Below are 144,179 nucleotides of genomic sequence, written 5' to 3' on the forward strand. Positions count from 1 at the left end.
TGGTGGACTAAGGCCTAATCCCTCTCAGTAGTAGAGGAGGCCCGTGCTCAGCAGTGGGCAAGTATATAATACAGGGCTGATATTATTATTATTATAATACGAGTTCACTAACACAGATGGTAAGAAAGGTACACCTATTGCAAATGTTATATTAATCAGAAACAAGAAGTCTCACAATTAGTAAGAGTACTCCTAAAAAGGATCACGTCGCTCTATCTTACCAAATGTGCTACATTTACTGACTACAGAAAGAGGATTATCATAACTATGGTTGAAGAAATGTACAAGAATATATCAAATACTATGGCGAATCAGAAATTACAATTATAATTAGTAAACAGAACTAAAAAGACATTTACAGCTTGTAACATAAAATGTCATATGATTTTTTTTTAAGTATGGGTACGGAAAAGCGAACCCAATGCACCTGATGGTAAAGGAGTAGAGTCCAGATAAACTGTCAGAAGACGAAAGTCAATTATACCTCAATCGACACAATTATGCCGGCCTGTTCGAAACCAGATATACACAGGCTGATTCCCGAACGTGAATTTACGTGGCCTCTATGGCGGGTTTTACACCCTACGTACGGCGGTCGCTATCCGGGCGAGGATAAATATGTCGAATTCTTTGAGGTGGATTTGTTACAAAATAATAAATAGTATTTTACATAATTAAGGTAATAGTTGGCTCGATCTCCGTCATATGTAATAATATGTATTAAATCGAAGAAACAAATTGCTATCTGGTTGTGAATCCTCGATTTCAGGAAATAACTATGCTACAACCAATCCAATGAAACCCTATAGTAAGACTTAAACACAACCTAAAACACGAATGCCTTCCCACCCACTCGCGAATCAAAAAGAATCGAAGCAGACGGCAAAAATTGCGTTGCCATGGTAACAGGCGCGCCAACCAAAAACTCCTAACTTTCTACATCTGAGAGGGACAGAGATACCCCTATCGGGAGGCTGGGGTGTTTATCGGAGGGGGAGGCTTCATTTGTTGCGGCGATAAGGTGGCGTCTACCGTTTATTTATGACTCCATTTTAAAGTGAGGGTTTGAGGCAATTCGGTGATTCTGTGCGCGGGATTTCGGTGGGATAATGCCGGGATTTGTTTGACACGTTCATTTAGTTACCTATGTACCTAGTACATAACATACGCTCAAACTTAAACCTGGATTGTTTTAAATAAGAAGAGAATAAGACAAGATTTGATATATGCTTAAACTTAGCTTAAGATTTTTTTCAAATACATGGAAAATAGGATAAGATCGATTTAGTTATAAACCTTTAATTTCTCTACTTTGCATCTGACCCACTTGCTTGTTTGCCTACTCTGATACATAAAAATAAATGTACTTTTTGTCTACCGTAATTCTATCTTTCTTACGAAAGCTTTGAATTCTAAATACTGTATGGCGCTGAACTGCACTCGTTATCTTGGGACATTGTGATGATACATTTCATTGCCTTATTATAATTATTTTTCTAGTTATTATTTGGAGGAAGAAAGATACAGTACCAATGTTGCACACTGATTTTTCGTTGTACCCGTAAAAAATGACTGCTCAAATCATTAGAAACCACAATTTTTAGGCATAAAAATAAAGAGACTATAATAGACTGTCCCACTGTTGGGCACGGGCCTTCTCTACTACTGAGAGGGATTAGGCCTTAGTCCACCACGCTGGCCTAGTGCGGGTTGGTAGACTTCACACACCCTCGAAATGCCTATACAGAACTTCTTAGGTATGCAGGTTTCCTCGCGATGTTTTCCTTCACCGTTAAAGTAAGCGATAATTCACAAAGAATACACACATAATTTTTTATAAAAATCAGAGGTGTGTGCCCTTGGGATTTGAACCTGGAGACATTCGTCTCGGCAGTACATTCCACAATCAACTAGGCTATCGCTATATATGATAGACTTCGCCTATGTGAATTGCTACAGGATACATACTCCACGATGAAGAATGCTGTAGTGGATACATTATTATCAATTTCTGCATCATTGCCGCACTAATATAAGTATCGTTTATCGACCCATGATTCTATGTTACTTGATTATTAATAATAAAAAATAAATAAAAAAATATAAGGACAACTAAACCATTTTAGTGGTAAATCCATTAAGTTGGTTACACTGAATGGTGCGGCGATACCGAGCTTCGCATATGACGGACCTACTACTGAGTACTGGTCATGGAGTACCTTTGTTTAAGATGACGGGACATGCATGCACTCATTTCAGTTTTATAATATGAGCTTTTGCTTAGATTTTTGTTCCCCGAAAAGAGCGTTGTAGGAAAGTTTACCTGATAGCGTGCGATAATGTAACTTTCTACTATTAATAAATGTTTCATAACAGTTGTTACAAAAATAAGTGTATTAAAAAAACAATCTATTCATTATGCATAACATTATAAATAAGTAAACAAGATATCACAATTCGAATGCCTCAAAATTTTACTAATAATAGAAATCCATATTTTTTAAGTTTTTAGGATGTTTGTTAGCATAAAACGCAGAAATCGAATGGATTCGGATGAAATTTGGTACATTGAGGAACCAACATTGTGATTAACACATTATGGACCTTTACCTCGGGAAATAACACAAAAAATATAAAAATTACATTAATGAAATATAATTTTATATGAAATACACGCGAACAAAACCCCAGAGTAACCCTAGTCTATCATAACTACTTCCATTTCTCAATATTAAAACATAAAAGCGTTAGCACATCACAATCCGAGATGATACCATTTTACAAACATTTTAATAGTTTTATCGCCGCAATATCAACATTACGAAACAAAGAGTGACGGAATCGGAGCGAGCGAGGGCGAGCACAATAAATACTATAGAATTATAATAAAACGGGTGACAGTATCAAGTACTGGATACTGCACGGATTGTCTCCGCTGGGCCACACACTGTGATCTGGACGCTATTCTGGAATGGGCTGCCGACATTATATCGAAAGGTTCGTAGTATGTATTAATTGGAAAATTAAATTATTTGAACATTTCTCATATATTCTTTTATTACAATAGCAAGCGTCAACCCATCATGTATTTACTTTTCAGTAGCACTGAGTCGCCATGAACATAATAGGTTACAGAAGAATGTATCCTCACTGTTTTCTCTATGTATTTTTTCTTAGACTGCCAAAAACATTATTTTGAAGAAATGTTTATGTTTATTGTAATGACATTGTTGTAATAATTTAAAGTCACTATGCATTTTAAGTCAAATTTACTTGTTCTCTTATTTCCACAGACTGTTGTACCCTAAACTCAATCCTACACATCTTTTTGAAAATCAATAAAACATTGCTAAATGCTAAACATTCACGTAATATACGATAACAAAAAAAATATATTTTATCAAGTGGAGTCAAAAAGGCTAGCAGGTATGTAGTATGTACGGTAATACTGGCTTAAAATAATACGAAATAAAAAAAAAAACACTCGAGTGTTAACGCGAGTAACTTAGTCGCCTTAACTCTACCTGGATCGAGATAAACTCGACCAATGCAGAATACCTCCACGCTTTGAGCATTCAGAGCGCAGTGAGTGATTCACATTGGTAAAGATTTACACCTTCCATCGGTCTGTCCGTCTGTCCGTGATTTATTCGCTGTCCGAGCGGGCGACTAATTAATAACATATATTTTATGTAACGATAAAAAAAAACGGATTAAAACTCTAGATTTATCGTTTCGAAATAACACTTGTGATGTTTTTATGCGAATATTCGATTGGCCCGCCCGTGTTTTATTGTGAGCTTCCATATTCTTGGGCTAGTCATTACACATAGCTTTGGTATAGGTCCTATATTTGGATTTATTAATATTGTTCCTAGAATTATATGGGTTATATTAACTTGAATCGACTTTGATAAATTAGCGTGAGTATAACAATTTTAATATAGTTCAACTTATTATTCAAATAGAAAATTCATTTACCTTCCCTATTTTGATAGTGGTAAGCTAAATTATTAGACGAGTTAGTAATTCATCAGTAATTTGACTGCTTCTGTGGTGTAGTATTGCGTGTGCAGGACGATTTAGTTTTAAGGTCTCGGATTCGATTCCTGTGGCAGGCAAGTCAGCCCGTAGTCTAGAATTTATGGTTATATATCGATATATTATCTGCCTATCGCATCATGGGACAGAATACACACGGTAAAAAGTGGATGCACTATTGGTACCTATACCTTTCGGGAATTAAATTTGATGGTAAACACCACACCACTAATTTCGAAATAACAAAGCAATATATAAGTAAGCAAGCACTACTCTGTGCTTGTATATCAGAGATTTTAGATGCTCAGTAATTACTGACCTAATAAGGATACAATGACATTTAAATCTAAACGTGTTCTTCGTATGTAAATCGATACTCTTACAAACTCTTGCAAATCGTAACTTTTCAATCGTTTACATTCGAAAATCCATATGAACATATTCTTCAACGGACCAACAGCACAACGCATCTTCACAGTAATCTCCAAACACTTTCCCAATCTAGGAAACCCAATCACAACAAAAACAATAGCAATAAACATTTAATGGCGAATAAAACGGGCCGAGTGAGACATCACGTGATATATCGGTAATCGACTTGTTTAGATTGACGTGGTGTCCGCGTGGGTTCGATTGTTTAAGATAAAGTTACTTTAATGTACATTTTGGGGCAGATGGCGTGTATGGGCTCACCATACATAACAATTATTGCCGCGTTAGCTAGTTGGCGTGGCGCATTGATTTTATCCATCAAAATTTTACAGTCAGGCGTCTAAAGACCCGATCGACGGCTAACGCGTACTCATTATCATTTTCGTATAGGTTTAGCAAATAGCAAATAAAGGTGTCTATTGGCAAAAACAATCTATCGTTGCTATCAATAAGAGATGTCCCGTACATCTCAATGGTCCTTCGAGCCGGATTTGAACCAGCGGCCTATGGATTGTTGATGATATAGCCGTGACAATGGAGCTAAGAAATTTTTATCTATACTGCTATATAAAGCTGAAGAGTTTGTTTGAACGCGCTAATCTCAGAAACTACTGGTTTAAGTGAAAAAATCCTTTAGTGTTGTATTGCCCATTTATCGAGGAAGGCTATTGATTATATAACATAACGCTTTGACCAGTAGGTGTGGAGCATCAATGAAAAATGTTGCGAAAACAGAGAAAATTGATTCCTTTTGAGAGCTTCCCTAACGTAAACGGACGCAACTATATGCAATGACTACACCAGAGACAAATTAGATATAAAAATATTTCTTAAATTTAATTAATATTAACTAATATTTCCTAAGTAACAAAAGAAGCTCCCGAGACGAATGTCCGCAGGTTCAAATCCCAAGGGCAAAACACCTCTGATTTTTCTAAAATTATGAGTGTATTCTTTATAATGATTTATAAAGAATATATTATATTATTATTTATATTATTTATATTTATAATGAAACAACGTGAGGAAACCAGAATACCTGAGAAGTTGTCTATAGGAATTTTGAGGGTGAGTGAAGTCTACCATTCCGCACTAGGCCAGCGTGGTAGACTAAGGCCTAATCCCTCTTAGTTGTAGAGGAGGCCTATGTCTATCAGAATATAATACAGGGCTGATACAAGTGACATTTAAAACCAATAACAAATAATCAAACAGCGTGTTTAATCAGTGTGAGATCGGTTGCGCCGTAACTATCAAGGTTTATGGACGACATAAACGCACTTTTGTTACTCACGCACTTTACTGTCCGAGACACTTGACGAGTCATGGCGTTTACTCATCAATACACAAATAAAATTAAAGTACATCTAGTACATTTTTACGGGTACATAAACTGATTCTACTGCGCATTATAATAAGAAAATTTGGTAAAAATACTGGTGGTAGGTCTCACATATGTTAAAAGTCCGCCTGGGTAGGTACCATTGCAATGTCCATTTCTGGTAAGCAGCAGTGTGTAGTCACTGTTGTGTTCCAGTTTGAAGGACATAGTAGCTATTGTAACTTCTGGACATAAAGACTTAACATCTCATGTCTCAGAATAACGAGTGCAGTGGAATACCAAACAACACTTTGTAATTTAAGGTGTGAGATCGTGTTTCTACCGTTTATAGGCAGTCGTATAGCGTACCATCATCAGGCGAATGGCAACCTCGTCTCGTCATTCAAAGCAATAAAAAAATATATTTTATATATTCTTGATAATTCATTTCAAAATCCAATAACATAGAGTCGAAACAGTAAAAAAATATTTTTATCTTTATTGTTTGTATTGGTTATTAAAAATTAAATAACCCAATTACTCATTATTTGCTGTTGGTAGGATATATTTCGTGTCCGCTCGAATAGCGACCACCGTACATACGGTGTTAAAACCCGCCATAGTGGCCCACGTAAGAGTATTGCGTTCCTGATCAGTCTGTGTATATCGGCGCAAGATTCCCGTCTGACAGCTCGCATGAAGAAAATCTAATTTTTACAATTATTTGCAAATACGGCGGTAGTCTCGTATAAAAATTGTTTACTACAACCTATAAAAGGGTTGCTTGCTGTCATCGGGTGCATTACATCGACAGAGCTCGACCAGTGAACATCTCTGCCGCGTGGTATTCATAAAATCCGTAAAGTTGACTTTATTGCTGTTCGTAAGTAAAAATTTATAAGTTTTATTTGATTCAGGAAATTTAAGGGTCAATTTCATATTGTTAATAATCTTTAATAAAAATGAGTGGTGAACAACAGAATGACGATGGTGGTTTTATAGAGCAAAGTACCCCTCCTCTTACATGTATATACGGTTCCAATAGGCCGGCATAATTGTGCCGACTGGCGAGGGGTAAGCGTCATTCTCAGTCGATATTCTATGAAAACTCATTCTACTTAGCATCAGGTGCTTGATGGAAAAAAACCAGTTAACTAAAAATGGGGTTTTGGTAAAATGTTAGCAGACTTAAAGACGAGCATATAGTTGAATTTATTAGCGCAATGTCAAAATGGCCTTGTATAACAGGAGTTAAATCAATCCTAATTTTACTTATAAATGTAAAGTTCGATTTATGTTACAACATAAACGGAGAAACCCAGCGTTGGGGCAATCATCTCTCGTAAGTCGACACTCTATCTAGACTCACTCCACCTCACCTCAGGTGTAGTGGGTCACTATGATGAAACCCGTACTAAAATAAATTCAAACAAAGGAAAAGCCTGTGCCTATCCACTGTCTGTAATCACTGGACTTTATAAATAATGTTAATTGACAGGCTCGACTCCCAGGTCGAGCTGCCCACAGCACCACGCAAAACTAATGTGAAATCATATCTTGTATTTTGTATAGCGAATGAGATTTCCGAAGGCTTAGAATAATCCTGCCTTAGACCTTATCGCTTTTCTAAGACAGCATGGATGATATTTTTATTATTGTGGATGCTTATAGATATCACACGACATAAGAAAACTCTAAAGAGGTTACTCCTTGTCTTAATTATTTACTGTTTTATACAGATCGTTTGGAGAGTCAAAGTTTTTCAATAATTAATTTAAAAAATCATCAGGCTGTGGAATAGTTTGTCAGCATACGTGTTCCCTCCCTCCTATAACTTGGGACCTTCAAACAAAGCGTAAAGAAGCAATTATTCAGGCCGGCATGACTGTGCCGACCGTCTAGAGATGCTTGTATCTTTTTGGCTTCAATTCACTTAACATCAGGTGCAGAGAAGCTACTTTACTGAGGTCCTATAAATAAAAGATTCATAATTTTTGCTCATCATCATCATCATCATTTGAGCCGAAAATCGTCCACTGCTGGACATAGGCCTCCTCCATTGAGCGCCACAGGAACCGGTTCTGGGCCGCCCTCATCCATCGGACTCCGGCGACCTTCACCAGATCGTCGATCCATCTCGTGGGGGCCTGCCTGTGCTGCGTCTCTCGGTTTGTGGTCCTCACTCCAGAACTTTTCCGCCCCAACGGCCATCAGTTTTACTCATAAGATGTACAAAATTAAAAATATAAACTAGCATTAACAATATTTTCATTCGATGACCTCACTCGACTCATCAAAAATAAACAAAATGATATAAAAATGTAATAAATGAGATGATGAATCCAACGAGTGCAAATTACAATAGCGGCCAATAAACTGACGCGTCGGTTTATTGGTATCGTGGCGGGACAATTCGCGGCGCAGCGCTAACTCGCGTGTATAATTATGTGAGGGAATGTTGATTAAGACCCACGGTAGCGATGTAAAGGTTTTATTAGTGTACTTGTTGGGAAATTGATATTATGTTAATTTTTTGCAATGGAAGATGTGTAAAAACATCTTGGGTTAAGTCACATCCTTCTTTAGTAATATTTCGGGTTTAAGAACTCCCTTTGGACTAAAAATGGATACTTTCAATGTTTACGATTCCGATGTGTTTGTATAAATCTAATATAATATTTATATATATTTCACAAGGTGTTGCTCATGGCTTCGCCGGAATGAAAAGCTTTTCATGTTTTTAAACTTGTTTAATAAATTATATGACGCCTTCTATTTGAAAAATTGATTAAAGAATTCCATTATTTTCCCTAGACGCCGGTATATAACGTGGTCTATGTCACCCAAGACATGGTCTACGCGTGTGCAAATTGCAAAGTTCATCCAAATCCATTCTGCTGATTCTGCCTTTTCTTAAAACGAACATTTTCGCATTAATAATATTAATAAGATTAGTAAACTAAATTAAATATTTTAATACCTCGGCACAGAGAAATAATTTAATAAGTAAAAACATAAAATGTGTTTGTTGTTTAATATTATTATAACTATTTACCTAATAATATTTTGAGTCAAGCATCGTCACGGGGAATCGAACGTAGGACCGGAAGAAGAAAATACTTCTTTAGCGGTCCCACGACGTGACAGCGATTGCGTCAAAATATTAGATAATTGCCTACTTATAATATTGATAAGGACAAATTCATTTTAGTTTTTTACTTTTTAATTTTTTATTCAAACTTTTTAAATTATTTTTTTGCGAGATCTGATCTAATCCTCAATAGATATAAATTCAATATACTTGCAGACTCTTAAAACTATTACGTTCACATTCCTCACTATATCAAATTCTAACCAATTCCTATACAATTATCACACGATTAGAAAGCAACTAATGAAGATGGTTGTAGCATGACGTCACCACACACGCATGCCTAATCCTAACTTATCAGCGGGATCTTCATTGGAACTGGTCGATAGCCTCGCCCATAACTGAGTTATTGTCGCTAGATACGACTGAGCCGTCAATAAAAATGTGTAGTGTCGGCCAAATAAAACGACGACGAGATTTTAAAGTAGGAGATATAAATAATGTTTTGTTTTAGTGGTACAGAATGACTGTTAGGTTTGCCTACACGTACGCTACGTAGCAGAACTAAGCTTTTTCCTTGTCAGTTCATTACCAAAATCTAGGTAGGTACAGCAAGCGATTTTGTCTCCAGAATGCCTCCGGTATTCATGATCAAAATATATTACTAATAATTAGATTCATTTGTTTACCTATAATTAGTTATAAATATTTATAATTCTTTTTTATATATGATTAAGATTAATTCTAAGTAAACATTTCCAAATTAGAAGTTTTTTTTGGGTCTCCAATAAAGAAAGAAACTGTTTCACCATAGCCGAAAATACAAAATAATGACTATAATTACATATAATCCCAAGAAGCTACTTAGCGAAGAAGTATTTTTTTTAATATATTACATAAATGTTAACCGCTCTAGCTTTCTAATAATTCTAATTTAATTATCCGAACAGATTTAAATGCCACATATCGCTGGCGGCGCAGTTGAATCAACAGAGAATGATCTCTATAAATGTTCATTGCCATTATCTTCATCTGCAATTTGGATGATAAGCATCTTAAACAGTAGTGCTTCTGAGTCATATACAATTTATTTCTAATTGTTACTAACGATTGCAATATTAATGACCTCTTATGTCAGTCAATAGTCAATGTTGTCTCCTCGGTGTAGGGACATTGTATTGGCTATGGACCGGGAGGTAATGAATTTGAACTTAAAGTCTGGTCAAACTGTTCCATGAGTTATACTCTTGCTCAGAACCATATTTGATTAAATAATCAATAAATTTTAATGTTGTTTTCTTAAAATAATATCTTAATACAAAAAATTTTAGAGATGCCCAAAACTCCTGCCCGCCACTAGACTTATCGATCAAAATCCAAGATTTCTGGCGCATGTGACGATAAACCAGTGATGTGGTCCGGCATTAAAACATTTTAAAATGCAATAAATAACGCTGTTTAACGAGGGACGCGCGGGCGCACATTAATCATTGACTCAAGTAAAGGCTACTTTTTATTGCATGTAAATGACTGGGGGTTGTTATTCACTCCCAAACTTGTTTTGGTGTAAAACAAAAGATTGGGATTGTTTTGATACACGAGACTTGATGGGAAGTGATTTTTACCATCTATAAACGTAGTCGAATGGTATTTACTATCTGTATTAGGTTTCTAGACGATGTTAGTTCTAGAAGAATCAAGAAGGGATTGGACCTCCAGGAAACAGAAAACATACGGAACACAGAATTGACACTTCATCAAGAGTTCTATGTAAGAGAGCATAACTGCCCAAGTCTTATGCTGTAGAGAAATACATTCTACAGCTTGAACAGAAATTATTTATTCGTTGCAGTTTTTTTAAGATAGGGCCAGTGTCGTATTTGTATTACAGGCGCAGTTCGATCACTATTCTAAGGACCAGCGTTCGATCACACGTCGAGCAAAGCGATAATTGGAATTTTCTTCTCACTATGAACTCTGAACCTAGAATTTTCCCGATATGACGACAGGCTCTTTTTTTGCTCAGTATCAGCCCATTCAGATACTGGAATTTGTGCCCGATATGGCGATAGGCTTAGCCCCTATAACATCAAGGGACGGAACGAACTTGGCGAAAAGTGGGAGCCCTGGTTGCCTCTACGTACTTCTTCATAGGCGCGTATTTACGCGGTATACTAATGTACATGACCATCACTTATACAGATCATCTCTACCTACCCTTAAGACGAAAATATACGTAATAAATAGAGATATAAAGTGCGTTATTTATGTGGTGGCGAGCCGAGCGATGTATGCTTAATGACACGACGGACTCGTGGTTTGTGATATTAGTGAAGCACTTACACCATATGTGATGGAACAGTAAGGTATGGGTATATAAAGTAGCGTTTACTTGCGGTTCTGCTTGTTGAATAAGTATGTCATGAGGTACTTTTTATGTTAAAAAGTATTAGTAGGAAGTAGAGATAATAATTTGTTAAAATAATTTTTTCTGACATAAAGCATTAGTAAGAAATAATGGCACTAATCCAATTAGTATGTCAATCGAAAACCATTCACCAATTTAGCATGAATGTTTTAAAAAAGACCTGGGATAAATTAATAAAATCACTTTTATAGTATAATTAAAAAAATAATAAGATACTAAAAATCTAAAACACAGTGTAATAAATAACTTTACTTAATTACGCAAATATTGATATTCTAAGTTATGAGTCTAACCCATATTGACGTAATCTGTGGTCTAACTTGACATAGCTAGCGAAATATGAGTATAAAAACCTCTGTCTTTCCTACGGAAGAAAGGCGTATTTTTATCAAATATAAAAAAAACGTAATGGAATAATGAAGTGATTTTTTTTCATGACCTTTTTTAGCCTAACTAGGGCCAGCTTATACTAACACATTGGACTTTTGAATGAGCGCTTTAGGCACCCGCAAACCTTGAAAATTAAGCAACCATCCTGAGGGCAACCCACTAAGTAGTTACGAATCTCCGCTCAAAACGGTCACTGGGATGTTCATTATTCAGTCGACATACTGTCCCGCTCCTCACGTGGCTGTATAAGTTGATGTCCCCAGCTCTGTGGACGCGCGCTGTATTTTATATACCTGTAAGTATAATGAAATGTGCACCAATCCTAATAACAGATAGGGAATATAACCTTTGGTGTCATTAAATTATAACTAATAGACCTTCGTGTAATGAGTTAGGTCTCAAGTTCACTTACAAGGACGACTCGATGTTACTTATATCCCTATTATAAAATAAGTGGTGAGCCTATCCCGGGCTTTCCCAGGCAACTCCAGTAATAATATATAATAAATAATATCAGCCCTGTATTATATACTGTCTCATTGTTGGGCACGAGCCTCCTCTACTACTGAGAGGGATTAGACCTTAGTCCACCACGCTGGCCTAGTGCGGGTTGGTAGACTTCACACACCCTCGAAAATTCCTAATAGAGAATTTCTGAGTTATGCAGGTTTCGTCACGATGTTTTCCTTCACCGTTAAAGAAAGCGATAATTCACAAAGAATACACACATATTTTTTTGTAAAAGTCAGAGGTGTGTGCCCTTGGGATTTGAACCCGCGGACATTCGTCTCGGCAGTCAGTTCCACAACCAATTGGGCTATCGACACCTGGCAACTCCAGTATTCATGATTAAAAACTAGAATTTTCATCCGACGATTATACGATAAACCATAGACGTAAAATGTGAATAACATAATTTGTAAAATTAACTATGATTTTATAAAGCATCATAAACTGCCAACACGATATTAAACCACTTAAATACCACAGTAATTATACTGAAACACGAAAAATATATTTATAAAATAATTTTACTGTTATTAAGCCGCCTTGGTTTCGTGCCAATGACTTTGAAACACTTAAACCTGGGTTTGAATTAGATTAGCAAACAAGTAATTGAAAATTAAGGAAATTTTCTGCAGGAGACTGTTGGAATTACTATATCCATGATGAAATACCAAAATAGGCGAATTGCGGTTACACCTCTGCCTACTACAATAAAGATATACGCATGTATTTAAACCATACTTAATATAAAAGTTTCTTTGTTATTGTCTATAATTATTTTATAATTTTGAAGCCGTCTTTAACATTAGAAGGAATAGTTTAGTAAGGTTGAGTAACGCATAACATATATTTATTTTAAAAACCTACATCCTGCTATAATTCACGGGTAAAAAAATTACGTTACACATCTATGGAACGACATTTCTCTCATCATTCTCCCAAGTTGTTTACTTAGTTGGTTTTAACTTTTAAACTGTCAGCGTTTTGAATAAAATGAGAAAATAATAACAGTCCTCCCTAATTTAGGATAAAACATAAAAATATTACTCTAATGGCGTCATATAAAATTCAGAGATGCGTCTGACTAGTCCTATATTTTTAAATAAACTATTTTTTGTTTTATTGCTGTGAATGACGAAACGAGCTTGCTGTTCGCCTGATAGTAAGCGATACGATCGCCCAAAAACAGTAGAAACACCATCCAACACCTTGAAATACAAAGTATTGTTTGGTATTCCAATGCGCTCGCCATTCTGAGACGTGAGATGTTAAGTCTCATTATGTCCAGTAGTTACACTGGCTACAATGTTATTCAAACCGTAACACAACAGTGACTACACACTGCTGCTTGGCGGCCGAAATAGACGTTGCGGTGGTACCTAGTACCTGCCCAGGCGGATTCTCACATATGAGAGGCCTACCATCAGTAAAAGTTGTGTTATTATACTTGAGCGATGCAAAAATATTACAATGAAAGCGTCCGTGTTAGTTTTTAAATCAATCAAGGCTAAGGAATAAAAATCAGACAGCCAATTTCAAATCACTATCGCTTAATTTGTTAGTGCTAAAATAAGGTGCAAACAAATTTTTAAACATGAGCCGAGGTCGTTCACTGTTTATACCAACCCCAATAAAGACCCTAACATAATAATTTTATAGGGCACTAATTTCTTTATACTCGGACGAGGGCAAATTAAATTTTTATTTCTCAAAGTTTGAACTGCAATCAATAATTTTTAAGTTCATTCAAATTATTGTTTATGGACTGGTTTGGTCCAAGGTTTAATGGAGACGGGCGAAATTGGGCTTGACAGTACACTTATGAAACATATATCAATATTCTTCTTCTATTTTTATATCTGCTAATAAAAAATATTAGATTGGTACAATGGGAAAATAAAATATTTTTTATTATGAATAAGTAACCGACTTCCTGTATCGGGAATATCTTTAATTAATGTATATTTCTATTATTAATGTATATTATTGTTATTCGCTTTCTGTACTTCTGCGCAAGTGAATGTTTTTGGTTTCATATTTTTTTTTAACGACTACGGCTTTTCGAGAATATTTAGACGATTGCTGTTTTAATGAACTACCCACGCTTATTCAACAACGGACTTTGATTTCTTGCTTGCTCGACTGATTTTGCTTATTCTACCGGATTTCGGAAAGTAACGATAAATCATCAACACCATTGTGTTAATTGCAACCTACACGTAGTTTCATCTTGCGATATACTTAACCCTTTATATCGGTCCTCGTCCATTCCATGCGATAATTTCAATTCTGGTTATTATTTAAGCCAGCTGCTCATTAGTCAACACGGCAATCCAGTGGACAATGATGAGGTGCTGTGAACATCTTGTGCTATCGGGTAAATACGCAGTTATTCACAGAAAAGTGTTTTTTTACGCTGTATTCTATAGCGATTATTTCTTTACTCCCGTTGTAGAGACAGATTTTTATAGGAATAATAGAACTATATTTATAGTTATAAATAAAGAAATATATAGTTCTATAGATAATAGAACCATATAACAAAAATTTAAAATATGGATATAAGATTATTGTTACATATCTGCCTATCGTTTGGAATTTAAAAAAGTCAATTATCGAGGCATGAATTCCATCACTTGATAATAACTGATCAAATCTATAAGATTGGAAACATTAATGCATTAGAAGCCATAAAGTAAGTACAAATATAAGTACTCTATCATTGAATTCACCTAAATCGAAACAGAAATACCACCAAGCACGCTTATCAAATAATTTTATTATAAAATATAATATTTGTAACTTCAATATGTCAAAAGGAATACAACACCATAACAGTCACAAGCATCCAAACAAAATTTCACATAAAACATTAATAAAAAAATGACCTTAAAAACGGACAGCAATAATAAACTATTAATAGTATTTAAAGCCGAAACTCAGCTCATTAAGGGCAGGTATACATCCGGCGTGGCCGAAGCCGAAAAAAAAAACGAACAGCTCAAAGCGGCAATAATTCAACCATATTCAAAAGACCTATAAATCTGGCATTAAATAACTCCATCCGTAGTTATTGTGTTACAATTTTATTTGTGCGGTTTATACCTGATTTAAGTAGGGACGGTCGGACGCGAGAGCTTTATAATCCGACGCAATAAAGTCGGCATAAAACGGTAGCCGAAAGGATTACCTATACGTTTGTATCAATGCAGCGCTGACGGGCATTGTTTAGTGATGTTACTAATGTACAATGATGTATCGATGTTTGTACAAAGCTGCGGCTTCGTGTGTGTTAGTATATCAAAAAAACTTAGTTAAATGTCATTTTATGAGTTTATATTTTAATACCAAAAACAAGAGATAGTTCAAGTAGTTTTTATAAGGTGTTATCTTTTATTTAATATTTTCAATATGAGATGTGTTTTTGTATTAAGAACTAATTCATTTATCTTTTAGACTTACATTTGATATTGTCACATTGCGTGGTATTCGATTAACGTACTAATTTACTTTGAGTTAATTACGCGAATTTTGACCTAAACTACTGACACTTTAAAGTAAAAACGTAACCTAAAAATACTTCTATTAAACCTCATAATAAATTTATAATATTTATTACTAATTATAAATATAAAATTATATTTTGATATCAGAAATTAAATCTCATTATCGACACACTGCCCCGAGTCGGACGACATCCCTAGCGTCATAATATTAATTATAAATGATTCAGGCATCATTAGCGCGGGCCAAAGAGCAAGCACAACATAATAATTATCTGCGTCTCGCTCGAGCACACCCTCTCGCTCACACTCGTAGGTTCGTCATTCGACACTGTTATTGTAATGTGAGAATACTGATGGAATTTGAAATTTGTGTAATTTTAACACGCTAAGGTACAGGGTGATATGAACCTTAAAGTTTTGCATAATTGATTATAGTATTCTTTGTTGGTCTGCTACGTTATGCTCGCGGTTTTCGCGATTATTGTTCATACTAGAAATAAATAATATACTATACTACCAGGGTAATGTCAATTATATAAAGAACTATAGGAATCAAACCCAAATTCGAAGATTCGTAACTTTTAAAATACAGACGAATTTTTTGCTTTGTAACTGTATTGGCTAAAGATTTGTAACACATACTTTCAGAGAATAGAGGGTATAGAGAATATTTTGAAGCATTAAATAACTTACAAAATTACTATCAATAAATAGGTGATGCTACATAAAAATTTGGTACCACATTGTAATAACAATCGACTTTCCTAACACACATAAATTAACCGATACAATAAAAAAAAAAATATTTACTTTCACCTTGGAGCTCAGAAAAGGTTAATAAGCAAGTACAATATAATATACTCATGGTATAATAATAAATAAATACGCAATGCAGGTAGAAATATTATGTATATTTAAATCGCGATTTCTCCATAAGTCTACTTTGTATTATCATATTTTAATAAAAGCACTTATTATAATCACATTCTCTAGCGGAATATTTAAACAATAGTAAAAGTATGTTTATATTAATAAAATACTACATCTCAAAATATATACACATCCATTTGATTGCTTAGATTTTTAATTACCTGGTGAAATTATACAATAGTATACTTGGTACGCGTATTACATATCATATATAAACCAAGCAACCATCTTGCTCATAACACCTGGTACACATTCCTAAATCAACCAATAAATCCGTAGCCAACATCAAAAGTCATTCAACAATAACTTTTTTTCATAGGAAACTAATAAAACTCCATAAAAACGTGCATATTGCCACAAAACTCACCCCCTATACAATGCGGCGCGCACGCAGCGTTTTTTTTTTCTACCTGCCACTTCCTTCCTACAACGATCCATTACTTGACATTCCTACAATTTGACAGCTAAATGGATACTCCGACACTTCTACGTTACATTATATTAGACCTATTTTAAGCTATATATACATAACAATAGAAACAAAAGTCGAATGGCAATGTATTCCGACTGTGTGTCGACATACTTATTTTAGCGTTCGGGCAAAAATATTTCAGCCTTAACGGTATGATAATAAAGTTGTAATTTGCTTAATATAATTAAAGTTGACACTTTTAAAGAAAACCAAGTTAATTTTACATTCAAAAATTTACTTACTACCTTTTAAGCCAATGGCATTAAAGTACAAAATTCTTTACGAAGCATTGACACATTGGCATACGATTAATTTACTAAAATAATGTTGATATAGGCAACAATTCAGGCAGAAAACACATTCTCACCCTTAACATCTCAAAAATAGAGTTTGAAATGACTCGAATCTTTTTTTTAATGACGTAAATGCTGATCGGTGCCATGCAGTCTGACACGTCGTGGATACAGTTTTTTTTGGCATTTTTAAATACTTGCAGCTAATGACAGCTGATGAGTGTTACATCGTTAAGGCAATTAGTTTATTGGGCATAATGATTTTATACTTCCTATTGAGTATTTCTGGTAAAATTGTTACAACAGATACAATAATAACAGATAGCATAACAGATTTTTAGAAGCTATCTACTCAGAATATAATATATATAGACAAAAATTAAACATGGTATTTCTACAATATGTTATCTTTGAAAGTTTCAAAGGAGAATTACCATTTTTGTATGAAAGTGAGGCTAATCTTGCGTCACGTATTTGAAATTTCGTATTTCGAAGGTTTTAATTCAATTTACAGTATCCTAAGCCATTAGTAAGAGATCCGATTGAAGCAGTTATATAACACAAGGCTAGTTCAAGTAGTGTAATGTGTAAAACAATTTTTTTCTAATGATTACCGTAATCAATTCATACACATGTCCACACACAATCTCACGCTTTTTATCTTTGACAACGTAGGCGGAGGCTCAATCGGTGCACCCACTTTTCGTCGTTTGTATTTCGTCCCATGATGTGATAGGGGAAGAGACTCTGAACTGACCAAAGAAAAATCCGATATGACTGCCCGACCCGGGGAACAAACCTAAAACCTCAGCACTCAGTCGTTCCGTAACACTACGCCACAAAGGCAGTCAATTAATATTTGACATAATCTAATAGCTCAAAGTATACTTTAACTATCACAATGAGTATCACGAATGGTCTCAGAATGGGAGACATTAATCCCAAAATCCAATAACACGTGAATGGGCTGAATGGAAGTCAATAAGGCACCAACAATCCTGTACAATTATTGCAAAACCTGGTTTCCTCCAATGTTGCGGTTATAGTTTGAAATCAGGAGTGTTGCGTCATGCCCGCGTTAAATAAAAAGGTTTTTTAATTTTTATTAAGGTGGTAGCTCAAGGTCCATTTTTAATCTGTAATCAGTATTGTAAGTTTTAAAGTTAGCTCGCAGTTGAAGTAAATAATTAATAATCATGGATATTTCTGCCTTTAAAATTTCGTCATATTAAATTTTAAAGGCCGAAATATCCATGATTATTAATTATTTTACGTTTTTCTTTCAACTGCGAGAACTAATCACTAACTAGACGTGAATTTAAATTCTTTACTTGCCAATACTTGTTTAGTTACCCAGATTAAAGCCGAAACAAAATGTATGAAAATGGACCTTGAGGTATCGCCTTAAGCGTTGTAGTGTGTTTAAAGTCACTTGAATATTCAACACTTCTTTGATTTTTTTTCTTTTTTTTTCTTTTGTTCTTTTAATACTTCTTTCTTATACACTTCTTTATTCTTAGCATCAAGTACGGGCACATTCCCGTCCTAAAATGCAAAATCGAAAATATTTTTGAAAATTATCCTTATGATTTATCTAGATTTATTATAAATGAAACCTTTTACCATCTAAATTATAATAATAACTCACCACATTATACTCAAATAGTCAACACAATATATAATTTTAACTACACTACAATCATAGTAAAATTTTTTGGAATACCTTTTGCAATCTCTTTCGTTATCAATCAACTAAATTTATCTAAAATATATTTTAGAACAACGTTATGTATCACGCTATTATTATTTATGTTATTAACATTTATTATATTTGATTCCATACAAATTGAAGATTAAGAAATTAATAAATTAGGCTCATAATAAATTTATCATCAAAATTAAAAAATATCGCCTGCCATTTCGCAAAATACCATACACCCCTACTCAACATCAACCCCCGATACGTCACCTACATCCGACACAAAGCAATCGTAGCGGAAGTGGCGCACAAAGCTCGCAACAGTCAAAAGCGTCAATGAGCTTTTTTCTACGATGGTCATTCATAAATTCTACTAGTTTTAATGTAGCGTACGGGGATGGCCTTTTTGTACCGTTTGTGAGTTTTGAGTATTTTTTTATTGTTGGAGTCCATTGATGAACTCAATGCGACCGGAACTACCTTGATAAATTACAAACAATGGAACTTTTACCCAATGTCGGTAAGGTAGTAAAGCTCTGTTATATATCGCCTTGCTGGATACCGGCCTCTTCTACTGAGATGGTTTTGTCCTTAGTCCACAAATACAGACTAAAAATACGAGCCTTCTTATTATAACACTAGAAATTAGCTTTATCAGTGGGTTAAGTAGTAGTTTTGCGAGAGGTAGGATATATTTTATATTCACCCGGATAACAACCACTGTACACAAGGTGTTAAAACCTGCCATAATGGCTCAAGTGTGTCGCGTTCTGTGATCAGGCTGTACATGCGGTTCCAACAGGCCGGCATAATTGTGTCGACTGACTAGGGATAATCGTCGCTCGTCAGTCGACATTCTACAGGACTCTACTTACCATAAGGTGTAGTGGGGTTACTTTACCGCAGCTATAAAAAAGTAGTATTCAACCAATTCACTGAACAATGTGTAATAACATTAAACATTTCTTAACCTTTTTCGTGTATGAGCACGATTTACACCATTCTCTTTTTAAGTTTTATATATTTATAACATGTAAAGAAAAATATATTTTGCTTGCATTTAAATCTCCATCGTGATATTTCGACCATAGACCGATGTTACTATTGATTTTATAATTCTCTATGAATTATAATTTGTAAAGCATTTAGCTGTCAAGAGAAAACAATTTATTTTGTTACATAAAAAAAAAATACTGTAATGGTTATTTCGGAATCGACAATATGATCAATAACATTAAATGTATTCATATAAAATCAATCCATAATATTAAATGCTTTTTTTAAAGCTGTATGCACATTGCACAAAGCAAAGGCGTTGTTTATAATGCCATTCTAAACAAATTAGCGCGATATTTCCCACACGACGCTCGTCCTGTCACTCTGACAGCGACCGTCCTATCACAACAAGGAACTAATGTATGCACTGACACCTCACTGTTTATTTACGTAACAGAAGGAAGACAAAAGTATTAATAACTGTTTAGTTAACCAAATGATACAAGGAGGTAAGTATACAGTTTTTTTCTGAGGTTTGAATATTTGTTTGGAAGAACTGTTGAGTTTTATCAAGATAAGAAGTGACTGCCTCGGTGGCGTAGTTGTATTGCATGCCCGGTACAATAGCGCTCTGAGGTCCTGGGTTCGAATCCCGGGTCGGGCAAAGTGATATTTGGGTTTTTCTGCTCAGTATCAGCCCGGAGTCTGGAATTTGTGCCCGATATGGCGATAGGCTCGCCCCCTATCACATCATGGGACGGAACACACTTGGCGAAAAGTGGGTGCCCTAGTTGCGCCTCTGCATACCCCTTCGGGGATAAATGCGTGATGTTATGAATGTATGTATGTAAGAAGTGAATTTTATAGCCCTTAAATGATTTCTTTTTAGCCAAAATACAATCACGGCAGTCTAGAGGAAATCAGGCAGGTAGGAGATATTATAGTGAACAAGTGTTTGCGTAATACACAGGTGTACTCTCGGTACCTTCACTCTCATACTCCGGTGAGACGGCGATCCGACATGACGTGCTAGACTCTACATATATGGACTATTTCTACTAGTACTAAAGTTCAAAAACACCATATAACATCTTTGCTTTTTTTAATATAGTCGATGTAAGCGTACACTGGCCTAGCTATTTCTTTCTAAAACTTAAATCCTAATTCGACTGATATTATGAGCTGGAGTGATCAAATATTGGTTGCTTTAAAAACCTAGTACCTAGGTTACGTTTCAGGTGACAATGATCGATGTCGTCTAAAATTATATTTAATATTATATGAACTTAACCTTAAGCGTTTGACCACCACCCTTTGAATATGAAATATAATTCACAGTTGAACACTATTTCTTTGTCAGTAAAAACCGTAACAAGCTTTTTAATTATTATAAATAGGTTTTTTCTTATTTCGTTCCCTATGTTAAAAAGAGTCAAAAATATAATAATAACATCAGCCCTGTATTATTATACTGTCGTACTACTGGGCACGGGCCTCCTCTACTACTGAAAGGGATTACATCATATTCCACCACGCTAGCCTAATGGGGATTAATAGAATTCTCACACCCATGATATTCATATAGAGAACTTCTCAAGTATGCAGGTTTACTCACGATGTTTTCCTTCACTGTTAAAGCAAGCGATAATTCACAAAGAATACACACATAATTTTAGAAAAGTTAGAGGTGTGTGCCCTTTGGTTTTGAACTTTCGGACATTCATCGCGGCAGTCCGTTCTACACCCAACTAGGCTATCGTAAAGAGATATAACACTAAGTTAATAAATAACGAAAATCATCGAAAATATCCTCGTAAATTAATGATACTTATGATCACGAATAGTACGAAGCCAACGAAGCTACAAAATATTAACTTCACAGTCCACCCCCCTACATCGCGAGCGTGAACCGTCCGACAACATTCTAATATAATAAAAGTAAGTTGCCGTGGCAGCTAACGACGCACTAAAAACTCTCCTTTGTGAGTTGATGTCAATAAACTCCGTCCATAATATCGTTTTAACATTTAATACACCGACATACAAAACACTACGGAACTCTTTTATTTATCATATTTGGGGGTCCTTGGACGACGGCTGGACCTTAGATAGTTAAATAATTAAGGGTCTTTAATACGTTTTATATCTTACTAAAGTTTTTCATTTGTTTGGATTTTTGTTAGAAGTAATTGTGAACTTGCCGAACAGTTTTGGATATGGTTTAACACACAGATAAACCATACTTACTTTTAAGCTAAAAAGTATACAATGGGATTCTTTTGGGCGAAGTCACGAGCAACACCTAGTTTATAATTAAAGTTTTGTTTACAGCGGCGATGGGAAACATGTCATTACCTCCCTAAACAGATTCTTGATTATGATAGGCTTACCATTTTTTATTGCAATTGAATGACGAGACGACCATGCCGCTCGCTTGATGGTAAGCGATATGAACCGCCCATCAACAAAAGAAACACCTACAGAACCGAATTACCAAGGATCTCCTGCATGCCACTCCACTACGTTCGTCTCCCTAAGATATAAAGTATTAAGTCTCATAATGCTCAGTAATTGGCTACAATATCCTTCAAACGAGAACAGCATGACTGCTTAGCGGTAGAAATAGATATTTTAGTGGTTTATATTCAGAAGAACCTTTGAATATGAAAGACCTACGATCAATATATCACTGTGTAAAATAATTAAATAAAATAAAATGCCTCCTAACCAAATTTTGGCCACGGCGGCCAATCTCATCAGATCAGGTGAAGGACCAACGGCTTTACGTGCTTTCCAAGGCACGTGGATATTACACCGCCAACTTCCTAACTCCGAGCTGCGACAGTAATTTTTAAGATGGAAAAATCCTGTCTAAATTTTTTTACCTAAATATAAGTGGGTTATATAGCTCTACTATTTAAAACGAATATTAAATAGTACCCAACTCTTCGGAATCGAAGTGCCTGACATACGGAACCACGATGCGGTTAAAGCCGAGGCCCCGCCGTCTCAATACCGGTAGCCGACAATGGCCACTCATTTATCAGACTCGGCTTACCGCTCTTGGTTTCTTTGGCGCGCCGATTCGAACCCGCTACCTGTTAGCTTCCACTCGCTACTAAATTAATGACTGCTGTGGATGTGTGTGTCTTCATTTGTGATTGTCGATGGATGGTTTGGTTGGAGTAATGAGTGCTGGACATATAATTCACTATATTTATAATTGTTTAGGCTTTTATTTTACAGCGGATTAATAAACATGTGTAGTAGATATTTTTGTATAGTTTTCATCATTTATGTAAAGTTTTCGAAGGCACTAAAATTTCCACTTGGGATTCGATATTGACGTGCCTGGGGACCGTGGCCCGCTTGAAAAGCATGGGTGTTTCAGTGGCGTTAGCTCGGAGACACCTGACGAAATACGGACGCGCATGCACCAGTGTCCGCAGCAGGTTATCCAGTCGCGTGTAAAAGTCCTGCGCCAGCGTGGATCCTCCCTCGGCTGCCACCGCCGCCGGTGTTCGCGGCAGCGCCCTGTACTGCAGCCTACATTTTTGTCCACTGCTGGACATAGGGCCCTCCAATATGCGCCATTTTACCCTGTTTTTGGCCTGTCGCATCCAGTTCTTACCAGCGACCTTTCGCAGATCACTCCACCTAGCTGGAGGGCGTCCTACATCACGTTTACCGAGTCGTGGTCTCCACTGAACTCTCACTTTCCTCTAACGTCATGTATAGTATACAATACTATATACACTAAAATGGAAGATGCCACTTCTTAATTAGTAAATATTAATAAATCATTAGAATGTTGTAAAGACTTTCGTGCCAGACATATCTGTTTAACATGATTCTGGCGGCTCGATTGAGTTAATATCACTTTCATAGGACGCCAAGCTTGCAGTTCACTGTTGTGTTTCGTATGGTGGCATTTCCAGAGATAACAAATTTTATTTTAAAACTAATTTTCAATATAATATTTAAACTCAACCATTTCATATAGAAAAATAATGAAGAATTCAAATGAAATATGTATTCGAACGAATGTATTATAGTGTTTATAAATTATAGGAATAAAGTTGACATACGTGGAGGAGCCCGTGCTCGCTCACTCAACTTAATCTGTGGTAAGGGTGGGGTTACATGGAGACGTTTAGCACAAGTGTTTAACTCATTACGGATCATTTCTACATTGGGAAAAAATATTTGAAATGTTACAATTCAAAAGTGGAATATATAATTTGTTCGTGATTGGATGTTCGGTCCGTTATGACAATAGATTGTAGTCCTTTTTTACACCATGATTTAAATATAAGTTGGAAGCAAACGAAATATACAAATTACGCCTCTGCCTAGCTCTTTAATAATAAAGGACGTGCATACAATCTCAATGACGCAATTACTATCCACACTGACGTTGATAGTATTTATATTAAAATCTTTGACGTAAATAATTTATTTCAATAGACAATTAATTTCCAGACTCTTCGATGTTGCATTATATCAAGAATTAAATATAAAAAAAAATCTGTTAATATTATAATGACTCAATCACCGCTGTTTACTCAAGTGTTAACAGTGATACAAAATAAATATATTTAATTAACACTAACTTGAACAGTCACATTCTAACCTTGGACAGAACAGACGTGTAAGAAAATGATGATTAAAATAATATTGGTAAGCCTTATTGTTTTTATTAATTAGTATCTTTTTGTTTTACTACACATGTGCTATTCGGTTGAATGCAAATTAAAAAAAATGATGTCTTTAAGTTATATATAACCCAATACTAACTTTATCAAAAATTATTCAGTAGTGAGTCTGATAACACAAGAGCTCGTAAACAATGCCAAACTATGCAGAACTCTCAATTATAAAGCACTGCGTGGTGCAACAACTCGACATCCCGAGACATAGCCGCAGTAGGTGCGTTGGTTCCGGGATCAATCTGTATATATTTGGTTCCAACAGGCCGGCATAGTTGTGTCCACTGTCAAGGGGTAATCAACTCTCGTTAGTCGACATTCTATTGGCCCCCACTCCATTTACCATCAAGTGCAATGGAACCCTTTGCCTTGCTCGTATAAAAAAATACATAAGATATTTCATAATAACATTGCCGACATACTTACATATTTCTTTTCCAGATCTCCCTATGCCTGATATGTTTTACTGAAGAGTACAGAATCTTACCTCGTGAGGAGCCGAATGTACCCTACGTGCGGAATCAGACAAATCACTCACTGAACCCAAATGCTCGTAAATATGCACCGGTTCCAAAACCACCGCGCCCTGACACACTACATTATGCCATAGCTCCTTAATGTGTCTAAGTATGAATGATATTTGGAGTAATATTGAATTGATTTTAGCCCGAAAATTGTGTAAATATGATATTTTTAGTACATTAATTAATCTATTTTCTGAAAATTATAATAAAAGTGAATATTTGTATAAATAAATTTATAAATACCATGTTATATTGTATTTCATTAATTTGCTTCCAAGCCTTATTTATGTATTCAAATGTCACACAACAGCTAGAATACTTAATTAACTATTCACAGAGGCAAATCTCGTGAATTGAAACAAGCCGATTATAAATATTTATTTACTTTTCATTTTTTTAATGTGTCAATGGAATTATTGACTGTGCTGATATTTAAAAAAAATCGTGGTCATTTAACCACAAAAATACTTCAAGTGAGAAACATAATTATTAAGAGATAACTAGCTTTTGCTCGCGACTTCGCCCCCGTGAATATGGAATAAAAGTCAAATATATATTTTCCCGGGGTCTTAAACCATACCAAATTTCATAAAAATCCATTCAGTAGATTTTGAAAAAACACGATCAATTACAGACTGACAGAAAAGGGGACTTTGTTTTATAATATATATATAGACTCGTGAAGTTTCAGAATTAAATCCTAGTCATATTGCCATCATATTTATCATTTTTAAGTAAAATAAATATAGCGCGTGTCTCTACCAGCATTACCATAACTGAGTTATCCTTACAAGGATGATAAGTCTGGCAATCCTTGACCAGTCATACAGAAAATCCTACATTAGGCCACTACGTCGAATTATAGTTAAATCATATAAATTTGGACAGTTTGTCCAATACTGAGATATTTATAGATAATGCCGCTCTCGACTTCGCCCGCGTGAGATTCCACTACTAAATGACCAAAATCCATGTAGCGATCCATTGCGTCATCAGTGCGACGCCAGCGTCATCTATTTGAAAAAATGAGATCTTGTTATACATAACATTCGTTCACCAGTTGCTGTGTTTACTTCGAACAAAGATCGAAACATTTTCACAAACTTATAAGTATGATGAGAAGTATGCTCGGTGCCGTAGTTGTATTACAGTACAATTGCAGTGCTGAGGCTCGGGTTCGATCCCCCATTCGGGCAGTGATACTGGATTTTTTAACTCAGTATCAACCCGATGTCTGGAATTTGTGCCCGATATGATGATAGGCTCGCCCCCACGCTATCATGGGACGGAATACACACGGCGGGAAGCAGGTGCATCGGTTCCGCCTCTTCGGAGATAAAAGACGTATGTATGTATTTTAATAACAAAAAAGCGAATTTCCTATTACAAACATACATTGCGGTAAATAAGAAAACCCTCCCATGTAACTCCCATCTAAAGGTATATAAATAAAGTATTATAAACAAACATAGTATATATTTAATAAGTCTTTATTGCGGTAATCTGCGCATGAGTTACAGTGATAAGACGATCGCGTTATAATGCTCTCGCGACGGCTTGTTTATTTTTAAAGTCACACGTAATCCCTTAATGTGTATAAAATTATATGTTTGTCTGTTTTATTGTTTCTGATACACAATATTTTTGGGAAAATTAAAATAATAATGAATACGATCAAATAATGTCATTTTAATTAAAACTTTTAAAGTTTAATATGTAGGTTCAGTTCACATAAACAGACATTTTAATTAAACTATTGTTATTTTAATTGTGATTAGTCGATTTTAAAACGTCAATATTTTGATGTAATATTAACTTAAATGTTATTCTTTTCCAAAAAAAAAAAGTATGTCATGAAATTTATAACAATTAAAATCAAATGTCCTGCAGACATTTGCAGACATCGTGGACTGCAAGGGGCTAATGATGATGATGATGATGATATCAAATATTTGAACATTGTGTTACACTTATATTAAGGAATAATATTTTATAAAATTCAGCTTTTCATTTATTACAAAATAAACTTTCGCGCAAAACACAAAAACAGGACCGACCCGCGTATACTCGCTAGTATAGCGTCTTAATTTAATATTATAACGATATGTTTATTTTTCCGCTATTAATAAGCAGATGGAGGTAAGCGGTGACATCAATTGCTTTAAGAATGATTCTTAGATCCTTGTAAGCGATTTGATCATTAGAAATAGAATTGCATTATAGAATATAATTAAGATGCAAGCGGTTTCATTATTTGAATTAGAAAAATAGTATTGCATCATAAAATCAGTTATCACCTCGTTGTTCCAAGAGTAATAAGGCATGAAACGATAAGTCCTAAATTCGATTCCTATAATTGAAAAGACTATGAGATTTTCGATTTTTTTGTCTGGAACCTATAATAATAATAAAATTATAGTAATGAAGCCTTTATTTATTCTTTTTTTTTAATGAATGTGTATTTTTTTTATGTCTGTCTGGACTCTGGAACCTATAATTGAACCCAATTGAAGCTAGTCAACAATTAAGCTCACCAACTAAAGCTTAAAGTTCTCAGGATTGGGAGTTCAGATTGACATGACGGACCCATATCAATCTACAAAAACGTATTAAAAGCTTTCAAAGCTTATTTGTGATTTTGTTATTACCAAATGTCACTCATGATATTATATCGGTGACAATTTCAAAATTTGCCCATTTTGTCGAACGCATTAGCGTATTTACTTCATTCGGGGCAAAATTATTGATCATTGTACGATGTAAAACGGACTCTGTGTAGAGACGGTGGAGTTTAGTTTCGTGTGTTGGTGAAAACTGCAATTTTAATAATGTATTGGCAGTTACGCAGGTTTGTACTTGGAGTAGTGCATTGGGGGTTTAATAAAACATTTTGTTGTGGGTTTTTAAATTAACGATATTCGTAATTTATGTTTTGGGATTATTGTTTCATAAATTTATATATTTATTCACTAAAACAAAGAGGGTATTTTAGGTTTGAAACTTTCACCTGCCTTTCTGTGGAATATTACGTCCTATACGGATGAACTGGTTCAAATAATTTTTCAATTGTCTTTCAACTAACTCGAAATCCGAAAATCTATTATAATATATAAATATTTATTAGTTTTGAAAATACACAGTTGAATATAGAGCCTTCTGTAATGGAAGGATGAATATATGTCGAGACGTGTTATTGGTTTACACTACACGACTTATATACTAAATACACACACTATACTCCTATTTAGAAAGCAAATTTGAACACGCTCAAAATATATTAACACTTACCACTCCTAGGCGGTCTGACCCCCCGTTCCCTACACTCCGGCCCTGTATATGGGACAAACGGCGCGAAAACTGGCACCGATCTATTACAAGTAATCCGATTACGGGACGCGCCAGAATGGGATTAAAGCTCAATTGTTGCGAGCGACGTCGGGGTACGCAGTTATGTTTTTTCGACAACAGTCAATTTTGCAACACATTTAAAGAATTATTGGTATAATAAACAGTTGTGATTGTGTGTTTAATGTTGTGTACGACAATTTATGTTGTGTAGTTTTTATTTTAATGATTAAAAATGCCTTAATTCGATGGTAAAGGTGGTATTAGCAAAGCAGGGGTATGATGGTTAACATTGAAAGTGCGATTTACAGAAGTCTCAATCCAATTCCAATACAAATACACACACATCACTCGTTTATCTCTGAAGGCGTATGCAGAGACGTAACCAGAGCATCCACTTCGCCAAGTGTGTTCCATCCCATGATGTGATAGGGGGCGAGCCTATCGCCATATCGGGCACAAATTCCAGACTCTGGGCTGATATTGAGCAGAAAAACCCAAATATCACTTTGCCCGACCCGGGATTCGGCACGCGGGACCTCAAAGCGCTTCCGTAACGCTCATGCAGTCCAACTACGCCACCGAGGCAGTTCAACAAAAATAATCCTAATCTAGGCCTAATAAGCGGCACAGTATGGCATATTTTTGTAAATGTTATAATATAAAACCCTATTAACGTAAAAGTCAACAGGCGTAAAAGTTAATGACATATTTTTTGCGTTTAACACGACGCTTGCATCTGCTAGCCCGGAGTTCGAATCCCGATTGTGTACGAGACAAATTGTCGGACAATGAATGTGGCTAATTGTACGCACGATTTGGTTTACGATATCCAATCGCATTCAATATGCGACAAAAAGTCGTTGGATATTTCTAGTGTAAATCTTTGCGCGAATTTATTAATACTTAAGTTAACTATGTTACCTTTTGGTCTTGATTAATACTAACGTAGGCTACACTTTCTTAGACAAGTAAAAAAATATCGATGGCAATAATTATCTATTTAATAACGCACTCAATAATGAGTTACGATTGTTAAGAAGTTTTGGGACTGTTATTGTTACATAAACTCTCTTCTAATCTCAGGTCTGTGTCTCAATGCTGCGCTAAATAATAAACTTTATTATCAATTTACATAATATCTAAAATATTCTAATTTATAATAACATTAATTATCTTGTGCTCAACTCTATTTTATGTTTTGTTGTGTAATATTCCTATATATGGTAAGCTGTATAGTTTCATACTTATGGAAACATATTTGTGTTTTTATTATGCATATCTTAATTAAGTGTTAGATATTAATTACTTAAAATTTATATTCCCATTTTGTTTCTCTAATAAAATAACTATTGAAATATCCAGTAAAATCCCAAACACAAAATTAACAAAAATACTGCGCAAAAAATCGCACCACGAATATCTCGCTTTACAAACCAACGACGCCGTATGGTTTAGCGCGTAAAGGTGCGACTTCAATTACTGGGCCGGCACTAATGTGTCTATTGACGTCTATTTGTATACAATGATCCAAACTTATATTTATTACTTAAAGCAGATTATGGAGTTAAATCGGTTTTTGAAAATGCTTGAGCGTTAGAGGGAATTATTACAAGATTTTTGAGGCATTTTCAATGTTGTAAATTTGGTATTGAGAGAAATCGTTTTGATAAATAATAGATGAAATCAACTAGTCACTCGTTTGATCACCTTCATGACTGTCCATGTGTAGTATAAACGTTAAAATTTAAATAACAAATTACTGCATAATTCTACATTAAAAATACTACATCAAAATTTATATAAGTTCAAGATATTGAAAAAAATACCCGATTATTTATATTATAATTTTCTGCCGACGTTTCGAAGACTTTGCAGTTTTCGTGGTCACGGGGCGGACTGAGGTGTTCATCCAAAAAGTCAAAGTTCTATCTACCAACATTTTACAATTATACAAATTTTTTAGTTATCAATTTTAAAGTTCAAAATTTTATTCTCAAGAGTTTACGCGGATGCAAAACAAATGCACGCACATTTTACCGCCTTTATAATATCCGTCCCATAATATGATCAAGCCCTATAAAAGTTTCAAAACATATTTTTTCTTTTTAAAAATCCAAACACCTTAAGTTTTATTTAATGACTGAAATCGATGTATTGTTTACATGTTACCTCTAATAGGAACTAAGGCCGTTAATTCGACGCTGGACACCGGCCCTTAGGAATGGCGACCTCTGACTCAAGCGGTCTTGCTCTGTATATAGAGAAACAGTATGCAAAGTGCAGAATTTGGCGGTGGTAAATTTTTTTAAGATTATTTAAAAAAGAACATTTCCTACTTTTTGAAAAGTGTAGCCTTCGCGGTCACGGAGCGCTTTTTACATTGTTAAATATAATAATATTTAAACAAAATAAAATGAATGCTAAAATTCTAAGCAAATAAATTCACACCAGCTAAAGACAAATTGGACAAATAAAATGTTATTTTATATATTCCTTTATATTTAATTGTTTATAACTAGTGATATAAAAAGTCATTAACTCTATATATTTTTTTAACACAATGGCGAGAAAAGTAAGCGGCTCGCTTAAGGGTAACCAATGTGGCTGCCTTTAAACTAAACAGAAGTGATATCTACTAGAACTATGTTTTACAAAATACCATTGCATACTTAGCGTGCTACGACAGCTTACAAGTACGTTTTTAACAATATAAAATGCACTCTATTTACAACTTCCATACTGTTCCATCCTATATTTGTGGAACATTCTTAACCCCTGTTTACTCGACTAATCACCGCTAAGGGTTCTAAGAAAACACTTATTAGTCTCATGCCAATGTTTTGGGATAATAAAACTAATATCAATACCACTAGTTGTCAATTTCGTTTATTCAAACAGTTTTTATTATTTTATCTCAAGTATTGTTTCGGTATCTCTGGAAACTAAGTCATTAGAATTATATCACGCTATACCGCATAGGTATTGTAGTGGAGTGCTTGAGTTATGAACGAGGTTATGACTTCAATTCCAGGGTGGGTTGTGCTTGCAAGAATTTAAGTATACATTGTTGCCCATAGGGCGGCAGTATTGAGTCATATCATGGCAAAAATATTTTAAAAAATATTGGATAGTTATCTCTGTCTACCCCGTCAAGGATACAAACATACGTACGTACATAACGTTAACTTATTAAAAAAAAACATCCTCACTAAACAATTATTTCCCACTTATCTAATTTTTAAACATTTCTACAAATGAATCATAATAAATGGTTATAATTTTTTTCCAAGTAATAAATTGCGTGAATATTGAAATTTAACACTTATCCAAGTTGTGTTTAAGTTGGGTATCGTCGGCGCGTTTCCTTAATATCATCACATTTACTGAACGAATTGGATCAACGTACCGATAGCAAATTCAACAGATGAAAATAACCTAATACACATTTTTTGTCTATACGGGCACAATGACCCCGCTGCATCTGATGGTAAGTGGAGTTAGGTTCAATAATAGGTTGACTGACGAGAGACGATAACTCTCAACAGTCGACACAATTATGCCGGCCTGTTGCAACCGGATATACACAGGCTGATCTCGGAATGCGACACACTTACGTAGGTCACTATAGCGGGTTTTAACTCCTCGTGTACTGGTCGCTATCCGGGCGGATATAAAATATATCCTACCACCAGCAATAGATCTTATCCAATACCTTATTGGATAGGATTTTGTATTAAAAACTACTGGTAATTGTCCAGCGATAGCATTGTAGAACAGTTTGTCGTGACGATTATGGCAGGCCTAACTCTAAGCACGCCCTCTGACTTCTTGAATGTATGAATTAATTACTTACCGCTTGCTTAAACAGTAAAAAAATACTTTAGAATTGAGGAACTACACGTTTAATCTACTAACCCTAACTAGGCTAGACTACGACTTAGTCCCTCTCAGTGTCAAAGGAAGTCCGCCCAGCAGTAAGACGGTATATTATAATACAGGGATGACATACAATGATGTCTATATAACTATTTGGATGGTAAAGGATTTATTGGGGTAACTAATGGCTGTATTTTTTGCATTTTAGCCTGACGCCTTCTTAACCTCGGGTATAATAATAATAATAATAATATCAGCCCTGTATTATATACTTGCCCACTGCTGCACGGGCCTCCTCTACTGCTGAGAGGGATTAGGCCTTAGTCCACCACGCTGGACTAGTGCGGATTGGTAGACTTCACACACCTTCGAAATTCCTATAGAGAACTTCTCAGATGTGCAGGTTTCCTCACGATGTTTTTCTTCACCGTTAAAGCGAACGATAAATTCACAAAGAATACACACATGATTTTTTAGAAAAGTCAGAAGTGTGTGCCCTTGGGATTTGAACCTGCGGACATTCGTCTTGGCAGTCCATTCCACACCCAACTAGGCTATCGGCGGCTATAAATGAGTAAAAAAAATATTATAAGATATATTTTTATGGAAACGGTACACAGAGATAGATTTTTAAAAATTTAACAAGCTGTCATTGCCGCGAAGACTCGCCAAGTGGTGGGGGGTGGGGGGCGCTAATGTAATCAACATTTTAAAATTGGGGGCTAATCCCCCGCCGCCCCTAATCGCGCCATCACTCTTGGGTATCTCCTGCGCCGCCTACGTTTTGACAAGTTACAAATTCATTTTCGCGACTAGTTCTTGCGCGTAGACTTGCTCCTGTAGAATAAAGACGATATTTATGATAAAGCTAAATCCACAATAAAAATAATTATATTCACAGCATACAATCACTGATAAGTAACTTTAATGTTGTATGGTCTGTAATAACCGAAAACCTGTATAATCAACCTTTAAACCAACAGATGTCTAACATCCTCGTTTGAAGTCTCAGATATAACAAGCAGTATGGACTTCAAAAAATAAAATTAAATTATCATAATATAATGGATTTCAAAAGCTAAAACCACCTTTCTTCGGACACGTTCTACGGCATATTTAGATGTCGGCAGAATAACACCTTCTTACCAGCACATTACACAGGAAGTTAAAACATATAGATTCTGTCTACTACAATGTCTATTTCTCAATGAATGGTATTTAACAAATGATGATTTAATATATCTTTATTAAACATATCAGTAAAAATAACCAGATTAATATTTGAATTTCTGAGAAAAAATTATTTGTCCATAATGCCGCTTTAAACCATTACTTTAGAATTACTGTACTGGCTGTAGGTCCCTCATATATAAGTCCGCATGGGTAGGTACCACCGCAATGTTTATTTCTGTCGCCAAACAGCAATGTGTAGTCATTGTTGTGTTACGGTGTGAAAAACATAGTAGCCAGTGAACTACTGGACATAATAAGACTTAAAATCTCATGTCTAAGGTTGGCGAGCGTAGTGGAATACCAAACAATACTTTGTAATTTAAGGTGTTGGATAGTGTTTGTGCTGTGTATGGTCGTATCGCTTACCATCAGGCGAACGGCAAGCCCATCTCGTCATTAAAAAAAATGTTTAAAAGAAATGACTATAGATGATCAGGTGTCATTTGTTCTATAAAACGATTATTAATTAAAATGAACCTCAAGCAAAATAATTTAATATCCCAATAATGTCATCTGATAAATGAGAAAGCTTGACATTGCCCTTGGAACTGTCACGGGTGTCAAAATTTGGACAAGCAGCCGATCCGTCGCGGCTCATTAATTATTACAATTATTAATTATCGTCTATCGGTGACACTTACTAAATACGTGAAGGTCGCCTTCATTTTATTCGTATTTTATTAAGTGCAGGTTTATTATTCAAGTAAATTATTATTATTCAAGTAAAAGTAAAGGTTGCCTGGAAGAGATTGCTTGTAACCATAGATTTAAGAAACTGCATTAATCTTGTTCGTGTCTCTATATTTAACAGTGGGTACAATAAAGAGTATTTGTATTGTATTGTATTGTAAATATTATCCATCAATTGACGTAGTACACCGGGGGCCTGTTTAATTATAAAAATGTATGAAATAACTCTTTGTGACTAGAACTTAGAGATTTTCCTGTAATTGACGAGTACCTACACAGAATTTTCAATGGCTTGTAAACACTAACATATCTTCGACCATATCAAAAAATCTTCAAAGGTCTTCCACCTTTCAAATTATTAAAACAGCATTTAAAGATTTTGGTAGCTACGGCTGGCTAGGTAGTTGGTACCACCGCCACGAGCAATACAATCCCTCAGGCCCAGGCGAATTGAAGTTTGTCACGAGTGACAACAGATACAGAAACCCTGTGTTGTGACTAACTTCAAACAGGCCAAGAGATAGCGGCGTACTGTATATTTCTGCAACAAAGAAGAATTGTGCAAGCACTGTTCTGATTTGCTTTATAGTGCACGGAGATCCCAATGCACCTGATGGGAAGTGGAGTGGGGTCCTATAGAATGTCGACTGACGGGAGATGATTACCACTCGACAGTCGACACAATTATGCCGGCCTGTTGGAACCGAATATACACAGGCTGATCCCAGAACGCGACACACTTAAGTACCTACGTGGGCTATTATGGCGAGTTTTAGCACCTTGTGTACGGTGGTCGCTATCCGGGCGGATTTAAAATATATCCTACCACCATCGGGTGTGACGGACAGTAGCTACAGCCAGTGTAATTTCCAGACATTATGAGACTGCACTAATGTTATCGGATGCTAGATCAAATGCTTTGTAATCTAAAGTTCTAAAAACGCAGTAGCGACTCGATGTAAAGGTCAGAATTCAAAGAAAAGTTAAGTGTGATAGATCGGTTTAATGCCCAACAATGAAAAGCCTACTGGAGCCCGAGTTCAAAGTTTGTTCTGAATTCTCATTTGACGTTGTTTGGTGCGAATGAAGACGCTATTATTTATAAGTTATAATTGTATTATAAATTAAGTTATAATTTGACCTTATATGAGGCCTAGTAATCAATCAAGGTCTGTATTTAGTTATTCTTGGGTTACCTAACAGTGAAATCCTATTGTGATACACAGATGGTATGACAACATATTGTGGTCCCAAGTGGAATAAACCTGGTAGAACATAATTAGACGCTAGCGACATCTATGGCGGAATTGAATAAACTTCAGGCAAGATGTAAAAACTTTAAAAAAGAAACTATATTTTCGTAAAACCTTATTCTTTTGTTTTAATTTATTGTTATGATTTTATTACAATATTATACTGTAATTAATATAATAATATGTAATTAATATTATAATTTTTTATGAAAGCGACATCTATTAGTTATAGCAAAACACGGAAATAAGTTAAACTTATAGTTAGTTAAATAGTTGCTACATGTAAAAATAGATGTCACTGTTCATCAATTTTAAAATAATACTCTGCAGTTAACCTCCACTTCCTCGGTAATTAAGAAGTTCAATTTGCAATCAAGAGATGGTGGAAAAAACAATAATGGATTTACTTTGTTTGTATTTTTCTTTATAAAAATTACATAGCTAAGAGTTTTTGATCGCAATGCCATTAGAATAAATAATCTAATAGATATTTTAATAAATTAAATTTTCTTTCATTTAAAAAATTGGAATGAACCATTGATAATATTGTTATTCGCAGTTTTTTTTTAAAATACATGAATAGCGACAACCACACAGACGGAAAATCACGTACTATTTTTACGGTTTTCTGTTTGCTTGTTAGATTAAATATGTAATGTTTTTCTTTTTATGAAAAGCGGGAAAAATCTGGATTGATAAGGTCAAAATACAATAAAGATAACATAATAATGAAAAACTATTTTATTTCTCATTCCATACTCACTATTCTTACACTAGAGCTACGTAGTTACTGATACAGCACTCTTCCAATGTAAAAACTAATTTTGTCAAATTCGTTCTAATTTATAATACAATTTTGTTCGTATCTTATTATGACAATTTATATACAGTTGAACACAAAGTACACTAAACAGGAAAATATTTTTTTCGATTTTTAATAAAATATATTATGTTCCTAAATGTTTTTATATGCCCTTTGAAGATTTTTGTAGATGATGTGAATCATTCCAATCAATAAATTAACAAGAAATCGTTATATTGAATGACGCCATATTAAAACATTTCAATTTATGTGAAAATAATTATTTCCAATTAAGCGTTGGAATGAGGTAGAAATAAAATGTACAAGCAATTGTAATATATGTTTGAAGATATTGTATAATTAATATCTGTACCTTGAAATGTGCACAATATTATGCTATTTCTATTGAAATTTAAAAAATACATATAAATATATTAAATACAGATTTGTACGCATGAAAAGCCAAAGCGTTATACTACGCATAATGCGATCTCTGATATCTTAAATAGTTAAATTAAAAATGTAAATGGCAATTTATAAAATATTTGTTTTCTGGCAAATTTAAAACAGAATAAAATACACAAGATTAGGTAAATTGAATTTTTCCTTATCTTATTTATTGTTAGCGCAGGTTTCATGAAATGACAATTTGATACTGTCGAGGATCATATCTTATTCATGTAAAAAAAGGGTACAAAATGATGCTATGTCTATTTACAAACATTTAACACTATTTAGTCGTATACATGTGTTTTCTTTTAAAATTAAAAATGCTACCGTAAAGAGGTCAGTAAAGAAAGGCTAATAAAGCATTTACTTATTGCGGAGGCCTGAAGACATGATTTAATAAAATATAAATAAATAATTGTTCAAAGGCTTGTAATAGAGCTCCTCGGTGCAGTACCTTGGTGTTATTCTTGTTCTATTTTTGTCTGTTGAAATATTAAAATATCGTTAGTAAGTTGTTCTACATTACTATCATACGTTTTCCTTTTACTGCATGCCTATAAAATGACCCATCTTGTTAAAAAAGCAAAAAGCATGTAGCAAGAATAAATATTATTTTTACATTTGAGTCGTTACAAAAAAACTGTTATGAAAAATGCACCTAAAAATCTATTTTTTTAAAGATGTATGACGTCTGACTGTTCCTCACTTGCTTTCCAGATAAAGACAACCTATTGTAAAGAGCAGGTAAGTATGGGGATAACTCTATTTAACGTAATTAGGTCACAAAATAATAGTTCATAACAATAATAAAAAGCAATGGTTATTTAAGTCATAGTATCTTTTCAAAGAAGCGAGGATGAATAGTATCCACTGGTGATGTAACGATTATTAGCTTTCAAATATGGCGCCAAAACTTCAAGCATTCCCTAACTGATATTGTTTGAACAGCTCTCATTAAAATTGCATAGTTAATATTATATAAATTATTTTGAAAGACAATGCAATTATTACAAAATAAGCAAATCCGTTACACCACCTAATGATACAGAATATTTGATACTGAACATTGCTTTCCAAGTTACTGTGGACTACTACAAATAACTGCTTAATCTAAATTAAAATTGAATATTGCACAAAATATTTTTATAAAAACTGGTTAATACAATTAAAAGGTAAAGTTAAACATTAACAAAAGAAAACCGTGTTAAAATGATTATAACATGAGATCTAACGAAATTACATTTTTAAACACATAATATTTTTTTCGTAGGTTTTATACATACAGCCGAATTATATTATCTGTGTTGTATTCTTCACCGATGATTGAAATTAGTTTTCAATTTAGACATGAGATGGCGTTGTACAACATATTTTTAACGGTAAAGAATATACCACAATACTCTAACAGCATACGTAAACGAAAGTTTTCCTTCAACACGTACAAAAACATATTTTTTCACACAAACAAAATTATTTACATTTTAATTAGTCTGTTCAACAATTTCTGTATTACAATACTAGATGGCGCTAGTCACACGTAAGAGCGAATTATCATAAATAACCCATCAATCTCAATAAAATTTGCTATCAATTTAAAAACTGGTTACGAGTTAACGTGAAGGCGAATGACTCTACACTCGAAAACCAGTTCAAGTGTAAAATTTTGTTTTAATTATGCATATCCGCGCTTCGCAACTGGATTTATAAAAACTTTATACATCCTTCATCAATCTGGTGTCAATTATGTTATCTAAATTAAATACATTAGTTGTTAATATGCAAAATTAATTAATCAAATTGAGGAACTGGAAATACTCCTCAATAAATGACGAAGGAGGTTATTAATACTGATGCGACGAATCAAAAACTGTTGGACAGACCGCTTAAGAGTTCACATCTCAACGTCTCTGCTTATCGTGTCGAAATTCATTTCTTTCACTTCGTCCGGACCAAAACTTTTCACTGACACCTTGCCGTCTCCAGAAAGGTCCGTGTTCGATAATTTATTCGTAATTTTCGTTATCGATATGCGACTCTCTATGTCATTCGTGTCGCATATCGTTTCGAGAACGACTCCCTTCTCTACTTTCCTAGGTTTGGGAAGAGTTTGCGTCACTATTTTTGTACTGCGCAGTTTCTCGCTCAGTATTTTGTTGCAGTTCTTCTTCGACATGTCTAGCGCGAGGGGATCTTCTTTCGCTTCTTCTTTCTTGTCTTCTGCGGGCTTGTTCTGTTGCTTCATCTCGGCCACTTCTGCGTTGCTAACGTTGTCTTTCTTTTTCCATTTCGTTCTTCTGTTTTGGAACCAGATTTTTACCTGGAATTTAGAAAAAATATTTGTTAATATAATAATACTTATACTATTACTACTTATGCTATTTAGAGGTCATTTTAAGTGTCAGAGTTAAGTTGTATAAAGGAACAAAATAATGATTAGCCAAACATTTAAACACGTTTATAGCTAAAGAGTAAATTTACTGAAATAAAAGTAATTTATATAAATTTCGCAATTCTATTAACTACGCGGGACTTTAATAATTACGAATTAATTGATTTTATTTCTACCGATAATTACACTTAAATGTTAGTGTAATACTAAACGAATATCAATTAGTAGCTCTATAGTCGCTACAATTACGCCGGCCAAAAACTTAACTATCCAAAACAACCCTTATTAAAAACGATTTAATCCCCGCCAAACAATTAATAGTTTGACCGCGAGCAATGACGTACAAACGGACACGAAAATCGATGGTACATAGTCAACATAGCGAACACAACAATACAATTAACCCTTTGATATGTCGCACATAACTATCTGGAAATATCCACGCGCTTTGTAGGGTCGGCTCTCTCATAACCGGGGAAGTAAAATTAAAGGTATTCTTCCAACTGCTTGACTAATGGCCGATTAATTATATGAATTTAGTATAGAGAATCTTTGACGAATTGAGGGTGGGGAAAAACTGGACAAAACTAGCACAGAACAAAGAAAAGTGGCATAAATTGGAGGACGCCTAAACTCTCCAGAGGGATTTCTATAACAAAAAATGATAACTAACATTTGTACTTATAAATTAGAGTTAGCTACTAACATAGAGTTAAGAAAATATGAAAAAAAATATGTGTTTATAGTCTAAGTGTATATGAAATTAAAAGGCTTTTATTATTATTATATTTTATACTATAGAGAATATTAATATTCTTTATTTTAAAGAATCTTAACTCCAACTACCGTGGATTCTAAAGCATAAATCAACCAATCATATAAAGTTGGTTTATCATGCTTACAGATGAGTTGTTTGGATTGGTTCATTCTAACCATTAATGCGTTATTAGCGATTGGTTTATTAGAATCGGCAGTTAGCAAACCATGGCTGACTTAAATGTGGAGATTCTGGCTTCGATTTTTGGAAATATAATGTTTATTAGTTTATCGAACTCTAATGAGATTTTTGCACACTATTTAGCATGTACAAAAAGGATTTGGGTTAGTTTCCACGATAGTCGTTTGTTTAGCGTCAACTATCTCTGATAGATGTCTTGCGCGACCTCGGAGTCAAACCCGAAATATCTAAGCTCACAGGAAAATAACGATTTTTTTTTCAAAAGTAATGGGATGGTTTATTGTCGGCTGTAAAAGTAAATAACAAAGTTAAGTAGCAGCCCTGCGTCCGTCCCGCTCGCACCACTAATGTGCAATCAATAATATTATGTCTGTATGTAGCATTGTGTAAAGCCGCGTGCCCAATGTCCATAACTGGGTTAATCACTCGAATGGAGTACCTGAATTAGGACTGAGTTTGGGTTAAATGGGATTTCTGAAAGGCCATAAGGTCTATACTATTCACTAATTTGTACGAGACGAGCAACAAGTTAGTGATGGGGAATTCTGGTATAGTTTACAGACAAATGGCGATCGTACATGACTACACAATAAATAAAGAAATTTTACCGAAAATAGCAGGTTAGAATGCTGTAACAGCCCGGCGAAATTCTGACAACCCTTTGAAGACGCAAAATCTGAACTTTGAAAAAATATTTGGAGTACCCTATACCTGCAATCTACAGTGTAGTTACTTCCTGCACCAGTATACTAAAATAATATCAACAAGTCTTCATGTGAGATTATAGAAATGTCGCGTTCTACAACATTATACTTTTTGGAGACTCAAACGAGACCTTACCTCCGAATGAGCATAAAAACGTTTTAATTTTTGGTCATTACCAGCATGCATTCAGCGATGTATGGTAGGAAGTAAAAACTATTAATTTTACGATTTGTCAATTTACATGAGGTTTGTTTAGTGTAGATTTTAAATATGTTCCTAGAAGTGACATTAAAAATATATATTTTCGATGTTTATACGAATTATGAACAGATTGAGAATCTTTGCAGCTTGCTAATGTTTTAAAAACTTTCATGTTAATAATTATGAAAACTTAATTTTTATTTCAATCAGTATTAATACCATACGTACAATTATTTATGAACGATAATTTTAAAATATATTTATATTTTTTTCAAAACTTCTAACTTTGTGATTATTAAAACCATCTAGTTATGTTATTTAAACTATTTATAAAATGCATTGTATCATAAATTCTTGCCTTGAGTACTAACAAATGAAATAACTGTTAATTTCGTGAGTCACGAAACCTTTACAAATACTTACAGCCGGTTAATAAGAACTGCATAGCTTCTGTTGTTTTATGTACTTTTTTCAACACATAAACTTCTGTCTTAATCTCCAAAAGATTTAAGAAATAAGAAAGAAATAAATAAGAATTTATTTTCCGAAAAGTTACACTTCTTCTAACAATTAGCAACGATGTCCACACTAAGCTATGCCTGTATCGTGGAAGGTAGAAGAGCAATTAGAATATTCTAAACCGAACTCTCTTTCTTCCTATCATCGCCATTGCAGACATAATTCCTATATCAGGAAACTCAGTTGTGTTTTCCAAAATGTACTCTCTCCCACAAAATGACACCTTATTTTTTAGAATCCCATATTTTCTCCAACAAATAAGAGACAGATTAGCGCAAATCCTCAAACCGTCAACCAAACACAGCCTAATAAGCATAAATATAATTAACTATGTCAAACAAGGTGCGTGGACACAAGTGCACATTCAGAGTCAAATGTCACGTCAGGCGGTGGTGGGAGGGGGCGGCAGGGGGCCCGGGGGGGCGGTGGAGGGGGTGTGGATTAATTTGCGAGCCAATTACACGCGGGTAGCGCATTGTGCTGTGATATACGGTCGTGGTAATGACTTGTGTCTAATGCATAATTAGGAAATCTAAGCGCCGCTCGCGGGCTGCTTAGCGTGGAGATTCTGGTTTGATTCTTAGGTTTTTTAACGATGATTCTCATTAGTATCTGATACTGACGGAGCTTGTCTCCCTACCAGAGATTATGTAAGGGCTCTATTATTTTAATTGCATTAAAAATATTGCAGATTTTGTAAACTAGACAATATATTTCGATATATAAAAGTTAAGACACAGAGTATTGTGCTGGTATGGTGGGCTCAGACTTAGCTAGATGTAAATCTTCACTTCTTCCATGGTGTAGCGTATGGTTTCTTCTTGTCTCATAATTTTAGTTTTCTTTAAAACTCCTAATATTATTACCTATCTACTACGCTCGGCTGGAATTAAAAAATACGAAACTAGATATTTTTATTGCCGACAAACGACTAAGTGAATCACCGCTCATAAACACCCATAATTCCAAAACAATTAAGGATGTGAATTGTGAGACAAGCTTCGAGGGAAGGAATATCATTCCAAAGCAGACATTAAACTATATAGTTAGTTTTAGACTGGACACTGGACATTAGGGTCAAATTTTTGCTTCATACGGACATTTCAAATAAGTCGCTGTCTTATTTGAAATGTCCGTACGACAAAATGTCACAGCGTCCTTACATTAATACAAAATTAATATATTTATGAAAATATGCTAATATGCGCATTAAAAACATGCTAATCATGATATAGAAAAAGTATGAAGTATTTAACATTCTTGTTTTGCAATGGCATGGTATATTGAATAACCATCACATAAGCGCAAAATTGTGAACAAAAATGACAATCTTCCCAATGTCAGCTCTATATACTCTTAGAACTCTTTGTTCCAAACAAATTATGGACGTACTGCGAACTGTGGGCCCTCGAATAGTGATTAGAGAAAGGTGCCGGGTTATTTGGGCTTCCGGATATATTTCACACTATACGAATCGCAAAAGCATACTGTTATATGGACCCATATATGCCAAGATGTATCCACCTACAATTATCCAAAAATAATTAAAAGTTAATACACAATTAATCCAAATGCGATTTACTGTTCAACAAAGCCAAGATCTATTTATATCTGAAAAAGTATGTCTGAACTAATCCGCACATTTTTTTTTAAATAAAATGTACATTTTGCCATAACTAGATTTATATCAAGACGGGTTTTTATTTCGTGGCACGCCCCACGAACCCGCTCATTTATGCTGTAGACAAAATATGTCTATAGAATAACTGCCAGTTAGAAACATGTAAACTACAATATAATGCTCTCTATATGTAAGCTACACGCATGATTGACTTTATAGTTCATAATATGAAAGTTCGTAAACATTACAATGAGCTATTAAACAAAGTGCAAGTTATGAACCGACAATAAATGGAAGTGGCACTTGTAATAAAATAAATGCAGTAATGGACAGTATATTAATGACTCCAGGATTTATTATTATTCAACTGAATACATGTAGATATATAGTTTTTTTAAGTATATAGGAAATTGTCTCATAATGTCGCGTTTGTGTCCTGGTGTCTAATCACATATATTTACTAGCATTTGCCTGTGCCTCCGCCCATGTGAAAAAGTTTTTCCAAGACAAAAAGTAGCCTATAACGTTCGGAAGTAATGTAGTTTCCTATTAGTGGAAAAAAATCAAAATCCGTTTAGTAGTTTCTGAAATTAGCGCGTTCAAACTCTTTAGCTTTATATATTAGTAGAGGCTGTCAATTTAATATTTTAATTTAATTGAGAGTTATCTAAACTAGTATTGTATATGCAGTGAAATGTATGAAGATATTGCAATTATTAAAATTATTTTCTTTTATTACATAATATATATAACAGCGTTTTGGGTGGCCTGGTGGCCTGATTACAATCTAGCATAATACCTTATAAATATTTTTCTCAGTAGCTTAAATCAGTTTAAATCAAAACAGAACTGACTGCGGTCAGGTAGGCCGCATATGGTAAAAAAACAAGTTAGATTTTTTTAAACATATTTATTTTAATGAAATGTGGAATGAAAATTGCGTCTATGCTCTCTTATCATACTGTTTACTTACGAAGTCCAGTGTTCGATTTCCAGATATAATTTATTACTCCTAATATTCCTAATTGTATGGTATCGACACGGCGACATCTCTACCCATCTCCCCAGAGCCGGGATCGATCAGCCAGTAATTAACTGTTTGCTAACCGATACACTACAACTGTTGTGTACACACACACACATATACACACGCGTACACGTGTATTTATATAAAGGTCATACAATGTGAAAATATATAACATGTATAGGAGTTATGATAAAGATTTTTACGTTTATTAATACTTGCTTGCGACTCCTGTAAAATTTCTGAAACGGTATAATCTTATATTGACGGTTGAAAGGTTGAGTGTCTTAAGCGACATTTTGTTTCCAAACAAAAATTAATTAGTTTAAAAAAACATACAAAAATGCTGATTTTAAATATATATGAAAATTAGTGTCACTAAAATTGTCGCTTAGTGAATTAGCCTTTCAACCAACGATATCTAAATTGGTATATGTTTTATTCTTAAAATGATAATCATGAGTGGTTCGAAAGATTATTTGCTACAAACAACTAAATAAACTTACAAAAATAAGGGAAACCTATTAAACTCCAGCCCCTTATAAAGTTATGAATATATGTCCCTTCTAATTAAAAGTTATGACATGTCATGGTTTACAAAAGATATAACAGAAATTCGATTAAATAAACTTAGGGAATCAAAGGCAAAACCGTACAAGGAATACAGCGACGGCCAACCATCATCACGTAAGTACTGGTTGCACTTCGGTTTGAAGAATACAGTCTCCAGATGATTATCCCTCGACAATCGACACAATTATGCCGGCCTATTGGAATCGGATATACATGAGCTGACACTATGGTGGGTTATAAAACCTTGTGTACGGTTGTCGTTATCCGGGCGGATGTAAATTATATCCTACCACCAACAACTTGCTTAATGGTAAGCGACACGACCGCCCATAAACAGTACCTACACCATAAATAACTACGAATTACAAACTGCATGGCCCCGCACTACGCTCGTCGCTCTAAGACGTAAGATATCCAGTTTAACAAAGCTCTAATTGGTATCAAACTAATAATATAATATATAATAATATCAGCCCTGTATTATATACTTCCCCACTGCTGAGCACGGGCCTCCTCTACTACTGAGAGGGATTAGGCCTTCGTCCGCTGGCCTAGTGCGGATTGGTAAACTTCACACACCTTCGAAATTCCTATAGAACACTTCTCAGATGTGCAGGTTTTCTCACGATGTTTTCCTTCACCGTTAAAGCGAACGATAAATTCACAAAGAATACACACATGATTTTTAGAAAAGTCAGAGGTGTGTGCCCTTGGGATTTGAACCTGCGGACATTCGACATAGCAGTCCGTTCCTCGTCATATCAGTCCGTTCCACACCCAATTAGGCTATCGCCGCTATTAAACTAAACACCAAATTATTAACCATCACCAACAATAAACTATTAAAAACAACGAAGTAACCGTGCATCGAACCCGCACTAGCACAATAAATCATTACACATAGGTAGATAACAACATTAGTGATCCCGTCAGTTTGTGGGTAATCAATATTAAAGCGGCCGCCGCTTTGTTCCGCGGAGATCATTGTACACGACCCTATTAGTGCCGGCTTGCGTAGGGACGAGGCTGTTACACGGATATCGATATCGATAAATAAATACAATTTTATTTTTATGACTACTTTTGTGGTGTGCTTGTATTACGTGGTCCAACAGCAACGAGGTCTCGGGCTTGAATCCCAGATCGAGGAATGTGATTTTAGCACATTCTGTTCAGTATCGCACAATTAATGGTAGGCTCACACCCTATCACGTCAGGAAACGAAAAACACGTGGCGGAAAAGTGAGTGAGCTCTAATTGTGCCTCTACGTGTTTGGGTCTTCTTATCAAAGTTAAATTTCATATTTACCAACAACAAAGGCAATTTCTACCATGTTTTGTAAATAATAGTTTTAGGTTATGTTGCTATATAGCGTTCTTATTGTAAATGCTTATATTCCCAAATAGTACCTACACTTCCTAGAAATTACAACCATGAAACTCCCAGTCTGAAACTTAAGTCACTCCTACTACTTACATTGAACACAGTATCTTAAAACGTTATACTTAATAGCGTTTGCACATAGGAGTAGGTAACATACAGACACTCTCTACTACTATATAGGTACTATACTATGCTCGTATATATACCTGTCTAGTAAATGTTTTCTATATTAAATAGCAAAAAACCTTCAATATTCTAATATTACCCAATAGCAGGAGGTCATTAACATACAGACACTCGCATATAATGAACTTATATCCCTGCCTAGTAAATGTTATCTATATTAAATAGCAAAAAACCGAACCTTCAATTTTCAAATATCACTCAATTATGTACAACATCACGCTATATTTTGTGTTGCAAATTAAATTAACTCCATTACATTCCATATTTCGCTTCGAACACGAGTGTCAACTATCACATAGCAGTATTTAATTAGTTTCTAATATCTGAAATTAATTAACTTTTGTTTATACTGGTTGGAACTTTGTACAAAAATTTTACTAGAAAGGTAGATTCTGTCTGATGCTGTCTGTACCATCGCTCAGTCTATTTCTGCCACTAAGTAACATTTCAGCTTTTATATTGTAGTACTACCGAGCATTTTGTCACGTTAAATTTTAGGGTGACAAACGCAGTGAATGCCGTACAAATGTTTGTCTTCTCACTTCCAGCCGCTTTCAATAAAGGATTCCAATCTTAGTCTTCAATTCGACTCCAAGAGCGAACCAATCAAAATAACTCATTTGTTATATCAAAAAATCTTTGTTCTGACTGGTGCATTTTTGAGATAGATTAACAAAGCGATAAGAATCGTTTATTGATAATTGCGGTTAATGTACATAAAAAAAATTAGCATGTTAGAGAAAATGAACGGCTTAACCCCTAATTCTATTATATTCTATTTTAATATAAATATAAAAATGCTAAAATGTTTAATATGCAATCATAAACAGTCGAACGGCTTCAATAAAGTTTGTCACAAAAATGTTAATATTATGTTTATCCGGGAAGAATGCGCACTAATACTTATGATTGCGAAATTCTTAAACTGGAGTTGCGGATAAAATCTAGCATACGATAAGCCAGGCTTTAGATATTTACTAATCTCTTATTATTGGAGTATAATATCCGCTTTCTTTAATGATGTCATAATCGACAATAAAAACAATCGATAAGTCAATCTCAACAATGACTCTACAAAAATGCTTAAACCGGAATTTACTGTTTAGTGACGCAAATAATTTATCGATAAAAGTATCGATAAGGCTATTAATATTTCAATTTTCCTTTTTATAATAGCCTAGCTAACAAGACATAAATCATTTGTTGTTAATTAATAACCACGATACATGATCGCCCACAATACTTCAGAAACGTTGCTTATAATTTTATTGTATAACTTCAAATTAACATTATATCTCAAATATATTACTTAGCATCTTTCTGACAAGGTCAGAATTAGGCCTGCTTGTTTTACAATACGTGAACTAAATTTGCTGAACTGTACTAATACACCTTGTTTTATGGTACGGGCACTATTTATCAAACAAAAAAGTAACTTAACATCAGATATTACGGATGGAAATGACGCCTAGCCTAGTATCAAGCCTCTACCACATAGAGGTAGGTAGAGACTATGGATTGCCACTTTGCACGATTCTGGCATACTTCTCTTGCTTCCTCCACCTTCATCAATCTTTCCATGCATTCCCGCCGGTTCGAGATAGTTTAATTTTAATGTCTAACATTCGTGTAAACGTAAGAAATCGTTATGGTTCAGAATACTTTTGACCAGGCCCTTACTAAGACTGTCAGATGTCTGATATTCGGAAGTTCGGTGCGGTTAACCCCTACCGGCTCTTCAATCCACATTTGCCTTATCCTTTTTGTCACTCTCCTATTATCCATCCTCTCTAAATGCCCAAACCACCTTAACATACCCTCTTGATTACTATTGTCCATAAAAAGCAAGAAACGACGCACAAAACAGGTATTATTTTTTTCAAATTACAAAAAGTTAGTCTAAAACGGCCTAAATGATGTACTATATTCAAACACGGTAGTTAGAGCCAATCAAATTAGCGTAATGAGTCGCTTTGTTCGGCAGATATCGATGTACAAGTCCCTATTAGTGCTAGTGATGTGACGTTCATCGGTATCGAGATACCGCGAGAGCAATCAACATTCTTAGTCTCTTTATCCGAGGGGATCGTTTTACACCGGCCTATTAATGTACGGCTTTTTGTTGGTGTTGTGACGTCAGTGTTAATTTATCGATGTCGATTTTTATGTATCTTTATGTTTTCCGGAATACGAATTCTAATACTGAGAAAATGTTGCTCGGGATTCGTTTTAGTCTTACCATTCAAGTTATTGTACGTATTATTCGGCCTTGCAATATTCTAATTAAATTTTTTAATGAATTAGTTTATTTTTTCTCAATAAGAGGCAAAAGAAAGGTTGCAAATCCAGAATATGTCATTACGCATTCAACCAGACTTTAATATTTGTAATTATAATGAAATAGCCCATGCATACATACATGTATATCTACTTATAAGAGAGACAAAAAAATATCACTTGCAATTTTTTTTAATTTAATTTCGTTCCACATAATTGTTTAACCGTGTTTACGTTTGTAAATATACCTCAGACATTAAGTCTGCCTGTATATTTCTCTGTACAATCAATTGTATAAATAAATAAATAAAAATAGAGTTCAGTTAACTATTTAATCATCGATATCGATTTAACTGTTTCCCTTCCTTATACTTATCTAAGCTACCGTCGATGGCGGTCGATGACTAAGGCCCGTTAATCTAACAATTATTCATTGGAGATAGGCCGGCCACAACGAAAGCGACTACAAACCTTCCTCAATTATTTATGTAATTATGTAATCGGTCTATTGTAGTCTATTTAGTATTTAATTTATGAGTTTTCGTATTATACTAGTTATTAAGTTTTGTAATAAGTTCTGGATGGTGTTGCTACTTGCTACTATTTATAGGCAGTTGTTGCGTTTATAATGTCAGCCCTGTATTATATACTGTCCCACTGTTGGGCATGGGCGCCCTCTACTACTGAGAGGGATTAGGCCTAAGTCCACCACGTTGGCCTAGTGCGGGTTGGTAGACTTCACACACCCTAGAAAAATTCATATAGAGAATTTCTCAGGTGTGCAGGTTTCTCACGGTGTGTTGTTGCGCTTACCAGGTGAGCATCTAGTTCGTCTTGTCATCCATTTAATAAGTAAGGCAAAATAAAGAACTGCTTTGTTCATTATCAAGAAATGTTTAGTTTTTGAGACTTTTCGACCTGACTTGGACCAAAATTTCTGATGTGTGATACATAATTTAAAGGACATGTGTAACATGGATGTCTATTTATTTATACTAATAGGTTTTCTGTTAAAAATAGGGGTAAATTATAATTTAATTTAGTTTACCGCCAAGCGGTGAGTTATAAACGTGAAAGTTTGTACGAATTTGTAGATTGGTACGTAATTGAGCTTTCTAAATCACAGTCTTTTACTATTCTTAATATGTTACTGGTGGTAGGATATATTATATATCTGTCCGGATAGCGACCACCGTACAAGGTGTTAAAACCCGCCATAGTGGCCCACGTAAGTGTGTCGCGTTCCGGGATCGGACTGTATAGCCGGTATAATTGTGTCGACTGTCAAGGGGAAGGTAATCATCTTTCGTTATTTGACACTCTATTGGACCTTATCCACTTACTATGAGGTGCAGTGGGGTCACATACCAAAAAAAAAACTAAACATAAAAATAAAATAATTATTCAGTTCCAAAGCACAAATACGAATACTTGCATGATAAAAAGAGTATAAAATCTTAAGGTGGCTCTTCCAGTTGTATAAAAACACTTATGTCCCAACGTAACCAAATCAAATAAACGAAAGTTTAATTTTGACACCCACTTTCTAAAGATGGTTGACTTAATTGATACTTAACAGTTAACTGGCGAGATAACGTACCGTGAAAGTTAACTTGTTGGTTTAAATTGATCGAATCAGGTTTTGGACACTCGCATTATGTCGTGATGAGTTAAATATACTATTAAGCATTTGCGTGAGATTTTTATCACATCTAACAAAGTATTGCCTGCGGCTTTGTCTGCTATAACGACTCAACACTAGTTTTAGATGATTTTTTTTGTAATTTATTTTTCCTTTCTCTACAGTTACATAATTTAATTTATTTTAATTGGTATTTTTTTGTTTATTTCCTGCTTAATTTAACTTATAATTCAGATATAGCTGTGTTTACCTGTAAAAGACATAATATGTAGCAGCATGGTCTCCGGGAGGGGGTTGTTCAGAAATAAATTACAACAAATATTTCACTGAATAAGTTTGTAACAATGCAAACTATCGACCATAGACGTTTTATTATGATGAAGCGTTTTCAAAAACCACGCGATTTGAATATGAAAAAAAAACTTGATGATATTATCTAGTATAGTGCGTAGGTGCAGATGCACCCTTCTAAAACTAATCCCCTAGTATTATTTTTTTTTTTATATTTGTTGTTGGTGTACCATACAAATAATAAATAAAAACAGTTAACCGATGCTTAGATAAAAACCTAATGCCATGTCTATTTGTATATTACCTTATAACTTTGCCTGATTTTAGTCTAACGCTCGACATCATCCAAATGCACGCAAACATTTTAACACCAAATTCAATTGGCATCAAAAAGGAGACGCGAGAAATGTTAGCGCTCTCCCCGAAGACGATTCCTAAGGAATATGTGACTAATAAAGAGGAGCGTGGCAGCAAAGCCCGCGAGAGGGCCGGAGTGCCGCGCCGGTGAGCGGATGTATTGCGCTAGTAAGACTAGGACTTAAGTCTCTAGATGTGGCTTAAGGCTATAGCATACTTTCGTATGTTTGATTTAGAACTTTAATCAAACAAACAAAACACGCATTTGTCCCCAAAGGGGTGTGTCGAGGCGCAACCAGAACACCTACTCTTCGCTAAATGTGTTTCGTCCCATTATGTGATAGGGGGTGAGCCTATTGCCATATTGGGCACAAATTCCAGAAAACCTCAAATATTACTTTGCCCTACCTGAGTTTCGAACTCAGGACCTTAGAGCGCCGCAGTACCGCGCATGCAGTACAACTACGCCACCAAGGTAGTGGAACTTTATTTAGGTGAAAATAAAACAAAGGATACGTTTTGTGAAAACAGCTTTTAAATAATGCACCACACAACAACGATTAGAGCTGGACTTTGACATTAAATCCGCATTTAGATAATGTCTAAAAATAAATAATGAATTAGTAAAAATACATATTTTACCACCTGTATTAACTCTGACATGATAAGAAGCGATACTAATAGAAGAGGAATTAACAGATTTTAATGATGTATTTAAAAAATGGAAACTTCTTTAAATGTAGGCAACATACATAGGATCACGCCTTATCTCATAGGGGTAGTCAGAGACTTATCACTTTACACGATTCTGGCATACTTCTTTCGCTTATTCCACCTTCATTAATCATTTCATGCATTCCTGCCAGTTCAAAGTACTGAAATATAGGGAACAGTCTAGTATATAGACTATATGACCCCAGTTTAACAATGGCTGTACTTTAATTCCCGTATCAAGATACAAATATAGTGACAATATCACTCGTTTCAAGCGGACATTGTCAATAACGGCAATTTAAAACGCGCTCGATCCCTCTAAAGAATGATCACTACTTAATAAAGTAATCGTTCACTGTAGTAGTTAAAGTTACTTTTACTATATAGGCTTTTGTACTGCAAGAGATAGGTGAGGTAAGAGGCGATCTGTAAAATCAGACTATAATGTCCTAAAAAGGTTTGTCAGACACAAATTTTGATCCCTGATGACTCTGGTATAGTTTCCCTTTACCAAAGCTGGATATCGAATCTATACAGTTTATTGATTGGTTTAAAGTCTCCTAAATTCCAGTCAAAAATAATAACTCATTACCTGATCTATTCTTAACTCCACACTTTCTGGCTCATTAAATCTCTATGTAAAAGAATTATTCATACGTTGCTTCAATGATGTGACAAAGAAGAATAAACCGGCAAACACTTTTATATTAAAAAGGGTTATAAAAACTACAAAATTCCGATGTTAACACCGTCTATTGGTGCACATTTTTATTAATTTTGTATTCATTTTACTGTATTTAGTGTATACAATAAAGTGTTTTCATTCAATCATTCATTCAAAAAGCAGTCACATCCAGCGTTTCTAACCCTTTGAACTATCGTAATATCTGCAGAAGCAACGCTTACAGAGTTTTTGGCACGGCGGCGACTTGCCGACTCGCATCAACGTCGAGTGCTTGGCACAAAACCAATTTATATTTAAACTATTAAATAATGCTCGCTACATACCTGAGATATGGCTCTACAACACTTCACAACTATTATTTTATGCCACTAATAAAATGCTTTCAACTATTAAAAACTATTTAAATGTAAATTCTTACTTGGTAGTTCTGAATGATACCAACGTCTGCGTGTAGATATTTTTAGAAGTATAAAGTGAAATAGGTAATATTTAACCTCATTTTGAGCAGAAAATATCAAGCTATAAATGTCGTCTTGTCTTTTAGATTAGCGAATAATTAGAGCGTTTAATAGTCATATTAAATGATGACATAGATCTTCCTGACATTAAACGTTTGTCTAATAAATCATATGTCCAAAATATCAAGGAAATCCAAAGAAAACAGTTCAAATAACCAAATTCTTGGCACTTGAATGCACATTAAAATACATATCTAAAGTATCATTACGCATAATAGTTTGATGCGCAAAAATCACTTAACTAATGCATTAAACATTTTATTTTCATACGTTTTATTAGCAAACTGTATCAATTAAATAAAAATACATTTTAAGTATTATAAAAAACGTTCAACATATCAAACTATATCATAAATCATGACAATAACTCGGCCATTAAATAAACCGTTTCATCAATGGACGTTCGCTTCCTGCGGCGTCTCGCGCCAAACCAAACAGCAATTAGCGACTTCATTGAATTGCAAAACGAAAATATGCGCGTGGGCAACTAAACAACGCCTCTGATTGGCTGAAGCGAAACGGCCGTTGGCGATAATAACCTCGCATTGGCCGAGACGGTATCGCATCGGCATTTTGGCAACGAATCAAGAGGCGTGGTTTGAATTTCGAATGAAAAATTATTCAAACTTGTTTTGTCTTTGATGGAACCATTTATCGTCCGTATTATAGACAAGTGTTTATGAGGTTATGTTTGTGCATAGTTTAGTGGTTGATGTAATTGCTGTTGATGTTAGTAGGATCTATTATGTCGAAGATACTGGGGATTTATAGGAAATATAAACGACTGAGATTAATATTCTACACGGCTATCGTTGCTTCCAGTTATTCTCCAAGACACTAGTGATAGATAAAGATAATGTATTCACGGGCAATTACTCTGATAAGATTAATTTAATTGGTATTTTAATCTGTGTTTTTATTAATTTAATAAACTTAATTAGTAACAACGGTCAGAGAAAAATAAAGACAAGAAAGGGTCAAACATTATTTTCAAGGGCATTATACCCAATGTTATTACTAAGTATTCTAAGACTTAACATCGTGAAACTTAAGACGAAGAGGTCAGTTTAACATGAAGAGCTTTGTAATTCAAAGTTGAAGATGTTTATAAACAGTTTAGATTTACTGTCAAGCGATCTAGTTGCTAACCTCTTTGCTATTTGTAAAACTAGTTTTTGCCGATCGATTGGAATTGGGCTTGTAACATATTAAAAGGCTTTTTCATTAAGCATACAGTGGAGATATGCCAAAACGCTTTTAAAATAATAAAAATAATGCAACAAGAACAGCGAAGATTCTATCTTGGGGTACAGAATTTCCTAATTTCTTTAAATCAATTCAGTAGGTCAGCTATGAAAACGTAACAGATTTACTTTCGCATTAATATTAATATGGATAACAGGTTTCAATGATTGAATAAAAAACATTAAGTTCCATTACTTATAACAATTAAAAGATCGCGACAGAATGCTGCATCGAGTATCTCGGATTTATATCACAGAATTGCTTTAAGATGTTTAAACTAGGTGCTAATTAAGTTTAAACGAGGCTGTATGTATAAAGGATGGATTATTTTAATATTAACGCCTTGTTGTTTTACGTTTTTCTGGTTTTATTTTTATAGTTACTCGAGTTATGTTTAAATAATTTCCTACTTTGTTTAATTCTACGGTTGAGTTTCGGTATAAACTAATTAACAAGAAATTGAACGTCAAATTTTCTCACAATAAAAAATTCAAATAACATGATCAACTCTATCTTGCAATATCTATTGCGGAATCAATACCAATAATTACAGACAACACTGAATCAATCAAGAATTAATAACATCCGCATTGACCAAATAGACCCGCCAACACCATCAACCCTAACCAAACTGGGATCTCCGATAAGGATCAGATACACGTGATTTCCTACCAAGGACCACCAACCGAGTCAACGGATTTGCATAAAAATGCCTCGACACGCGCCTTAATTGATCGCGTACAGCCGCCGACAAAAGCTATGTAAATACCTTTAATTAGCGATAATGGTTAAATGGTTCGGAATTAATTTATATACTCGCGCACTTGAGGGTTGTGCATTCCGATTAGGTGGTGTTGGTTGATATTAGTGCCTATAACAGCTGTATACGATCTTATCGATACTTGTTGTTCGATGCTGCTAATAAATTTATCAAAATATTAGTTCTACTTACATTAATATGTATTATTTGCCGATTGATCCCGAAAATTAATTAATAAAAATTTTACTTATACTTATACTAATATTATAAATTCTAGTTTTTGAAAATGTTTGGAATTTTGCTAGAAGTTTAGAAGTAAATACCGTAACCGCTGAATGGATTTGGATGATATTTAGCACACGGATAAACTACATCATGGATTAGCATACAGGCTAAATTTTATCTCATATATTATTTTTTTTAACTCACGCGGCTGATGTTTTATAAATATCTAAACATAGAGACTTTTTATCGGGAAAAGAATTTCACGCGAATCGGCGAGAAGAACCTAGTATTTAATAAGTGATGTAACTATGACGTGTTGTATACACAAATAGATTGGCTTGACCGTGATTATACCTCTGTCTAAACTTTAACAGAAAAGAGATATTTTTATTATCGGTATGTTAAATAAGATGTTCAGAAACTTTAATATTTTGAACCTTCTCTTATGTTATAATTTGTTTCAAATCTGGGTTATTTTAAAGCAGAAACATCGTACACAAAATCTAATAAAAGATTAACATACTAGGTATGGCGCAAGAAAACCGGCAACGATGTATAAAGCAGCAGACTGGGCTCTGTGGCGTACCTCGGGAGAGACCTATGTCCAGCAGAGGAATGCAACGGGTTGACGATGATGATTATGATGATGATGATACTCTAGCATCCATTTTTAATTCTAAGCATAGTCGCGAGCAAAAGCTCGTTCAGTAAATTAAAAGATATTCATCATAACATAGGCAATAATTACGCGACAATGATATTAATGTGTCATTTATTATTAAACGAAAAGTACTTATCAAACACGATCACGTATTTTTGTCTGATTTTCACCTACACTGAATAATTTATACGACATTGAAAACTGAACATATCTCAGTATGTCATTCACATGAATTTGTAATTGATTAGCATTTTGCCGCGACTCTCTCCGCCTTTTAATTACTTACTATATTAAAAACAAGCTAACATAATTTTCACTATAGTATAGGCTTTGTTATACCTACATCTATACATATAAAAGAAAGTTGTGTTAGTTACACTATTTATAACTCAAGAATGGCTGAACCGATTTGACTGAAAATTGGTAGGAAGGTAGCTTAAAACCAGGAGTCGGACATAGGATACTTTTTATCCTGTTCCCATGAGAACGGGACGTGACATAAAGTGTGGTATAACAAAACGAAATTTGGTATGGAGATAGTTTAAGACCCTGGAAAAGTTATAGCCGGACTTTTAACCCGAAAAACTCCTTCACGCGGGCGAAGCCACGAGGAAAAGATAGTATATAAATAAAATTAAAAGGTTACTACATATGTGTAATAATACAATATGTAAGTACTAAGTAGATAATCAGGCAATAAAGGTGTTTTTATTTATCCAGACTTTTTGTATACGTTTTAGAATTAAAGAATTAAAAGGACGATTGCTCGCATATAAGGAACCTACCATCAAATGAAGTTAGTGAATTGATACTGACTTTACATTAGGATAAAGTCAGGTTGTAAAAGTATATAAAAGTTTATTACTAATCATGAGTCTGATTTTTTATAATTTTCGAAGTTATGCGAAGTCTACCAACTGTATTAGGCCGGCGTAGAAAAATACCTTCAACCTTCTCAATAGTAGAGGAGGTCCATATTATTATAACAAATCATTTAAATTATTATATAGTTAAAGGGCCACGTAACATTTTGTGTAGAGCTGTGGCTTGGCAGAGTTATGTGAGTGTAGCGTACCGTTTGAAATGAACAATTGCAGGCTTGCGGGCTCCTTGACGAGTGAGTGAGACGAGACGAACCACGGTTAGTGTACTTGTATGTCGTTTGAATTACTTTAATATTGTAACGTATTACGAGCTAGGTATGTAGAGTTAAAGTAATAGAAACCAATAAGAAATAACTAAGTATTTTTTGCTGTATTTACCAGTCACAATTATTTGAGAATTACTTTAGTATTTTCTGTAAGTTTAACTGTAAAATGAAAATAAGGCTTTTAATTATATCGCAAATTAAATTTATTTCGATGGTAAACAAAAATTTGCGAGGAAACCTGTTAACCTGACAGTTTTCTACTAGAATTTTGAATCTTAAGTCGAAGAAAAGAAGTTTATATTCATAGTTAATTTAGAAGTAATTTTCCCATATTCAAGGTCTACTGCTGGGAGGGAAATTTATATATTTTATTGTAATAATAACACACTGAACAAATATTATTTTCCTTTGTTGTAAAAATCAGGTTCTTAGGCATTAAATTACAATCTAGTCTATAACACCAATAAGCAACGCAATTGTAACTTAATTTTCTAGATTTAAGTTTACAAGACTAATGTTCTAGGCAACATAAAAAACATTTTGTTTTTTTTTTCGTTGTTTGATCGTCGTAATTATGGACTACACTTTATTAGTTACCAAAAATTTAACACAGTATTTTATAATGACTTAAATTAGCCACTTTCCTGTCCGCCTGTACCTAGCCTCTTCTAGCTTTTGTCAGATGCAATTAGACTGCGTACACTCGAACCGAATTTGAGTGCACCGGACAGACAGAGACGTCGCTATTGCTCATCTAAAGAGGAAAAGGGACAGCTAATCTGTGAAAATGTTTGGAAAACTGGCTTTTAATTGTCATTGTGGACAGACGGTAAGGTTTGTCTTTGTTTTACTGTGTGGGGCTCTTGTGTGCCTTCTGGGTAGACACTAGACACTATTTCTTAGCCAAACATTGTAGACTGTTATGTTCTGTTTGAAGAATTAAAGCCGGTGTAACTGCTAAGTATCAAGAGACTTAACATCTACAGTCTTACTTATAAAAAAATCGGCTATACTTATTTTAAAACACAGATTTACTCGATCAGCTGTAAGTCAAAACCCGCCATCTTGCCTCTTAATAAGATTTAAACTAGGAAACCGGTGATGTTTTTGACAACTATTTAGGCAATTCTTAACCACCTCTTAACGCTAAAACCATATAAGTAAGACTGCTAATGTCTTAAGGTGACGAGCGCAAAGACTGCGTTTTTTACGGGACACCGCGAAGTTACCGCTCTGCATCTGATGGTCAGTGATGTAGAGTCCAGAAAGAGTCGACTGACAAGAGATGATTACCCATCGCCAGTCGACAAAATAATGCTGGCCTGAATGAACGATACACAAGTTGATCCCAAAAGGCGACATACTTGCATGTGCCATTATGGTCTTACACCTTGTACAGTGATCGCTATCCGGGCAGATATAAATATACCAGCAAATCAAGGTTCGTTTGTTTATTACACGACCGATTTACACATGAAACTATTCATTACTTCTACAACGGAAAGAGGCTACTTTTAAATTTATTAACCCAGCAAGTGAAGCCGCGAGTGAATTGTAGCCGCTACTCAGTCATACATCGACGTTTGTATGTATTACGTATATAACTAACCGCGAACTTAGGCAAAGCGGCCGCAAACCGCAATCGGTAAATGGTATTTGAGCTATTACATACATATGTTACGGTCAGAATCGGGTATTTGATATAATTTCTATGTATGTTAATTGTTATAGGTGGTGTGGTGGTAAAGCAATGTTGTGCTGAGGTCTGGGGTTCGATTTCAGGTGATGCTGCCGGTTTTTGCTTAGTTTCAATCGGAGTTTGTAATTTAATAAAGTAAATAGGTTTGTTACACGGGATTTCATGACGAGAAATGTGGGTGAAAGAGGCCTTTCACCGACTAAAAACGCAAATGGCATGATTTTGTGTAATGTTAAACTACAATATGTTGATCGCGCCTTCGCGCACGAGCGCGGACTTCAAAAATACTTATATTCCTAGGATTTGAAATTTGAGATACATATTCTAGTCTTTCATAATGACGGGAAAAACTATGGCTAAACTCGCCTAATAAGTAAAATCGGTACTAACTAAAATATGGTAAATAAAATAATTTTATACAGTCCTAGTGGTGTAATTGAATTGTCTGTGAGGTACATTTATCCTGAAGTCTCGGGTTCTGATTCTGGATTGGAAGAATTGATATTGGATTTTTATTTTATCACCTCGGAGTCTACAATTTGTGCCCGACTTGACGATATGCTAGTTCTTTATCACATTAAGTAACTGAATATACACACACATACACACTCATGCCTTTCATCTCCCAAGGTCCCTTGATGTTAAAGAGAGCAAGTCTATCGCCATTTCAGACACAAATTCTAGACCTCGGGCTGATACTGAGTAGAAATCACAATATCACTTTGACGGGCCCGGGAATCGAATCCCAAACCTCAGCACTGCAGTCGTACCGTAATAGAACCACGCCACCGAGGCGAAAAATGAGTGTACTAGTCGCGCCTCTGCTCTCTAGAGGTAAAAGATGTGTAATTAAGTGTATGTAAAATATTAAAAAGAACCCGGCACTATACAAAACAACTAATTGCACAACTAAACTGCGACTACATTATGCCGCTTGATTGATGACGTAACACTTGCTTTTATACTTGGGTTCAAACATAAATCTAATTAAAGAGATTGATAGCCTCTGCAGATTAGAGAAGCAAACACTCCACACAGTTTAATCCAAGAAGGACTTAAATTAGTGTTTATCCGACTGTAAAAATGACAAGTTATGCTTACAGGGATCTGTTGAGAATGTATGTTATAATAATATCAGCCCTGTATTATATACTGTCCCACTGCTGGACACGAGTCTCCTCTACTACTGAAAGAGATTAGGCCTTAGTCCACCACGCTCGTCTAGTGCGGATTGGTAGACTTCACACACCCTCAAAAATCTTAGGTATGCAGAATTCCGAACGATGTTTTCCTTCACCGTTAAAGCAAGCGATAATTCATTAGGAATACACACATAATTTTAGAAAATTCAGTGTGCCCTTTGGATTTGAACCTGCGTCTGGGCAGTCCGTTCCACTGTCAACTAGGGTATTGCCGCTGTATGTCTAGTAATAACATCTAAATGTTCCTTACTAGGCATTGCTCGTAGCTTCGTTCGAGTTTTATATCTATGAAAATCATAGTATTTATATACTTTATGGATAAAAAGTATATTTTTGTATACAGGGTGGCCTGTGTGTAAATTGTTCAAGTCACAACTATTTTTGCATTTATTTCAAACATCTAGACCCACAAACTTTGGCAATAATAAATATATATAGCTTTTTCTCGCGGCTTTACCTGCGTGAGAGCTTTTCTGGACTAAAAACTTGCATAGGTCCTTCCCAAAGTCTCAAACCATCTTCATACTAAATTTCATTAAAATCCATTCGGTAGTTTTTGAGTCCATCGTGTTCAGACACAGACGCGGCAAAGTACTTTGTTTTATAATATGTAAGTACATATCACCATAATCGTAAATCCCCTGCCCGTAGACATAAAAATAATAATTGAAACACAACCGAATATTCACGACAACGTATTTAAATCAACGCATTATTCACTGTCGAAATTATAAAGGATAATAAAATGCGTTAGTCATCGTTTCTAAACACTCAATTAGCGCCCCTTCGCGCCCCTCCGAGCCCCTCCGTGGCCCCTCGCAACCCCCCGTCGGCCGTGCGCTATCTCCATCCTTGGGGTGGACACAATTGTAACCGTTTGGCATGAAAAGATCCTTGCGTTTTATAATTTGGAGTGGTTTTCCTCGTTGTAAAGATGAAATTGTTTTTTAATTGTGCGGTTTCGTTTATTTGGAGTTTGTTAAATATGTTCAGGTTTGTTTAAGGAATGAAACAACTAATTAGTAGTTTCAATACGTAACTGCGTTATATGATTATTTACTAGAATGCTGAAATAAATTAGTTGCTTGATCTCATGCTTCATGACCGAGTATTAAGTAAATACTGTTCAAACTAAAGTATAATACTAGATTTTTGTTCGTAAATCATTGTATATCACTGTAAATTCTCATAACTCGCGTGAGGTTTTACTGATCAAACCTCTTTGAGCATAATTATATTACGGATTTTTTACAAGACATTATTTTTTATTTTTTTATTACACTTTATAATATGAGACTTTATAACGTGATCCCCACACTAAACTATGCTTGTGTCGTCGGCAATCACAATCGCTATTGATGTAAAAAGAATTTACATTAATAAAAAATACAATTAACTTATAATAATAATTTAATTTGTATTAAAAAACAGATGTTAAATGTTACAAAACGCAGTTGGTGTACAAATGTTACAGAGTTCATTGCATTACATTTGTTACAATAAATGATCTACTGATACTTATGCTAGGAGAACTTGATACCTATAAATCAGTGAAAACTCCAGCAAAAAACAAAACATAATGTTATAATCATGCTAACTGTAACATATAAAACAAAAATCGAGAAAATATTAAACTTAAATTAAACTAAATTGGATGTATGTATGCTGTTGTGGGTATATGAGGATGTGATTCTAAAAATAAAACAACTTGTATTCTTATTTCTTCATCGAGATAGACTCTCACATACGACAGCTATTTCCAACCAAACAACTTGGACAAACTCAAATAAAATTCTCAAAAACCAAACACTTTTATTAATAAATTTCAAATCCCCTAAATATATTAACACCAAAACATATTTCTGAGAATTTGTTTTAATATACATTAAGCCACGCGACGAGTGTTGTGACAAACAGACAAGACGCCCGTTTCATTAGAACAGTGTTAGTGACTCGTACTGGGAAAACTCGCTATAACGCGCTGTCGAATGGGAATGCTGATAGAAAATGCGGCGGGCTGGGCGTGGGTCATGAGCGGAGCGGGGAGCGGGAAATAAATATGTAGGTCGTGTGATTAATACGGCGCTTTGTAATTATTTGGTAATTGTAATGCAAAAAACCTTTTTTTTGGACTAGGACTATAAGGACACAAATTAACTGAATGTGTTGATATAATTTTATTAGATGTTAATTAAGGATGATCTTCCTATGTAGTTCTATTATTTTATAATATGTCCTTTTAACATGTATGTAATGCAAGAATATATAAAAAACAAATTTAAGCTCAGTTTAGGATCGTGATCGTAATTTCAATTTTGCTCCATATAACCGCTTTCACGGGTAACACTCTATTCACTATGTCAAAATACTTCTTGATTACAATCCTAACCCCTTCCGACGCAGGAGCCGAAATTTAAATTGTCAACATTTATAAATTTACTAAAAAAAATTCAATTGATTTCGAAATTACTGGCAACATCGAAAAATATAGTATAGCAATTTACAATTAATACATCACGCACCCGCTCCGCTCATCACAAAGTGCGCACCGCCCCAACGCGTCAAATAAACTGAACGGGATCCCCACTGAAAATTCCTGTAAAGTCATTTTTCAGGCGACACGCTCGACGGATTACCAAACAGCCAACGCACACTGAATAAATAACATTCGCAGAATCAACTGTTAATTCCCGTCTTCGTGATATTTCGGTTATTTTTTTGGTGTTAGGTGCGGACAGAATGTAATATCGACGTGGGCGGACGATTTGTCTTTTTAAATATTTTGGGAGGATGTTCGGTTTCTTTTTGTTTGGAGTAGGTTGTTGGTTGCCTGATGTTTACCTTTAAGAGTATCTGTAGCAATACTGGTCATTTCATTGCAAGTTATATACTAACGTATGACAGTGTGCTGTGCTCGGCGCTTTGAAATATTGTAATAAATAATGTTATGTGGTGCAGGACTTCACTTTAACTAAACTGCTTACAGTTATCGTTACAAGCAGTTGCTACTGTTGTGGGACGATAACAATCCAGTAATGAAAAACAATGGTGAATTAATAAAAATGGAATAAAATTTTACGCGATATACCACCAAAAAACATTAAAAATTACTAGTTTTAAAAGTAGACGACAAACGAAATAAATTAATTTAAAAAATCACTACCCTAGCCCAAAAAGTCTAGTGTCACTTAAAATCTGCAACCCTAACGCAACATAAAAAAACGAATCACAACATTAACTGACTATGGAAATCAAACCTCGTTCACAATCAACTCAACACTTGAAACACAAAGAGATATAAAGCTCAAATAAACGTCGTTTTTAACTTTCAAGTCATTTTGATCAGCACTGACAGCAATAGGCGGGAAACCAATCATAGTCCGAAGTGCGTGTTCCGAGAACCGATGTTAAACGGTAGCGGACGGTGTGCCACGGTAGGGATGGGAACGTATCGATAACTATTTTTCGGTGTATCGATTCTATTTGGTGTGGTAAGCTTCGTAATGTAAGAAATACTTGATAAATTATTTACCAAGAAAAGAAGAAACATTAAAGTAGGAGAGTTAAAAACTCCAATTCTAGCACTCATTTTTCTTATATTTTTTTTTTGGTATGGTAAGCTTCGTAATGCTTGATATATAATTTACCAAGAAACATCAAAGTAGGAGATTTAAAAACTCCAACTCTGACACTTATTCTTCTTATATTGTTTTAAGTAAATCTTCAATCTGAGAACAATTTACAAGTTTAAAAAAATATATTTTAATTTCGTCGAAAATTATTTACATAATGATGTGTACATCTTTAATTGGTGCATGTATTAGTTATTACGCCTGTGTAAAGTGTATTAGACCGTTGAATATTTACTGTTGATGTTCCTATTAAATAAATAATTTTAAGTAACGCGTGAAATAATATACAAAAAAAATATCACATTTATTTTACCGGTCGTATAAAAATCTTAGAAAAAATTTATCGATACTTATAAACTTGTGAACATCCCTACAAGGAGATGAGGAGGCGGCTCGGGGCGAGGGCGAGGCGCGATGTGATCTTTAATTGTAAGCTTCCTGCTATTAGATTACCACTCCGACTGCGCGCAGCATCCTGCATCCTGCTGCGCTATTACACGCCTTAGACACAATATCAATAGACGACACGATATCAATACACATTTTATTGATATTTTGTCAACTTAATTTTTTATTTTGTACATTTTTAAGCTCTGTAAAGAAGCACTTAAGGATAGAGGCAGAAGGCTATTCTACCAGACATATTAAACTTTAGTTATCACATCCAAAACTTGAAATTGGAATAATGTACAGTTGCCATAAAAAAATGATCACGTCTTTTTTTATAGCTGAATGAAATTAGCGTCTAAACAGCAGCAACTTCAAGTCAATCTTATAATTATAAGTAGCATTGCCACAAGTCGTCTTCGTGTACAGTTAGAAAACTCATAATGCTGAACAAAATTTATCATTGAAGGCTTACGAAGGATAAATAAATTCACTCTACCAAAGATACAATGCAGTTCTTTAAGGATTCGAATCTACAATTGCACAACAGTATTTATACAAACCAACCTTAATTACCAATAAATAACAAAACATAAAAAATACACCCCTATTCTCAAAATATTCGATATAATTACGAGTGGAATCGTCGCACAAAGTGAGCGCAATATAAGCGCATTAATCAACTCAGCAAATCTGACTGCTAGCATCGTCATTATAATTGCTTTCACGTGGGACAGCCGTGGGGCGAGGGGGCGTCGGGAGGGCGTTAGAGGGGCGTCCGGGGGCGCGGGGGGGCGACAGAGCCCGCGAGGGTCGGCCTAATTAACCTTTGTCGACTGTTAATGTATAAAACGAACCTTTATTATTGTTGGATTTCGCATTTGTTAGAGAGCGGATTAGCGACGGTTATGTGATCTAGTTTGTGTGATGGTTTACAATTGTTATGATAGTTTGTCGTGTATTACAGTAATTGTAGTTTTATTTATTTATTTATTTATTTATTTGTAATAAGGTACACCAACAGCACTACATATTACATCAATCAATATTATAAAAAACTATAAGGTACAGCATCTGATATGTGTGCTACTAATAGGTGAACACAGCATTTACCACTAACAACATTATATACTAAATAATTTGTCTATAAAAACTATTGTAAACAACGTCATATAATTGGCAACAGAAAAGGTTATTGAGAATATCTCGTTGACAAAATTTATAAAAAGTTACATGTTAATTTTTGAGATATTCCAGCAGTCTTTCTTTGAACACTTTTACAGAATCATTAAATATATCAATATCCACTTTAGTGCCAACTTTATTATATAGAGCACATAATCTAGTTATTGGAGCATTTAGACCTAAGTTAGTTCTGTAAGAAGGTGTTTTAAAAATACTAGTTATTGGGCGTCTGGGTTTGTTGTAAGGAACTGCTATACTGATGTTTTCGAGGAGTTCACTGCATGAAATTTTATTATTAACTAACTTATATAGGAATGACAACTTATATAGTTATATAGTTTTCATTTCATATAACTTATATAGTTTTCATTTCATTGTATTATTTATCTCTAATAGTAATCAAAAGAAGGTAGTAGTTCGAATATATCAATGCTTAAAAGAAATGTTTGTTCAAAATATTTGCTATGTTACGGAAACAAAATTAGGAGCACGAGTCTTATGATGGTTCAAAAGATATTGAACCATAGATCCACTCTCTTTACATAACTTTAGTTACATAAAAAATACAACAAAATTATTCATTCCTACTCCAATGTAGAGTCGACGCCACACTAATTTGAAGCATGTTGTAATTTGACATAATTTTTTTGACCGCCCGCTTAATTCAATCTCAACATCTAGCAAATTACTTTAAAACAATAGTTTCTTTATGAAATCTCTAACATCTTACAACCAATATCACGTTTTCAATGCATCAGAGACAATCACATCCAAATAAACACAACAGTTTCAATAATAAAAGTTCATACACATGCATTATTCATCCCTTCAATATGATGTTAAGAATGAAATCAATATCGCACGATCATACGGAGCGTCATATTTGCGCGAGATTTCCCGCATATCACCGTGGCAACGAGAATTGATGCCCTGTAGGGTTGCCTCCGCGGTGATATCCGATAGGGTTGCCTCTAATACCCGGCAGGGTTGTCTCAATGTAGGTAAGCGGTGTATATTGATTTAATGTATTGCAATATACTGAATCAACACGAATGTTGGGGTTTTGTAAGTTGTAAGTTTGTGTGTGTATGGAGGTTAATCTTTATTAAACTAATATAATATATTGAATTATAATGATTTTCAGGGCACATTGTCGTTGATAAACATGCAGGTACCACCGCAATGTCTATTTCTGCCGCCAAGCAGTAGTGTCTAGTCACTATTGTGTTCCAGTTTGAAGAACATTGTAGCCAGTGTATGGACATAATAAAACGTAACATCTCATGTCTCAGGATGGCGAGCGCAGTGGAATACCAAACAATACTTTGTAATTCAAGGTGTTGGATAGTGTTCTTACTCTTTATGGGCGGTCACATCGCTTACCAGCAGGCGAACGGCAGGCTCGTCTCGTCATTTAAAGCAATAATAAAACAAATACAAAAGTATACTTCATAATATTGATATATTTATATATTGTATTTTTAGTGGGCAGAAACATGAAGAAGCCAGTGTTGTAATGATAAATGCTTAATAAGATAATGTTAATGTAATCAACTTAACAATGAAGTTGAAAGAGGGGTCGCGAAAATGCGTTTGTGCAAAGTTGTGATAGTTTATCGCGTAACGAAACATCTCAGACGGAAGGAGCGGGTTTGATATCATTCCTATGGCACGTAATGCTGCCTTTTCGAATTTGTATTTGTAATTAGAACTACGGATGAAAAATCATTCCAGTTGAACATTTCGTTTGTTTCCAACTTATATGCACGAATCATTTATCGCTATCTATAAATAGGAAAGGTGATAAAAATAATCTTTTACAATATATGTAAAGTGTTCCAATCAGGATTACCTATCACCAGCAAAATGCTTAATCTCACAAAATTATCATCATCATCAGTCGGTTGCAGTCCACTGCTGGACACAGGCCTCTCCCAAGATACGCCACAGAGCCCGGTCTGCTGCTTTATGCATCCAATCGTCACCGGCGCTCTTGTAATTAATCCCGCCTCCTGACCAGAAGGCATCCAACGCTACGTTTGCCAAGACGCGGTCTCCACTCCAGAACACGCTTACTTCAGCGTGTATATCCCAATAAATACATTTTTTTTTTATTGCTTTGAATGACGAAACGAGATTTCCGTTCGCCTGATGGTAAGCGATACGACCGCCCACAAACAGTAGAAACACCTTCCAACACCATGAATTACAAAGTATTATTTGGTATTCCACTGCGCTCGTCATCCTGAGACATGAAATATTAAGTCTCATTTCGTGCAGTAGTTACACTGGCTACAATGTCCTTCAAACGGGAACACAACAATGACTACACACTGTTGCTTGGCGGCAGAAATAAACATTGCGTTGGTACCTACCCAGGCGGACTCTCACGTATGAGAGGCCTATCACCAGTTTATATTGCATTTATCAAATTGTCGGTAGTATGTAGTAGTTTATATACATATGCTTTATCTCGTTTAATGTCTCCAGACGTCAATATCATAGCCCCAGGATGACACAATTATATAGTTATTGTACCCTAATTCCAGTTTAATCCAGCATTATATCCACATCATTACATGCTAAAATCGAAATGTCGGTCAATTAGCGTTCACCGCTTAAAATAAGCGCTCGAGCGACGGCAAGTGGATATCAAAGCGCTCGCGATCGCTCGCCGTAGTTTTGTATTCGGCGCCAAATTGCTCACTCCGCTCTGTGATCGTTTGACGGCAGTGGTTGGGTTAAGGCGTAGTTGTTGGTTGTTAGTTGTTAAAAGTGTAGTCTAGGTTGGTGAGAGGATGGGCCCGCGTGACAGACCTTGCTCGGAATAAATCAATGCTTATTTAGTTACCAGAATCGTGGTTACAATGAAAAGTAAGTAAGGTGATAAAAGTCTTAGTGTGAATTTCGTCTGAAATTAAAATAGGTCTATAATTATATTGTATGAATCTAAATAAAAATATTTAAGATTTTAAGATTCAAATAAATTATTTGATTTCATATGTTATGTCAGTCTAATAGTTGGTCTATTTACTCTAACTCTAGCTAATCTAATCAAATAGATGCGTCACTTTGTGTAGGTGTTTTTAAAATTTTCCTGAGACTCGTTTCCCTGGCTATCGGCAGGCGGACGGTTTTAAGAACTAAACCATACCATTTTTACAGTAAATATAATATAACACACAACATCACGCATTTTATCCCCGAAGGGGTATGCAGAGGCGCAACCATAGCACCCACTTTTCGCCAAGTGTGTTCCGTCCCATGATGTGATAGGCGGCGAGCCTATCGCCATATCGGGCACAAATTCCAGACTCCGGGCTGATACTGAGCAGAAAAACCCAAATATCACTTTGCCCGACCCGGGATTCGAACCCGGGACCTCAGAGCGCTGCCGTACCGCCGCACCGCCGCACCGTACAGTGTATAACGGTGAGTATATCTCGGGGTGGAATAAAAGCAGTAGGTAGAAACAACCTAAAGCAACAGTTACCAATAAACCGTATATTTATTACAAAAATAACTTCCAATTAAACCGCAAACGTCCCCTTAACATCCATTTTCGAACATCGCCGTATTATTGTCGCGTACTTAATGCAACGACATTATGGCTACGCTTTGATCTATTCTAAACCATATAACCGACCTTACACCGTTGTAACAAAGTCTATTTCCCATTACATAAACATTTATAGACTCAGTATATCATATTCCATTTTGGCCCCGACAGTTGTGGTTAGATTTTGAGCTTTGTGTTGAGACGGTAAGGTGCGTTTTTGTTGTTCAGCGATCAATGGTAGGATCCGGGTGTGTTTGACAGACGCATAATTGCCGAGAAATGGGCCGACTGTACCGCCACTGAGGTGTTAGGGTTTTGATCTAACTATTGCAAATACGAATCCCGATATAGGAAAAATACTTGCAGAATGAGTAAATGAGTACTACTTGCACCACTTACAGTATGTGGTAATAAACTAGTACAAGGGTGCAAAGTTTAGGAATACAATCATGTTTTATTTTTGTTTCTATAATCTTTTATAGTTTTTGAGTGTAATCTGTTTTGCGTCTTAATTTAATGATTAATAAATGAGGGTATTCATTGATGCTATTGAAGTGGTGTATGGTAACGCGGCGATAGCCTAGTTGGTTGTGGAACGGACTGCTGAGACAAATGTCCGCAGGTTCAAAACCCAAGGGCACACATCTCTGACGTTTGTATGTGTGTATTCTTTATGAATTATCGTTAGCTTTAACGGTGAAGGAAAACATCATGTGGAAACCTGCATACCTGAAAAGTTCTCTATAGGAATTTTGAAAGTGTGTGAAGTCTACCAACCCGCACTAGGCCAGCGTGGTGGACTAAGGCCTAATCCCTCTCAGTAGAGGAGACCCGTACCCTATTATTAAGGGGTGAGAATTGGACTTCGTAATAACTTTGGAAAAAAAGTTATTTCCATTACTGAAAGGAGACCTCTTTGTTCTCTCGCATTTCTTTGGATAGTAAAATTTACGAGTCCTATTCTACTGCGCAGTTAGGCCTCTGTCAATCTGTTAGTAAATAAAGGCGTGAACATACGGCTGAACCACTGAAAAGTTATCTTTTTAATCTTATAACCAAGATCAGTATTTTCAATCATCTAATATAGTTACTAATTCTAACAAATAATTATTAAACGACTGAGCACTTACCTTACCCTGAAGCAAAACAGCGTATAATTTCACAACCCTTCTAATAAAACATACACCACCATAAAAGACCTCTCAAAACCCAATTTTATTTAGGCGATAGAGCTCTACGTAGACTGGGTAAAATACAATAATACCCCATTATAGAATGATCTTTGAATGCATACATATAACAAAGGCGTACAGCTCACCATACGGTAGACGTTAATTCAAATAACGAATAAACAATTGAAGGGCCCGTTTCATACGAAACGTTTATGACGTCGCTTCACTCTTATTGACGATAGGGGTGGCACTTAGCAATTTATATTAATTTTAAAGAATAAATAAAATAATTAAATGCCTTACTACGACAATCGTGGCTAGACAATGTTTTGTCTCACTTCTTTTGATGTGAAACTATTATAGCTAACATGTATTATTAAGGCGGCTAGTGACTTTGTGACCTCCGTTTTCATCATTATACTGATTTATATTAAAAGTACTTTAGATATTTGCAGTTGTAAATGAGAGTCGGCTTTGACTCGATTTTTATCATGTTAAAAATTGCTATTTATTTATTTATTTCAGGAAAATTTACAGACAAATTACATCAGTAGAGTTAAACACAAGATATAGTCTTATGCTAATTACAAATTTTCGCCATCTATATGACTTAAATTAATTAAACTTTAGTAATTTAAAATCTATATGGAAAGACACCTGCTAATATTTCAATATACACATTTATTTCTATAAAATAAAACAAACTCGACTAATCTAAAACCCGGATTAAGATAGTGCCTTTAATTTTAAGTCGAACAAAACTCGGTTTTTGCCACAAAAAAAAAACGATAAAAATCCCGAAATAAATAAAGATTAAAAAAAATCGTCCGACTAAAGTTCTGACACCTGCCAACCCTGATTAAGGGTCCAATTTAAGCTATTATAGTGTTCATAAAACCGTGTATCATCCTGTTTTGTTGTTGTCTCTTTCTTTCGTGTGACAATTTAATTGTTCTATCTCTTTCTAAGGACACGCACGAGTATAGTTTACGATACCGACTCAGTTGAGTTGTATTTTTGAAATTGTTTAAGGATTGTAGTGATTAGATAATGTTATCGATAATTGTTTATTGTTTGATTAATCGATAGGGCTGTAATTAAGTATTTAAGGTTGGCTTGTTTATCACGCCACGTTAATTATAGAATAATCTTTGTAATTTTTTAATCAATATTAATAATTATTGTGAAACATTTTTTTAATTGCCAATTAAAGTAAGCGTTATTGGTAACGTGCTTACACTTTACCAAAGCATAGTCGACGCGATGCGTAATGTGGACGGGAAAACCTGATGAGAATCTTTTTAGTATTTTGCTTGAAAGCTAGTGTTACGCTAACTCCAGATTGTTGTGAAATACGCGCAGAAGTAGAATTAAAATACTTAGGCTGTATACAGAATTCCAGGATTTCATAACAGCTAATAGATTAATAGCAAATTTTTCCAATAGAGAAAATCAAATGGCGTGGAATTCTACTTTCTTTATACAAGTTTTGACATCATTATAATATAAATAATTGGAAAAAGTTAGTAATCAAGAAAACAGGAAATATAATACTTAAAACTACTTATGAATGTATGTTAATACTAAAAATCTAAGCGCTGGCTCTTTAAATCACGAATGAAACATCAAATACCGCAGACCACACACAAATCACTTAAAGCAATCATCAAAACCGTCTCAATTATACCATGATTCGATTAAACACAACTTTGAAATCTATTTTAAACATCAAACATCGACAAAACGGGGTAAAATTAGCGCAACACTGCTCCAAGTGTGCAGCCTACAACATCAAGTCTACTTTGATTGAAAATAAAATTAAATGAAATTGACCTTTATCGGAATGTAGAAAGGATTGGGTGTGAATTTGAGAAATGCATTTACAAATTGGTGCTGCGATAAACAATATTACATTTACATTCGAGTTACATTAATTCGAATGAAATTGAGCTTTATCTAAACGTGGGAAAGGTTGGTGTTAATTTCGGGAGTGTATTTGTTAATTAGTGTTTATAAGTGCTCGATGAACGGATCTTGTGATTTTGTTTATTTTGATTCGTGCCCTTTTAAACCTCCCTCGTTTTCTCAATATCTTAATTTGATGACGTCATTATGACAGCACTTTCATGCAGTTGTTTTCTTTCATCTCGGAAGTAACCATGACATCTTCGGGTAACTACAGTCTTGTCCAAATAATAATGTGGACCACTAATGACATTGCCTCAGTCTATAGGCGGTTAGTACAGGCTGTTGACCCAAAGGTCCTGTTCTCGAATCGCAGGTCAGAGAACACTTTGAATAGGTTTTTCTAAGACTTGATCCTGTCTTTTTTTGTTTATTAACTTTGTTACGGGAATTATCTAGCTTAACTCGTAATTTTAATGACTAATACACACACACAACACACAACATCACGCATTTTATCCCCGAAGGGGTATGCAGAAGCGCAACCATGGCACCCACTTTTCGCCAAGTGTGTTTCGTCCCATGATGTGATAGGGGGCGAGCCTATTGCCATATCGGGCACAAATTCCAGACTCCGGGCTGATACTGAGCAGAAAAAACCAAATATCACTTTGCCGGACCTGGGATTCGAACCCAGGACCTCAGAGCGCTGCCGTACCGCGCATGCAGTACAACTACGCCACCGAGGCAGTCGAGTTAATGACTAATGTTTAATTTTTATTAGACACGGACTCCAAAATTGATAACCTGTATATAGGTAATGTTAAATATTTTTTTGTTTTTTAGTGGTGTTTGAAGGCGGTATGTTTTTTTAAATTTAAAAACTTATTTGCTGGGCGCCATGATAGTACTTCCATCTCGCAATAGTTGCAATAGCCTAGTATAGTATAGTATAAGTTCCAACTAACCTTTACCTAGTACCTGATCATTAAGTGACGTATCAAACATGTGAGTATGAATCACGATAATTATGTTACAATGTATTCAAATACATGGACCAACCTTAATATTAACGGATTTACTATGTAGGTCGTGTGAGTAAACATAAGCGCATGTGATAAGATACATTTTAAATCCGCCCAGATAGCGACCGCAGTACAACGTGTTTAAATCCGCCATAGTGGCCCACGTAAGTGTCGCGTACCGGGATCAGCCTGTGTGTCCGGTTCCAACAGGCCGGCATAATTGTGTCGACTGTCGAGTGGTAATCATCTCTCGTCAGTCGACATTCTATTGGACCCCGCTCCACTTACCATGAGGTGCGGTAGGAACACTTTCCCATATATAAATGTCAATTTCCATCGCCAAGCTCCATGTACATTGATAGCATGGTTTGACACCTAGTAAAATGATTTCTTATGTTAACGCGAATGTTAGACATTGAAATTAAACTAATTTTCGGATTCTATCGTGGCTTTTTGGATATTATTTTTGTCCCGACGTTTCGTCGCCGCAGTGACCATGAAGGCTGCAAAGTCTTCGAATCTTTGGGAGAAAAATAATGTACAAAAAACCACGATAGCATCCGAAAATTAATTTAACTTCAACACCTAGTAATTCTGATTGAGTGCAGTAACACAATTGACAGGTAGTATTTGTTTTGATTGAGCATGCGCTATAATTGCCGATGTCCTAGGCCGGCGTTCAAAGCGCATGACCTTTCGTAAGTGTCCGCTCTAATTGCCACCGAGCCAGCGAGGCGCGGGTAAAACTTACATTATTAATATGTCATTAAAAGATGCACGGTTAAGATGTCTTGCTATCTTAATTCTAGTTTAGAGTGTATATGATGTGAAGATTTCTCGGTACTTCTGGACTACTGAATGGTGTATGCATTCTAAGCCTAAATAACTTCTTTACCTTTAACGGTAATGGAGCATTTATAATTCTAAAATATGGTGTTTTATATAAATCTGGATTATGTTTAGTAAAATCATAAAAGCGAAGTCCCTAACCGAAACGGATTACTTTTAATCCCCATAAAAGTTATCAAAAATAATTTAATATTGAACCGAATTTCGAATAAAAACATGGCGGAAACACTATTTAAAAAAAGAAACCGTACAATAAAGCCGTGTCCACATTATTTTTAAACAATAAACTCTTTAATCCCGCAACTACAAATCAAATTCAAAGAGCCGACCACTAAAATAATAGTCTAAATCAAATTTAATTAAGACGAAGCATAGACAAACAAGACGGCTTCCTCTAAATGTTTTTCTGTAGAGTTAATAATATAAATTAATTGTTTATGGCCCTGGTGTCGTTCTGTTTTGTGTTACACTCGTTTGGGAATTTATTTAGGTTTTTTTGTCGTTGGCTGTTTCTTTAGATGTGATCCTTTATATTTGTTAATGTGGTTACTCGCGACTCATCACTCTTTGATTCAAGATTTGGTGATAAAAGTTATTTTACCTAAGTTTTTGATTGCAACACGTGTGATTAATTAGATAATCTTATTTTTATAAGTTATCAAATATGGAACATTTAAACAACATGATGTGATTACTTATCTTTTGTACAATCTAAGCAACTTTCATGGAAGTGAAAAAATGGCGGAACATTTCGAAAATGGAAGACCTATTGTAACTGTAAATCTTTTTCAAATACATTATAGAAGAAGTTATTAACATACACGTCTTTTATCCTCCAAGAGGTAAGCAGAGGCGCAACTAGTGTACCCACATTTCGCCGTTAGTATTTTGTCACATAGTGTGATAGGAGGCGAGGCTACCGCCATATCAGGCATAAATTTCAAGACGCAATATCACATGCACGACCCGAGGATCGAACTGGAGAGCTCAGCACTGCAGTCGCAACATTATACAAGTACGCTACAAAGGCAGTGATTATTATTGACTATTTTTTTAGCACGGTATAGGAAAATTTAAATTACATAACTTTGAATAATAAACACAAATAGTCCGTAATCAAACACCCATTATTCCTAGAATCCGTTCAAAGGATCTATTTATTGCCAAACGGCGGATGGCCGAAAGGGGAGCGCGGTTGTTTTTCTTCACTAATGAGTCGGCAACGCTCTTCTGATGCCGGCCGCGGTCGCTCCTCGATTAATACGCCATCCGTCAAATTTAATAACCCTGCGTCCCGCGGCGCCGCTCTGTTTGGACCCGTTTTTGGGTTTAAATTGTTTCTTTTGAATGTTAGTTTTAATCGATGTGCGAGGGTCTGTAAGCTTTTATAATGAAGTTATTGAAATGTGCGGCTAAATATGTTCACGCGTGTGTTGTTGGAGTGACAGTGTTATGGCTAGTAAACAAACTGCTGATTTTTTCGTAGATATTTTGTCTATTGTCATATATCAAACATAAATTATTTTTAAAATTTTTTTTTTTTAAACTGATTGCCCTTTTTGAATATCGAGCTCTCCAAGTTTGATACTTATTCTTATTTGTTGACAAAGTAACCGTTTTCAAACTAAAAAAAATATACTATACTCTAAGCAATCTTACCGACTTTAGTAAACTAACAACGGAAGCGCCAGGTTCGCCAGTCGCATTTACTACGCCGGCTTGCAACAACAAACCATAACATAATACGTAATTATTCACCGCAGCATCCGGCGTGTCATTTTTAGTGTGTAAAAATATCGTTAATCACTGCCCACCCCATTAACCTCGTCGGCGTGAGCATAAACATTCGTGGCGTACGAGTTATTGCGTTTGTGTAAACATATGGGCCATAAATTAGTTAAAGATTATAAGATTAGGTACATCTTTATAAATTTTAGTGTTCGTTGTATCTCTTATTTTACTGGTAGTCCACGGCAATGTCTATTTCTGCTAAGCGTTGTCACTGTTGTGTTCCGGTATAAAGGACATTGTAGCCAATGAAACTACTAGACATAGTGAGACTTAACATCTCATGTCTCAGGATGGCGAGCGCAGTGGAATACCAAACAATACTTTGTAATTCAAGGTGTTGGAAGGTGTTTCTATTGGTAGTATCGCTTACCATCAGGCGAACGGCAAGCTCGTCTTATAATTCAAAGCAATAAAAAAAGGAGATATAATCCTAATACGACCAAGCTATTTTTTAACAATTAATCGCTTCATAAATCTAGTGTCTTGGATATGAAATCGGTGCCGGCCAACTCCTGAGTTCAGACCTCATGTCTTTCAAAGAATTGTGTTGATAAGTTCTGACATTGTCACCAGTGGTATGAAACTCCAGTCTAATTCTCCAGTTTCAATCATCAAGGAATTGCTTCATTACTTGAAAGGCTTTATGTAATTTAATAAGGGGGATGTGCTTTTATCTGCTTTCGAATTAAGGTGTTATCGTTATCTTCAAATCTTAAAATGTAATGTCGAATATAATCAAATGTAAGCATTTTGAAATACATACATTGATAAATATATATGTATATTAAAAAAAATATGATATAAATTAATAATTACTATTTTTATGGAACAATCTAATACGGCAAAATAAATAGACCTCTATCAAGTCTTAAAACTCTGCGATTTGCACAATTTTTCAAACCATTACAGTTCAAGGGGCTTTTAAAAACTGTTTTCTGCATCGAACCCCTCACCATATGGCAGTGATCCCCGTAAATACCCGCCATCTCCCACATAGTCGTTAGTGGATGTAACAAGATAACGTAAACTATACCGAACCAAACATAGAATCGATTCTGCGTATAATCATTCCGAACCATCTCAAAGAATAAAAAACAGAAGGGAAAGTCGCGAGATATACTAGTTTGTAAAGAAGTTTGTATGTTTGATAGTAAATGCACAAACTGCTAAATTGATTTGATTTAAATTTTGTACACTAATAGACCATCTTCTAGATTAATATTCAGATTTATTTTTCATGCCGGAACAGTTTAAAATAGGACTCCGGATAGCAAACTTTTAATCCCGAAAAAATTTAAAGTCCGGCTTTTACACCAAGACACAGGTTAGACCTAATATTAAATATATATTTTCGACACTAGGCACAGGTTACATGTAGTATTAAATATTTATATTGAACAAGAAACAGATAAACATATTAAAAAGGTCTAATAAAAACAATCAGCCCACTAGAAGCGACGTTATAGTGATATATACAATTAAATACATTCTTAACCCATTTAGCTTCGGAATGAAACGTGACGTGTTATCACGGGAATATAACCTTATTATGTAGTACATAATAAGGTTATATTCTCGTGACACACGTAATGTCATGTAGCTGTCATGTTTGCCGGCAAACATTCCGATGCTAAATGGGTTAATTTGTCGAAATACCTTTCCTTACTTTGCCGTAGTATTCGACTTCAGAGAGACAAATATCACAAAGGCACAACTGTCAATGTGAACATTAACACTTGATGCGCGTGAGTGGAGTGTAAGTGGAAGGACGGCCGCGCGGGGGTCGACAAAAAATCTGTTCAGCCGCCCGCACTTAACTAATGACATATGGTGTGAATGAGTTTATACAGCGTGCTACTAAAACTAATATTTTTTGATAGTAAAGTAAAGCTGTCATATCTTTTTGCGTGGTTATGGATTTGTTTAGATTTTTCAAGTGTTGCAATAATTAGCAAATTTTATGAGGATTTACCTAGATTTTATACTATTTAATGAGATTACGTCTAAGTATGGTTTATGAAGCGGAATTATAACACTATAAAACTGAACTGTGTTTTTAACTGACATACGTATGTATTAACAATTTAAATCACAACGTTACTTAAAACCTTAACAAGAAAATCAATACAATATTTTTTTGTCACATAAAAAATAGTAATTTTATTACCAGCTTTTGGAAATCGGAAGATTTGAGGGAATGTCAATATCATCGGGAATGGGCTCAACACACTTTTTAAGTATACTTAATTATTAAGCAAGAACTTTTACCAGTTATTACGTCTAACTCCTAAGGATTTCAATCCCAGGAAAGTAAAAAAAAGTCTTGCCTAGAATGGGATTCGAATCCAGCTCACCCAATATACAGTTCTTTCACGCTATCATGACATTTCTAGAATATTTTATAACCACATCAAAACATCTAATTCAAAACACTCTTAGAAACAAAACAAATATCGTTCAATTAAAATTAAATTCAAGCAGCCTGTATAAAGGAATCCCAGTGGCCGTACACAAACTCGACAATACAATTTATACCCTAACATTACACTATAGAGTTCATTATAGTGATGAATGTGCCTTAAATGATTGCCTACGAAATTGAACAGACAATTAGTGTCCCCGTTTTAGGAACGAACCATTTGATCGATGAACCAGGTCGTAAAAATAAACACTAGATGCAATTAACTTGACGTATTATTGAGAGTGGGTTAGAGACTAAATTATATGCGAGAGAAAGTACGATTTAATTTTAAATTTAGCTACTTTATATACGCAAAAGATCTAACCCATAGTATGGTTGAAAATGAGCCGAATATGGCAAATTAGTTGCAGTCCGTAAGCTTTATATTTTCCATTAGTAAAAACATCTTAGTCAAAATATGATAATTTGAACTTTTATTACAACATATAAAATTAATTATCAATGAGCAAAAATACGAATTAAACAATCTTCAGTATTTCAAAAGTGTCATTTTGTGGTCTGCATCCTTCTTGCGTATGTAGGTACGTTCAATTAAGGCGATACCTCAAGGTCCATTTTCATACATTTTGTTTCGCCTTTAATCTGGGTAACTAAACAAGTATTGGCAAGTAAAGAATTTAAATTCACGTCTAGTTAGTGATTAGTTCTCGCAGTTGAAAGAAAAACGTAAAAATAATTAATAATCATGGATATTTCGGCCTTTAAAATTTAATATGACGAAATTTTAAAGGCAGAAATATCCATGATTATTAATTATTTTACTTGCCAATACTTGTTTAGTTACCCAGATTAAAGCCGAAACAAAATGTATGAAAATGGACCTTGAGGTATCGCCTTAAGGTCCATTCAGAAGAGGCGTGTTGAAGTTCCATAATGCTCCGTATATTAGGAACTATTCATGTAATAATCTAAACATTGGAAACTTCTACAATTACTTAATAATACTGTTATATAAAGCTGAAGAGTTTGTTTGAATGCTCTAATCTCAAGAACTACTTAACTGATTTTTATTTTTTTCACTAATAGGAAACTACGTTACTCCTAAGTGCTATAAGGTTTATTTTTCCCGGGAAAATATTTATCCCAGTAAACCTTATACAGGCAGAGTTGCAAATAAAAGGCAGTATTTATCAAGCTTTACCAACCATAATATTATATATTTAACACATATTTTCAAAACAATAAAAAAATCTTACATATTTTTTGAAAATGGTTGCATACTGTCTTACCATAATATGATATTTTTGTTTTTTGAAACGAATAAACACGCCCAACTGCCGTTCCGAAGACACAGCTACCGTCAGCAAAAAAACCAACAAAAAATATAAGCGGGGTGACTTTTTGTGTTTGTTTTTCATGCATTTTTTGCAAGACCTCGTTAAACGTTTCGATGAGATGTCATTAGTCGAGTAGCCACTTAAACCGACACGTGACTACGCAGGGAGGGTTGGCAGAAAAATTATTGTCCTAAATTATTGATTATGCATGTGCATCAGTTTAGTTGTAGCGTGTACTGAGTATAGCTGGATAGCCTAGTTGGTCGTGGAACGGACTGCTGAGACGAATGTCCGCAGGTTCAAATCCCAAGGGCATACACCTCTGACTTTTCTAAAATTATGTGTTTTCTTTGTGAATTATCGCTTACTTTAACGGTGAATGAAAACATCGTGAGGAAACCTGCATGCCTGAGGAGTTCTCTATAGGTATTTTCGAGGGTGTGTGAAGTCTACCAATCCGCACTAGGCCAGCGTGGTGCCACAAGGCCTAATCCCTCTCAGTAGTAGAGGAGGCCCGTGCCCAACAGTGGAATAGTATATAACACAGGGCTGATATTATTATTATTATTTATACTGAGTATACTAGAATAAGAAGTCTTGGGTTCGATTCGCTGTTCGGGGAGCGCTAATGTGATTGTTTCCAATATGATCTGAGGCTGTCGCAAGCTTTTTAACAATCATTAACGTCAATAGGAAACATAACAATGTGTGGAATGATTGACTTCTCGCAATTTTTTTTTTATTGTTTTGAATGACGAGACAAGCTTGTCGTTCGCCTTATGGTAAGCGACACGACCATAAACAGTACAAACATCCAACACCTTGAATTACAAAGTATTGTTTGGTATTCTACAGCGCTCGTCATCCTGAGACATGAGATGTTAAGTCTTATTATGTCCAGTAGTTACACTGGCTACAATAATTGACTACTTAGTTTAATCAGTAATCTATTGAGCGTTTTTTTTTTGGCTCCCAAATTATACTTTTACGCTAGAACAAAGTAAAACAATTACAATTAATAATGATCATGCAAAGCCTCATTATAAAACACCATTCTTAACTCGACGACACGACGCCGACACGACATGGTCGTGACGTGTGACGGCGGCATTATATCATAGTTTTAATTAGTGCGCCATATGCGCCGGCTCACGTCGCGGGGGACACGCGGGGCCCGCGGCCCCCGCCCCGGACCCACCCATATGCCACCTTGGCGATAGTATAATTATCTCGGAACGTTTAAGTATGTGGCCTAAGGGGTGAGAAAGAGCGATTATTAAAATATCAATTATTTGTTAGCAATTCCGATTACATTGTGTTTATTAATATTATAGGAGAAAAAAGCTTTTAGTACACGATTAATATATTCGGATTTTTTAAAATACTAAGTAATTCCAGTAACAGAATTAAGAAACCTTATGATAAGATGGAAAAGATTTAACAGCAAATTGCTCTACCATCTTCCGGATACAAATTAGATATAGAGCCAAACCAATTCTTAAACATATCGTTCTAAGCGCCTTACTGATAAATTCAATTATAATTAACTTTGGATCTTCTCATATATTTGATTTTTTTACTTAACATTATCGTAACTATAATGTGACCCTATTTCCTTCATTCTTTATAAACTATTTAATTACTAATAAGCCTGACAGCTACGAAAAAAATATCATAACACATCCCAAAATCATGTAAACAGTTTCCGAAACCGCTCCCGCTCCCGCTCATCGCTTCCGCTCGTCACTTAACCTACACAAATGAAGAATAGCGCGGCAACGTGTGCGCCGCGGTACAAAACGTTTAATTTGGAGATTTCCTGGAAGCGAGCCGACGGGCCATTAAGTGATTTGTGCCTTTTACTCTAACAACACTATTAGTGGGACATAACGAGGGTTTAGTTAAAAAAACATTGTCTATTTAAAGAAACAGTAGTTAATTTATCCGCGCATTTAAATTGATGAACAGATTTCGATGTCACTATAGTTAAACATAATTCTGGATAGATCGTTAATATTGCTGATAGCCAACAAGAATTCACTCCGAAAAATATTAAAAATTAATAATAAAAATCATTTAACCACAAATATATATGTACTACGTACTAGATATGATGTTTCGAACACTGTCTGTGTTTAACTGAGGACTGCAATCCAGATTTTGAACAAATAGTTTATATTAACGTTCTTGTCTATAGAATATACGTCAATTTAACTAAACATTGTCGCGCAACATCGCCACTACTCCAATACTTACAATTCCACGAAGGCTATTCACAAACCGATCGATCCTTCTTAAGCTAATAAATATTAAATGTGATAGAGCATTTCCCGTTTATAAATACTGGCTGTTAGTGGCGCCGCTACACGTTAGCAAGTCTATCCAACCAATACTGACGGTATACACGGTCCGACTTGTCCGAAGACATTTTAAGTCGGGTAAATCAATGTTGACAGTTTTATTTACAAAATTAATGGGTAGTTTGACTGCATTTGACCCATTGTCTCTAAAGGAACGTAGAATGGTTTCTTGCTAAAGAGTTCTAAGATTTAGGACGGACATTTACGGTGGTAGGACATATTTTATATCCGCCCGGATAGCCACCACCGTACACAAGTTGTTAAAACCCGCCATAATGGCCCACGTAAGTGTGTCGCGTTCCGGTATCAGCCTATGCATATCCGGTTTTAAGAGGCCGGCATAATTATGTCGACTGTCGAGAGGTAATCATCTCTCGTCTCGATAAAAGTTCCGCGTTATACTTACCCGGGATAAAGAGTAGCCTATAGCACTCAGAAATAATGTGGTGTACTATTAGTGAAAAAAATTGCAAAACCGGTTTAGTAGTTCCTGAGATTCAAACGCGTTCAAACAAACAAACTCATATATTAGTATAGATATGGAGTATAAAGCATAATAATACCTTTTCATCTAATTAAACTATTAAAGAGATTATTTATATCTAAACCCTTTTTCAGTTATTGTATTAATACAAAGTTAAAACGATTGACGATTGTGTGGCAGCCCTATTACGGCCACTTGTAGTATATCCCAATTAGGCGGGTTTCCCCAATAATGCATGCCTTTCAACGTCTATTGAGGACATGATTATGAAAGGGTATTTCTTTTTCTTTTTATAAAAACAAAGTTGCAGTGCTACATATAATGACTTCATTGTACTGATTGACATCACAGCAAAGTAAGGTAGTATTAAGAAATAAGGTTTTATATCCGTAGTAATAAGGTTGTAAATTGTATAGCCGGCTATTAATAGATTAAGTAATTTAGCTTTTTTTCTGTAGATCATTAATAAGTTAAGGGGCGATAGCCTAGTTGGGTGTGGAACGAACTGCCGAGACGAATGTCCTCAGATTCAAAACTCGAGGGCACCCACTTCTGACTTATAAAGTTATGTGTGTATTCTTTGTGAATTATCGGTTGCTTTACGGGTGAAGGAAAAACATCATCAGGAAACCTACATATCTAAGAAATTCTCTATAACAATTTTGAGGGTGTGTGAAGTCTATCAATCCGCACTAGGCCAGCGTGGTGGACTAAGGCCTAATCCTTCTCATTAATGCCATAGATTTAGAATGCATATATCTATGATCCTGATGATTTCAATTACAGGGACCCAGCCAAATTGCTAAAAAAAAATTAAAAGCTCAATTTTTAAAGCCCAAACTAACCTGAGTTTCTGTAACATTCAGCAGCTTGGCCATGTCAGCTCTCTCTCCCGAGGACAAGTACTTCTTAACTTCAAACAGCTTCTCCAGCTCAAAGATCTGTCTTCCAGTAAACGTGGTCCTGGCTTTCTTCCGCCTCCCCACTCCTGGATCCTCCCCCTCTTCGCTTGTGAGGGAGCCTTCTCCTCCCAGCGGTGATCTGACATCCTCCGTCGACTTTTTCCTCTTGATTAATTTGGAAGGATCTGAAAGACAATAGACTTTAAAATGATTTTGGTGATGGGTCCGATAGCTACGTTTCGTCACTAGCGTAAATTTCCCTTCATGTGTTCGTAAATAATGCTGTTTACTATTGTCTGTAGTATAATTACAATTAATCTACGAGTGTAACGAATAAGGAAGTCTTTGGAGAGGACCTTGAACATTATCTTCCATCCCACCTTGCTGAACAAGTACTAATTCTTCCATACCACCATTCAAAAGTGGGTGCATTAATTGCCCCTCTGCCTATCCCTTTTAAATGTTGACGGTCCAATCTACGCAGAATGAGCTCACAGTTCTTGAAGTCAAGCATGAAGGCTCCAAAGTTCTTAAACTTCGGGACAAAATATTATTATAAATATCCGCGATAAAATCTGTGAATAGTTTTATTCCAATATCTAACATTCGTGTAAAATAAGAAATCATTTCAGTATTTGGAATTATCGGTGGAATAATGCTAGTAGCTTATCTAATTTATGGTTTCGTAGGGATATTGTTTTTATTAGAATTATAACTCGCAATATAAATACGATTGTAATGCGCAGAAGCATCTTTTTCAGATTTTGAATCTCCACCTCTCCAGTGTAGTAATATATATACAAATTTCAAAAAGCCAACTCAAATCCGAACAAATTAAATAGAATCTTTTAGGAGGGCTTAAACCAAACGGCTTAAGTCCGTTTAATATCTAAATGACACAGCGCGACTTACGGACAATCGATAATGGAGAATCTTTTAATTGGACGCCCGTCGACAATTAAAATACGACATTCGTGACATTTTCTAATGGCATTTTTATTCAAAGTATTCACGCTGTAGGGTCTACAGAGACGTAGATGTCTATAGCATTACTAAAATTGTCTGCGAAGTTAATGTAAAGTGAGATGCTGTTTTCAGAGGCCCAAACACCCGCGATACTTCTTAATTTCTATTTCGTTCCAAGCCAGCGCATCCAATACTCTATAGTATTGTGGATTTAAGATGTAATTACTTTATATTAGAGTAACTAGGGCGATGCAAGCGACGGCCATGCATAGAATGGTAACTTTGGAGCGGTGCAGAATTGACCAAACCACGATTAAGTTTTCGGTGAAGCATGCGCCTAGGAATAGAAGCATTGGACGTATAAAGGGCTAGTTACAACACTGCTCAACATCAAGCGATTATAAAGCTATAAAAATATATGTAGCTTTTAACAGCGGCTCCATCCGCGTGAAAGAGTTTTTCCAGAATAAAAGTCCTGATTTATATTTGCCAGGTAAGTAGCCTAAAGTGCTCAGGAGTAATGTAGTTGTTAGTGAAAATGTTGAAATCGGTTTAGTAGTTCCTGAGATTAGCGCGTTCAATCAAAGAAACAAACTCTTCAGCTTTATATATTAGTATGGATAAAGCTAAATGAGAAGACAATCAAGCCTCTCGCTTGATGGTAAACGACATGTCAATAAATAGAAGCAACTCCACATAACTTCGAGAGGCAACGGCAGAGGGTCTACTTCGAAAAACGAAATCCGTAGTTTCGGATAACGGATCGCACGTTTTGTTACTACGAAGTGTTACGTTGACGGATCCGAAGCGTTCATCGCAATATTTCAGACATGGTATTTGTAAGAACTTATAGGGATTCACCATCCCTTTTCAAAACCATCTGCGAGAATACAGGTCCATTTCTTTCTCAAAAAAAAAAATATATACATACGGAAAGTTGATCCTACCACTAAACTTAGCTACAGAACGGTGACGATCCGAAGTAATTTGGTAGTAAAGTTAAATTCGAAGTTCGTATTTTCTTCGTTTCGGACCGACGTTTCGACGTTCGTTTTTTGAAGTAGACCCTCTGCTTACCATCAATCAAACAGTTTGCTCATTTGTCTACTAAGCTATTAAAAAAAAACATAATCCTAATATCCTTAAGTACAATCCTCGGCCGCTCTGAGGCAGTAAACATCAAATTCCTTTGCAGTTCATTCACACATCAATAAAAACGATAACTTGAAAGGGGAATAAACATGGCGCATATAAATACTTTAAATCACATCGACAGATTGATGTATTGTAAATTTTGAGCCGGTTAAGGCTCGATTGACTCACATTTTTATTAACATCGGCGGCTTTTTACCACCGAATTTTTAAGTTAAGTTAAACGAGATAGGAATTATAATTAGTTTCATTTAAAGATATAATTTGTTCACTCAGATTGTAGATTTTTTACAGCAACAGACTTTTTATATTGCTAGGCAAAGGAACTAGCATCCCGCCTGATGGTAAGCAGCATCCACCGGCCATGGACTTTGCAATGCCGGAGGAACAGTCAAGCCGTTGTCTACCGAGAGGTGAGCACTCTTTTTAAGCCTCGTTTACAGGACAAGTCATAGTTCGGGGAACACCGATGCAGGGAGTTTACTCCAAAGTTTGGATGAGGAAATGAGCAAATACTTTGGCTGATTCTAAGGGTCCCTGCCCTTCAGTACCTATGACAATAATACTAGACTACAATGTCAGGAACTGCGCTCTTCACCCTACAAAGTTTATATAGTTTACTCCTCTCCCCTCTCTAGGGAAACCAGACCAGACAAATCGTAAAAAAAGTCAATATTCCAACCCGACACCTCCTGCTAGATCACTACATCAAGGAAGAGAAAATTTAACAACTATTCCTTATAAAAACTAATACCGAATCATTATTTACAGTCAGTTTGGTCACGAACCCACTGTCGGACACAAATGATGCCCGTACAAAGTAGCGGCAAATGTCACACTATTCTCAGAAGCGTGCGATTATGTGACCACGCGGCGTAATATTAGATATGCAACAACGATGGGAAACAGATTGTCGCTTCGGTTCATGTTTTAAAAGTACTTGAGTAACTTTTTTATAATTGTGTCGACTGTCAAGGGCAGTCCTGGATTAGTAAATAGGCCGTATAGGCTTCGGCCTATAGGCGGCAGTCTCTTAGGAGCGACGGATTTCAGATGAGATTCACTCGATTTAATAAATCATTCGTTTATTTAACTTCAGTGCCTTTCATAACACAATCTTTCAAATTATTAAGTATTTTAGAAACCTACATAAGGCGGCGGAAATAAAGTGGCCTATACTCCTAAAAATATAAATCCGGCACTGGTCAAGTAATCATCTCTCGTCAATCGACACTATTGGATCCCACTCCATTTACCATCAGGTGCAGTCACTTAGCCGTTCCCCTGTAAAAAAACTGCCTCGGTGGCTTAGTTGTATTGTATGCGGTACGAGTAAGTCTATGGTGCTGCGGTTCTGGGTTCGAATCCCGGGTCAGGGCAAAAATAATTGTGACTGGGTTTTTCCATCTTAAAAATTACTTAGTCGCAGCTCAAAATCAGGAAGTCGACGGTGTGATACTCCCGTGCCTTAGAAATCACTTAAAGCCGTTTGTTCTGTGCCTGATCTCTCTCCAGTCATGTCGGATTGCCGTCTCACCGGATCATGAGAGTGAAGGAACAAAGAGTGCACCTGTGTATTGTACACACACTTGTGCACTTTACAATCTCCAGCGTACCTGGCTGATCTTCATTGAGATTTGCCGAAATTCGGCTAGGAGGTGTTCAGATGAAATAATATAGAATTTTCCAGCTCTATCAGCCAGGGCTGGTGAGACTCAGGAGTCTGCAATCTATTCCTGATACAATAGGCCCAATGTATCGTCATGGGACGGAACGCACATGGCGAAAACTTACTCTGCTCATCCGTCTCGGCTAAAGGCGTTAACTTATCCTGAACTCATTGAAGTTGGGACCAGCCCCCCCTTACAGACATATTACAAACTAATTTGACTGCCTCGGTGGCGTAGTTGTATTGCAGCGCGGTGTAGCAGCGCTCTGAGTTCCTGGGTCCGAATCTCGGGTCGGGCAAAGCGATATTTGGATTTTTCTACTCAGTATCAGCCGGAGTCTGGAATTTGTGCCCGATATGGCGATAGGCTCGCCCCCTATCACATCATGGGACGGACCACATTTGGCGAAAAGTGGTTGCCCTGGTTGCGCCTCTGCATTCCCTTTCGGGAATAAATGCGTGACGTGTATGTGTGTGTACAAACTAATTTAATTAATTGCTAATTTGCTGTAACGCGACATAAACGCAAACGGAAACCTATTAGTTATTAATAAGACGGTTAACATTCCTGTATCCAGATCGGCGACATATTTCACGTTGACACAGCAGTTATGCGCGACGAAATATTGTTTCCACTAACTCGCCTATTTAATGGTTCAAACGTTAAGTTTATAGTTCACTGGTTAGTGACGTTACGTTTCGTATCTGTTTGATATTAGACGTTTAATTTTCATATATTTCTATAGTCTGAATCTAATGGTTATTTAGACTGTGGCCCGTCTGTCTTTTTTTCAAATTCGAGCAACACTTTGTACGGCATTTTTTATTTGTCCGGAACTGGATACAGGGGGTTGACGGTATAAATCAAGCAATATCTGTCCCGCAGCATACAATATATCATCATCATCATCATTAGCCATAGGATGTCCACTGCTGAACATGGACCTTCCCCAAAGATTTCCATATCGCTCTATTGGAAGCGGCCCGCATCCAGCGACCTCCTGCAACTTTTATGAGGTCATCTGTCCACCTCATGTATGGAGGTCCGACGACATACAATATATATAAATATGTAATACAATATTCAGTATTATAACGGGGCAATGATCGCCATAAACAATATCTCATAACTAATGACATAACACTGCACACATGCAAATCTTTGTAAAGGTGAGTCATATCGTGAGAAAAGCTCGATCGCTGCGCGGGAGCATTTTATTGTTAGAATACGGATATGTTCAGCGAGATGTACTGCTTTGATTTATTTTTTTCATTTAATAGTAGCATAGTTTGTATCACACAAAAATATCCCGCCATCACGTCGCTGGAAATCCTGTATGCAAAGATATAGGTGAAAAGGAGCATTAATATGGCTTTGTCAGATTGAAAATAGAATGAGAACTTACATCTGTATTTACCAATAGATTGACATACGAGCTTTTGGTATGTCCTTATAGTCAACGATCGTCGCCTATGAACGCCTATAATGATATTCTTGCAACTGACCCTTATCCCACTACAAAAAGGGGAACCATGAATTATTGTCTTCTAATTTTTACTAACAAGAATTATTTTAAATCCGTATACTCAACTAAATAAAAAAAAAAATTAGGACCTTGTAATAGTGAGCTAGCTAAATGGCAAAAATCATTATTGGTAATTCTGACGACTCGGGTTTTATCAACGAATTGGTTAATATACTATGTATTAAATATAATATAATGTAATTAATTGTTATTATCCGCTCATCCTATGACTAAAAGCGAGCTATAATAAAACAATAAGTGTCGCGACTTGAGATTGTTGAGTATCGTCTCGCTTGCACCAATTACATTGTGCGCCGGCGCAGCGGTACGGGGAACTTTATGCAACTCTATTGTTTAATGTACGGTCGTGAGCATTTGCGGACCATTCGTCAAATATCATTGATCATTGCTTCCAACCATTGGCACACATAGAGAGATAGAAATCATGTATTCGGTATAGATCTTGAAACACTTAGTTAATACTGTTGGATAACACGAAGGGTAATATCTTGCAAATTATACACCCCTTTTGAAACCTGGGTACACATTTAAAATGAATAGTGCAAGAAGCCATTCACACACTCTTGTTTATAATAATGGAGCCACACTTATTTCTATCGTCATTATTGGAATAAGCGTAGGCATTTGAAAATTGATTTTAATACTTAAATTATACGCCTTATTTCACATTAATGGACTGCCATTAATCTTGGCATCAATTCATTCATTCACTATTTAGAAAACACATCAAGAAAACGCATAATTAACTCAATTCCCGACAATTACACACGTGTTCGTGGAAATAATAAAATCGCAAGTCCGGGCATCGACAGGTGCGTGGCGTTTCCTACTCGTTAACGTCGCCACGGTTTTTGTAATTTACCGTCTGTTAGTTTAGCTGCTGATTGTAGCTATTACTGCCGCTGTTAAAATTTAATTTGTAAACATTGTTAGAGAATGTTTTCTAGTACGTGAATTTACAATGGCGTCATAGAATACTTAATCTATACTAATAAAGTTGTACAGTTTGTTTGAACGCGTTTATCTCAGGACCTACTAAACTGATTATGAAAAATTTGTCACTAATAGCAAGCCACATTACTCCTTAATGCTATAGACAATATTTTTCCCAGAAAATTTTGACGCAACCCGAGTCATAGGCATAAACTAGTAATTATATTAACATAGCATCACGGTTCTGTCACGGTTCATATTCAACCTCGCACTAATAGACGTACTAATCTTCCCACGCATTGTCCTCCACGCGAACAAAGTTAAAACATAACAACCGCGGGAAGGTAGACAGAGGCATATCTAGTGCATACACGATACGCGGACTGTTTCAATTTTCATTTCAACATATTGGAGGAACGATGAAAGAAAACATCGTGAGGAAACCTGCATACCTGAGAAATTCTCTATTAGGAATTTTCGAAGGTGTGTGAAGTCTACCAATCCGCACTAGGTCAGCGTGGTGGACTAAGGCCTAATCCCTCTCAGTAGTAGAGGAGGCCCGTGCACAGCAGTGGGACAGTATACTTAGTCTGGCCATAAATACTGTTACACTTAATTATAAAAAAATATTACATTTGAATTTCGAATCTGTCATTTTTATACGATTGTTCATTGTGTTTTCTCATTTTGGCGCCAATACATTGTAAAATATTTTGCGATATTAAAATGGTGTGGGGTGATAAAGAGAACCGAATCGCTGTGATAGCATTACACAAAGTAGGTATGGAGCCAAATGCAATTTTTAAAACTCTCCATACACTTGGTATTAGTAAAATGTTTGTGTACCGGGCTATTAATAGGTACAATGAGACCTCCTCTGTTTGTGACAGAAAAGATCTGGCCGTCCACGTAGTGTTCGTACGAAAAAGGTGGTCAAAGCAGTAAGGGAAAGAATTCGAAGAAATCCTGTCCGAAAGCAAAAGATTTTATCTCGGGAAATGAAGATAGCACCTAGAACCATGTCGCGTATTTTAAAAGATGACTTAGGACTTGCAGCCTATAAGAGACGCACTGGCCATTTCTTAACTGATAATTTAAAGAAGAATAGGGTGGTAAAATCGAAACAACTACTGAAGCGGTACGCAAAGGGAGGTCACAGAAAAATTTTGTTTACGGATGAGAAAATTTTTACAATTGAGCAACATTTTAACAAACAAAATGACCGTATTTATGCTCAAAGCTCTAAGGAAGCTTCCCAATTAGTCGACAGAGTGCAACGTGGACATTATCCGACTTCAGTGATGGTTTGGTGGGGTGTTAGCTATGAAGGAGTGACTGAGCCATATTTTTGTGAAAAAGGTATCAAAACATCGGCACAAGTGTATCAAGATACCATTCTTGAGAAGGTAGTTAAGCCCCTTAACATCACCATGTTCAATAACCAAGTATGGTCCTTCCAGCAAGACTCGGCGCCGGGTCATAAAGCTCGGTCCACGCAGTCTTGGTTGGAATCGAACGTTTCGGACTTCATCAGAGCTGAAGACTGGCCGTCGTCTAGTCCCGATCTTAATCCGCTGGATTATGATTTGTGGTCAGTTTTAGAGAGTACAGCTTGCTCTAAACGCCATGATAATTTGAGTCCCTAAAACAATCTATACGATTGGCAGTGAAGAATTTTCCCATGGAAAGAGTGCGTGCTTCTATTGATAACTGGCCTCATCGTTTAAAGGACTGTATTGCAGCCAATGGAGACCACTTCGAATAAGCTTTTTATATTTTTAATTGTTTTATATTTATGTATTAAACTGACACACTGTAAAAGTAATAAATGTTATTTGCAGTTAACAATTTTCTTTTTTCTTTATTACAATATTTATGGCAAGACTAGGTATAATACAGGGCTGATGATGATGATGATACTGGAGGGCCATTAATGGTATTTCAGTACCAACTTCATTGCCCGACAGATCTATATTTAATTTGAAAACACAAAAGACTTCACAAAATGAATTTGTTTAGAGCATCAATAGATCGACCTAATCGAGGTAATATCACTCCTAAAACTGACTTGTATAATAACTTGTATAATAAGTTGCATTTCCCATGGTTATTAAGATATCCAGAAGCACATAATATCAACCCTCGCCGAAAACTTTTAGGCCTAGCAATTCAATATAATACATGATAGAAATTACTAATGACGAAAACCCACTTCTCTATCTATCGATTTAAATAATATCAATTAAACACAAGCCCCCAACAAAACTAATTCTATTAAAGTCGATCTTTTATGAACTAGATAAAAACATTGTCGACGGAGCCGCAAACGTTCGTCTGTGTCGCGTAAATAACCCTACCGACTTCAAAAGGCTCCTTCCTGGTTAATAGTCGTGAACACAAACGTAACATTTAATTTATTGGCCTATTAACATGTTTCATTTTAATTTGGATGGACGGTAAGTGCGTATGATTGAGCACTTCGGTCCTTCGGGATTTTATTATGATGATGGGGTTCTGTGATGACTGTTATATGCATTAGGAATATGAGCTGTATACTGTATGAGCTCACTGAAGTTACCTAAGTTGCATTAAACGCTTTATAATACTTATTTTGCTGATGCGTTTTGACTTTTGCTCAACCATGGTAGCGAATCAAAAACCTTCGACCGGCAACAATTACAATTAAGCTGATATCTTAGTTGTAATTGTACACAAACTAGGCTATCGTCACTATCATTTTTAAAATAAGGGAATAGAAATCACAAGAAGATCCAATTGAGCATCCTGAAATCTACGAATCTTAATCGAATCAGTCAAATATTAAAACAACTTAACAGCTGTACTTTTAATTAGCAAAATGAGCCAAGAATTATACCTAATCAGAAGTAGGTAGAACGGTAATCAAAATGACAGTTGAACATTGTGCATTACCGTGGTAAATAAACACTGGCGTGTGCGCAGCCGTGAAATACCAGAAACCGATTCCTCGGTCTTTAACTGCAAATGAGCTTGATACATCGGCTTGATACAAATATATTTGATTATACATTTCTAAAAGTCAATGACTTTTCGTTCAAGCAACATTGAGTTCTTAGTTTTATGGGTGTCTAACGACAAAGTAATATGGACTGTGTAGTGGAAGGTCCTGGGTTCGTATAGGTCGGACAAAGCTTTGTACCACTTTATATAACAATTTTTCATGGAGTAGATCCCACGTAAACCATGAACTTCGCAAAGTCTTCAAAACGGGAGGAAAATGAAATATATATCGTTATAAAATGCGAAAACTGGTTTTATTTTAACTTCAGGGAGGCTGGTGGTGGAAAAAACTGGACCAAATCTTTTCTGAGCCTGTCTAGTTACATTATTCAGTCTATTTTTTGCCTTTTCACATCAAAAATCAAGAACTTTGTAGTTTATTGTCAATTTTAAGTTATAGTAAAATTTTATTTAAAGCTCTCCATCATAAATCCTCGCCGCAAAGAGAGTGCAGTCGTCTTTTTATAGTGGCTGCCGGTCCCCTGGGCCGCTCTGCTTTAATCTTAACGCCATTGCGTTTGCGGTGTAGACTGCTACTATAAATCAATTGTTGAATGAGGTCTGTTCTTTGGTTCGTTATTTATACTGAGGGAAATGTACTAGAGAATGTTTACGGTAAATTCATTATTTTAATTAAGACAATAGTTACATAATATATGCAGTATAAATCCGTTGACGCATGGAACAAATACTGGCAACGATTCTATATTCAAATTTAAATTTAAAAAATTCTATTCCTTACTACGTACTAAACAAATATTAATTGTTGCTTCTTATAAAAAAAACGGATTTTAGATGTTCATTCTTTATTTAAAATCAAATATATTGCAATATTGAAATAAAAAAAAAACATTTTCATTCTAAATAAGTTACAATTACCGCTTCGAAATTAAAAAAAATATGACTATTTTTAACCGCAAGCGAAAGTTGCCAGTGTTAAATATTGCAGACTATATTAATCCCGCAAATCAATTCTGGATGTATTCCCGTACGCGCTCGCCGATATAAGTACTAAAGAAACAAAACTTTAATGTGCCTATTAAACGGTACTCTATTTGTTCAAAGCCGTCTGTTACTAAATGCTTGATACTTAACCGGAATAACAAAAAGGTAACGCTTTATTTTGACAGTCGATGTGTAGGAATATAGTGTAGTGGGAGATAAGCGATTTCGTTTGTGTGATCGAGTTCTCGGGAACTTTTAGATATACTTTCGATCTTATAGTTTTTTAGTGTCTTTGATAAGTTCGTTTTTCATAGAATTAGAGCCAAAAGTGTAATGGGGTTATATTGTAGAGATAAGCGCTCGACGCCGTGCCGTCTATACAACCAATAGTATGAGATCATGGTCGTGTTAATATTTAAAACACACACACACACACATCACGCATTTATCCCCGTAGGGGTATGCAGAGACGCAACCAGGGCACCCACTTTCGCCAAGTGTGTTCCATCCCATGATGTGAGAGGGGGCAAGCCTTTATCGGGCACAAATTCCAGACTCCGGACTGATACTGCAGAAATATCCAAATAAGACTTTGCCCGACCCGGGATTCGAACCCAGGACCTAAGAGCACTGTACCACGCATGCAGTACAAATACATCACCGAAGCAGTCAAACGTCAAAAACAACACCTTATCTATATATATATAAAAATTAATCTCTATTTCCCTTGGTCATCGCATCACGCGTGAACGGGTGGAACAATTTCGCTAATTCATTTTTCGTTGTATTAATTATTGTCAGGAGGAGGTTCTTATGAAAGAAAAAAATAAGGAAGTTGAGCGGAACATCAGAAAATTGAAGAAAACTTAACGACAATATTAATTTTATATAAGTATCAATTGTTTGAAATAACTGTCAGGGATTAACAGAATGCGCGCTGGAAATTTATAGTTAAGACGGGACAACGTCTGTCGGGTCAACTAGTCTTAAATAAATCATGACAACTTTAACTACCTATCCATATCTGCTGAAATCTGTATTATAAAAATAATACACTAGTTGCCTCAATGATTCCAAATCAAATACAAAGCATGTTCCAATATGGCGGCGCATTTCATTAGAGTCCACAGCGCATCCTTAAGTGGCGAACAAGCCTAATAAGATAGCGAACGGTAGCCTAAACAAGGGGTGAACAGAGCAACAAATTGCACCATCGGACGGATTTCGCGCACTAGGCAGATGACGGGCGAATTCTATCTAACTGTATTAGGGTTGGCGCGCGAATTATTTTTACCAAACAACAAAACATCCATCACGCATTTATCTCTAAAGGGCACAGGGCACCCTCTTTTCGCCAAGTGTGTTCCGTCCCATGATGTGATAGGCGCCTATCGCCATATTGGGCACAAATTCCAGACTCCGCGCTAATTTTGAGCAGAAAAACCCCAAATATCACTGCCCGACCCGGGATTCGAACCCTGAAAGCGCTGCCGTACCTCGCATGCAGTACAACTACGACACCGGGGCAGGTCTTTTTAAATTTATGATAAAGGCTTTGGATTTTTTTTTTAATTTCATTTGAATAGGAGGATTTTAATGCAATAAAATTCCGTATGATTTTTTTTTATACAATTGAATATCAGGACTATCAAGCCGGCCTGAAAGTAGACGTCACAATCGCTCATAACATTACCTTACTTTCACTTTTTCAAAGCAATGCTTGTCACCCAATAATATTGGATGTTGAACTCTAATGCCCATTTCTTAACACAGCTACAATAGCTATCAAACCGGATGGTAATTCATATTATTAGAAATAGACATATCATTAATGATAAATAACTTTATTAAATTTTCAATATTATGATTGTATTTTAATACCATCGAGTAAGCAAGTGGGTCAATTAACGTGAATTGAGTACTAAAGCCCAAAAAACACGCAATGACAGACCAAGGCGTGTTGCTAACTTAATTGGAAGACTGGGGATTAAGAGTGGGAATGATGTGGTGTTTTTCAATTATAATACAAGTTTTTCTCACGGCTATGCCTGCGTGAAAATATTCTTGGAAAAAAACACTATTGTGTTTTAGGATAAAAGTTAGCCTATGTATTAATCAAGAATTTTGAGTACCTGTATGCAAATATAAATCGGTTGCTTTTAATCATTCCATCATCTTCTCAAGTTGGCATTCATAGTAATTTGTGCATACAATAACAAGGCACTTTGTTAGCCACCAGCCCTACGACAATCGACAGTCGCCATTCGTCAGCAAATAAAACACGCGCCATTTTCGATTGACGCAACACAAACCGACATTAACATAGCTGGATGATATTAATCCGCATAAATTTACTCTAAAAATAAATTGGCAACCCTCGAAACGAGCGGCGCAGCTGCACCGACCAATACCTTACTGCTAAGTCTTTCTGCATTAGAAACGGTGATGCACTGCAGTTTAAACCTTAATTAATGAATTCAGAGTTGGTATTGCGTTATATCGTATGAATTCAACAATCGGAGTCTTGTATTCTAGATGTCTTTTGAGATTTCACGCGGAATTTGAGGAACAAAATATGGAATTAAGTCAAGAATACACTCCTAATACGCTAATGCTTAGCATTTTCATTAGAATGGTGATTGTTTGCAAGATAGATTCGTTGTTTCCATGTTAGATTGGACCAAACATTTCAGAACCACATCGTTATACTTTAAAACAATGGCCTGCACTAGAAATCCTCTAGCGAGTAATATTCCATTAAATGGAGTGTGAGGAAGCAACTATTTAAAATAACAAACCTATCAGTACTCAATACCAGGTAAAATATGGAATGCTGTTTCTAAAACATAAACTGTAAACGAAGTAACTGCACGTCTTTTTTTAATTATAATTCTTTTTTTAAATCATGTAGTTTACAAAGCGCGCTATGTTATTTAAAATCAATCCACAGATTCCTTATTCCCAAACCCCGGAGTATCGTTTGCGATGCAGAATCCGCCGCCAGTTCCACTTTGGGCCCGATTAATGCGTTATAGATGGTACAGATACAGATAATAACTGAATGTAAGTGAATGCGAGCCCGGAATAGGCGCGTAATGACACATCGAAGTGTAGACAGGCTTATACGAACGACGTGATGCGTCTTCTATTTTAAAAGGCCTATTAATGCTAAAGGTTTCTCTGTAACGCGAATCAATGATTTATTTCAAATACTGGTTGGTTTTTCTGATTAATTAAGTAAACGATACTGAATATAAAAGTGGAACGAGTTTGTCTCCCACTCTATAGCGGACATGTTAAGGATCCGGGGTACTTTTATCTCCAGTAAGAGAGCGGTATGATTCCTTCGACCGTCGGGACGTGAGGCTTCTGATTAAGATTACGTACAATAAGACTTCTAAGTCGTAGCTTATGAGGCAAAACCCCTATCTACAGATATAGTATCTTAGTAATAGATAATATTATCGCATAGCCCTAAGAACAATGGCTGCCATACTGTCTGTTCAACAATTCAATTTTTTTTTGCAATTTACGCGATTGTAATCTGTTTTGTAAGCCAATAAATCAATGGCAATGTCACCCGTGCCTAACTTCAGACCAACCGACCAAATTCAGCAACCATACTAGCAATGTATACAGTCACCCGTGACTAACTTCAAGCCAACCATTTAGCAACCAAGCTACTTACAGACAAAAAATCAATTTCTCTCGACAGTAATAGACCAGTAATCATGCATCATCCACACATTGACTTCCTCCAACTATTTACAACACCATTCGACAAAACCCAGGCTTAGTGTAATCTCGCGGATACCGCCGCAGCACTCACAATAATTTAAGACACCATTTCCCGTCTCATCGGGCTTACCATACCAATCAACAGCCTGATTCATTGAAATAGTATTTTCGCGTGATTTTAGCAAGGAATCACTTTTCACAGGTATCGGACCAGTAATAAATGTGATCAAGTATTGTAGGTATGTTAAAATAATTGGTGTTTTTATACGTTTTACTCGCTATTCCGTCGGTGTCAAAGGATTCATGGATTAAAAGTTTTGATATACATTTACTAGATATAAAGAAGCCTGTATGTCAAGCTAGGACATACCTATCTTTGCACCAAATTACATATTAATCCATTCAGCAATGACTGAATTAATTTAAATCACCTTCAAAAACGTAACATTTCTAATCGTCGCATCATTTCTTAATAGGAATGTTTATAGATGATTAACCTAAAGAGTAATTTGTCTCACACTCAAATTAGACGTAAATAAGAAAGACTAAACACTAAACATTTACCAACGTTAAAAACGCTCGGAATCTATCAAACACAATCATTAAAGCAATAATACGTATAAAGATCAATAAAATACAAAAACACGCCTCAATCGAAGCCACTAATGTTATTATTACCCGCACTATAAAATGAACACTTCGCGCCGTCTCTCCACGTCCAATTGAACTTGATTTACAACTCGGCCGGTTTATAACCTGGCACGACCTCTTCGTGGAATATTATTCGTTTATTTGGCCTCGTGTGTGGTATCATGGTATTGGTAACGTTTTGGGGCTAATTGGTGTAAGAGGTTTAAATGACCCTTGTTGGAGTTGATGATGGTCGAATATAGAGTAAGTGTCGATTTGGTTTAGAGTTTTGATTACATGTACTCACGCTTTGTCTTCTAAGCAATAGGTAGATGTAATTGTTTCATATCTTAATTATGCCATCGTAGGTCTGTCTGGCTTCTTATTTTTAGTTGGGAAATACAAAGATAAATTCAGTAAATAAAGGAGAATGCCCATTTTTGTATGAAAATTGGGCTACGCTTGCGTCTGTACAAAACCTTCACTAAACTATAGGAAATATATCCTAAATCTTATATAAATTGAAATCAATTGGATATTCGATGGGAGTTCGGAGTAATCAGAATTTTTATAACTCGGTTATTTTGAGGTTAAGTATGGACTGCAGAATGTACGGTAGAAAGTACCTACGTGCCTAATTAAGTTCAATATTGCAGAACCTACTTGATATTGCTATAAACAATTATTGGACATTCTTTTCACTTAGCTTTAATCGCCCTTATAAGAAACTGATAGGTATTACCATATCTGATGAGACGAAGCTCCAATAAAACTTCTACGACAGTATGGCGGAATATTAGTTTTCCCACTGAGCATATACTTCCCGACCGTTTGTGTAAGTACATATTTTTCTGACTTATGCCTTATTCAATTACATGGATTAAATTAATCTTTATTTTCACCTACCATTATCTCATTTCAATATGGCGTCAACTCATTTGTAGAATAGATTCAGCTTAGTTTTTTATGACCAGCGGCATGCCTGACACCCCAGCCCTCTTTGGAGGATTCCGATCCCAGGCAAGTCATGTTAGACACCGAGATAAAATGTTGTTTGGCGTGGAAATCGAACAGGAACCCAGGAACTAACTTCACAGCCTGATTAGGCTAATAGTTACTTATCATAGGAAAAGAAAATAAAGCAAGAAATACGAAATCCGATGTATATTTTTATATAGATGTGTATTTTTGATAGATATGGCTTCCCAGAAAACAAACAAGAACTTGATGTGGACGCAGGACTGTGAATGACTTCTTGCAGTGCTGGTCGGGTCATGTCATGTTGTTGTTGTCTGTGAAACTCTCTATTAACTGATCTCCAGCAGGCAGCACAAATTCATTCCAGCCTTGAAACCTAAAATATAATGTAGAAGTTGAGTAAACATGTTCAGATTATTATTATTGTTAAACTGTTTTCTTTAGCTTTTGCAAGATTTTTCCCACATTGGGGATACGTTAATAATAATCTACATAACTTACAAACTGGATAGCTTGTCTAAGAAATATACTTATCGTTGCTGTGGCACCGCAATGGTGCAGTTAATACACCGCCGGGATATGCCGTCTCGATTAACTGTCCTGGGACAAGGCTCTAGAAGACATTGTGTTGGTAACTGAAAACCTTCCGTCTCAAAGTTCGGAACACACACTATACACCTTGTTTCTTAACAGTGAATTTCTCGACTCAACATTAAAATACATAAGAATAACACTCCGATCTTGAGTTAAATATTTAAATAATGAAATATTTTCATTCAGACAAATCTAAAGTGTCAAAATGTCATTAATTTCAGTTGCCAGTGTAAGAAAAATCAGTACCCATATATTCATTTAATTAAAAATAAAGTCCAGACATGTTTAAGCTGACTTTAGTATTTCTGTCAATGCAAGTAAAACTCGCCATTTGTTTGTTTTTAGAAGGATTAATATTTTATCTTTTTTTACCAGCTATTTGCAGTTTGGTCATAATTATTAAGTAAAATATATATTTTTTATAACAATATTTTTGTTTAATGAATAATATATTAATCCATATATTATAGATTCAAGTACAAGCACATTTATTGTGCATATTAACTTTTTTATTCCATTTAAAAGGGGAATTTGTTATAAATTGGTATCAATTCGCCATATTGGCAGTAAATTATCCGGTGTTTGATTTGCAACAATTTAACAACTTTTTTTTTATATCTTTAAAACCCCTGTTTGCTTATGACTGAAATAAATACAAATGAAGTAATAATTAAAATGATGATTTCTGTAGATATTTGGTTTAGACGCATGACTGACGCAAAGATAGCCTGGTTTTGGGCATTGTCTTTTGATAAAAACAATTAATCTGTTAACACGGTACTATACGAAACATGATAAGATTTTTTAACTGGTGAAGAGTTGGATTCACGAGACAATTTTGGTAACCCAGTTCACTTTAATTATGTATTAAGATTTACATAACCAATTATATTTCGCCCGAATCAGACACCATATCGTCATGTTATGGCTTTGTTGTCGGTGGCATCAATAGTATCATACTTTTAATTGTATTTATTACCTATTCTAATATATAAAGCTGAAGAGTCACTTGATCGCACTAATCTCAGGAACTTCTAAACCGATATTTTTTTCACTAATAGGAAATTACATTACTCCTCAGTGCTATAGGGATACTTTACTCCCGCCTTTGCACCATCTAGTTGCAAAGATAGAAGAAACCTTCAAACGTCCGACACAAAGGCGACGTGTTGCGGCGCAGGCTTAATATTAGTATTCCTTCAGAAGTGTAAGGGCGCCTTCAACTTTGCTGCTCTCAGCAAAACTACAAAATGCTATGCACCTGACTCGTCACTAGTCATATGAATTGATGTTACTCTGAACGTACGTGTTTTTTTTATACAGATTTATAATGCAGCGCTGATCCAGCAATTCATTCGCGCTTCACTTATCGTCTTTGAAGGCGCCTTAATAATTATAACTTATAAAATAAAATAGATATAAATCTAAATAAACTTTGGATTAGGAACTCATAACTTCTGATAAAGTATTCAGTCTAGGAGATGATGAAAATAATAATAATGATAATGATGATATCGATAAAGTCGATGTCGATATAATATTAATAAAGTAAGGTAAAGCTTATCATATTAATTTATAAAAAAATACTACAAATGCGATAAACTACCCAAAAGGATCATACCAAAATGATATCATCCGAGACATAATATAACAGCCCAACCATGAGCACGTGATGTGGCGAGTGAGGACATAGTCATGATCGAAAATTACTGCCGGGTCTTTCAAACTTTATACCTCATTACCAATAAAAGTTAGGTGTTTGAACTAATCATTATGTCACATTTTTCGGTCAGCTTCAATGGTCAAAGACATGACATAGATTTCTTTATTCGTTAATCACTTGGAGCACATAAACGTATGTAGTATATTAAACCCCCTTTTTTATAAACGAGATTTCACAAAGAGTGTTTAAATGTGTCGAACTGAAAGACATTCGTTTCTTATACATTCGTTCTAATTATACCGACCTATCGTCCTGAATATTCCTCAGTTCATCGTAAAATAAGTAAATAAAAATGTCACACACACTTTCTCTAACATACCAATGCCATTATAATGTCCTCAACTCTAAGATTTGGACTGTCTTTTCTTAACTTACCTTTTCCAATTTTGTCTTCATCCAGTGCAGGATTCCACCCCGACTCCTTGAACTTCGGCACGGACAAATTGAGCGGTTGGTCATAACACTTCACATCACACACTTTGTCACATTCGCTTTCACTAGTCCTCACTGCTTTCTGCACTAATTGTTCTTGCAATTTGTTCTTATGTAACATTAAACTATATCTCTTCTCGTCTGTTTGTACGTTACTCTTTTCCGTAAGGTTTTTAACATCAAAATTCCTCTTAACATTAATTAATGCACTCGTATTTTTCCTCGCTTCATTTTGACTTGATATACCTAGTATGTATTCTATGGTGTGTGGCGTAGGCTTTTTTGGCGGCTTCCCATACACATGCGGATGCCACGACGGTTCATATGTTTCTTCCTTTTTGATTTCTTCATTGTGAGATTCCTTGACCTCATCGTCAGTTACTATCAGCTCCTCTTCCTTATCATCTTCTACGTTAATCTTCTCTTCAACGTCAGGACTCAATCTTTCCACGTCATACTGGTATTCATAGTTAGTGTTAAGTTTACTGTCAGCTTGCTCGATGATATTGGGTGGTACGTAAGCTGCTACAACAGTTTGCATCTCTTCTTCAACGTCGGAGCTCATGTGTTGTTTTTTTTAGCTTCTATCACAGAAAGACATGTTTATTTTTTTATTATAAGTGGCTTTGATGTTGCGCTCGGTTAATGCGTTCGGTTTCCTGTAACAAACATTCCGAGTTAGCGAGTGTAATAGAGCTATGATGTTAAAGGATCTCGTGCTGATATTTAACGGATTTGTTTATGATCTTTGTATGAACAGATTTGAATGCTTTATTGTCGGTTTATAGGTTATTTGAGTTGAAATAGATCGTTGAATTTATGCAATGTATTTGTTATTTTCTATGTAATATCGGCACTTCTTTGGTGAAGGTTTTTAAACATAAAGTGACTGATGGTAAGTAAGTTATAATCACCATCAATCGTGTAGTGGCAAAAGAATAATAAAACCTTAAACAAGATTTAACGAAATTAATCATTAATATTTAGAAATAAAAACGGAAACCTTTATTAAAAACTAAAAAAGGCGTTCAAGCATCCTTCAGGCATCTCAGGCCATCTTTAATCTTTTAACCCCAAATATCAATTCGAAACACGATAATTGCGAATACAAAACGATTGAAACATCAAAGAGTACATGCTCTATCGAGTGCCGACCCCTCCCGATCGCTCCCGAGCCCTCCCGATGGTCCCTCACGCACACAACACGGATCGACTCACATCGGCGGATGCTGAATGATTTTTATTGGTAACGTGAATTATGGTTGTCACGTTTGAGTTTTGTACAAATTAATTTATTTCATTATATTTGAGTGGCTCATAGTTGTTTCTAACAATGAACGTTAAAATAACTAAATGCAATAAGCCGATAACTACCTAATGCATATACAAATTATGGTGTATTTTAACTATATTAATGATGACAATAATTTTGTTTTTTTTTTGCAAGTGACCACGTTCCGGTGCTGAACATTCTAGCTAGTATAATTATTGTGTATCATGATGCTTATTATCTACTGTTAAGCAAGGCATTTGCTCGTCTCGACATTGTTTGTCATAAATTCATAAAAAAAAATCGACAACTTTACGATAGTTTTTTAGATTATGTAGATTTTTTTAATAAACAGAAGTTATGCCCCCAGATCTTATTTTTTAAAGTATTCCACAGACAAATTTTGTACCTCGGTATTCTTTTTTCTTCTTTATTCGTTTCGACTTAAACCTATAAGTTGTGTAAATTTGTAGATAATATGATAAAATATCTAGAAATAACGATCAATTGTCAATCACTATAAAGGCTGCCAGCAATAATTCTAGCTACTGCAGACACATAGCTTTATTTGTTTGACATTTTATATAAATTCTACGGTTTAATTTTGATAAGTTTTTCAAACGCGTGACAGCCCTAAACCCGCTCAATTGAAACAAAGCTCGGTGGACGGGAGAAGCCGTCAAATGATAGCCCTCGCCGAACACACGGACAAGCAATAAGACTTACTACACATTTACTTCTCGATTGTGTACTGAGAAATTTTATAATGTGGCGTCAATGACTTTAGCGAAGTAATAATGGAATAGAGTTAATATTTTGGTCTTTATACTCTGTACTAGTGGCGAAGCGTCCATACAATCCGATTCCCGTCGACTTCCCTTTTAGATTTATTTACTTTTGTTTTAGTTTTTGTTTTCTATTAAATTGAGCGCGATATGTTAACTAAGGCAATTTTTTTTGCCTCGAGTTTCCTTTTGAAACATTGCACCCTTCGCCACTGCACTGTACCTTATTTTACTACAACACATGTTATAAAGGAGTGTGTAAAATTCGTTTAGTGTTTATTTCAAGACAACAAACATATCTTTAAACAGATTTAAATAATCTTTGGCAAAGTTTATATGTCTTGAAAAATAATAGGCTTCTCCTTATCCCAAAATAATACAGGTTGCGATTTTTATTCCACCTTCCTTACAGGCTGAAAATATAACCATTTTTAATATTACTTCAGAATAATTTAGCTTTATAGATAAAAATTTCCTAGACTACATTGATACAATCATGCCAACAATTTAATACAATACGCAACATTTAAATCATCAAACACACAAGCCAAATATTGACTGCAACTTTTGTTCGGTGCGCGCGCGAACGCCCAAGTTTATAAAGCAATGAATTTAAATGGCGTGTGTGGGTGGTTTGTAATGTTTCGACACGTAATCACAATGCTTATTTAATGATACGACTATAAAAATGAATTTTATACAGAGGTACTTAATGGTGTTGCCTTATATCTTGGTGTCCAAGTGATAGCCAAGATAGGAATGAAACGAATTGCCCAGACGATAGTCCGCAAGTTCAAAACCATCTATAACAAACACCTCTGAATTTTGGATGACGTGTGGCTTATTTATCAATAAATTAATTCGCGGTAACGGTAAAGGAAAATATTATGAGAAAACCTACATACCTGAGAATTCTCCTTAAGCATTTGGAAGGTATATAAAGTTACCCCGCACTAGACCAGCGCGGGGGACTAACGCCTCAACCTTCTCAGTAGTAGAGGAGGCTCTTTCTCAGAAGTGCGCAGTGTATAATACAGGGCTGGTATTATTTTATTTATTTAGATTCTTGGAATATTTGCGCATCATACATTTGTTTCGTTTGGCGGTTGAACCTGCGGCTTACTCACATAGGCGTCTTATCACCCACTGCGCCATAGATACCTCAACAATAATTGCTTATTCGTATCGAACCTACAAGAAACATTTGAATGAATGACTAATACCTTTTATTTGTAAGGAAGTACGTGTCACCTCGCTAGTATAATGGCAAGGTATATGCACCATGGATCCAAAGGTATTGGGTTCGATCGTTTGATTAAGCAACAATTGAGTAATTTCAACACAACTTGCCCAAATGAATTGTCAAATAGACCCTTCATAAAATTGCAGAAAATTCCTTCTGCAATATGCTTTCAAGTTTAGTGCGTCGACTCTAAATTGCAATTAGACATGGCAACATAAGTTTAAAGTAAGAAATAAAGTGTTAAAACAGCCTTTAACAATGTTTATTAGCAAGAAGATCGATCAATTCGGCCTAAATAACCCGGCGTTAAGAAAGCGATGCAAATGCATCTATTTTCCAGCGGTTACATAACGCGATAGTGTTGTAACACATTGATGTCGATCGAACGTGACGCAACACTACGTGCTTCATCGATAAACTGTTGGCACAAGATATTCCAACAGACATTACATGGTACATCCTACTTAGTTATCATAATAATAATATCAGCCCTGTATTATATACTTGCCCACTGCTGAGCACGGGCCTCCTCTACTACTGAGAGGGATTAGGCCTTAGTCCACCACGCTGGCCTAGTGCGGATTGGTAGACTTCACACACCTTCGAAATTCCTATAGGAATCTTCTCAGATGTGCAGGTTTCCTCACGATGTTTTCCTTCACCGTTAAAACGAACGATAAATTCACAAAGAATACACAAAGAATGCCCTTGCGATTTGAACCTGCGGACATTCGTCTTGGCAGTCCGTTCCACACCCAACTAGACCATCGCCGCTTTTAGTTATAGCAGCCCTGTATTATATACCCACTGTTGGGAACGGACTTCGTCTATTATCAAAGCCTTAGTCTATAAAACTGGTCTAAATATTTCGGCATTCCTATGTAGAATTCGCAAGATTTTCCTTCACCGTAAACTTGATAAAACTTATCAAATAGAATTTGGAAATTATTTACAAACGATCGGACATATTATATTTATATTGCTGATTATGTATCGGTGTCCATTATCAGAAAAATTGACGTCAATACAAATTAAAACGTAAGCATTAATTGTTAAAATACGTGTTGCGAAATTTAATTGTTTTTCATAATTACACTTAATTGCAGTAATGAATGCGCGGCTAATCGTTTTAGTGCAATGAAACGCTTGTCAATTCTTAAATCGACATTTTTGACTTTTTATTATTACACTCGTAGGGTTGTTAAGAACAGGGGAGCAGCTATCGCCGTATCAGTGATACGGGGCCCCCGACCTTTGGGGCCCCTCTTAGCCCATACCTACTTTAAACTAAACGGGCGCCCAAAAGTTCGCACTGCCCTTAAGAGCCCCCAACAAATATAGATATAGGGCCGCTCTATGGCAAAATACGCTACTGGTTAAGCTAGAGGGTTTTTCTGACTGTCGCCATATTCCATCATCATATTTGGTCTGTATACTTGGGTACGTAGATAAATAATATAAACTTAATTATTAAATGTTTGAGTCATAAAATAGACAAATATCAAGCGTTTAACCTTGTTATGACACTTATTATATCTTTATTCTGGAAATCTTTTTTCAGTCATGTTACATATGCTTAGTAAACATAGCTTCTACGCGATATTTCTGTTGTCTAAGCATTAGTTTACAAATAGAACATCAACAATTAAGTTCAATTATTAAAGCTCTCTGGAGCTACTTATATTTATCTTTCACTATTATAATCAAAATAATAAATATTGAAACAATAACATGTAAACTACGAAAACTTATCCCCAACATTATTTAAGCAGGGGAACTGCTTTGAAGCCAAAAAATGTATCCATCGAATCCACTAATTTTACACATCCATTTTTAACAGATTGCACAATTCTCCAGAACATGAATGAACATTAACTAATGCAAGCGTCGGCACCTCTCATCTGACGCCATCAAAACATCATCAAAAACATATTAAAACAACTATAAATTAATTCACAAAAATCAAAGAGACATCAAAAAGGATCTAATTCAGGAAACGATGACAGCTGTCAAACGAGCGCCGCCATCTTGTTTGCGCATCCGATGTTACAAAAGCAAAATTAATTTGTTAATTTCTCTAAACATTTAAATGTGTAATAAAAGTGTGGTGCTTGCAGTCGGTTGGATCAAAGAGGCCCACACGCCGCGCGCTTCCGTGGCTTTGTGGGCCGTGTCGCGTCCACACGTCGTTATCTCTTAATATCATAATCTATGGGCGGTGTAATTGGTTCTTTTTTATTCGAATCCCTTTGGATATCGGGTTGCGGTTTGTGTAGGTTGTGTACGGGTTAAATGGTTTTAAACTTGGTTATTATAATTAACGATAGTATTTTTGACCATTCCAGTCATGAATTGAGCTCTATTAGAAATTAATTGAATGTCTAATTGAAATCTTACGGAGTCCGGTGTTCAAAATAATTATCATTATTGTATTTGTTCCTTTAAATCCACAAATATTGTAAGTTCATTGCCAAATGTTTCTTACACACATACGCTATGTTGTATTAACCAAAATGTTATATCCTTCCTATCAATAAACAGACTGCAGAATGGCTCTACAAAAAATAAAATTTTCTGTATCATCACAACTCCACTTTTGGTTCGCTGCAACGTCCAAAAAAAGTTCGAAGAATATAGATAACTAACCAATTAATATATAGATATAATCTATATAAATCAGCAACTAATTGTAGGATATATTTTATATCCGCCCAAATATTGACCACCGCACACAAGATGTTAAAACTCGCCAAGTGGCCCATGTAAATGTATCGCGTTTTCGGGATCAGCCTTTGTATCCGGTTCCAACAAGCCGGCATAATGGTGTTGACTGCCGAGGGGTAATCGTCTCTCGTCAGTCGACATTCTATTGGACCCCACTCCACTTACCATCAAGTGCAGTGGAGGCACTTTGCACGTCTAAAACAAATAGTAGTAAAAGATTTTAACAACACACACATCATGCCTTTACCCCCGAAGGATTGGTAGATGTGCAACCAGGGCAAATTTCGCCATGTGTGTTTCGTTCCATAGTATGTTAGGAGGCGAGCTTATTACCATATCAGACTGATACTAAGTGGAAATCTCAATATCACTTTATCAAATTCGAATCCGGAACTCAGAGCGGTGTTGTATCGCCGACACCATTACATCGCCGAAATAATAAGAACGATTTTAGGTAGTTTATATCTTGCAAACAGGCATTTTTTTTAGTTATAATGTAGATCATTTATTTTTGACTTGCTTAGACATATTATGGAAAAATATTCACGGTTAGATGAGTAAAAATCCTACAAATTCGTTAATAATAATAATTTTAACGTCATATCTCTTTCTCTGTTTACTATGTCAAAAAGCGTCTTTTGAAAAAAAGATCTTTTTTAAGTATCAACTTAATATTAAGAACTTGTAATATATAAATTTTACAATTAATATTAACTTTTTTTTTCCATTTAAAGTAAACTTAATAACCGCTTAATGATTAGGATGAAATTTTACAAATACCAATCCTGGACTCAGAATAGTTCATGTTTATCCTGGAACAGGAAACAGTAAGATTTTTTATACCAAGGAAAAATTTTCCATCTGGCGACGCTGTGAACAAAACTCAGCAATTAAATGAATTATATTTAATATTTCCAAAATTAGGTTTTTTGACATATGTCATCTATACTTCAATACTATTATATGTATAAATCTGAAGAGTTTGTTTGTTTAGACGCGCTAATATCAGGAACTACTGGTTCGAATTGAAAAATTTTCTAAGTGTTGGATAGCCTATTTATCTAGAAAGACTATAGGCTATATAACATCACGCTATGACCAATAAGAGACCCTCACAAACTACCCAACGGATTTCGATGAAATTTGGTATGGACTATACTGCCGTGCTAAGCGCAAAAGCGGTACTTATCTCAAAAGAAAAACAAAATCTTGATTTTTATATCGTCAGATAGCTTAAAGAAATACCCATCCAATGAACTTACCTAAATAACGGTATCTTGTTTAGAACTTGTTAAAAAAACCTTAAAATAGTTTCTCTATCTCAGTTTTACATACAAAAATATAAAACTAAATTTACAAAACTTCGATTATCTCGAAATAAGGTATCCCTGACATACCGCTTTCGCGCTTAGCACAGCAATATAGATAGTTTGAGTTCCTTGGAAAGACATACGCTACTTTTATCCCGCAAAAACATTTTCACGTGGCCGAAACCGCGAGCAATAGTTAGTGGCATATGATGTAACATTGGTTTTTATAGTTCCTTATCAAATTATATTAATGTAATATGCACGTAAGTTATTATCGCAATATTGCTTAGTTGTATGATAAATGTCCAATTATTTATTTCCAATCGTACATTGGATTTCCAAATTGTAATTGTTGAAAGGAGATTAAATACAATATTAATGTTTTATGGCGTGTTATCTATGCCTTTTGCCTTTATCATGCCTGTGTTAATTGTCTACTGCTGTATTCTATGGTTATATAATCTGTTCCAATGTAATTTATATTGTAGTAAAAATATAATTTAGCAGTCATGTCGTAAATAAATTATTACACTATTTAATTAGGAACATTTATGAACTAAATTGTTTTGAATCAAAGGCATTAACAGTATAGTTAGCTATAGGCAAAATGTATGCTCTAAAATTATTACCAAATGTTAATAAGTTGTTGTCTTATTTTGAAATGTTCGTGTAAAAGGATGTCACAGCGCCCTAAGTTATTAACACATAAATAACATATTTACTGAAAATATTCTAATATGTGTATTAAAAACGTGTAAATCACGTTATGGAAAAAATGTGAAGTATTTTATATTGATGTGTTGCTAGTTTACGGAAGATTGAGTAACCGTCGCACGAACGCAAATTTTTGTATGACAATCTTTTCAATGTCCGCTCTACATAATATTAGGACTTGTTTCGAATCAATTATTGAATGGACCAAGTATTGGGAAGGTTCAAATCTTTAGTCAAAGGATTTAGATGCGCTGTTCGTTTTAGTTTCTCTGCAGTCTACAAAATGTGTAGAAGCGGTATTATAACAGAAAACTAACTCGAATTGTCATTCGCGATGGAGTTTGATACGGTTAGTGAGGTGCTGAATATATCATTTTTCCCAAACCCGGCTTCAGTAAAAGTAACATACCTCAAGAGGATCTTTCTGTATAGCATGCAGTGTATTACTACGCTGTGTTTTGTCATTAGATCTTTTGTACACTTCGACTGTTTATAAGATCATAGCCACCATGTTCATATAAACCATTTGATAGTAGAGCAGACGAGAAACTTTTTCGTCCCTTTTAAATGTATCAAATTAATATTCAAAGTCTCGTAACAATTTCATTTACTTATACATAAGTTCTTTCGTCCTTATAGTTTTATCTTCGCTTAAATGCATCAAATCAGAATTATTTTCAATAATTCATTGTCATATAAGAGAGTGTAATAAAAAAGACATTATTTAAAGATAATTCTTAGAATAGATCAAAATGAACATCAGAGAAGACAACACAACTCTACAATGGTATAGTGTCTCCTTCAGAAAAGACAAATATGCATCTTTGCTTGGCATATGCAGCTTTAAAATTTAATACTGGATAATTGTTCTTAACTTAATTTGGCTCTATATTAAGAGTAAACATAAAGCCAACAGGTCAATCAAAAAGAGTCTTTAAATAAAAAAATATCCTTCAAATTTAAGCAAACTTATTTAGTTCAAGTTAAATACAATTTCCAATTAACAAGACGCCGACGTTGCATCCTTTACCAGTACAAATGCCCGCTTTACAATTGATCCATGAACACAAATTAGGAGTCATTGACGACAACATAATACAATCGATTAACTAGTACCGAAGGATTTATAGCAATAATAGACAAATAAGAATAAAGTTTGACATGATTACAGATGAGTTCTTTATTATTAACGCGTGGATAACACTTTGGATAGTTTGTTAGAATGAGCCGATATACTAACTTTTGCCTCAATCTTGCGATAAAATTCTTTCAATAAGATATAGCGCCAACCCGTGGTAAACACTGTTCCGGGGAGACTATAAATATTTCAGAAGTAATGTAACCGCCTATTAGCGTATTTATCATTAATAATATCAGAACTGTACTATATACTGTCGTACTGCAGGGCACGGTCCTCTATTACTAAGAGGGCTTTGACCTTATTCTTCCACGCAGGGCTAATGCGGGTTGGCAGACTCCATACTTTCTAAGGTACATAGTACATACAAATGTTTGTATGTACCGTAGAATATGTAGGTGTGTGAAGTCTACCAATCCGCACTAGGCCAGCGTGGTGGACTAAGGCCTAATCCCTCTCAGTAGTAGAGGAGGCCCGTGCTCAGCAGTGGGCAAGTATATAATACAGTGCTGATATTATTATTTTTTTATTATTTACAGATGTTTTACGAATTAATATCGACGCTTACTATCAGATAATTAGTTATCTAGTCATTTAGATATATTAAAAATAAATCAACTAGGTAGTTAATTTATTAGACGTTACAGATTAGGTAATCTAGCCTATAACACACACACTCATGCATAATCCCAGAAGGGGTAGGCAAAGGCACGACTAGTGTACCCACTTTCCGCCTTGTATATTCCGTCCCAAGACGTGATAGGGGACCAGCCTATCTCAATATCAGGCACAAATTCCAGAATCCTGGCCGATACTGAGTGGAAAAATACAACCTCACTTTGCCCGACCCGAAGTCGAACCCAGGACCTTAGCACTTTATTCGTACCAGTGGCGTAGGGTCCAAATAACCCGAATCTTATCAGCTTCCCTTTCGCAATTTAAGTAAAATCAAATTATCATTACAATTTGCAGGCCACATTTATGTATGTCATTAGTACTTATATGTTGCGTCGGATTCTCTTTCTGAAAAAGTCACCCTTTGCCTCTAATTCGTACCATAATACATCTATGGAACCGAGGCCTAAACTAGTGTTTAGGCAAACTAACTAGTTAGCCTAAACACTAGTCAAAACTAGTACGACAACTCTACCAAATCAAAGCACGTTATATACATAAATATACTTGAAACATTACACATTTATTATCTTTGTAAGTTTTGTTATCAAGTTTATGGTTGATGCAATCTTTAAAATCAAACATTAACGGGCATTCTAACCACACCGATATGGTGAAGATAAGTTAAACGCCAAAATGATTGTTGTTAAACTCTATTTACGTGTCAAAATTATACTATTTGCAAAATTATCACTTCGTGGGACTGATTAAGCTTTAAATTACAATGTTTACAAACTTAAAAACGGCTTTTTATAGTACAATTTTACCTAATCATGAGTTAAGAGACATCTTTGCCTAGTTGTGAAGTTGTTAAAACGTCTATAAATAAATTATCAATAATAAAACATAATCTACAAAAACTTAAAGAAAAACACATAAAAAGCAATCCAATATGATCAATAACTCTTTGCGCTACAAAAACATGTCAACAAAAAGTTTAAGGACAGACAAATAAATAACATACAACTGGCAATAACCTTTGCACCACATTACATTAAAATTACAAACATTATTTCGACAATATCCTAAAAAACCAACAAATGTGGTCAACAGCAATTTTATCGTTAAACTTAACCACCCATTTTAATGCGATTAGTGGAGATAATCGAAATGATAAATCAATTCATAGAAAAAACACCCATACGGTAAACCAAATAAGACGCCAATTCGGCCAACTATTATTCACCCGGAACAATACCTGGCATTAAGCTAATAAATGGATTGACAACAAAAAATTAAAAAACATTCCATCAATTCTAAATTCAAATCTGATATTATAATTAAAATAATATCAATCATTTTTATCAATTAACACAGTATGGCAACACCTCACCTTTCCAATCACTTCACTCCAAAACAAGCACAGAATCACTTCACGGTAGCGAATGCGCGGGAATGGCGGACGCGTGCGGCGATACTGTGCGACGGGGACAGACTGTTAACGCGTCGGTGTCCGCAGTTAGACTAACATCCAAATCGCTTAATTTTATGAGTTCAGAGTTGCCTTCTCCACCCCCTGTCGCGCGATGTGACTTTGCAACGACGTCCCGTAGGATATTTTGTTTGGGATATTTTTATTATAGTAAATTTTGAACATATAATTTCGTGACAAGACAATCATGTATAACATGAGACATGAGTGTAGCCGAAATAATTCACTTCAACACAAACACAAAAATTTTAAATGTAAAAAAAACAGTATTGCTGTATATAAAAAAAATATTTAAAGCACACAATATGATGTAAAATATCGTAGAAATGAATAAACAACACCATGTATAAAAAACTACACAGTACCTCACTCGAAAATTTCACGACCGCTTAAAATCACGAACGTTGTCCAACATAGGATTTTATATAATCAGAATTGCTTCGTTCACACCAAAACTATATGACATAAAAAAATACACAAATGATACGAATCTTGAAGAAAAATAAAGTAATTTACAACAATAGCCTCAATAAGACGCCAATGTATGAAATTATCAGCGATTAAAAGTAATCGTTCAATTATCATTTTATAGTGTAATATGATATTATCCATATAAATTATAGGATATAGTAGAGATAAGATCGGAAGCTAATTAATATAATGTACCTAGTGTATATAATATAAAAATATAAGTCCTTATTTAGAAAAGCATTGCGTAGTGGTATATTGCAGTTCGTAAACAGGTCGGGTATGATTTTAAAAGTTTTCCAAGATTTGCCAAGTATTGGGTTCTCTAGAGGAATTAGCATGCAGCAGTAAACTGGTGAAAAACTATTACTACTATTTTTATTAGTAGTTTTTGGCAAGAAGAGATTACACTAGATTTATAGCACACTAGATTTTGTTTTCGGCTTTACTTTTCGAGCATCAAATGTAGCTCAGAATAAGTTAATTCATAACTTTCTCTCCCTGTGCTAAAATTCATCATTATTCAGCGGTTTATGAATTTACTTCTGCACAAACAAAAGCATCATTTGAAACTGTCACATTTATAATATAAATATATCACCTTTAATCAAAAATGTATTGTAGTGAATATTGACGTTGTTGCTTTTCACGTGCGGTTATTAAGTATTTGAGTGTATACTTCGTACATATCTGTAACATCAATTAATACTATCTTTATTATCTGAATGAATCGGCGATATATATAGTATTTTTTTTGGATTTTCGTCTTTTTACCTCGCACTCGAAACAATACACATATAATATTATATATTATTTAATATAATTATTGTGAAAGGAAATTAAGGGGTTAAACTACTAAAAGAAATCTCATTTAACCTGAACTAAACAATGTTATGTGATTTTTTTTAAGTTTGTTTGTATTTTATTACAGTAAGTCATTAGTAAGAAAATATGATTTTGTATATAACTTTATATGCTGTACAGAGCACATCCAGGACTAACAGATAGCTTACGTTTAGACTGCAAATGTATACAGCAGACCATTTTTTCTAATGAGACTTTCACGAAAGTAAACTTTTCTTTTATTAAAATTATTAATAAGTTTATTCAATATTTTTTTCAACAAATATAAATATTTTAATATTCGATATTAACAAAATGGAATATGATTCTGAAAAAAGAATTCGCATAGATAACAATTGATTATAATTGACTTAAATTATAATTGACTCGCTTCTTATCTTCAAAAAGAAAATATTGAACTCGCTTGTTGAAACCTAAATTTAGTTTTATATTCAGTCTTATAATTAGAATATACTGCACTTATGATGCAGCCAATTGTTTATTGTTATGTATTTAATATGTTCATGCTGTGACAGCCTGTAATTGAAACAGCACTGCAGCAATTACTTACCGAATTCTTAAAAAAAAACTATGTATGGTGTATGTTTTGATGGCTGTTCAAATAAATAAATAATTATGTAAATAATATGAATTTATTAATTTAGAGATCGTCGACTGAGGTTACTATGTATATGATTTAGTAAATATATATAACATATGAGCATTACCGCAATAATAAACCGTCCTAACAACGTCAATGTAACTAATAGTTACTACGAACTTTATAAATGTTTATCTATACCAGCACTAAATGCCAGGCACACCTTGCCTGGTATTTAGTGCTGAACTGGAACCTAACCGGTAGTATCATAGGATGCACGTTGCCCAAACTCTCTATGTATTTTTGTTTTTTTTTGTACCTTGTTATAAATGTTTATGTACGTCCCAGTATATTGGGAGAATAAATGTGTCTTTCTTTCTTTCTATACTTATTGTAAAAAGGTCCATTTCCACAACACAATCTAGGAATATCCTACATTTGATTTTGAGGACTGGTGGTTAAAATGGGATTTATAGATTGAAAATTTAAGTAATCCAGTATTGGAATATCGTTCTGATATGGCGATGACTTCCTACCACATCATGAGATGATAACATATAGAGCTATCATTTACACATCCTAAAACAGTTTAGTATTCTTAAAAAATAAATAAATTAGATCATAGATTCAATCACAGGACTAGCAGAATAATTACAATGGAAGGAGATAAACTACGGTGTAGTGGCGAAGGATGAAATTTTCTTAAAGGGAGCCTGATACAACTTATAAGTACTAATATGCATAAATACAGTTAAGAAATCGTTCCAATGATAATGAGATTTTACATAAATCACGACATAGTAGCCGCCAGGAATCCAGTTACATAGACCATTCGCCACTGCTACGCTGTCTTTACATCTAATACTACAGACTTGTTAGTACTCATACGTAAACTACACTAAGTATAAGATTTTGTACGATAACCCCAACTAGCTGATAATGACATATTAGTTTTCCCTGAGACTCGCCGAGCTTCACCGCTCGGTCTCATAAAATGCGTGCCGCTGGTGATCCTGGCTTACAGGAGTTGTAGTGGTGGGTATGAGGGCGGGAAAGTGTCTGAAGTCTCTATCCCCAGCTAATTGGCCATAGCTTGGTCTATCTGTACACGTGTCTACGGATTCAGTCGGTGCACACCCACGATACCAATCCGGCATAAAGCTGGCAACCGTCAATGGATGTATCTTTTTCATTAAACGACATATTTTATATAGGTTGTTTTAAGCATCAAGAACTGTATACTTTGAAATTAAACTAATTTTCGGATTCTATCGTGATTTTTTGTATTTTATTTTTCTCCCGACGTTTCGAAGACTTTGCAGCCTTCATGGTCACGGGGGGGACTGTCCGAAGATTAGTTTAATTTCAATGTCTAACATTCGCGTAAACATAAGATACCATTAACTGTATACTTTGTCGTGTAAAAAAGGCTTGGTCTAGAAATTATTTTTATTACCTTGGATAAATTGGCTACGATTTATAATCAACTATAGCCAATATGATTCGTTCACCGATATGATGAGAAAAATCTGCGACTTTCAATAAAAAAGTTACCAAACTATTTAATGTTGATCTACCTATGTATTATTTTTATCTTCTATAATGATTTCATCAAGATAGACATTACTTAGAATCTAGTTCGTCATTTACTATGAATTAAATTGGAAATACTTTAGTAACAAAACTTAAAAAGTTAAATTATAGATAATAAAATACCTTAAAATTATGTTAAAGATAATAGAAATATCAAGACGATAAACATTAACAAAAACGTGTTATATAACGATTTTTATCAGCGAACCCGTTTCATTTGGTTCAGCAATTAATGGTAAAAACGAAACTTATGATTATAAAAAGAAATCTGTTTGGTAGAATCTTTTTCCTACTGCTATTTTAGGCAAAGAAAGAATGATCTTGGCTATATAAAAATAAAATGCACTCGAATATAAAATCACGAGGGAACTGACGTTAAATTTCAAATGACAGAGGAATCTGTACTTTTTAAGCAGCGCAGAAATCATCGCTCTACTGTAAGGAGACCAATTTTACAAGTCAAAGAAAAAAAAAACTATTGATGGTCATATCATGTCTCCAGATAAATGATTTAAGAACTCATACCCAAAAATGTGGTTGAAATTAAAAAAAACCTTTTATGAAGAAAATACTATATTAATAGATTTTATATACAGAACCATTCTTAACAAACACAAGGTGAGGCCCGCAACCTTCTTAATGTATTAATTGACAAAACACAACATTATCGCGTACTTATAATATCTAAATCACTTTTAATATGTGCCACGCCGTGTAACATTCTATATTAAGGAGATAAGCGTAGCGATTATCAGCCTTATGGAATTAAAATTGATGAATTATTAATTCAATTGCAATGATAATGATAACTGATAGAATTGTGGAAAATGTTGGTACTTTTAAAATTAATTGTCCTTAATTACATGATAACAGTTTAATATTAAAAATGATCGACAGAATTTGATACGTTATCCGAATAAATTATTGCGATCATTATGTATGTTGACGCCCAACGTGGTAAAGATGCGTCAAAATATTAATACCTATTTAATTCGATTTGGCAGAAGCGCAAAGCGCGTATTTAATGCTATTAAATACACAAACCTTTAAGCAAGGCATGAGGTGTCTCGAGCGCTTAATAGAATCCAGAGTTCCTTTAATGACATCAAGAGGTGTTCTTCTGTAGATGTCTTTTCGGATTCCATTTTTTTATTTATAAAACCAAAATGCTAATCTTATACTTTATGACTTCTATGCTTGATGTGTTTTTATTTTTATTCAAAATCTTGATAATATTTTGTGGTTATACTTTTTAAGTTAAATTGTTTTATTTCGAATTGTATGCAAATTTTGATTTCAAGTTTAATTTGATTTCTAATATTATTTTTAATATTTTTACTTTTATATAATTGCTGTTTGTCACCTATAATTAGTGGGAAGACTCGTCCATAACATTGTAATTTTAATTGAGCATGTTTAATCTATTTACCGTTAGTGTATCATTAAATAAATAAATGTACAAAAGGAAATCAACAAATACTCATAAATAAATACTTAATCTAGGAACGGCATGGGATATTCAGCAAAATCAATGAAGTTCTTGGAAATGGGAGTAGATATTATACTAAGTATAAGCAAGTGTAGATTTTTTGACCAAAAGAAATTAAAAAAATAGAAAAATGATAATAAATAATAATATAATAATATCAGCCCTGTATTATATACATGCCCACTGCTGAGCACGGGCCTCCTCTACTACTGAGAGGAATTAGGCCTTAGTCCACCACGCTGGCCTAGTGCGGATTGGTAGACTTCACACACCTTCGAAATTCCTATAGAAAACTTCTCAAATGTGCAGGTTTCCTCACGGTATTTTCCTTCACCGTTAAAGCGAACGATAAATTCACAAAGAATACACACATAATTTTAGAAAAATCAGAGGTCTGTGCCCTTGGGATTTGAACCTACGGACATTCGTCTTGGCAGTCCGTTCCACACCCAACTAAGCTATCGCCGCTTTTTTTAAAAGAAAAATGATGTGGAGTGATAATTATACAAATGTGAATGTGCCGGTACTATCTAGGTGCCCCACCATCACGTGAAGTACCATCTCGTTGCGTTTCGCATGCTAAGTGAGATTTGTAGATGCAAACAAAATTTTCTGCTCTTCATATTTCCTATTCCTTTCTTTACGGTTGGCAACTTCTTCATGGTTCTTCTAGAATTTTGAATATGTAAATCCAGTGAAAATCCTTATTTATACCAACTAATCCATTCGCTCGTTAATTGTATAAGACATGTGGACCAAAATTAATTATTAATATTTCGTTTGTAACACGAAACTGATAGTTGCTGCAACTAAATCGCCTGAATGATAATAATTAAGTATGCGCTGATGAATTATATGATAATTAAAATCTTGACAATTTGTTTTTAAGTCGTTCCGCATAATTGCACATTAAGTTGCGACATAGATTAGATAGTATAATTTAAAACACGAATTGTGTTTGTTTGTTCATAATCTAATTCTTCCCCATATTCATGTAAACTTTGAAGAAGCGAGCACAGAACAATGTCATTATCTTCCAATAAGCAATACACCTGTTCAAAGACTGTAACAGAAGGAACGTCTCTGGGCATTTTTAATTATAGAATTCTGCATGGAATTGTATTACTTAACAAGTCTCATACTGTCCGTTCCAGGAATTAGTCTGAACTGCACACGACTATTTTTATAATAGAACAAGGATCAGACACTGGTAAGCGGTTATGTCTTTCTACGACGTATTACTATAAATTCAAAATCCATCTTTCTCACTGTTAATTCCTTCCACCTCGCTTTTATTATTTCTTCTCTTTCCAGACTCAGTCTTTTCTTCAGCATCTCTTCTACCTGACTGATTTTTATAGTCTTTCCAATAATTATATTATAATGACCTGTAGAAACATTAAAATACAACTATTGATTGAATCTCGATTATTTTGACTTGTAATTGGCAGTAATTTTGGCTGTAGGATTGAGAAATATTTCGATGTAATTTTTGATCGAAGACACGTTTCCATCATTGTATTTCTTAAATATTATTTTAATTTGACAGCAGATAACAATTTCAAACAAATAAACATTAATCTTGATGGATTAATAGTCTTAATATTATGCGATAGTTTGTGAACCTCTCTGGACTTTGGATGTTTGTTAGAAATTAAAACTAAACGCAGAAACTCTTAAACGGATTTTAGTTAAATTTAGCACACTGATAGACCATATTCTGAATTACCATACCTCTTTCTCTCATACCTCTGCAGTTGGTTCTTGACTGAGGATAGTGGTCATCATTGGATTTACCGCATTTAAAGCAGATTATTTGTCTCCACCGATTACTGTTCATCGCATTTTGAACTCACTGGAACTTGGTGGCAGATGAGTCTCTAATCTGATGTGTCCATTGGATTGGTGCTTGACCTCGAGAATATTTGCCTTCAGTGTTGCCAGCGATGACAAGTCTCCCCACATTCTCGTCGCCTTTCCAAACAGCGTGTCTGGAGTAAGCATATGGTGGCTAAAAGTCTTTACTTTAAGTTACGAAACGATCGACTTGTTTATGCGTTTCACTGTATCGTCAGCTTTCGCCTCCAGTACCACATTTCGAACGCATAGATCATATATGTAGGTACAAATCAATCAAATCAAACAACAAAAAGAATATATATTTTAGTATGATTATGAAAAGAGAGAAAAAAGAATTATTCAATTAGATTGTGTTTTAGATGTGAAAAAAATGCAGGACGAAATTATACATAGTATATGTTTGCCTTCGTTAATGTTGGTGCAATAAGATGTGTAGCTTATCATGTGATTTTTACAGTTCATATGAATAATCACGTAGCGTTGTTTTTTGAATCGTGAGATACCTTTCATCTGAAGATTATTATTTCTATTTTGACAGGTTCTCTAGAAAAATAACGTTGACACTGAGTTACGCGAAAGTTATGCGTTCGGTACAATTTATCTGCCGATTGTAATGTTTTATTCCATCAACACAAACTGTCTATCAATTAAACTATAACCCTGACAGAATGTTATTTAACAAATACTGACCTTTATTCATAAGACTAACATAAGACTTACATTTTTAATTACTTTTATATTGTTTTTTTTATTATTTCATGTTAAACCTTCATCTTATGATCGCAATATACATCAGTCAAATGGAAAAAAATGATAACATGGATGTACTATCTTTATTATCTTATATTTTATAAATAAGTTACAATTTGTTACCTTCAAAATACATTTTGTACATTTTTAATCAGTAACATTAGTGCTGATATAGATAACATACTTAATATATTTATTACTTAAAAGTAAAATATGAATAAATTTTCCGAAATTCCCACAAAGAAAGATTTTTTTCATCAAAAAAACAAATAAATATATTATAATACTTATTATACCGATTTTAATGACGTTATAGCTATAATGTCAAGGAAAATTTAAGTAGTACCACAGTAATTGATAATGGATAGTTAAAGCTACTAAGGAACGTCCAAAACTTATACCTACTTTAGTAAGGTTAACACAATAGGAGAAGATAAAATAAACAAAACATTGATTAGTTTTTATTATACATACTTATGATAAAATATTTTTACATATTAATAATAATATCAGCCCTGTATTATATACTTGCCCACTGCTGAGCACGGGCCTCCTCTACTACTGAGAGGGTTTAGGCCTTAGTCCACCACGCTGGCCTAGTGCGGATTGGTAGACTTCACACACCTTCGAAATTCCTATAGAGAACTTCTCAGATGCGCAGGTTTCCTCACGATGTTTTCCTTCACCGTTAAAGCGAACGATAAATTCACAAAGAATACACACATGATTTTTAGAAAAGTCAGAGATGTGTGCCCTTGGGATTTGAACCTGCGGACATTCGTCTCGGCAGTCCGTTCCACACCCAACTAGGCTATCGCCGCTTTACATGTTACTTACTCGTAACTCGTGGTACGTCAAAAAATGGCGACTGAGCATTATTTTATTAGTCATACAAAAACTTGCCAACAGCTGATTAGTTTAGTAACTAATCGCAGCAACTTTCAGTACTCTGTATCATAATTAATGTGGAAAAACAAAATATTGGCAGCTCATTTAAAAGCATTAAATAGGTGGCGTTTGTAAAGCACCATAGTTAATTTTTATTGCATTCAAAAAGTCTACATCCTGATGGCAACTAGATGGTAAATGCCTCACTGGAGTCCATTAGCGGTGATTCAACTCATTAGAAGTGTCTTTATCTAGGTTTTTAATTTTATAACGTTTTATTTACTATACTTTATATTATTATATATGAACTTATACCCTAATTAAATAGACAAAGGGTCACCGAAGCATGCAATAATTGCAACACGTACAATCTATAGATTTTTTAGCTTAATCTCGCCTACACGGAAATGGCTTTTCTGGAACAAAAGTACTCCAAACGATAATCCTTAAATTGGATTATCCGAAAATGTATGCTAATCAATTCTAATCACGTCTACGTGACTAAAACAAGTCTTTTAATCAATTATCGAACCATCCTTCAAACTAAATATTTATCACTTTTATTAAATCTAAATAAATAAATACCGAACGCCGCGCCAAAGCCACGTCGCCGAAACCATTTAGCGCCGGTACAGTAGCAATAACTCAGCGCAGGAAATCACGTCATCGGTCTATTACAGCACGCACACCAACGTCGCGCGCACACTGATGCACGCCTCTGTTCGACACACGCGTTGTGCATTCGGGAGATCACGGTGCGATCTTACTAATATAATTTATTGTGAAGGATGATTCTTGGCAGTAACTGCTGAAACCTGTAACTAGAAATGGATGTTAGGCACTTGCCCTGGTCCTAGATAAACAAGAGACCTGTTTTTTCTCGTAATTCTAGACATAGTTAAAACATAGAAAACGTGTTACTGGAATTATAATAGCTTCGGAATGGAAATAGTGATGGCAATCTATCTCTGGATACAAAATCGCAAGCGCCTATATTATCTATTTTTCTAAAATACCTCTACAATATACATCCAAAATCCCACCTAATCCCGCTGTATATTACGTTTACAATCGCGTCACCGTGACCAGTCGCGCGGGCTACAGTGCCTAATTGTGTGAACATCTATCGGATCCATTGTTATTACTATGTATCCATTTGAAATATTAACGCCATACTTTATATGAAGCTTACGTTCGTAATTACACTGTTATATTACGTGTTGGAACGAATGTTTGTGTGTTTGTACTCATGAATGTACTTATTTTTGGGTCTAAAAGCCAGAAATATACTTAGAAATTTAATTGAAAATTAGCTGGCTTGCTAGAAAAGTTTTATTAGAGTAAGTAGAAAGATTTTTCTAGACTTAGACTATCAACTCCTATATTTTATTTAGCGGGAAAAATAACGCTAGTTTCCGATAACTTAAAAGGGTAGAGCTCAGTAGTGAAGTTCATTTTTATGAAATGGAATCGGATGCAGCATATATGTACTGATATGCAAAAATGCGGTCTGGAAATCATTCTAATGATAATTAGATATAAATTATGAAAGGGAAGTCGGTATGAATCGGGTTATATGGACTTCGCCACTGGTAGAGCTACACTACACTAACTACACCTTTTGTATACAGCAGTAAACCGGACCGTCTGAATACCACAGTCACGTAGAAAACCGGCATCACATATTGCCATTACGTTTCGTAAAGTGACGGTTTGGTTATTCATAAATGTTCATTGTTTTTTTCTCCTCTTCAGACTCTAGCATTATAATATAATATCAACCCTGTATTATATACTTGCCCACTGCTGAGCACGGGCCTCCTCTACTACTGAGAGGGATTAGGCCTTAGTCCACCACTGGACTGGATCTGGATTGGTAGACTTCACACACCTTCGAAATTCCAATTCAAAACTCTAGCATTAACAGACGTTTGATAGCAGGAGGATGAAAAAATCATGAATATGGCCGATCGACCGGAATAATACGGTCTCACAGTAAAATGGCTTGACATGGCCGCATTGCTTCATGTACATTGCTGAAACCTTTTGAATTCTCTCTTCCCAATTACGAATATACCTATGAGTTGCAAAGCATCTCTAGCACCTATATGTTGTGCCGGGTTTTTCGGAAAACTTTACCTTCACCACTGTCTATTTATTGGTATATTGTGTACATGGATATTCATTTTATAATGTATGATTATGAGCGACAGAATCCGCGTGTTTTCGTTAGTCAATTAACTAATTAAGCTCGCATACGGTGTTGATTTGAAATAACAAAGCTCATATAAATTGACGTAATATTTCTTTTTTGAAACATTATTTTTGTGGTTTTATTCCGAGCACTTATAAAGTGCAAATATGGAATATGTGGCATAGTGACTTTTATATAAGCATTCTAGAGTTTGATTCCCGCCAAGAACAATTCGACTTATTTTACAAATATTGAATATTTTAGTAAGAGGTTAACACAAAAGCAGGTCTTACATAAACTTTTAAATACAGCTTTTTATACAGGAAAAGAGCTTTCACGCAAGCAAAGCTTAGTTATCTATAATATGTAAAGCCATTTGTATTTTTACTTTCATGAAAAAGTGTTTTACTGCACCACGCGGTAAACAGTGCAGTCCAAATATAATGTTACCCAACGAGTCGTTGCACTTGTCCATGACTCCAGGAATTATGCAGGGTTAAATAGATGAGCACAGCTGACCTCGACATGCGACTTGAGGTCTCATGGCTTGGTATTACGGTTTATTTTTGTTATTTTATCTATTAAGGCGCCACGTAAACGCTGTACATTTGTTACCGATACACGCTTCTTTAAAATCTCTTTTGCATTTATATAGTAACTATCAGATTCATAATAGTTAGGCGGAATATCGAAGATACAGAAACTATCCTTATTTAATAAATTCAATCAAAAACTCCACATTATAAAACTAATTGAAAAGAATTAATATTAAACAAAATTAACAGACATTTACTAAACATGAAAATATTATTTTTTGAATACTTCTCTAAACATCTTGTAAAAAAGGAGTGCAAAAATTTATTTTAAAATCTGAAAATACGATTTCTTACATCGCAAAATCCATTAGGATCGTCCCGCGCGTAACCATGGAAACCCGCCGCGTCGTAGGCAATTAGCGTAGCGTCTACGAGCGCACTACGCCGTAGCACCTGACGAGACGACTCGCAAATAAATCTTGTATTATGGAAATTTTGATATTTGAATTTAAACATATTTTTGATGCTTGTGAGAGTTATATAACAAATATAACAGATGTAACACTACGTGCATCTTGCGGATCTTTCTCTTATTAACTTCATACGGAGACCTTTTGTACGCTGCTGAACAGTTATAGCCCACAAAATATGTAATATGTACAAATATACATACGTCCACACGCATCACGTCATTTCCCTTTAAGGGGTAGGCAGAAATGTCTTAATTTATATGTCTCCAGCTGTGATAAGTGTCATGTAATAGGAAGTGAGGCTATAAACATTATCTATTGCCAGACAAAGTAATGACGAGCTATCTACAACGAATTAGTTCGACGGACTTTAGTCTAAAGTCCTTTTTTAAAAGTAGGATTTTACGCTTCATTGGAACCACGAAGATAATCATATAAGTAAAACAGATAACATAATTTTCATAATATTATATCAGATTAAAAAATAAATACATTGATGATAAAATTATTGATGATTTCCAAGTATTGTTGACATAAGTATTCCAAAAAAAAGAAGCTATGTGTCATCCATCGAGGTGTTATATTGTATCTATATCTGTAGTGATGTAACGAATATTATATTTTTCATAGTTTCGATACGATTAGTCATTTCCAGTATGAACTCATTTTTACAAGGTGTGAGTAGATAACATAGCTCGCATATCTGATGGCCGATGGACATCGATGAGGCACGAAGGTTGAGAGGAGGAGGCTGGAGTCCACCCACGAGGTCTACTTCTTAGTCGTAACACTCTTGACAGAGTGGTATGGTCGGCATGTAGTGTTTTCCGGAGCAGATGCAATGCGCCTCACGATCTTTCGCCATATCTCTCTGTTAGAGGATATTCTGGTGCACTCATGTACGGGACGGTCCACGGCAGATTTAACTTGATCGGTCCAGCGCATAGGAGTCCGTCCTCGCGGTCGAATGCCTTCAACCTTGCCCTGGACGACAACACGTTCCACAGACTGGTCACCTCTCCTAAAATGTGTCCGAAGAAAGCGAGTACGCGGGACTGTACTAAGGCGGATAGACGCTGCTTGATGCCGAGTTCTTGAAGTATCGAGGTATTTGTTTGAAATTCAGTCCACGACACCCCAAGCATTCTTCTCCAGCACCACATTTCCAAAGCATCTATTATCATTTGTCTACCCACGAGGTAGACAAATGATAATAGTCACAGAAGGTCGCTGGATGCGGGCTGCTTCCAATATCTCTTCAATATCTTCCAAATCTTTAGGAGAGGCCCATGTTCAGCAGTAGACATCTTGCGGCTGATGATGATGATTCAGATAAATATTTTAAATTATATCACGTTTACACCTAATAACTTATCTTACACCGAGATAATATTGCATTTATATTTTAGTTATACCCCTTTGAGGATAGAATGCGACAGTGTATGTCTGCGTGTAATAGAAGTTATAATGAATAATAAATCGATATTTTAACCAATCATAAGATTAAATAGATTGCAGATGTTTTTATAGAACAGCTTTACTTTCTTTACTGTAAAAAGATTATTGTAAATTTATTCAAATATGTAAGTATTAATTTGCTGTTGAACCAAAAAAACGTGAAGCAAAGTGCAGAATACGCTTAAAAAACTTGTGATCAACAAATATAATAGTTGCAAACTTTGTTAATCTGCTGCCGCCTTCAAAGACAAATCCAGTATACTTTAGTTTCCTATATCACTTTTTTTATCATTGACAGATTTATATTCGTACGAATTTACGCATACGAATATCGAACCTCCGACCTCCATACCTGCCAACCCGACCTGGATACTTTGTTTTACCTTATGCCTTGTATTCTTTATGAATTTTATTCCTAATATACTATTTCCGTAGTTATATAAATGATCTTAAGTGTTATTTAGAAATAATAATTACTTATTTTTATAAATTGGTTTGACGTATAATAAGTGCAACTTTGTTCTCCTACGTGATAAATAAAGTATTTTTGATTTTTTTTTTAATCTTTCGAATATTTGGAATAACCTATAAAACTAAAACAACACATAAACGCAACTTTATCGATTCTAACAGCACATTCGTTAAAACAACTGTTAGTTTCATAATTCTAATTGAACCTTAACGTCCTCTGAGTGATGCAACAAGTAACCGTCTGCGCTACGCGTTATATAGTAATCCCTTCCACACATCAAATTAAACGCAAACACATAACAATTTACAACACGGTAGCAAGTTACAAGGGCCTATTCCTTCGTACGCTAATTGGGATGCCGCGTTGAAACACGGTGAAACGCTAAAGAATTTAAAACGCATTGTAAAGACACCGAAAACAATAAAACATTAAATAGTTAAGAAGCCGTTTCCTAAATGCATAACGTAAATCGTCGACTGTCGCACTATGTTAAAGTGATGCGATGCTATGCTATTATACAATAAGTTAATGTGTATTAAATAAACAAAAAAATCTTATTCATTGTCATTATTTTTATACTTGCAGGGCAAAATTACCCAAGTGCTCGTGATGGTAAGTGGAGTGGAGTTCAATGTCGACTGACGAGTGATGATTACTCCTCGATAGTCGACACAAATATGCCGGCCTGTTATATATACACAAGCTGATCCCGGAACGCAACAACTTACGTATGCCACTATGGTGGGTTTTCAAACCTTGTGTACAGCGGTCGCTATCCGGGTGGACAGAAAATATATCCTACCACCAGCAAAATAAGGCACCTAATATTATTATTTTAGTAAAAAGAACATGTAATCATAAAATTATGTTCTACTTAATAATTTTATCAAAAGGATCTAAGTATAAATATTTATCAACGAAAACAAGGCTTCAAGATTAGTTTGAGCAAGGAAAACTAACTCCAAATGTCAGCAACTGTTCTAAAATAAACACTGAGCTTGTCTTGTAACTTTGAATGGGATTACCGACGAGAGTCACCAGGGAAATGTTTCACAGTGTCAGTACATTTTAATCGTTAAATAACATGTGAAACGGGTAATTTAAAAAGTACTGAGTTACTACACATTCATGTGATAATGTGACTTTTTTATTTACGTTTATAAAATTTTAAATACCAAAAACAGGTCACGACAACATGAAAGGAGCTTCAAACATATAATCTAAGGATGATGAGTTATATAATAGAAAAAAAATATTTTGTACATTTATTAGACAACATAGTCATAATTTCATCAAAATTATATCATTATGTCCTATTTTATATTTAAGTTTATTTCTTAGATCTAATGATAGCCTTTAAGGGATATGAAACAGAGGTTGTAACTTTAGATTTCCGAGCCTGGAAAATAGTATTGGTGTTTGTAATTTATCCATAGTGTGTGCTGTTAGCTTTACTGCGAAAAAACGCATATAGAATCCCAGAAACTTGTGTGCCCTAGTCACTCCAGTATCAAAATTAAGGCTCGACTTAAAAAATATCGCTTTTAAAGCATAGCATCGCATCGCTCCAGTAGGACATATCCTCAAATGATTTTGTCACTATTATAATATAACAGTTCTAAGAAAGCGAAGTAAACAGCGAGTTAACGGACAAATAAAAACGCGCCGTAAAATATAACTTATACACGGTTAATAGCTCAGTCAATACCGCGCTATGCAGACTCTACAGCGTGTTTAAAAATAATCATATGAATTTATCGCTTTTGTTCTTTTCAGATGTAGGTGTGTATACGCTTTAGCCGAATAAATGATCATAAATTAAATGCCGTCTTCATTATCTGTTTAATATGATAACTGTGAAATTAAATGTAATTCATAATATGATTTACTATATTTAATTTATATTCATAGTGGTGTTCAGAGAATAGTCGTGGTCATATGCCGCTTTGCCCTAAAGCGTAATGGACCCTTATAATAATAACATCAGCTCTGTATAATATACTCTCCCAATACTGGACACAGGCCTCCTCTAGTACTGAGAGGAATTAGGTCTTAGTCCACCACGCTGGCTTGGTAGACTTCATACACCCTCAAAATTCCTATAGAAAATTACACAGATATGCAGGTTTCTAAACAATGTTTGCCTTCACCGTTAAAGTAAGCTAGAATTCACATATATTTTTAAGAAAATCAGATATGTGTGCCCTTGGATTTTGAACCTGCGTACATTCGTCTCAGCAATCCGTTCCACATCCAACTAGGCTATCGCCGTTTGGATCCCTTGGATTCCTTGCTACTGTCAAAATGTACTGCCTTTTTTGGTGAATGTCGCATACTACCAGACGGATGTTGTATCGCACACGAAACAAATTTACCCAAATATAAAAGCTATCATTAAACTCAACAACATAATCAGAGACAGCATCTTTTCAGGAATGAGAAAGATAAGTGTCAGCATTCATATTAAAAGAATGAATTATAACAGTAAATCTACTACTTACCTAAACAGAATAAATTACGCTGATCAGCAAAAAAATTTGCCTTCACATGCGATAAAAAACGTTATATAAAACAATATTATGATAAAAAAAAAACATAAATTACACGGGCTTTATTGGTATTCGGTTCAAATCAAGTTTAAAATACATACCATACATAGTATCATGCCTCTATCCCATTGAGATAGGCAGAGACTATGGATTGCCACTTTGTACGATTCTGGCATACTTCTCTCGCTTCCTCCACCTTCATCAACCTTCATCAAATCAAGTTTAAATACCTTTAAAATACATTTAGTTATTCTAAACTTGTATAATTTGTGTTTCGGCATATCTTCGGAATTATCCTTATTTATTAAACTATGAATACAGACATTTGTTTATTATTATTCATTCCAATGTACTAACAACAACAGATTAACGTGATTTATGAAATACCACCTTCTTAATCTAGTGGATGTTAACATTAGCTGTGGACTGATAGGTCCTGGGTTGATTCTAGACCGTGACATCTTTGTGTGAGTTATTTTAGCATAATTTGGCTAGGATTAAAACTCCTAAAAGCAGTTTCAGACCCGGACGTAAAAACTCAACCAAATCAAAGCAATATCCATGACAATGTATTTAACCGACTACATTAGGGTGACAAAAGGAAAATCAGAAAAAATATTAGATTTTGCTGGCAGGATATATTTAATATCCGTCCGAACAGCGACTACCGTACACAAGATGTTAAAACCCACCATAGTGGCCCACGTAAGTGTGCCACGTTTCGGGATCAGCCTGTGTATATACGGTACCAACAGGCCGGCATAATTGTGTCTCCTGTCGAGGGGTAATCATCTGTCATCAGTCGATATTCTATTGGACTCCACCTCACTTACCATAAGGTACAGTGGGGTTACTTATGAAAAATATCCCCGTATGAACAATACTTAATGATATGGCCATTTTAATTCCAGAAAAAGAAAGGCCATGCCAGCAAGACCACAACTTAAGGCTATATATTTACAAAATACTTCTGCCTACACCCTGTAGAGCAGTATAATAAAACAAGTTCATTAAACGTCGGCCATTTATCGTAGCTTCGGAGTCGTATCAACACATAAAAGGCCTTACGACTCAATATGAATAGCATAGTATGTCGATGTAATCGGTAAATTGGGGAGATATTGACAATTGATATAAAAATATTGGCTAGGTTTTATGTTTTGATCCTAAAAGGTATCAATAAAATCATAATACTAAGATCTTTATAATACGAAATATTTCGCCAATACAAAGCCGGTAGTTGATTGCGAGGAATTTAAATGTTGTGGAATATATAATACACAGTTTGGCCAATATATATGCCAATGATTGTCGCCAACACACGAGGGCCAATGTGTAAAAGACGGATTTGAATCACTTTTGTATGAAATGAAATGAAGTGATATAATTTATTTGATCGTGTAACATTTTATACATTTAGATTTTCTGTGAGTATAGTAGTAGCAGTAGTGGTAGCAGACACGGACTTTGCTGATAGCATACTTGTGTTTATCTAGATATTGACACAAGGTGTAAAACCCGCCATAATTGCACACGTAACTGTGTCGCGTTTCGATATACCTATGTAGGTATCACTGGCGAAAGGTCCATATAACCATATTCTTGCCGTCTTCCCTTTATGTGGTATTTGTGTAGAATCTAATTATCATAAGAATGATTTACAGATCGCATTCATGCAGTACCTATATGTTGTGTGGGGTTCTCTTTCGAAAAATTACATCCTTCACCACTGGTAGGTATATCCGGTTCCAAAATTAATTATGTCGACTGCCGAAGATAAATCATATCAGTCGACACTGTATCCCCACTCTACTTACGATAAGGTTGTAGTCACAATGACGTAAATGTAAAAAGAATGTCATCATGAATTGTCATCACAAAAAACCGGTTCGGGTTGCCATTCGGTTTTTAAATAAATAATGATTATATAGATAAACCAAACAATCATATTTTCAGTACATTTCATATAATCATGACGTTTATTTTATATGATTATGTTGGATCTATAAACATGGATAATAATTGATGGATAGAGGTCCGCAGATTACCTAGATGTTGACAAGAATTGGCGAAATTGTGTATAGTCCATTGAAAAGTTACATTTGGGGTTGCGTTTTTTAGAGGACGCAATTTTATTTTTTTGAAGTGTAGGGGGTCAGTCTAAAGCTAAAACCAAGTTTGTGGGGTCGCCACCCTTGTCCCACGGCCGCCATCTTGAAAATAAGGGTTGAAATGGTTTTACGATGTATCTCTTAAACTATTTATCTGACAAAAAATGTATAAACATTTTTGTTGCAAATTAAATTCTCTACAACTTTGGTCTTGTAACTTTTGTCGTAGAACTATAAATAAAAAGTTATAAGCGAAAATGTTAAGAAATTCAATTTTAAGCAATGTCCATTGCAACGTCATCAGAACGTGTGTTTATAAGGTTCATAATACTTTTTTGTACTCTCATTAATACCCAAATACCCAAGGGACTATTAGGGAACAAAAGAACATCTGCCTGCTATTATTATTATAATTTCTAACCTCTCTTATTGTAAGAATAGCTGATAATATCTAGGAACCTAAATTCCACTATATGGTTACATATTTGTTTTTTATTTAAAATTTATGGTGTAATAAAGATTTTAAATAAATAAATTATAAATAAACTTCTTCCTAATTTACTATTTTTCTTTAAGTTTCTTTGGAATTCTGTTAATTGGTACAGATTGATACAGATCACAGAACATGTTAAATTCTTATTTTTCTTCGAGCCTTTACACCCATTCGCCAGTGTGTTTTACGAGGCATATATTTTCAAACATATTGTAAAACGATTTAACATAGTTTTAACAACTACCACCCTCTTAACTTTAACCTTCTTTGTGGGCGTAATTCAGGCAAAAGCGGATAAAAAAACCCACGCAGTGTGTCGTTTCTTTAAGGACCTAATCCAAGGAGTATAAGTCAAAGAAATCCAAACGATATATCGCCCAATGTGAGATCAGAACTCAAAACCACCGGTCAACATCACACAACTCAGATATCAAAACTACCAAACTGATGGATATAAACTCCACATTCCTCGCCATTCGGCATATCGCTGTGATTTAAAACACAATAAAACACTCCGTTTTTATAAATAATGTGGAACAATTAAAGAATCCATTTAGTTAATCGCTCACACATAAAAACTCTATAAAGGCCAACGAGATGTCTATATTGAGTGTTTTTTTGTCCGTCCGTATTAAAAACGAGGTATGTTAAGGCGAGGGATGCTGTTGTCTGATTTTATTTTGTTTAAAATCTGCCGATGATTTAAATTTTCGTGACAGTCCATGATTTATATATAAAAAAAAACCAAAACTCACACCTAAAGCTTAGATCCAACTGATATTCAAAATTAATAAACGATCTTAATCGATATCTCCGGATCGCAAAAATTGATCAATCGTAGTAAAGTTTGATCGCAGTTTTTTTATACGAGCACGAAAAAGTGACGTCACTGCACCTGATGGTAAGTGTAGTGGATTCCAATAGAATGTCGACTGATGAGAGATGATTACCCCACGCAGTCGACACAATTATGCCGGCCTGTTGGAATCGGTAGAGTTCTCGCATCTCATGTTGATTTATTTATTTTCGAATTGTATGGGGTAATTATTTATTAAATTTTACCGGAAAGGTAATGAAAGACTGAGAAATATTTAACTAGAGCATAGATAGACTAACTTAACTTATGAGGTAGTACCATAATTAACTTAAAATGGATCGATCTGGAAATCTTTGGGGAGAACCATGTTCAGCAGTGGACATTCTGCGGCTGATGATGATGAAACACCTGTACGATAGTCCGCCATTTCTTCTCAACCGATGTTAACGGACAGACAAAGGACATTATAACTACGCATATAAAATAATACAATACTGCGCAATTGGCCGAGGTTCGTATATACATTTATCCAGTTTAAAGAGCCGCAAACCAAAAAATAAATAACAATAAATATAATAATATCAGCCCTGTATTACATACTGTCCTACTGTTGGACACGGGACTCCTCTATTAATGAGAGGGTTTAGGCCTTTGTAGACGTTGGCCTAGTATGGATTTTTAGGAAAGTCAGGTGTGTGTATGCCCTTGGGTTTTGAATCTGCGGACGGCGCGGCAGTCCGTTCCACGTCCAACTAGGCTATCGCCGCTTGCTATAAATTAAAAAATAAATAATAATAATTAATTAACTGACCTCAAACAAACCACGACGCCTTAACATCCTCCTTTAAACACGGCATTAATCATTGCTCAAAAAGTGTATAATAAAATTCATTTAAACGTTGCTATAGGGTGAATAGGCCGTCGCATGAAGGAACGCAGGTAGCTATCGAATTTGTCCCGCAGTGACGCGGGTCGGGGTCCTGCGGACGAGTTAAAAACCCTTAGGTTAATTAACTTTTAACTGCTTGATGTGAGCTCGGTTCGATAATTTGTATGGAGTTTTCAGCGGTGTTATTGAGTATGAGTTGAATTGTATTGCTCGTAACGCCGCTTGCATGAATTAGTCATATTTTTTGATGAAAACGCAACCTATTTGAAAATTCGGGGCTTTATATATATGGGGGTTATTAAAATCCCTTTAGAAGCTAGCACGTGATTAGCTGAGAACATATCAACATTTTAACACTTATATTACGGTCATCTACTGTTAATTACATAGTCTTTCGTTCATAACGCGGTCCTATAGTTAACATCGCCCTATTTATACTATACTTAGGTATAAGCCATTCAGTTTGTGCCGCCCCGCATGCCCCGCGTCCAGGTGCCAATTCGTTATTAACAGGGCGACACCAAAAAAAAATTCTTCAAGTGAGACAAGATAAGATGTCAAGCAAATTTTTTTTAGAAAGTTTGTCTTAGTCTAAATATTCCGCCCCGGACGAATAAAGCGGACATACCGTTCGACATAATTGTAAAATTACAACCGAGCTCCATAAATAAACATTTTTAAAAAAATGTATTAACTGCCCACACTGTCTCCCTTAAAAAGGTTTAATTAAATTCAGATAAAATTAAGTATAGTAAAAGCCATTGAAATACTAGGTTAGTGTTCCAATGACACAGTATACCCTCTATTATGAATAATACAAATCGAAACAACAATACAGAACCACACTGGCCCTAACTCAAGTAACCACTCAATCATGTTTTATAGGTTGAAATAAAAGTGAATGCATTTGGGCGGCGAGCGGCGAGGTGCAGGGGGGAGCGGCGGCGCGCGGGCGGAGACGGCGACATAAACTGTAATTAGCGGGGTAATGCAAGTTTTATTAACGCGTTCGTTTTAACTACTATAGCTCTTGATATCGTACAATGCACACAATGCAAGGTAATATTTGTAAAAGCTTCCGCGCGCGACTGCGCCTGCGTGAGTCCAATAATTTCTGAATAAGGCCTAAGTCTTTCTGTTTTAGTATCAGACCCTGCTATCAACACCGGTGGAAACCTGCGAATGGAATACTGGAATCCCCCAGCTTAGCGACTGCAGGGGCCTGGAGTAAAGTTGAGAGAGGATATGTGAGGAAGGAAGTGTGGGGGAAGAACAAGGAACCCTCTTAAGATGGGAGGAGGGGAGAAGGCCAAGAAATGTTCCCGAACCTTCATAGGCCTCAATGTAATTTGGCAACCATGAGGTATATACACTTAACTGTGTGCCTAGGGCCGCGACAAATGTCCCCCCATGCATGGGCGTGCATTCTGAGTGGAAACCGGACGCACGAGAATTTCTTCGGGAGGGAGAAGACCCATATTAATTCAGGTGATAACCGTGCCAAATATAAAAACATATTTGAGCACAAGCCGGCAAATGAACAAATGAGTCTCTGGTCAAGAATTTTCCAATGCTCACAAACACATACGGACTTTATTCCGGTAAAAATATTTTCACGCGAAACCACGAGTAAAATATAATTAAAAATAAATACATCGAATCCATTCTCAACCCGGGAACTCTGGCTATATGGCGACTTAAACTTAGCAATCGAGGGTGAGCTAAATTAATTTCGGTATAAAGGCCCGATATATCAAAGTGAAGGGCAAAGGTTGCTCCTTCCCCCACGCCATATAAATAACGGATAAAATAAGCATTTGAAGCGATAAATATAACATTTAATTTAAGAATATGGAAAAGCAATTAGGCCGACATTATTACAATAAGCGAAGGGCAGAATGTATTTTATATGAAATATTTGAATGCATACCTATTTATATTTGGTTAATGAGTCAATGAGCATGACTGCCACGCTGGGACTATGTGCAAGTCCATAGCTGGTTGGTAGCCGTGAGCTGCTACATATCTCGATTTTTAGTGATACCCTGGTCTTACTAGCCATTAGCAAGCAGTCTTGTCGAGGTATTGAAGTGCCTCTCCCAGTCAAACGTCGCGCTCGGTATTTTAGAAGCTATCTACTCAAAATTTATAAAACTTAGAAAAAAAAATTAACTTCTTATCTTTACGATATGTTATCTTCAATTTAGTAGTTTTTTATAATCAGAATATTATTATCATTAATTTCACAATAAATTGATTCCATCTCCTCCTAAAGTACACGTAATTTTATTTTTCAACCAACATTATTAAATAGACAATATAATAACTATTACTTTGTTAGTTCAAAATTTTCAAAAAGACCATAAATTGATTTTTTAAATAAATTATTCGTAAATATTCGCATATTCCCACCGCAACTCGTGCGCCGAAAATGTATTGAAAGAATTCTCAAGGCCGTTTGGTTTGGTGGAGGGTCTTAAGTTTAAAAAGTTAACTTTAAAGTTTAGTTATCACATTTCTCGTGGTGATAGTATTATTTTTACTATTGCTAAACTAGACGCGACTGTGAGAATATGTAGCGATCACTGCGCTTAAGCGAGGTTGAGATTGAAAATTTGCACAAGTTAACTTCTGGAAGCATTTTTTAACGTGTAAACAATCGTGGTAGGCTGACTTCTGAACATTAAAATAATTGCAGGACTTGCGGCAATTTGCATGAGTATGGAACTAAAATATTGCCGCTAATGTAAACGTATTGGGAAGTATATCGCTGTAAGAACTTTGTAGTCTAAACTCCGTATACCCGTTCTACACGAAGTATCCGATGGGCGGGTCCTTCCTCAATGTCCATTGTATTTCATATATCACTAGTATTATGCAAAATGAACATAATGATAAATAATCATGTGATTAATCTATTATCATTGGTGTTTTTCCTTTAATACTATCTATCTTATTTATTGATTGATTAAATTATCAGTTTTTTTATCGAAGAAGAACTTGAATAATCACATCTATCTTTTTTATAAAACTATGTCTATACTTAAATAAAAATGATACCTTATATTTAAGAAATTACTGAAAGTAGTTGCTAGTGATAACGAACAGGGGGCTAGTATTCAACAAGATCGCCAATTTTCTTTAAGATATTATAACGTAGTAGAAATAGTTGTAGTTGTCATGTTATCTGTTTAAACTTGGATAATTTTGTTAGATGTAAGTATTTTGACCAAGTGCTATAAACTTTCATTAAATTTATAAATAAATGAAAGTATTTAAAAAATACATGAAATAAACAATCAATTCTGCAATTTCAAATGATAAGTTACTTTTTGGCGCTAACAGCTGATATCTCATATCAAATCGACAATTCACTCACTTCTAAATGCCTCTGTAGTACATAATTAATAAAATTTATTAGGGGACTTGTGTATGCTTAGAGTATAAGTAATAAATTCCATAAATACGATAAATATTTTATTATCGGGCACTTATTTTTAACAATCCACATAAGTGCAATCATATGGTCTATATTGTAGAATTTTTAACGCTTACTAGACACTGCCAAGTAAAGGGTGTCCATTACTGGTCCTATAAATGTCGATTATAGATTACTAGAGAAAATATTATATTTAACCTGTTTTTTTATTAATGTTTAAACAACATTGTCCTAAGATAATGGTATATTTTACTATTTAAGATGACCAAATTTACTCTAAATATATTTTGTAGGTTTATTGAAACAAAAAATATTACCTTACATTTTCGAAGACTAGCATCGTTACGATATAACTCTGAACAAACAAAGCCGGCGAAAACGATTCAATCCCTAAATGTTAACCCGACCGTTTTAAAAAGCCACTCAATTGAAAGGAAATCGTCTATAAAGGCGACATTTGAAGTTATCCGGTTGCGCGAACCAGGTGGGACGGAATAAAAATAGACTTAAAATCAATACAATACTTGGTGAGATAGCGGTAGGGGTGCGAGTTTATTTAAATGCTTATCGATATCGATTAATAGAATTGAGGGATGAGATAGTTAATTAACCTTAAAACTGGAATCATTAAATGCAAAAGCTCCTAATATTGCACTTCAAAACATAAAATATTTATAATTAGGTGTTGCTCGTTGCTTCGCTCGCTTTAAACACCTTTTCAGCCACAAATATCCCTAAATTACTGTAGGGTCCATGATGTCGGTTATATGACGCCAGCACCATCAACTTACCTAGTTAATAATCCATTTATTACGTAAGAAAACGAATTATTGGGATAAAAATAGCCGATATGTTTAATCCAGGACATGGTCATCTAGGTTTCAAGTTACATTTAAATCCGCTCGGATGTTACTACGTTTATTTCTAACAAATATACATAACATTTAATAAACTTTAATAAAAAAAAATAGATAAAATTAATTATTTATTACCAAGCTTCACCTAAAAGGTCTACGCTCTATAGTCAAACCTAAGCAAAGAAAGGTGTAAGAGCACATTACATGAGTGGATGCTTTGTTACGACCGTCAGATACCAATAACTATGTTCATAGTAACAAAATTTCCTTATAATTGATACAAGTCTGTTTGATGAATTCTACATTTAGTAGCATGAGGTTACTTCCCAGTGTTTCATTTTGTGCATTATTTTATATGTTACATAAAATAATACACAAAAAATATATTCTTCTGTGAAATCCGCATTGAAATTGATTGAAAAATAAAGCAGTTATCCGTGTTTGAAATATTGTGGTAGTCAAAGTGGAGGCGTAGTTATCACACTATCTCTTTCTCAAGCATGCAGCATTATGAACAGTGACACTCAATGACATCACCGTTTGATATTTATGTTACTTGGCAGACTTCCACTATATTTTGGATGACATACATTTTAATAAAGTTTTAAAAGAAGAGTGCTCCACTTCCCAATTACGCCGTTATGATGACAATTTTGCTTTCAGTAACTTGGATCTTTTTTATTACTTTTTTTGTCACGTTAAGCGTGATACATAAATTTTTATCCCGAAAAGAATGCACTATTCTGGTTTTGATGTATAAATAATTAAATGCCCTTAGATACACTTACGGCATATTACAACATAACTTCCTACCACAATTTACCAGTAGTTTGCTCTGTCTGATATGCAGGTAACCTAAAAATAATTCTAAATATCGATAGGCTACCAGGCACATCCCTACCAATCCCGTTAGCTTGTCAGCTCACTTTAAGTAATCGTCCGTTATCCGCATCGATTCAGAACCGCCACTGTCCATTCTCGAACACCACTGCGACAATACCTATTAGGTCGCTAACCATTGCTGGTTTTACAAGAGATAATATTTCGAACTTACACAAAACAAGCAATGTGTGTTAATTTATTGTAATTGTCGGGTAGTGTGTCGGTGATTCTCGTGTCATTTGTAGGAGTAATGAGGTGTGTTGTAATCGGATTTTCAATGTTTTATTTTCTATTCTACAAGGGCGGGTCTAAACGATCATTCACGCCTCTAAACGACTAATAGATTGAAATGGAAAACATTTAAATTTGGAACTATATAAATCCCTATGCCTCCATATGAAGTTCTCTCTGCGTAGATCTTGCTACTTTGTATATTTCTACTAAGCAGTATTGGGCATGTACCATTGTGTTACAGTTTGAAGTACAATTTTGCCAGTGAATTTACAGCACAGTGTAAGACAACCGATGTCATAGTCATAAGTATCAAGAAAAAGGTATTGCATAAAGTATACTTACTACAAAACACTGTTTAGGAAATAGGAACGCATTGTATTTGACATAACATACCAAAATAAAATGTCATATAGCTAATCTGAGGTCTCTATAGGAATTTTGAGAGTGTGTAGTCTACCAATCCGAATTAGGCCAGCGTGGTGGACTAAGGCCTAATCCCTCTCAGTACTAGAGGCCCGTGTGCAGTGGGACAGTTTATAAAACAGGGTTGATATTATCATAAAGCCCTTTTATTACGAAAAAAACATTAATCGAATTAACGCGATCAATAAACCACCAAACATCCTCCAAATCAAAAACAATAAAGGCCCAATTAACGTAACAAAAAATCACGAAAACTTCCCAAAAACGGGGCAAACTCAATTGTCTGCCGTTTGAACGGTAAACGGACAAAGGAAAATAAAAAGGGGTTTAAAAATACGCCCCGACCAATTAATTAGGGACAATTAGCCTCCCTCTTGGCATGAACAAAAGGTGGAAAAATTCTAGCCTTTAATTAAAAGGCAGAGATAAAGGCTTGGCTTAGATCAACCCTCTTTTGTTGAGAAATCATTTGAGAGAGCGGTGTTTTGTTATGTCTCATATTGTTTGTGTTTTATTAAGGCTGTTGTTATTGACAGTTGGTGCATTGATTGTTCGGATTAGTGAGGTTCGATGTGCAATTGAAAGATTAGTCGTAATTTTATTGCTGATAGTTGATGTTTAAAGTCGAATGGGTATTTGAACAGTTGCGTTATAAGAGAATATTATTACGTGCAAGGCTAAGACGGCTACTGGACCTGATGGTAAGTGGAGTGGAGTCTAATAGAATATTGACTGGTGAGATGATTACCTCTCGACAGTCGACATACTTATGCCGGCCTGTTGGAACCGGATAAACATAGACTGATCCCGGAACGCGTCACTTATGTGGGCCAATAATAATAATAATATCAGGCCTGTAATTGTATACTTGCCCACTGCTGAGCACGGGCCTCCTCTACTACTGAGAGGGATTAGGCCTTAGTCCACCACGCTGCCCTAGTGCGGGTTGGTAGACTTCACACACGTTCGAAATTCGTATAGAGAACGTCTCAGATGTGCAGGTTTCCTCCCGATGTTTTCCTTCACCGTTAAAGCGAACGATAAATTCACAAAGAACAGAGGTATGTGCCTTGGGATTTGAACTGCGGACATTCGTCTTGGCAGTCCGTTCCACACCCAGCTAGGCTATCGCCGCTTTTCAATTCGATGTGGGCCAATATGTCGAATGTTAATACCTTGGGTACAATGATGACTATCCGGGCGGATACAAAATATATTTTACCACCAGTATGAATAATGCTTGCATTTTTACATTTCAAAAGCTTTTTTATTGGTTAAACTGCAACCAATTTAGGCATGAGTTATTTTATAACCGATATCACTGTATTTTGTTAAAATTTTATTTTAAAGACGTAACTTTGAAATGTGCGTGTAAAAATATTACATATTCCATAAGAATTATGAGTATTTCATTATTCATGAATTTCAAAGTATTTTTTGATATTCCACTGCGCTCGCCATCCTGAGACATAGGTCTTATGACCAAAATTTACACTGACTACAACGTCCTTCAAACCGGTACACAACAGTGACTACACACTGCTTCTTGTCGGCTGAAATAGACATTGCGGTATTACTTCCCCAGGCGGACTCTCACATATAAGAGATCTACCACCGGTAAAGTGTGTACGGCCCTTAAAATATAATAATCTGAAAAACTAACGAGAGCATCACTATTCTATTAATATTACAAACAAATCATGTTCGTCAAAGCAGTGTCAGGCTAATTAAATGCTTTCAGGCGCTGATTACACGACATGTTATCAGCACACACACCTTATCACTTTAATCCGATACATAACGGCGAAAAAAACACACATATTAACTTGTTAGCAACTAATCGAAGATTGATTGGGGACGAGCATTCTACATTAAGACCACGTGTAAGTGACAAGTGTTACGCGCGTCACCATGTGAACACTCCGATTAAAATGCATACAAAATATGTATAGTCTAAGCGAAACGTTCGCTTCGCTGACGTTACTTTGTACACTCATGTACAATACACCTTTTCGTAATTAAAATCAATTTTAATAAGTGTTTTTCTTTATTTAGTAACTATTTTTATTTTTTACAAATACATATCGGCATTCTCACCCAGTCAACCTTAGGACGGTGCCGAGATCAGGTGGGTAGTTGCATCAAGGTAACGTGATATTCAAAGATACTTACATCAAAGTAAATAAGGTACTTAATTAATAATAAATACGTATACAAACATAAAACAAGTAATATTATAAATATCTAAAGGCATAATATAAAAAAAATCATTTATATCAAAAATGAAAATCTAGATTTTCATTGTTGCGTCTAGGAACAAAATTTTCATTCGTCTGCAAAATAACACATTAATCGTAGCCAGTCTCTTCTCGTCGATGCATTAATAACGGGTTCTCCAAAATTTGTCGCTACATCTGCATTTGCATTCATTTTGTGCGTCTTCGAATTAAGAAAGCTAGTAGCAAAGTTTCCTTGATGGATTAATTATCTTTCTGACTATACAAAATGCGTTGAGAGCCCACAAAGTATTCGCTGCGCCTTCGTTCTGCAAAGAAATCGCTCTCAATCCGCCAGTATGATAGGTATCTCAATGGTAAAGTGAAAATCTTGACAGAAGACATGACGCATTTCCAAATACAAAAAATTTAAAGGCAATTAAAAAAAACGATGACAGCGTATATTATTTCGTGCCAGAAAACCTTGAATCTGATAATCTTTACTATATTAAGTTCAAAAATCTAGGAATGGAATTAATTCTACGGAAATAATTACCATAAAAAATATATGTACTTAATGGAGACGCACATAACTTTTTTTTAAATATCATTTCACGTCTATACTTTTTAACAATTCACAATTTATTTATGAAAAAAGTACTTGTTTATTTAATATCTTCGGAGTTCGTCTAAAAATTTAATGTTCTTAGTTCATTGCATTTATCATAGGCATCTTCATGTAAAATACTAAATTGGTAGACTAAATCGGAATTTAGTAATATTGATGCTAACCGCCTTAGAAAAAGTACGACCACATTCGCGAACATTCGGCCCAGAGACACTCCTATCACCAACCAATCCCCGCTAATCGGCTGTACTTAATCAAACATCATACGTATCCATTAAATAAGTAGCTATCGAGTGCCGTACTTGTATTGATAATTTTTACACTGATAACAAATTCGACAGTGATACACCAGCCACCATAATGTGCGCGTGTAGGCAAAGAAAATCCTTCCTGATCGAGGATATCCTGCAGGATGTTAAGAAGAAACCGTACAAGAACTTAAGCCAGGAGCCGACGAAACCACTGACGTGTACTACTGAGGTCAAAGAGCATAGAGACGATGATAAAGATAACACGACAAAGTTTAATGTAATATGCGAAGTACAAAATGAAATGGATTTCACGAAAATCAATCTGGAACAGAGAAGGAACACGTACCCGCTGCAACCCACACCGATCAAGGCCAACCTACCATGGACGTACAGAGGGAAAGATCCAGTGTACCAGATCAGTTATTACAGCGAGCCGATGCTAAACAGTAATCAGATACTAAGAAACCAGTTGATAGCGAATAGATACGTAACGCATCCGTACACGCTGCGGCAGACGTTCGGATTTGATAGAGGTAAGAATTTTATTATATTTTTGATGAGAATTTAGATGTAAGAATCTAATATAGAAATGTTTAGCTATTGCCGCTTCTAGTTGAGCTGCAATAGCCTCGAAGGGATAAGGATTGCAGCGACAGTCTTCAGGTTTGCTTCACTGAAACCTACCTTTAACCCTTTGGTGGTTACAAATATATTTATTCTCAAGTACCTAACGAGTTTTTTAACAATGAAGATAAAACGAATTAGGTCTCTGGACTGTCTTTCTTATCTCTCCCCTCTTCCTATAAAGAAATTTAGGCATTAGGATAGCGTAGTGGGTATAAGGTCTGATCCCTCTCAATTATAGAGAATACAGCAATAGGTCAATGTTTATACACGATGTACATTTTTTATTTGGATCTTAAATTGTGTTAAGCTTTTTTCCACCCTAAATTAAGCAATAAACGAGCAAGATCTTATAGGTGATCACCACTTCCAAGAAGATTGTGGTAGTGTTGTGGATGAATAGTAAATAGTAAAACAAAGAAATGAAGATTAATGATGATAGGTTTTAGGCCGCCGGCAATTTTATCTACCTATGACTAAATTATTTTCACAGGTTTGCTTGTGAAGAATATTTCTTAAAAATACATTGGAATTAAACTTTATTGGCGTACTTGCTAATTAGTTAAGTTAATTCCGTAATGGTTTAAAAATTTATAAAATATTCGAACGCGTTTTCTTCTAAGAAATATTCAAACGTCTTCACAATTTTGTTATATTATTACTGGGATAGGATTTACTCTGGATATATTGCAGCAATAATTCTTTGCTAAGCCTATAAGACTGGTTGAGCAAGGTATTTGAAACCCCGTGTCATGTTTGTGATCCTCAAATATTTCCTTCAAATCTGAGCGTTGTTGGGCTGGAAGTGCCTCATAAGTCATAGGTGATATCCACTATACTTTAATGAATGTGTGGTGGTCAGGGGAATAAATGTCGCAAACTGGCCATGTACTCTATATTTCACATTTTTAATATAGGTACTCAACATGTCGCATGGAACATTAGTCTACTTCTAGTGACATTCTTACACTTTGTAAGAGAAGCGAGCGTCATTTACGCCTCATTAACAGCTGTTTTCAATAAAAAATCCCAATCTCAATCTTTAATCCGATTCCAAGATTGAACCAATCAAAATAACTCATTTGTAAGCATGTCAAAAATACTTTGTTCTGATTGGTCCATTTTTGAAATAGATCGAAATCGGTTGCGACCGTTTGTTGAAAATGGCGGTTAGACGGGAAAAATAAACCGTAATTTTGGAAAACAATAATTGTTATTTATGAATGATTTTGGGCACAACGTTAGCATACGTAGAGACAAGTATGTGGTTTCATCTAACGTTATATCAAAAAGACCCTGTATAAAGTCTCTTCTGAAGAGATTGTTTGTTTGAACGTGGTTACCGCTCAAATTACTCTTCCAATTATGATTTTATTGCTAGCAGGGAGCTATATTATACCCGACTGTTATACTAAGCCGTTATTTATGCCACGAACGAACTGTAACACCAGTGAAGTCACAAGGAAACACTTTTAAAAAATAAACACAAAATCTGTTTAAGGAAATCAATAAACAAAGTG

The 144,179-nt window shown here is 35.1% G+C and overlaps 2 protein-coding genes across 4 annotated transcripts in view; one reads left to right on the top strand and one right to left on the bottom strand.

Annotated features, from left to right (window-relative positions):
* Positions 1–36,462: 36,462 nt before the first annotated feature.
* On the bottom strand, positions 36,463–113,127 carry LOC115440957 (homeobox protein 10). 3 transcript variants are annotated; one of them, XM_037447413.1, is made up of 4 exons: positions 112,990–113,127; positions 101,277–101,992; positions 82,931–83,187; positions 36,463–39,308 (listed from the first exon to the last, which is right to left on the bottom strand). In XM_037447413.1, exons 2-4 carry the CDS (start codon positions 101,896–101,898, stop codon positions 38,883–38,885), a joined length of 1,305 nt encoding a protein of 434 aa, XP_037303310.1. In that variant the 5' UTR covers positions 101,899–101,992; positions 112,990–113,127; the 3' UTR covers positions 36,463–38,882. The 3 variants fall into 3 exon arrangements, with proteins under 3 accessions (XP_037303310.1, XP_030021350.1, XP_037303308.1); XM_030165490.2 differs by lacking the exon at positions 112,990–113,127 and adding an exon at positions 112,526–112,677 and having other exon boundaries at positions 82,931–83,172; XM_037447411.1 differs by lacking the exon at positions 112,990–113,127 and adding an exon at positions 112,526–112,677.
* Positions 113,128–142,075: 28,948 nt separating this feature from the next.
* Positions 142,076–144,179, top strand: part of LOC115440918 (homeobox protein Hox-A7) — a 7,988-nt gene continuing 5,884 nt past the window's right edge. Inside the window, exon 1 of the mRNA XM_030165435.2 lies at positions 142,076–142,568. Coding sequence (XP_030021295.2) covers positions 142,145–142,568 — 424 coding nt within the window. The 5' untranslated portion in view covers positions 142,076–142,144. The remainder of the gene's footprint in view (positions 142,569–144,179) is intronic.

Source organism: Manduca sexta, chromosome 6, assembly GCF_014839805.1.
Source record: "Manduca sexta isolate Smith_Timp_Sample1 chromosome 6, JHU_Msex_v1.0, whole genome shotgun sequence".
Lineage (NCBI taxonomy): Eukaryota > Metazoa > Arthropoda > Insecta > Lepidoptera > Sphingidae > Manduca > Manduca sexta.

What these genes read in the sequence shown, in the direction of transcription:
- LOC115440957 (XM_037447413.1), bottom strand. Translation starts at nt 101,898, where the DNA reads ATGAGCTCCGACGTTGAAGAAGAGATGCAAACTGTTGTAGCAGCTTAC. An exon ending in TGAAGACAAAATTGGAAAAG is followed by an intron (nt 83,188 to 101,276) that starts GTAAGTTAAGAA and finishes ATCATTTTAAAG; the next exon opens with TCTATTGTCTTTCAGATCCT. An exon ending in TGAATGTTACAGAAACTCAG is followed by an intron (nt 39,309 to 82,930) that starts GTTAGTTTGGGC and finishes TCTAAATTCCAG; the next exon opens with GTAAAAATCTGGTTCCAAAA.